Raw genomic sequence first — 143,035 nt, 5'->3', positions numbered from 1 at the left:
CTGGAGAATATATATATATATATATATATATATATATATATATATATATATATATATATATATATAATATTGGAGAGTATTGCTATACAAAGTGGTTGTAACTTCCAGGGGGGCCATTTTATTACTTTCTTATGAAGAATATTTGTTAGCCCAGTTCAATTATTAGCATCTCAAATTTATTATATAAAGATCTCAAGATTTTGGGTCAGGGTTTGGATTGAGTATCCCATGTAAGTTTTTTACTGAAAGAGGAAATTAAGAGGTTATTGAGACACAAAGTACAGGAACGAGCACAAAGTTTGATAGGGTTGGAGATCATTCTTCTTGATTCATCTTAGTTCTTACGCATCAAATACCACTCATTAGTACTGTCATGATAAGAAGCAGATGCAACAGTTGATCCAATTTTAATAGCAAAGCAAATCACTTTGAAATGTCAGGTTTTTGAGTTGAGTATATGGATGTAGACATGCTTTCCTGAATCAGCTATTAGGGCAAAAATTGCTTTCATGATTGTAATGTTGAGAAAGAAACTTGGGTGTGAAGATTTTGCAGCTGGAGTATGGTGAATTGGTGATTGGTAGGTTCGCCATTCATTGAATTAAGCTTTTTCCTTGATAGGCTTGACACTCTCATGAACTTGTCATGTACAAGATGATGGATATTGATCTAACTAATTAATTAAATTCTATATAATAGCTGAGTCTTAAAATATAGAACCAAGATTAGAGACATGTGAGTCTCTAGATTCGCTCCACATTGTGAATTGATTTGCAGAGAATCAAGTTTGTAGTTTTTGCTAGTAGGTATCATGAACCTGGTTTTCTTAATAGTCCAAAAGTCCAATTGATGATAATAGTTTAGACATATGGAGGACATAGGGGGAGTTGGTGCTGGTGCTGTTCAGATGATCACATGCATGCGATTCGACACTGATACATATATTACTCTAAGAGAACATCTATACTGCAATTTTCACATTTTTTTTTTCATTTGGCTGAGTTTGGAATGAGTATAAATATAAATATTAGAGTGAAAAACCTTGTATTATGTATGTATTTACATTATATATATTTGTATTTGTACTCCTTTTAATTGGTTCAGTTTGGAAGGAGTACAAACACAAATATGTAGAGTGCAAAATTATGTATTTTGTATGTATTTGTATTATACATATTTGTGTTTCTACTCCTTCTAAACTGAGCCTTTGGATTTGCAAGGGGGTGTAAATTTTGATGCAGAGTATTTTATAATAGTTGCATTAAATACAATGAATTTAATGATTTGTTATAAGTTGAAGAGACTGAAAGAACTAAAGGTAGATTGAAAAGGACTGAAAAGCACCTATTATTAATGATGTTGAAGAGACTAGAAGAGCTAGAGGTAGATTGAAAGGGACTTAAAACACCTAACGATGGATGTGGCACTGAAAGAATGGAGAAACATAGTCCCGACAGGCTAGAAACAAAGTGGGCTAGATAACCTATCAAGAGTGAATACATCAATGTTTCGTACCCATGGGAGACCCACACCTTATGTGTACGGAACATTCTTAATGGGTTGCCTAGCCCACTTTGTTTCTAGCTCATAGGGTCCTGATGAAATAGGATTCATTTAGGATACGGCTTAAATGATAATGATGATGATGAATTTAGGATTATAAATTTATCAAGCAATAATAATAATAAATTGGTATTGGTACATGATCCTCACCAATAAAAAAAAAAACTTCAATTTACAAGTCTTTAATTCAAAACAACAATTAGGAAAGAAAAAGAAGATTCACACAACACAAGAAGAGGACCTATTAAAAGTTCAAAAATTCTTATCCTCCTACTTGGTTAAGTATTGGATGGTTATCTGTGAGACAAGCCATATCACCAAACTAGAATTATTTTTATAATCCTAGTAATCCAAAGCATTGTTGTCAGACCCAGACATGCATGCAATGGGAAAGCTCATTGGGACCTTTTACTGCTGGTTCAACCAGCAATTTAACTGTTCAGCCCACAGAAATCATAAAAGAGGGGACCCAGCAGAAAGCTCTCTGGATCACTGGTTTGTCTGTTGATCTTATCCATGTCTGACAACACGACCCAAATAGTCATGGACAATTCATACAACCATGTCCATATAGGATGCGAGTTCAGATCTGCTGATCACAAAATGTGGGTCATATCCTGGGTCATAATACATACATAGAAAATATTTCTTCATGAATTATAATATAAAGTATAAGAGATGTTCCTAATGTGTAGTTGTAAGATTTCATAACGGCATTTATTGATAATAAATCTAAAACACTTGGGATCTACTGCTCGCATCAATCATGAGGGAACATGTATGTATAGAACACCGGTATGTTCACTTGTAATTAGTTTATGTAGCTACCCTACCTATGTACACATGGCCGTGCCGGCAGCAATTCGGGCTCTTCTTAAAGCTCCAAGAGTTTTAGCACCCAAAAATAACAATTTTAATTCCCCATTTACTCTCTATAAACTTTGACACCCCACCTAGGTTTTGATCCGATTAATACCAGATATGGATTGGATTTGGATTTTGAAATCTGTAACCAATTAATTATTGAACCAGATATGGATTTAACCATGTCCAATTCAATCACCATCACCATTACATTAACCCATGTATCCAAACTCAACCAATCACCATCACCATTACATTAACCCATGTCCCAACTTTATGGGGCTCTGCTATCTGGTCTGCTATTCCAGCCTGTTCAGTAAACCAATAAGAATCATCACATGATGCGAAATTAAGCGAGAACAGTGTGCCGTAGTACTTGACAAAAATATCAGAAATCAAATTCAAGACCTAATGTTCCAATGGAAAACACATGAACAATTAAAATCTGCTACTACTGTTTGTGAGGGCCCAAAAATCAGCAAAAGCTTATTTTGGGGTTTGTATAACGCACCTATTTTTAATTGTTGGATTCTAAAAATAATCTAAATTCCAGTAGTTTGGCTGAGTCTGAATTATAGCCTGTTTGGCTAAGGGTCAATTTTGTTTAAACTCGAATAGCTTTTATATGCCATGAATATATGGCATAGGGGCCATTATTTAGTGTAATGGTAAAATTTTGAATAATAAGGGCGGTCACTTTTGTGTCCAATAAAATGCCTTAATCCAATTTACCTTTCCTAAGACCCTAGATAGCTCAGGCCAATGGTCATTTTTAATTAATATTGGCATAATATGATTAGATATATGTATTATATTGTTATAATATTTTTTTATTAGTTCACAAGCCCTAGCTGAGTAGAGGTGTAAAGTGGGCCGGGCTGACCCGTGGGCCAAGCTTTGGCCCAAGTCGGGTTATGCATCGGGACAAAGCTATTTTTGCCTATTTATTTAAAAAAATTGAAAAAACTTAAAATTTTAATTTTATATGAATTTTGATGTATACAATTGTTTATATATACAATAATTAAATAAATTAGTATAATAAAATTGAAAACAATTGTTTATTTTATTAATATATTATATACTATATATTATTATATAATATATAAATATATAAATATATAAAATATATAAATATTATGTATATATATATAAATAGTATATATGGGTTGTGTTGGGCCATGCCGGGTCGGGCCACGGGCAGTACGACCCGCTTGGTTGTGTCATGCTATGCCGGTCTATCGACTTCAAACCCCAGGCCCAACACGACATGGACCATCGTGCCGGGCTTGGCATAGCTCGTGGGCTGTTGTGCCGTACCGTCCCGGGCCGGTCCAAAGTCGGGCCAGGTCGTGCTGGGCCACGAGCGGCACGACCCGGTTTACACCTCTATAGCTGAGTTGGGCAAAGCTAGGCTTATCTTAGCCAAGGGCGTCAATGGACCGGTTTTCAGTTGGATCCCGTCCAAATCCAAATCAATTTGGATGGTATTAATTGGATTGGATTGGACTTGGTCCATTTGTAATGGGCTCATATTGGATCGGATCAGATTGGACCAAATCCAGTCCAGTTGACACCCCTAATATCAACTTAGCTTGTTTACACCCTTGGTCATAAAAGAACAAGCAATAGCATTATAAGATGATTATGATTAGACTTGCTCATGGACCGAGTAACGTAACAGGCCGACCTGGCTCGGCTCGATCTAAGTTAGGCTAGGATAGGATTTTAGGCATGTAGGATCGGGCTTGGGCCGGACCTTTTTTCGGGTAATAGTGATATCTTTCAATATTTTTTTAGGTTTTAGGTCTTTTAATATAAATAAAATAGTTTTTAATTGAATAAAAAAAGAAAAAAAATATTTTTTCCAAGTTTCTAGCTAGGCTTAGGCTTATGCCCGGGCTTTGGGCTTTATATGAGGGCCGGGCTTAGGCTTAAGACCTAGGCCCGATAGTTGGAACATGCTCAAACTTGGGCCTGAGCATATTCTGTTAATGTAAAGGCAAAGCCTAACCCGACTAGACAATAAAAGAGAAAAAGAAAGTTGAGGAAAAGTAAGAATTTTAGAAATTAGTGGAAAGTCAGAATAAAATATCTGTGGACCATTAATTATATTAGTACTTATAGAGGTGCATAACACATATATTAGTACTTTTCTAGGTGGATAATCATAAAATATATGTGGAACACTAATTAAGGCCCTATTTGTTTGCTGGTATCTCATAGAGGTAAGTTGGTACCCTCATTCTTATAATCCCATGGAAAGAAAATTTTCTAGGAAGTATAATTACCCGAGTAACTGGTACCCTCCTTGAGGGTAGGTAAGTTTCTTACCCACCCGTTGAAAATTTTAATCCCAAAACACACAACGCTGACATCAGACTTTCTCGAGCAACTTTTACCTAAGAAACACTTGCTTGATAAACTTACTTACCCAAGTGAGAAACAAATGGGGCCTAAGAATGTATAGAAGGGAATTGGTTTTAAATCCACTTGCATCTTAATTGGAATATAAACAATCATTTGATGTAGAGCTACATACTGTGGCCCATTGTTTGTGGACGTTATTATGCACATGGGCTGATGGGCAACCAAGGTTTTTTTTTTTTTTTTTATGGCCGATGGGCTTGATGGCTATTGATAGAGCCATCAAATTTGTTATTTATCCACCCCACCCATAAATGAGAAGGTCTCCATCAAACATGTGCAATTTACTATTTCTTGCAGTTCCATACAAGGGAGAGGGTAAAAGCTGCTTTCAAACAAATCTATTGTAGCACCTTACTCATTGTGATAAATAGATGGGTATTTCGTCACTTTGAGGATTGATGAGAGGGAATATAATGAATTGAAAAGCGATAAATCATATTTCATTTTTTGTCTTTACATAGGGCAGTTCATGGGATTGATTAAACTGACCAACCTGACCCAATTCGACCCAAGTTGGTTGGTTTTTAAGCATTACCAGTTGATTTTGATTCTTAAAATAGGATAACCTGAGAGATCAATTCAGTTTTGGTTTGATTATATGTAAACCGGCCAAAACCGAACCGACCCACCATATTAATAATAATAAAGTTCAACTATGTTTCGCTAATGATCATTGCCTAAAATAGCTATTGCCTTTTAATGCAATGGTGAAATGGAATGTCCTTCACATCTTCCTATAGCTTGTAGCTCATAAGTCTCTCTCTCTCTCATGCCACATGTTCCAATTCCATATTTTCAATATCCCATTAATCAATTATAGTACTATGACAATGGACTTTCATACTTATTCCTAGTTTCCAAAATAGAGTAACGTAACATTTGATGCTCTAATCTAGAGACTAGAGTCTACTCCTCTCCAAGACTCCAATGTGAACAACGAATAAAAAAAAACCAACTTAAAAGAAGAAAAAGAACTTTCTATGGAGAAGATCATCTCTCAACATCCAAATGTCTTCCTTTTCGGGAGAGCAATTTCTGATAACATCCTTGTAGCCCATGAAATTATCCACTATATGCAACATCCCAAGTCCAAAAAATGAAATTATCCACTATATGCAACATCCCAACATCCCAAGTAGAGTGGACCTTTTTGGAAAAGGCAATGAGGAAGCTGGGGTTTGGAGAAAAATGAATAGGGTGGATCATGAAATGTGTCACAACTGTGTCCTATAGGATTTCATAAAGGGTTCCACTTTCAGGAGGATCCATCCAGAAATAGGTTTTAGACAAGGGGACCCGATTTCACCCTATCTATTTTTAATTTGTTCAAATGTGTTCTTTGCTATTCTCTATAATTTGGTGCAGAATAAGATGATGTTTGGCATAAAAATCTGTAGGCAAGCTCCGATGATTTCCCACTTTTTCTTTTCTTTTCTTTTCTTTTTTTTTTTTCAAATGATAGCTTCATTTTCTCCTCAACAAATTTTAATGAAGTGGGTTCCCTCCTTTAGGCTATCTTAGTTTATGAGCAAGCTTTCGAACAAAAGATTAACTATGACAAATAAAAGGTACTTTTCAGTAAAACTTACACCCAAGACTACAAAGAGCTCTGTCTAAAGTCCTCCACATTAAAAAAGTAGATAGACCTTCCATCTATCTAGGAACTCAACCTCTAATACCTAGAAAGAAGTGTCATCTTTTTGATTTTCTATTTGAGAGAGTGGCCTCTAAAGTCATAGGTTAGAGAGAATCCTTACTCTCCCAAACTAGAAAGGAGATCCTTCTAAAGTCAGTAATCACTGCTATCACTATTTATTGCATGTCTTGCTTCTTCCTACAAAAAAAAAAAATTGTTCTAACCTCCAAAAACTATAGAAAAATTTTTGGTGGGGGAGTTCTTAGGGTAAGAGGAATTTGAATTGGATAGCTTGGAACTAAATTGTTAGAAGCAAAGAAGATGGTGGTCTAGGGGTAAGGGATCCTTATTTATTTAATCTAGCCATCATAGAAAAGTTTGCTTGGAGGCTCTGTGTTCAGAGTTTATGGGCTACAATTTTAAAAACTAAATATTACCCCAATAGTCACTTTCTTCATGCTAAGCAAAGGTCAAATCAGTCTTGGAGCTAGAGGAATGTCCTAGATGGTAGAAAGATTCTCCTTTTAGAAGGTTGTTGGAAGGTCAATGTTGGTTCAAATCTTAATGTTTGGTCTTGTTTGGTTTTATCCATGGACTCCGAATCTTGACAACTTTAAACCAATGGAACCTAGTAGTAAAGTCTCAAAATCTTATAGTCATCTCCTTGATTGACTTTGAGGGAAGATGTTGAAATATGGAGAGAGTTTAGGATCTTCCTGATGCTATTGTTAGATTGATTAAAAACATCAGACTAGCCTCAAATGCCTAGGAAGACAATTTTATTTGGGCTTCAACTCCTATAGGCAAGGTTACTCTAAAATCGGCCTATCATTTGGCTGTCAAACTCCTCTCTCAATCCCCAAATTCTCTAAACTATGAAACCCTTTCAAAGGAATATTGGAAGAGAACCTAGAAAAAAGAAAAGTTGTAAATTCTATTGAGTGTCAAAAGATGTGATGTTGCGAGAGACACCCCCATTCATGCCTTAATTTTGTGCAACAAGCCTAGATGTGTTTGATTTGGTTTGGGTCTAGGTTTAAGGGCTGATTCAGTGGATTAGAATGAGGATTTTAGTAGGTTCTTGAAATCCATAACGAATGGGAAGCCGGTCTCTAAAATTGCAGCTAAATTGGCAATTTGTTTGTGAATTATTTTAAGGATAGAAACTCTTTTTAGTTTGAAAACACTGACACAAATCCTTATGTGGTTATTCACAATGTGAACAGGTCAATAGCAGAGACAATTTCAGCCATCGTCTCCGAGATTGGGAAGTTGTTCTAGATCACTTGTAGCTTCAAGTTCCCCGTCTTTTTGGCTACCTCTAACTCAGGGTGTTTTGAAAATTAACGTGGATGGAGGTTTTGCGGCTTCGTGCAAAGCATCTTTGGTTTCTTGGCTTGAGACAGTGATAGTGTCGTGTGATGGGCTAGAGGCGGCCGGTGTAGTGCTTCTTCTAAAGTTCTAGAGGAAGCCTTAGCTCTTTATGAAGCCATGAAAGTAACCTTTCAAAATTGTGTCTCATATATGATTTTTGAGCTCGATAATCTTCATATAGTTAACTAACTCAATACAAAATGTCATCAAGATATTGTGTTCATAATTGAGGATATTTTCAGCCACTACACAGGCCATTTAGTGAAGTTCATTTGGGTCCCTCGAGAAGAAAATGCCCACGGGCTTGCAGTTTTTTGTCTTAGTTCTACCTTTTTGTTTTTGGACTTGCTCCTACTTAACTTTGGGAAGTTTTTGTAGTTTGGTTTTTGTTTTTTTCTTTGTTTCTTTTCTTCCTTGTTTATGTTGTCTTGTTATTTGTTTGGTGTTTCTTCCTGTGTTAATCAATGAATATTCTTCACTAAAACAATCTCCTTTGTTCTAGTCTATTTCAATATTGCGCTCAAGCTATCTTTTCATTCTCCAAGAGAAACCATACTTGTAGAACTATTCTAGATCTTTTAATCGTACAAGTACAAAACCTCTAAGTTCAAGGCTGGGTTGCAAGCATTCAAGAGTTTGTGCTTGAATAAGTTTAACAAAAAACTTGTTAAACAAGAGAACCCTCCTTGTGTATTTATTCTTGATTACATGCATTGTCAAGGATGAAAGAGCTCTCCTTTTATGTTATTATTATTGTCTTTTCTCAAAAAGAAAAAAGCATTTTTTAGATATATTCGAGTTCTCTTTTTCCGTGACGGAAGATACCTATGGCTGACTACTCGACCAAAACATATTCATCACATTTTAATCGATTTTCAAGAAAGTTCGTTTGGTTTTAGGTGATGTAATCCTCAACCCAACTAGGTCGGTTTGATTGGGTATATTGTATCTAACCCAACCGAACAACCTATGTACAACCCTAACTTTACAACAGAAAGGGTCAAATTCAAAAGTAAGGGTATTTTAAGAAAAAAGTGCAAAAACTCAAGGCCTATTCCTAATTTTTTAGACTAGTATGTTATGGATATAGATTTGTCATTTGGATCAAGCTAAGTGCTTTTTCAGGTTCCCCTACAAACTCCCTCATTTGATAATAAATAAAATGTAGTTTTTAATGCCTCAAGAGTTAAAAAGGCAATTTTCATTAATAAATGCCAAGGGTCAAAATATTGATACACCTGATACCCAAATTTGGGTATTGGTGAATAGGGGTGTCAAGGGACTGAGTTTGGGTTGGACACTATTCGAATTAAAACCAATTTGAACTGGTTGGGTGGTCCAATAAAACATATTGAATTGGGCTCGTCCAAACTTAATGGTCCAAAGTACTTATTGGATTGGACTAGACATGGTCCATCTATAATGGATTTATATTGGATTGGGTCAGGTTGAAACAAATCCAATCCATTGATAGAAGTTAAGAGAAGGGATGCGTATAGACCAGGTTTGGATTGGATGCAATCAAAATTAAAACCAATTTAAACAGTTGGATGATCCAATAAGATCTTGAATTGGACCGGTCCAGTCCAAAATATTTATCGGATTAGATTGGACCTACTCCATCTATAATGGACTCACATTGGACTAAGTCGGATTGGACCAATATCCAGTCCATTAACAACCCTATTGGTGCATAATGATATGATTGATATTTTATATTTTTATTGTTTTATTTTATAATGATTAGAAGTATGCCTTCTATCATCCCAAGGTTTTTAATGCTTAGTAATGATTAGCTTGTTTACACCCTTACCCTTATCCATAAAAGAACAAGTAACAACATCATAAATTGATTATGATAGAGTTTTTCAGTTTCTTATGATGCAATAAATTAGGATGCTTTTCTTTGAAACATAGGCTTAAGCTAAAAGAATAAAAGAGAAACTTTATAGTTTGACAGACAATAGAAGAGAAAAAGAAAGTTAAGGAAAAGTAAGAATTTTAGAAATTAGAGGCAAGTTAGAAAGAGGTAAAGTAAAAGGTGATGTGTATATACTTTACCCTTTACTTACGGAGGTGCATAGAACATATATATTAGTACTTCTCTAGGTGTATCATTAATTATGGCCTCATTTGTTTGCTGGTATCACATAGTGGTAAATTGGTCAGTCGGGTAAATGACCACGATCCCCTCATTCTCATGCCACTACACTAGGTTCCATGGAAAACAATTGTCGAAAATGCTAATCCCCTCTCACCTCTCTCTTTACCCTCCCAGGGGGTAGGTAAGTTGCTTGCCCACCTATCGTAAATGTTAATCCCCTCCCACCTCTCTCTTTATCCAAGTAAGTGAAAACACACAAGAACACTGGCACTATACTTTCTCGAACAACTTTTTCATGGGAAACACTTGCTCTGGTAAACTCATTTACCCAAGTAAGAGAAAACAAATGGGGCCTAAGAATGTAGAAGAGGGAATTGGTTCTAAGCCCACCTACATCTTAATTGGAATATATAAACAATCATTTGATGTAGAGCTATATACTATGGTTCGTTGTTTGTGGTCCTTAGTATGTACATGGGCTGATGGGCAACCAAGGGTTTTCTTATGGTTGATGGGCTTGATAGCTATTGATAATGCCACCGAATTTACTATTCATCCATCCCACCCCTAAAGGAGAAGGTCTCCATCAAACATGCGTAATTTACTATTTCTTGTAGTTCCGTACAAGGGAGAGGGAAAAATTGCTTTCAAATAAATCTATTGTATAAATAGATGGGTATTTCGTCCCTCTGAACACTGATGAGAGGGAATAGGATGAGTTGAAAAGTGATAAATCAAATTACATTTTGTCTTTATATAAGGTTATTCAAAGGATTGATCAAACCCACCTAACTGACTAACCTGAACCAACTCGATCTATGTTGGTTGGTTTTTAAGCATTGCTGGTCAGTTTCGATTCCTAAAATAGGATAACCAAAGAGATTGAGTCAGTTTGGTTTGATTATATGTAAACCGATCAAAAGTCAACTGACCCGCCATATAGTTTGGTTTGATTAATCATCCACCTAAAATATCTATTGCCTTTTAGTGCAATGGAAGAAATGGAATGTCCTTCATGTCCTTCTATAGCTCATAGATCGTAAGTCGTTTCTCTCTCATGCCACATGTTCCAATTCCATGTTTCCAATATCTCATTAATCAATTATAGTATTTTGACAATGGACTTTCCTACTTTTTCGTGATTTCCAAAATAGAGTGACATAACATCTGATGATCTAATCTAGAGACTAGAGTCTAGTCCTCTCCAAGACTCCTACGTAAATAAGGAATAAAAAATATAAGTTAAAAGAAGAAAAATAACTATATTTTCTATTCTCTTTTGTCTTCTAGTTTATTTCAATATTTCTCTTCAGCTATCTTTTCATCCTTTGAGAGAAACCATACTTGTACAGCTATTCTAGATGTTTTATTTATACAAGTACAAAACCTATAAGTTCAAGGCTGGGCTGCAAGCATTCAAGAGTTCGTGCTTGGTTGGAAGTCTCTCTAATTTCTCTCTAAATATTTATGTGTTTTTTGGTTTTCTTATTATTTTTGCTCCCTTTAATCTCTCTTGTTTATTGGTTTGAATAAGTTTAAAAGAAAACTTGTTAAACAAGAGGACTCTCATTATGTTTCTATTCTTGATTAATTAGGTGCATTGTCAAGGATGAAAGAGCTCTCTTTTATGTTATTATTGTTGTCTTTGCCCAACAAGCAAAATATCTGATTTTTCTTTTGCAACAGGGAAGATGCCTAGGCTTGACCACCCTACCAAAATCGATTCCTCATGTTTTGATCGATTTTCAAGAAAATTCGGTTGGTTTCAGGTGATGTAATCCCCAACCCAAGCAGCTCGGTTTGGTTGGGTAGATTATATGTGATGGAGGGAGATTTGGCCCGACCCCTTGGCCACGTGACATGTGGAAACCAACCGAGAGTGACCTGTCAGAAGCGCCAGGTCGGCACAGCAGTGGGCCCACAACCCGACCTCCAAGAAAAGGAGTCCCGAGCTCCCCCAAAAAAGGAACCCACGACCCGAGCTCCCCAAGGAAGAACCCGAGCTCTCCCTTGGAGGTCCTAAGCCTTACAAGGAGCGCAAAAGGCAAAAACCCGAGCTGACCCACCCCGGGGCAGTTCGGGCCACACTTCTATCCGAACACAAAACTTGATCTTGCACACCACTTCGGCTCCAAGTCGCCTGACTGAACAACCGTACCTGACGCCCAGGAAGCCCGAACACGGAGGAGGCGTGCCGGACTGATTAGGGGTCTGACACAGGACAACTGCCCTCTAACGGCCACCTGCCATCGCCATCTCAGATGTGGCAGAGACGGCCCTGACAAGGAAGATAGTGGCGGTTATGACACCGGAACTGGCGTCTGGCAGAGATGATGACACCCGATCTGGCAGAGGTGATGATGCCCGATCTGGCAAAGGTATGGGAGTGAGTGTACCAGGGTGATTATAAAAGGCTCCCTTCCCCCAAAGAAAGAGGTATGTGATTCTTGTGCTTTCTGGTCTTGAAGTCCCTCATTCCCCTTGCCTTCTCAAGAGCACTAACTTGAGCTTTGGAGTGGTCCAACCGGGTTCCTCCTCGGAAATCTCCAATTTCTTCCTTGTTTTAGGCACCCTCAACTCCATTAGAGGCAAAGTAACCGGCTGCTAGGACCGACCGGATTGCGCACCATCATTTGGCACCGTCTGTGGGAAGACTTCAAAAAGCCCCCCCTAACCATTAACTCTCTCTCTCTCTCTCAAAGAAACCTTAGCTTCCATGGCTTCCTCCAGCAGCAACAAGCACAACGCCGACTTGAATGCTGTAGGGGAACACCCTCAGCCCGCCACTGTATGCATAGGACAGTTCACCGTCCCCCTCTCGACGAACGGAATCCCTAGCCTCAATGCACCAAGCACGGTGGTCCCTATGAGTGTTCCCCTTCCCCTCCCTATAGAGACAACCTTCGCCGAACCGACCGCTGTCCCTCTGGCAACCAGCCAGAACCAGCTTGATGACTTGCTGCAGTGCATGCGGGCAATGCAAGCCCAACTGTAGCAGTTCCAGCAACATCAGCTCCATCAACAGCAAGTACTACACCACATTTCCCAGCATCACTACCAACAACAGTTCCCCCAACTGCCTCTGAACCAACCGCAGCTCCCACCTCGGCACCCTGCTCCCAATCCGGTTAAGCCCTCCCATCAGGGCGGGCACCTTCATTGAGGGGAAGCCTCCCAACTCCAAAACCCCTCTAGAATCCAGGCCTCATCCCCGAGCAAGAGGGAAAGACTAACTACCCCCACCTCGTAGCTCGCCGGCGGATCAAGAACCTCCTTGCCGATCAAGTCAGCACCTCGGCGCTCTAAGTTCGAGCTCCCACTCGCAGAGAACCAATTGGGCGTCCTGGCCGCGGACTATCAACAGTCCGGGCCGATCGAGCTCGACAACACCGAGGCAAGTAGCGCCAATACCAAGCCTTCTAAGCAGCAGCGAAGACGCCGAACTACCACCCGCATCCTGCCCGAGCTCCGAGGTAAAGAAGAAACAAGCTCGGACGAGGAAAAAGTTGCCCCTATTCTTTCAGTTCCTTCCCCCTGTCATCAGAACTCCTTGCGGTTCCCATGCCCAAAGATTTCAAACTCCCTCCCCTAGACAAGTATGATGGGTCCTTTGACCCCAATGACCACGTTGATGCTTTCTAGTCCCAAATGCACCTAGCAAGGGCCAGTGAGTCCAACATGTATGTGGCCTTCACTACCACCTTTAGGGGAGTGGCCCGCACCTGGTACAGGAACCTGGCCCCCGGGTCGATAAGAAGCTGGACTTAGTTCATGCAAGTCTTCACCGCGCATTTCATTACTAGCAAGCGGTGCCCCCAAACCGAGGAGAGCCTCCTCAGAATAGTCCAGAGGGAAGGAGAGTCCATTCGGGGCTATGTCAAACGGTTCAATGATGCGTGCTTACAGATACTGCGCCTAGACCCCGCGGTACAGCTCGCGGCAGCCAAGAGGGGTGTGACACACAAGGAGTTCAAGTGGCACATGGTAGTCGACTAGCCCGCGACCGTAGCTGAATTCCTCAAGCTCGCGGACAAATTCATAAGAACAGAGGAGGAGATCAGTTAAAGGACTAAAAGCGGAATCGAAAAAAGGAAGAGGGAAGGCGAACCCTCCAACCAAGATGACAGGAGAAAGAAAGACCCACCTCGGGGGATGAAGCCAAGCCAATCGTTCCGAGCTCCCTTAGCAGGTCAGACGGACTACACGCCCTTAACACGAAGTGGGCCGAGATCTTAGTGACGATCAAAGACGCCCCGTACGTGAAATAGCCACCTCGTCTGAAGGGAAACCCGAACGAGAGGAATAGAAACTTGTACTGCAGTTTCCATAGAGACCACGGTCATAGCACCAAACATTGTAATAATCTCCGCGACGAAATAGAAGAACTTATCCGTCGCGGGTACCTAAGAAATTTTGTACAACATAATAATAATAATAATAGTAATAAGTCAGGTCGACAGGGAGAGCACAACAGAGATGCTCCCGAGTCCAGCAGCCGGCCAACCGAACCGCAGAAGCAGCCCCCGGAGGAAAGACCAATTCGAGGAACAATTCACATGATCGTTGGAGGATCGATCGTAGCAGGGTGCACCTCGGCAGCAGCTTGGGCATTAACCCGGGAGGCCGCCAGAGAAGAGCAAAATCCTCCAAAGTGACCTAGGACAGAAGACCCCATATTCTTCACCGAAGACGATGCGCGCGGGGTCCACTACCCCCACGATGATGCACTTGTCATAAAGCTAAAATTAAATGACTTCGAAGTCCAGTGCGTACTCATTGACTCCGACAGTTCGGCAGACATCCTTTTCAAGGTAGCCTTCGACAAACTCCAGTTCCGAGAGAACGACTTGAAGCCTATGAACACCCCGCTAGTCGGTTTCAATGAAGAAGAGGTCAGACCCCTGGGAAAGGTCACAGTACCCGTGGAAGTCGGCACGTGACCTAGTACGGTAAGACTCAATCACGACTTTTTGGTGGTCGCGACCCCCTCCCCCTACAATGCCATAGTAGGTCGGCCAATCGCCCATGCTTTAAAAGTCGTGGTGTCTACTTACTATTTAGCCATGAAGTTCCCAACGGACTTCGGCATCGGGGTAGTGCGGGGCAACCAGCTCGAGTCCTGCAAGTGCTATGTCGCCGCCCTCAAGGGAAAAGCCAAGGTAGCTGGCGACCTCGAACTGGAGCGACCGGTGGAACTGAACGAGGAGCGAGTTGCACCCACGGAGGAAACTGTTCCCATCCCTGTCTCAGCAGAAGACCCAACCAGATCACTTCAAGTCGGTGCTTCCCTAGAGGAGCCCTTACGATCCGAACTGGTACGCTTCTTACTCAGTAACTTAGATGTTTTCGCTTGGTCCACGGCAGAAATGCCCGGCATAGACCCTAAGCTCATAACTCACAAGCTCAATATTGACCCTGTAGTTAGAAACATTAGACAAAAGAAATGCAACTTAGCCCCAGAACGCTGAAGGGCGGTCGATAAGCTCCTCGCAGCAGACTTCATAAGGGAAGTTCATTACCCAAGCTGGGTAGCCTACCCCGTCTTGGTAAAAAAGGCAAATAGCAAGTGGCGCATGTGCGTCGACTACACCGACCTGAAGCAACCTCGGGACATGAGTTGCTAAGCTTCCGGGATGCCTACTCGGGCTACAACCAAATCAGGATGGACCTAGTCGACGAGGAAAAAACCGCCTTCGTAACCGAGTTTGGCTTGTACTACTACAAGGTTATGCCCTTCGGACTGAAAAATGCTAGGGCAACCTTTCAAAGGCTTGTGAATAAGCTGTTTCAACCCTTAATTGATGCAAAGATAGAATGTTATGTAGACGACATGGTCGTCAAGACACAGTTTTCGCATCAATTGATACAAGATTTGCATTCTGTCTTTCAAATTCGGCGTCAATTTAATATGAAACTAAATCCAAATAAGTGTGTCTTCGGTGTCACCTCGGGTAAGTTCCTAGGGTATATCGTCAACCGACGCGGTATTGAGGCCAACCCGGACAAGATAAAAGCCATCATAGATATGAGACCACCCAAAATAGTGAAAGAGATTCAGAGGCTAAACGGCAGAATAACCGCTTTGAGTCGTTTCATGTCTAAGTCAGCAGACCATTGCCTGCCCTTCTTCAAGGCATTGAAAGGCAAAGGGTTCGAGTGGAACCCAAAATGCTAGCCCGCATTTGACGAGCTCAAGAAATACCTCGCCAGTATCCCAGTGTTGACCCGACCCGAAGAGGGCGATGTTTTAGAACTGTACCTCTCGGCAAGCGACAAAGTGGTCAGTTCGGTACTGGTAAAGGAAGTAGATCGGGTCCAACGACCCATTTACTATGTTAGTAAAATATTGCAGGGAGCAGAAACAAGATATCCGGAGATAGAAAAGCTAGCCTATGCGCTAGTCAACACGGCTCACAAACTCCGTCCATATTTTCAAGCCCATACCATCATCGTCCTCACCGACAAACCCTTGAGGCAAGTATTGCTCAGGCCCGAGGTCTCTGGTCGATTGACGAAGTGGACCATCGAACTCAGTAAGTACGACCTCCAGTACAAGCCACGAATCGCTATCAAGGCTCAAGCCTTGGCGGATTTTGTTGCAGAATGCACGTTTAGCTCTGAGGTCCTCAGCCCGGTTGAGCACGAGGCTCCTAGTTCGGGTGAGCTCGGAGCTCTCAGGCCGGTTGAGTCCGAGCCCTGTGAGGTCGCACCCACTTCGGTATCTCTCCTGGTTAGGCCGAGCGCGAACTGGAATGAAGAGCCCTGGATCCTTTACGTAGATGGCTCCTCAAATCAGTAGGGCAGCGGAGCCGGTGTAGTTCTCTACGGTCCGAGTAGCACAAAACTGGAGTATGCGCTATGCTTCGAGTTCGTGACAACCAACAATGAGGCAGAATACAAGGTGTTGATAGCCGGGCTAGCCTGGAGCAAGAGGTAAAGGCAAAACACATATTTATCTGCAGCGATTCCCAGCTTGTGGACAACTAAGTTACAGGGGAATACGAAGCCCGCGAGCCAAGTATGATCGCTTACTTAGCAAAGGTAAAAGAGGCTCTACTTAGCTTCTAGTCACACTTCATCAAGCAAATACCGAGGTCGGAGAACGCTGAGGCCGACGCCCTGTCCCGGCTAGCCAGCACCAGTGACAACACCATGAGAACTGTGTACATAGAGGACTTACCTCGGCCTAGCATTCTCTAGGGGGCAAAGGAGGTCGCTCCTGTCGCCCAAGCATAATCAAGTTGGATTGATCCACTCGCAAGCTTCCTGCTACACGGAACCCTCCCCGCAGACCGCAACGCCGCTAGGAGGGTAGAGCGCCAGTTTGCCAAGTACGTCATGATAGACAGACGACTGTACCAAAGATCCTACACGCTCCCCTACCTGCACTGCTTGTAGGCTCCCGAAGCCGAGCTCATACTCCACGACATTCATGGAGGCCTATGTGGCGGACACCTGGGGGGAAGGGCCATCACTCAAAAAGCACTACGATAGGGGTACTATTGGCCAACAATGAAAGCAGACGTCGTCGGGCTAGTCAGGAAGTGCGAGAAGTGCCTAAAGCATGCCAATATTCACCACCTGCCCGCCGCCAACCTCAAGTACCTCACCAGCCCGTGGCCCTTCGCACAATGGGTATTGATCGACCTACTCGGGCCATTCCCGCCAGCAATAGGAGGAAGAAAGTTCCTAGTAGTGGCAGTAGACTACTTCACCAAGTGGGTTGAATCTGAAACTCTCGTAACCATCACAGCTCGAAACATCTAGAACTTCTTCTGGAAGAACATAGTATGCCGCTTCGGGTTACCTCGGGTGCTGATCTCCGACAATGGCAAGCAGTTCGAGGACATCAAATTCCAAGAGTGGTGCCAAGACATGGGATCCGGCAAAACTTCACATTGGTTGTGCACCCACAAGCAAACGGTCAGGCAGAAGTCACGAACAGAGCTATCCTCCGTGGACTAAAAGCCAGGCTAGACCGAGCTAAAGGGTTATGGGCAGACGAGCTGCCCAACATCCTATGGGCATACCGAACTACAGAGAAGACCACCACTGGAGAAACTCCCTTCAACCTCACCTATGGCACGGAGGCAGTCATCCCAGCCGAAATCGAAATACCCTCACTTCGGATGGAAGCATACAGCGACAATACTAATAACGACGAGCTACGTACCAACCTCGACCTACTTGACGAAGTAAGGGACCTTGCATACATCCGGACCGCGACGTACCAGCAAAGGGTAGCTCGGGACTACAACGCCAGAGTTAAGAGACAAAACTTCCGCATCGGCGACCTGGTTCTCCGCAAGGTCATGGTACCCGAGCCCGGCGTTGGCAAACTCGGGCCGAACTAGGAAGGACCCTACCGAGTAAAGAAAGCACTTGAGGGAGCATACGAGCTCGAGACCCTAGAGGATAAACAGATACCCTGGGCATGGAATATCGTCAACTTAAGATAATATTACCTATAAATTATCAAACTAAGCAGGTCATGAGCCACTTCCAGAGCCTAAGGGCCAGAATGCCGAGCTAACAAGGACCTCGGCACCGTAAGGGCCAGAATGCCGAGCTAAAGATGACCTCGGCACCTCATCAACAAAGCAAGCTGCACGAGTATGGATCTCGAGGTGCATAACCCAGGGCCCAATTCTAGGCCTATGTTAACTAACCTAGGTGGAGAATAGATCGGGCGTATAGCCTTACTATGTTAAATCGCCTCGGGGCCTAAGTCTAGTAGTTCGGCAACATAGTTAGCTCAACGAAAAGAGAAAATGACTGCCCAACACTTAACCAAAAAAGGACTATTCAATGCAAAATAATCTTGCTTACACTTCAAAAATACAAAAAAAAAAACAACGGCAACGAGCTCACAGGCCCGGAGGTACATCTTCCTCGCCTTCAAAAGGGACTTTGACAATACCCGAAGGTCCCGCTTCGTCTTCGGAATCCGCATCATCATCAGCTACAGCAGCCATTTCTGGAGTGATGCGCGAAGTGGTTATGGCACTAATGTCGAGCTCGGGGTACGTGTTCCTTATCATCCATCGGCTCAACTTGAAACCCCTTCTGTACGAGACCACCATCATGTCATCAAAGCACGGCAAAGCGATGTAATCGCTAACGGCCTTCACCTTCGCCTCCTCGACGGCCTGAGAGAAGATCGCCTAAAGGTACCCGACCTGATGCTCCAGGTCCAGCTTTAAGTCTGCCATGTGTTTCACCACCAATCCTAAGGCATCGTTGTCCCTCCGAGACCTCGCTAGCTCGATTCGCACAGCGCGGGAAGCCTTTTCGGCAGCTTGTGCTCGCTTCAAGCCCCTCTCCGCCTGGATTGTTAGAGCATGGATAGAGGAAGATCAACTCGGCAAAAAAAAAAAAAAAAACTCCTCCAACTTACCACCATGGCGTGAGTAGCAGCATGCGCGCCTATGTGTTGCGGAGGAAGATCCGCCCACGCCTCGACCTCCTCAAAGCAAATAGCCTTCTTACCTTTTCGGAGAGCGTAGCTCGGCATCAGCACGCTCCCAGCCCCATCCTGACTTCCCGAGCTTGAAGGCACAGCCCGGGTATAAGCAGTATCGGCGTAGGGGACCCCTGCCGCTTCCTGAACTAAAGGGGCCACCACGGGCTCCCCAGGAGGCTCCATTCTCAGTTAGACCTGTTCATGGGCCGGGTGGCCCGACGGGCCGGCCCGGCCCGGCCCGATCCCCGGATGGGCTTGAATAGGCTTTTTGGCCCACGAGCTTAACATCGGGCCAAAAAGCCCAGCCTGCAAAAAATTCGAGCCGGGCTCGGGCTTTGCCAAAATAGCCCGGCTCGAGCCCGGCCCAGCTCGACCTATAGTTAAACCTAAGTAAACCCGGCCCAACCTATAGTTAAACCTAAGTAAAAACCCTATGTGATGTCCATTTGAATAAATTTTTTGATTTGAGAAGGTTGTTGATTCACTTGTAGGCCCATTGTTCATTTAAATAGGGGAAAAAACATCTGAATTAAAATAGATAATGTCTATTTGAATAGGGAAAATTTGATTTTCTTTTATTAGGTCGGGCTTCGGGCTCGGGCTCGGGCTTCAGGCTTTTTATCAGGGCCAGGCTCGGGCCCAAGTTCTAGGCCCGTTGGTCGAGGACTCGGGCTCGGGCCTATTATTTTTCTGTTAATGAACACTAAAAGCCCGGCCCATGAACAGGTCTATTCTCGGTGCCTCGGGCTCCGGAACCTGGGAAGGATCGGCACGGACCCGCTTAGCAGCTCGCTTCCTCCTCCTCATACCATCAAACAAGTTAGCACCTCGAGTCTTCTCTGCCTCCATAACACCTGCAAAAAGAGCTCGACGTCAAAAGACGAAAATAAAAAATAAAGCAAAAGCAAGCCTCTGAGCAAGAAACTTACTCGAACTCAGACTGGCCTGCATAAGCTTGGCCTCCGTCAGGTAGACTTCGCATTTGAGTACAAGCCGAGCCCAGTCCTAGAGGCCCTTCACCGTTTCTTCATCTAACGTGGCACCGGGATCAGGAACGGCCAATCCCCACTCGGTAGGAAACGGCCACCCCGTAGCACTTCGAACCACAAAGTAGTCCCGCTTCCATGCCGGGACCTTATTTGGAAGATCGTGCAAAAGCTTGAACCTCGGACGAAGAGACAAGTAGTAGGTCCGCCTACTTCCGAGTAGGGGACCCGCTTGCTTCTTGAGCATAAGAATGGCGGAAAAGATTTCCAGGTCTAATCGAAGGCAGTGCTCGCAACAAAGGGAGATGGTCCCAACAAGGTTACGAATGGAGTTCGGGTGGAGCTGACCGACAGTAACGCCGAAGTGATTCATGACCTCGACAATAAGGGGATGGAAAGGAAGGCGCAGCCCGGCAACAAGCTGCTCCTGGAATATCAAGGTCTCGTCCAGACTGTTCTCCCAAGGAAAGTCGCCCAAGGGTAAAATATAAGTATACTCCCCAGGCAGGTTATACTGAGCAATAAGGGACCAAAGTCTCTTGGGCGTCATAGTGGAATGCCCGAACTTATCTGGTACCCGACCTCGATGGGAGGTGGATGCCAAGCTACCCGAGGTAACTCGGCCTGCGAGCTCGAACTCGAGCTCTACCTCGGGCCCCGCCTCGGACTCACTAAGGCTGTCAGGCGCAGTAGCTCGGTTTGTAGAACCAGCATCTGACCCCCCAAAAGACTATCAAAACTACCCGAGCTAGACATTGAATCAAAAAGAAAGCTGAGGACTCACCGGGGAAAAGCTACCGGACTACGAAGAATGACACGAGCTCAAGGAACGAATGCTGAGGAATGGCAAAGGAAAGTGACCAGGGCCCCCCACTATTTATAGCCACTGTACTCGCGCATTAACGGCCAAGATCAAAACCATCCAACGGCACCTCGCAAAACCGGTTGCACGCCCCTCGAGGAGAAGTTAGTTTTTGCGCACATTTTCAACGTTCAAAAATTTAAAAAATGTTTGGCTTCCGCACGTGAGCTGCACGCAACCCGGGATTGACCCCTGGTCAAACCAAGCTGACCCTGATCGGACCAAAAACACAAGCAGGTCAGACCAAAGAAGCTCCAAACCAAGGCCAAAGCGTCACGAGGCAAATCCACCCGTCATCCCGTGAACTCCCCACACCAAGTCAGGACCCCGGGCACGGGGAGTGGGGGGCAATTGATGGAGGGAGATTTGGCCCGACCCCTTAGCCACGCGATACGTGGAAAGCAATCGAGAGTGACCTGGCAGAAGCGTCAGCTCGGCACAGCAGCGGGCCCACAACCCGAGCTCCAAGAAAAGGAGTCCCGAGCTACCCCAAAAAAGGAACCCACGACCCAAGCTCCCCAAGGAAGAACCTAAGCTCTCCCTTGGAGGTCTTGAGCCTTACAAGGAGCACAAAAGGCAAAAACCCGAGCTGACCCACCCCGGGGCAGTTTGGGCCACACTTCTATCCGAACTCAAGACTTCACCTCGCACACCACTTCGGCTCCAAGTCGCCTGACTGATCAACCATATCTGATGCCCAGGAAGCCCATACACGGAGGTGGCGCGCCTGATTGATTAGGGGTCTGACACATGACAACCGCCCTCCAACGGCCACCTGCCACTGCCATCTCAGACGTGGCAAAGACGGCTCTGACAAGGAAGACAGTGAAGGTTATGACACCCGAACTGGCGTCTGGCAGAGGTGATGAAGCCCGATCTGGCAGAGGTATGGGAGTGAGTGTACCAGGGTGATTATAAAAGGCCCCCTTCCCCCAAATAATGAGGTATGTGATTCTTGTGCTTTCTGGTCTTGAAGGCCCTCATTCCCCTTGCCTTGTTTCAGGCAACTGGGTTCCTCCCTGGAAGTCTCCAATTTCTTCCTTGTTTCAGGCACCCTCAACTCCGTCAAAGGCGAGGTAACCGACAGATAAGACCGACCGGATTGCACACCATCAATATCTAACCAAACTGAACTGACATGTGTACAGCCTTAACTTTACAAAAGAGAGGGAGAAATTAAAAAGTAAGGGTATTTAAAAAAGAAATAGTTCAAAAACTCAAGGCTTATTCCTAATTTTTTAGAGTAGTATGCTATGGATATAGATTTGCCACTTCTATCAAGCTAAGTGCTTTATCAAATTAGATTGGATGATCAAATAAGACATTGAATTGGACTGGTCCAGTCCAAAATATTTATCAAATTAGATTGGACCTATTCCATCTGTAATGGAGTCATATTGGACCAGGTTGGATTGGACCAATATCCGGTCCATTAACATCCCTATTGGTGCGTATTGATACGACTGTTGTTCTATATTTTTATTGTTTTATTTTATAATGATTAGATGGATGCCTTATCTCATCCCAAGGTCTTAAATGCTTTAAAATATGTTTCTATCAGTGTATCCATGCATAATTAGGTGCATCGCTACTGACATATCATATCTATATTTTGATCCTTGATAAATAATTAAAATATGACCCAATATATTATAATCGGCATGAATTGTGACAAAACAAATGGAATATACTTGCTGCTTCATTGAAATCCCCAGTCTGATTGGCAAAAGAAATCAGTAAATTGGCTGTTAGCCAATGTTGGTTGCAGGTTTCTGGATCATGGGTGAGGTGGATTTGTTGGTCTGTGGTATATCTAAGGTCATGGGAGGGGTGGACTGGATGTGAACTTCACATTTCGCATTTTATAATTGCACAAAGTGGCTGTTTTCAAATTTGAATTCACGATCTCACACTAATCAGTCCGAGATTTTACCATCAAGTAATGGCCTTAACAGTTCAATCAAAATTGTTCTTATTTTATTTAATTTAATCATTTAAGTAAGTTAAATGATTAATTAAGTTGTAAAGAACCCCCAAAAGCAATTTTTGAGAAATAGGTAAAAGTCATACTTTCGTTTAACAAAATCAATTAAGCAAATATTTCTTAAATCCAGGTTAATGACATGGATGAAGGTAATTAATTGGGAAACTATGTCACCTTGAATTACTATCACGTATTTTTTGGCCCATAATTGTTTGTCCTTCTGGGCCTATTGGAATCTTGGGCTTTGCCACGATGGGTTATAGCTGTTTCATGGGCTGGTATTTTGCTGAACCAACCTCGATTTTGGCCCATCTTGGAACCTTCATGATTTTGTTTATTTTGTTAAAGTAAACAATCTTCATTGGACCCAATTTAAATTGGCTACGGAGTTGGGATTCATCACGTTCATTCTTTTTTTGAGGGAGATTCACTTGTTGAGATACTTTCTCTCTGTTGGAAGAAGGCATCCGTAAGGGTGTCAATGGACCGGTTTTGGGTTGGATTCCGTTCAAGTCAAAATTCATTTGGACAGATTGGACGGACTAATAAAATATATTGAATTTGGATGAACTGGATGGACCAATATGATATATTGGATTGGACCTGGTCTGTCCATAATGAATTTATATTGGATTGAGCCAATATCTGGTCCATTGATAAAAGATAAGAACATAGGTGTCAATGGACCAAGTTTGAGCTGAAACCAATTTAAATTAACAGGAATTTAAACAGATTGGACAGTCTCTGGACCAGTCCAAAATGATCCAAAATATTCATTGGACTGGATTAGACCAGGTTCATTTGTAATGGACTCACATTAGACTGGACCAGATTGGACCAAATCCAGTCCAACTGACACCCCTAGGCATCCCTCTTCATTGGAGATTGGATTAATTGAATGCAATGGCTGCTTAATGGGCTGTGAAATCAGTGCTTAATGTTATTTATAAAATACATGGAACCCACAACCAATCAATCTCTCACTTCTCCGTTATGGTTGGCCTGGGGCATTTCAAATGTTCGGCCTCATGAGTTGACTCATGAGTCATCCTCTTCCAATGCTCAAATTTATGTGTTTCTTGCTTCATCAGATTGGCCTGCTTTTCTGGGGACTAGATCATCTTTTTGTTTCTTTGTATTTGACATAAAAGCTTATTTGGCCTTTCTTGATGATTGTATTCTCTCAGTTAGGGTGTCAATTGGACTGAATTTTGTCTAATCTGATTCAGTCCAATATGAGTCCATTACAAATGGACCAGGTTCAATCCAACCTGATGAATACACTGAACCATTTTGGACCAGTCTAATTCAATGTCTGGACTGTCCAATCTATTCAATTTTGTTTTAATTTAGATTGGTTTCAATCCAAACCTGGTCCGTTCCTCAATCAATGGACCAGATATTGATTCAATCCAACCCAATGCAATATAAATCTATTATGGATGGACCAGGTCCAATCCAATCCAATAAATACTTTGAACCATTAAGTCCGGATTAATCCAATTCAATATGTCTTATTGCTCCGTCCAGTCTGTCTAAATTGATTTTGATTTAGACAGGATTCAACCCAAAACTGATCCATTGACACCCCCTACTCTCAGTGAATTTGCCTTGTCAACCAAACCCACCTCCCAACTCCCAGCAAGCATCAATCCTTGCTGGATTGACATATAGCATGACTGTTTTTTCTCCCGTTTGTCAGTTTTTTTCCTAAGTTTTTGAGCTGAAGAAATGCTACCTCTGTGGGCATGGGCTATAGTGGTGCAGCACCCCTAATTAGGGATGTCAATGCATCGGTTTTGGGTTGGACCCCATCCAAACTAAAATCAATTTGGACGGATTGGATGGACCAACAAGACAAATTGAATTGGGCAAGTCTAGATTTAATAGTCCAAAATATTTATTAGACTGGATATGACTTGGCCATACTTAATGAAATTATGTTGGACTGAGCCAATATCTTATCCATTGATGTCAATAGACCAGATTTGGGTTAGAACCGATCTAAATTAAAATAAATTTGAATAGATTGGATGGTTCAGACATAGAATTGGACCGGTCCAAAATGGTACTGGATTGTATTGGACCAAATCCAGTCCAATTGACACCCCTACCCCTAATCAGAGAAGGGAAAAAAAACAAAGGAAGGCAAAACATGAACTAGCTAAGTAAAATAATATATATATATATATATATATATATATCCACCCATGTATTGACATGTAGCTCTTTACTCCAACAACCAACAAGAAAGAGGAAATGCAAATATGCAATTGCATTAATCAGTTTCTATTTTAAAAGGTGGAAAAGTCTAGGAATTAGTTGAAACTATTTTCCTCTGCTGTTTCGAGAGAGAGTATGGATTTATTCCAAGGGGGCGTTCTTTTTTTGGATTTGAAGAGGGGGGAAAGTTGGTCAATGGGATTTTGGTTCCCATTGACCAAGAACCCCATGTTCATTTTTCAAATTAATGGGTATCATTTACCCAGGAAAGTGATACCCATCTCCTAAATGAGTAAATAACTTTCCCACATAGGGGGAAAGTTGCCAACACTTGATGGAACAAAAATGCCCCTTTTAATAATGGATTTTTTATGTCTAAAATGGTCATTGCCTTATTTACGTGAGAAATAAAAGAACATGGACAAATACACTTACCTGAGTAAGTGTTTCCTAGAAAAAATTTACATAAGTAATTGCATTTACCCGGATAAATAACTTATCAAAAATGAACAGAGCCTAATTATATTAACTTCATTAACAGATACCTCCTTTCTACATTGGGGTGAACATGGCTATCTACATGATAGTCTTCATTACATGACGAAACAAGCCTTATATAAGAAACTAATTAAACTGCTTATTCTACTAGGATAAGAAATTATGAATTATTCACTGTTTTAAGATACACTAATGGTTGCAGTCACCCCCTTCAGCTGAGGATGAACTAAACACTGATGCTAGCCAGTGTCCTCAAATTGATAGGCCTGACCCGCGACTGCTTCCCAGCCCATAAAGCCTTACTGACAAGTTCATAAGTATGCTCTGATGGATGGAAGAAATCCCAAAACAAGAACTGATTAGGGTTTTCACACACTTTATAACTGTCCTTTCCACATTGCACCAACCCTCGAAGAGTTCCATCGCCACAACAAGCACCAGTAATGTTAAAAAATCCTATAAAAAAAGGCAGAAACCAATAAGCCAAGTATATCACAGATAATGTTCATGCCCTGTTCGAACGAAACAATTAAAAACAATGTTTTAAAAACCAATTCAGAGGTTGAACAGTTTTTTCCTAATATAATATATAATTATAGCGCAACCATGTTTTTATGTATTATATATATGTATATAATAATTTGTAACCCATGATCCATTATCTGGATCAAACGAGGTTGATGATTCAACTGCCAGATCAACGGTTTTGACCAATTCCCGGGTTTGGGTAACCCAACTGAAATTGAAACCAGGTGACAGTTCAATCATCCGGGTCAACTACGGTTTGAAAACACTGATCAAAACAACCTTACCATAACGCTTGGGCATTGAGCGAAATTCCTGAACAGCTTTATATACTTCTCCATAAACACCAATTGCACCAGGGTGTGTGATAGGCGTGTCCTTAACCAAGCCTTCCAGGCCGGCATTGTATTTCTTAACTATATGGTTTATCCTGCCGAAGCATCGATCAGTCCGCCCTCCAGGCAGCAGCATCCTCGCCGGAACACAGCCAACAGGTCCTAGAGCGATGATGACAATTCGTCGAGCACCAAGACTGTAAATTTGATCAATGAACTGTTTGACTTGTGTCAGCATAGCTTGCACATAGGCTTCAGGATCAAGATTTGTAGGTCCAGTGAATGGGTTATAGTAGTTGAAGATGTCATTGCTCCCCGACTCAAAGAGGAAGAGTGATTTTTGAACAAGTTTCTTATCAAGTTTGTTTTCATTCACTAATGTCTGGAACTGTTGTACCTGATCTTGGATAGGAATTACCCCCTGCACCACACATAAGGTGGAACAGGATCAAAGTTCAAAGAAATGAAAATGACACTTAGAAAGCATTCACAGTAGATTCAGAGAGGACAGCCATTTATTACAGGAATAGCACCAAAGGCCTACCTCCTTGAAGCAAGCATTCAATGGAGCAACTACATGGCAGGAAAAACTAATGGCCTCTGCACCTCCGAATCCTCGGTCCTTCTTTGTGGTCTATTGAAAACATCTAGGTACGGAGAGGAAGAGTAACAAGGAGGCGTTGAACCAAATGATCCTCTTTTCTTGGTCTCTGCCCACTTAATTTTAATGGGTTGGTCGGTATCCATGATTCATTAATCAAAGATGTCCTGGTCTAGTCTGCAGATTCTTGTGGAGTTGTGGGTTAACCCCAAACTTTACTCTAGGTGGAGGGGCGGTTATCTTAAAATTTTATTAATTATTCAACATTAAAAGGAAGAATAAAGATACAGGGGAGGACAACCACTTTTCCCCAACTCTCAAAAACCAAAACAAGAAAAATCTTCCTTAACCACTCCACCCTACCCAAAAACACTAAAGAACAATACCAAGCAACAAGACACATCAGTCAAGTCAAAGAACTGGAAGTTTCATATAATTATTTATTTATTTATGAGTCATTTATTAGAACACCCCATGTAGTTTCACAGTTTTTCTTAAACCCATCCTATTGTTTTTATTTTACAAAAACACTCCCTATAGTTAGCAATTATTACTTACTCGACTTTACACTAAGAACTGTTTGTTTTTTCATCTGAAAATAGTAACATAATCACCTACACTAAGTGAACTGTTCTAAAGGCATGGGCTCATAATTATTTTTTCTAAAATTACCCCCAACACTTCTTCATATAAAAAAGACAATTGACCAAATAGAGTCAAATAGAGTGGTTTTTCATGTCTTACTAAGGACAAAAATGGAATTTTTATTTTTATATTCTTTTTATTAAATCTATTCAAATACACATTAGGGTCAAAACTGTCATTTTTCACTATCATCTGATGGAAAGTCAATTAAACAAATTGATTGCAAAATATAGGGGGTGTTTTAGTAAATGACCCTTTATTTATTTATTTATTTATTTATTTATTTATTTATTTATTTATTTATTTATTATAATAGTAAAATGGCTAAATATTTGCTAAGTCCAAATGTCCAATACAGATGGTTCCAAACTCAGCAAAATGTCCACGGTGATTAAAAAGATAAAACCACTCTTGCCACCATATGCCATGAAATCAAAGCCTTTGATGTAATGTTGTTGCCCTGCCTTGAATTAAATGAAGTGACCTTGTGATAAGGTCACACCCCAATGCATTGAAGGCCATGATTCACAAATTTGGCTAGTAGGCATATACCATTGTGACCTGATTAGTAAGCAATTAATAAATATTTTGATAATTGTCTTAGAAGTTACTTTTGAATCATTTCAAGAGTAAATTGGGCTTTTATTGGACAGGTGTAAAAAAATGTGGAATTATTATTAAGTATGCTCAAGACTTGTTCACAGACCGGGCTTTGCCTCTAAATTAACAGAATATGTTCAGGCCTAAGCCCGAGCCTGGCCTGGTAATTGGGCCTAGGTCTTGAGCCCGAGTCCGACTCTCATATAAAGCCTGAAGCCCGGGCCCAAACCCGAGCCTGGGTAAAAATTTGAACAAAAATATTTTCTTTCCTTTCAAATTCAATTAAAAGCTATTTTATTTATACTAAAATATCTCAAAACCTAAAAAAATAATGAAAAGTCTCATTATTACTTGAGAATGCCTGAGCCCGGCCCAAAAAAATGTCAAGCCTGATATTTTAGGCCCAAGCGCGAACCTGCGAGCCTAAAATCTTGTTCAAACCCGACTTAGATCGGGCTGGGCCGGGCCGGCCCATCAGGCTACCCGGCCCATGAACAGGTCTGAGTCACGCAATGTACTTACCAGATGCTGACCCTAATAAGAGATGAAGCTTTCAGGCAATTATTAATTTTTATTTTTTGTGCTTGTATGTTGAAGTAGTATGACTCAAAGAAGATATATGAACCAATCCAATTAAAGTGGATTAAACGTCCATCAAATTAATCGGATTGGATTTGAACTTAAGACTAAATATTTAATCAAAAATTGGATTCACCAAATGTCCAACGATTCAACAGATAGGATTTGATTATGATTATATTCTTTTGGAGTCGGATTGGATTGGAATGTATTCTGAACAGATTGGATCCATAATGGATCGGATTGGATTGGAAGGATATCCGTCCCATTGAAACCGCTCTCGACCATCTTTATGATTACATTTTTTTTTAAAATAAATAAGACACCCCAGATCCAAACGCCCTGGATCTGGGGTGTAACCGTGTAAGTGAAACTAATGTAATGGGACACCAGTCACACACTGAATTTAAGTGCAGCAGAGATCCCCATATGCTATTGCCAGCCAGAACCGGGTAAAAGCTGCATTGAATGCTACATTTGCTACGAGTGGAAATTTCATGCATTTGGTTCTCTCACTACTTAATGCCATGCACGAACCACGATGTGTTCTCTATTCAAGTTTCCGTATGGTCGGGGAGTTTGACAGGCCGACGGTAAATCGTTTCGGCGAAAGCTGGTCGATCGAGTTCTAAACAGACGTAAAAGAGTGTTGGAAAAAGAATTAATATTGGATTGTGGAACAAAGATATATGGCCTACCAAATCCTTGTTAGTTTGCGGCAAAACACCACTTCCGCCACTGGCAAAGTTGATGCCGTTGGACGGATAAGCCTTTCGACTGCCATTAGCAACTCCCATTTCTGCCTCCAGGTACGGTTCTTGGATATCAATACCAAGGAACTGAGCTGCATTTGTTTATCAGCATTCGATTCAACTCCATCAGAGAGGATGATGCAAATGAATACCAAGAAGAAGTGGGGTCGAAACTTAAAAAGAGAAGACGACGAAGGTACTTACAGAGAAAGTCGACGACAGTTCTACCATTGGTGAATCTTCCAGTGGGTTGGTGGAAGAAACTGGAGCCATAAGGGGGGAAATCAGCTTGAGCGCTGCAGTTCTTATTGAAACGGTTGTTTCCAGCGTCTAAGATGGAGTCTCCAAACGTGTATATGGCCGGAATTTTGTAAGAAGAAGCACAGACAACGGAAGGAACAAGGACGATGAGAGAGATGAGCAGCAAGTTGAAGCTCTCCATCTGGGGTCTTGGGTGTAGGACGTAGGTTGAGACCTGAGATGAGAAACAAAAGAAAACGGGAAGAACGAAAGAAATGCAAGAGTGGGTACTTGCACTTGCTTTTGTTAAGTAGGAGGCTGGAGCCTGGAAGGGATACTTACACTGACACACTTTCTCTCTCGAACGATCTATCTGCTCTTCTGTGATTTGATTTTGGTTAGTTGGTTGGTGGTGTAATAATGGGTCACATATATTGTGGGTGGGTACACAAAAATGACAAGGCATTTGGCCCAGCCCATAAGCTGGGTGCCATTTATGGTGTAAAACTTTTTTTTTTTTTTTACGAGTAATAGAAGCATCCGTAATTCCAAAATATTATTAGTTTTGATTTTTTTTTGTTGTATAAATGTTGAAGGCGCTCTAACCAAAATAATTAAAAATATACCCATCTTATAAATTATGTGTTTGATTCTGTTTATATTTTTTCATTCGACGTTTGTAATTTATTTGCTGGTAAAATAGTGAAAAAATGTCTAACGGCTTTAAAAATAACTTCCACAAATAATTAGTGTACACAAAATCAAAGTCCACTTTTATCATTTTCCATGCCTAGAAAAAAGCACAAGAGAAAGAAACCAATGATTATGTAGCACATTTATTGAATAAACGACTAAGAAACCAAACACTCGAAAAGTGAATTTAATTTAGGGTTCAAGTATGGTACCGCGGTAAGACATCATCAAAATAGTGACCAAACAGGTGGTATTCATTTTCATAGGGTGTTTTGATTTGTTTGGTATTCATTTTCATAGGGTGTTTTGATTGCTCAAATCTCATTCGATACCATGTATTTCCCCCATCAGAAGTAGCCTTCTCCTTGCAAGTTGTTCAGGCTTCTCCAGATTTAGCCACAGGTTCGGTCTTTCAGACCATGCCCTTGTTGTAACATGCTTTGTATTGGATTTCTCTTGTTGTGATATTAGCTTTGTTATGGTTTTAATTATATTTTAATATGTTCATATTAGGGCTTTATATAGAACAAGTGGAAAATGGCTTTTAAACTGAAATTAGTCCTATGGGTGAAGAGCAATACACTATTGTCTGTACTATGGTTTTGAAAACTGGACCGGACCGGATGGTTGGGCTGTTTGACCAATGAATCAATCATAGGTCCAGGTCTAGTTTTGGACCTAAAATCATCGACCCAGGTTTGGATCAGATGGTCAGACCAATTGACTCAGGAACTAGCTTAGTGGCCAAAACAGTTCTATTTTCGATCTAGTTTTAAAAATCATGGTTTATACACATAAGCCAATAGCAAGCCCACGAGCTGAGATTAAAGGTGTCAATGGATCGGTTTTGGATTGGACCCCATCCGGTCCAAAATCAATTTGGACGGATTGAATGGACCAACAAGCCATATTGGATTGGACCAATCCAGTCTAAAATATTTATTAGATTGGATTGGACCTGGTCCATCCATAACAAATTTATATTGGATTGGGTTGGATTAAGCCAATATCTGGTCCATTGATATAAGATAAGAATATATGCGTTAATGGACCAAGTTTAGGTTGAAACCAATCTAAATCAAAATAAATTTGAACAGATTGGACGGTCCAGACATTGAATTGGACCGGTCCAAAACATTCATTGGATTGGATTGGACCTGGTCCATTTATAATAGTCTCACATTAGACTGGATCTGATTGGACCAAATCTAGTCTAATTGACACCCCTAGCTGAGTTAGTCACCTGGCATCCTTTCTAAAATATAGGTGCATGATCAAACCCATGTAATTGCAGGCCCTCTGTGGTATAGTCAGTGGATCTCATGTGCACCTTGCTATCCTCAGACTAAAAGGGCCTTGTCAATCTAGAAAGGATAGAGAATCATTAAATTAAGGGGCGTTCTTTTTTCGGAGTTTGAGAGGGGGGAAGTTCTCATTGACCAAGAATCATGTGCTTTTTTTTCAGATTTATGTGGGGATTAGGAAAAATTTATTTTCCTGGTTAAGTAAGTGATACCCATCTCCTAGGTGGGTAAATAACTTTCTCACCTAAGGGGAAAGTTGCCAACACTTGAATGGGACAAAAATGCCCTTTTTAATAATGGATTTTTATGGTTAAAATAATCATTGCCTTATTTACATGAGAAATAAAAGAACATGGGTAAATGCACTTACCCGGGTAAGTGTTTCCTAGGAAAAACTTACCCAAGTAACTGCATTTACCCGGGTAAGTAACTTACCGAAAAGCAAAAGGGGCCTAAAGGGAAAGTTCCCGACTAGTACCTTGTACTTTGGACCTAATGTCACTTTGGTCCCCAAACTTTAAAATGTGACAATTCAGTACCTGAACTTTCAAAGCATGCCAATTTAGTACCTACCGTTAGCCAATTGCTAACCAATCGTTAAGTGGCATTTGAAAATACACAAATGCCCTTTGAGTGTAATATAATTTTCTTTATTAATCATCCAAATGTTGACAAAAAATGAATAGCCCCAAATCCTTGCATTTTCTATTTAAGAAAGTTGGTGTCACCAGAATGCTATTGAGACATGACCCCAACTTTCTTGAATATAAGAGAAAAGGATTTGTGACTATTCATTTTTTGTCAACATTTGGATGATTAATAAAAAAAATTATATTACACTCAAAGGGCATTTGTGTCTTTTCAAATGCCACTTAACGGCTGGTTAGCGATTGATTAACGACAAGTATTGGATTGACACGTTTTGAAAGTTCAGGTACTAAATTGTTGCACTTTAAAGTTCGGTGACCAAAATGGCACTAGGCCCAAAGTACATGGTACTAATCGGGAATTTTCCCTAATTAAAAGAGGACAAAAATTATTTTCCTCAATTGAAGGGATTTCACATGTGTCCTTGTTGTGTTTGGTTGTAATGAAATTTTAGCACTAGTAGAACTGCATGGGAGTGCAAATGTAAAAAATACAAATCCTCGTTTATTTTGCTTTGGATTTTACTTTATTCTACTCCATGTCTTAGTTTACTACATTTATTTTGCTTTGGAATGAGTACTAAAGTGCAAAACCTTGTGTTTGGTTGCACTACAATTTTATTTGCACTAGTACAAATGCATGGGAGTGCAACCGAAAAGAATGCAAATTCTGGTTTACCTTTGTTTTCTCTTTTAATTTATTCTAGTCTTATTGTATTTTATTTGTATTGTAATCAAGCAAAATAAGGTAAATTTTGAAACAAAAATAAATCAGATTTTGCACCCAAATCATTTGCAGTGCCATAATTTTCAGGCCAAGTATAAAATGGAATCTAACAATTGATTGGTTCCTAGGTCAAACAATTCAATAGGTCAATGGCGATTTTAAAACCATGTAATTAGGCCTGTAAACGGTATTCAAAAATCTGAATTTGAATCCGAGATTTGGTATAATTGAATCGAATTCGAATCAAATATTCGGTCGAATTCAGATATACATTGATCTGATCTGGTAAATATTTGAATTAATTATATATTATATATATATATATATATATATATATATATAAATATTATATATAATATAAAGGTTAAAAATTAAAATGAAAAATAACTAATTATTGAGTTCGAAAATCTCAGATTCTCAAAATTGAACTCTCGAACCTCACCATTATTACTTCTCAAAACCCTAAAGTAAAACCCTAACCCTTCGTCACTCCCTTTGTTGTCGCCAGACGCCGCCCGAGCAACCACCATCGGTCCATCACCAGTCACCACCTTTCATCATCCAAGCAACCACCAACCTTTTGTTGGATGTCGTTGTCTCGTCGCTCATCTCATCTTTCCTCTTACCTCTATCTCTCTTCTCTCAGAGTCTCAGTGGGATAGTGACTCGCCGCCCAAGCAACCACCTTCATTGATGGCAGCGTCAGTGATAGCAGTCGAGCACTGGTCGCCAGTCCTAGCTCAAGCTCAATGCTGTCTCCTTCGCCTGTTCGCCTGCTCGCCAGCCATAGCTCAAGCTCAAGCAACTCTCAGGCATCAACCGTTCAGCATCACCGGCCCTGTGCAGTTGTGCTGCAACCCACGACTGCCACTGGGAACCCATTGCATTCGCACCGCCGGGAACCCACGCTATCAGTCAAACACTCACACTTGCCCACTGCTGGGAACCCATGCCTGCCGCCGTCCCCTACCTATTATTGTTCATCTTTTCCCCTATCTATCAGATCTCCCTCTATACGTCGTCTCTCGCTGTACATCTCTCCTTCAGAGATCAAAGGTAACTTCCTTCCCCAGACCTCTTCTTGATTTTGTTTCAAATTTGATTCTTCTTATTCATCACTGAACCATTCAGTCGACAAAGCATTTTTTTCAATTGGATTCGTGTCTGATAATTTTTTTCCAATCCGAATGGTCATTCGGATCAATTGGAGGGTTTCTGTTCATTCGATCTAATGCTGATCGAGTAATGATATATGATTCTAATCGAAGTTTTGAATAAAATTTAGTGTTAATCTCATCGTAGCTCTTTCCTCACCCGAGAAAAGTCGAAATTGTTTGAGTTTTCTAGGGCTAAATTGTCTTGAACTTGATCTTTAACTTTAATTGGCACCGTATTCTTGTATTGATTCCCGGAACTTGTGATTACTTGGCTAACGATCCGGATCCAAAGTAAAACCCCCACCTCTAAATCACCAGAGGGTGTTCGTCTGAGGCCAGTTATAAAACTTCTTCTTACTGAGTTTTTTTTTTTTTCTGATATAGATTTATGTATGTTGGGAAATGACCTTTGATCAAACATTCGAATAACTATACAATTTTAAGTTTTAACTCTTATACTGTAGCTTGCATTATAGTTTCTGTTAGCTTTGTAAGGTTACTTTATTGATGAGGAAGCCACTTTTACTATTATATTATATTTTGGTTAGAATACGTGAGCGCTTAATCAGGTTGAAGATGGGTATGGAACAGAAAAATTCCAACATGGAAGAAGGAACCCTAGAGATTGGCATGGGTACGTTGATCGTGCTATTCAATTATTTCTCTTGTTTTAGATTCATAAAGTTCATCCTCATGCTATTCAATTGTTTCTCTTATTTTAGATTCATAAGGTTCATAGCGTGTTTTTCTCCTATAGATTTAATTGCATATGTTAGCATAAGAAATTTTGAACATACTACCTCTGTCCTTTGCATCCAGAGTGGGTGTTTTCTCTTTGTTATTTTACATTTTGTTGATGGCCTTGTTTGTGATTATTGATAATCTGAAATTCATTACTGAACTTGTATTTATTAAACTATACTCATCCATTTCCCAGTGAGAGGAGGAAAACTGGCAAGTGGGAACTAGTACGTTGGATTTTTAAGAATGCTTTCCAGGTGGTACTTGGTAGTTAGATAGAATATGCCAACCCAATAGTAACTCTTTATATTCTTTCACTAAATGGTGTAAAACCCTATCATCCATTTTCTTTTCTACATGCCAAATTGAGGTTTAAATGTATCTTTCAACAATAAATAAACTATACTGCAAATTGAAGCAAGTTTGCATTAAAGAGTGTCTTGATTGTTAACATACAAATTATCTTTTTCATCAAATATCAAAGTGTCCAACTTCTTTCAAATTGAAAGAAAGCTCAGTAGAAGGTGGATATGAATTTGCCTGTATAATTTTGGGCATGGATAGAGTATATTGCGTGATTGATATTGTATAAGTATAATTGGACTTGTTGTGGTAAGAAAAGATTTAGCTTCATACAGAACTTAGCCAATTATTGCCCTAGTGGTTGGGGTTGCATTCAACATTGAACTGGAGATTTACTAGTGGATTGCTCATTGGTTCCCAATCTTGATATTTAAACCTGTGTTCTTATGCCTGTCCTTTTAAATTGTCTTTAATATTTTGATATTAAAGACTGACATTGAATGGATCTGTCGAAGGTCTGCTTCATCCATTATTGACTCCCAATCTTTCTAGGCGTTGCATTGCTACAACTTGCTTGCACAGTTCAAAATCCTATTGATATTTGTCTCTAATCGGATTTGAATCTATTCGAATTCATATTTAAAAGGTCGGTCGAATTCGAATTAAATTGAATATTCGATTTAATAATCGAATTCGAATTTGAATTGATATATTTGATATCCATCGGATATCGAATCGAATTCGGATATTGATATCTATAATCGGTTTCAAATTTGAATCTAGCCTGATTTGATTCGAATTCGATCCGTTTACAGGCCTACATGTAATTAAGTGAATTACATGTAGATAAATAGAATAATTAAATAATCAAAGCTAATTAAGGTAAATAAGTAAATTAAATAAATAAAGTAATTTAAGAAATTAAGTAAATTAATGCAATTAAGCAAATTGAGATACTAAGCTAACTAAGTTAATTAAATAAATTAAAGTGATTGTTAGTTTACTATTAACTAAGCTAATTAAGTTATTGTTTAAGTAATAGTTTACTCTTATTGTTAAATAAATTATTGTTAATTTAATGGCTCTAATTCGATAAAATCATTAAAGTAGTTTACTTCAAGGTTAATAAAAATTACTTTTTAACTAATAGATTTTTTAGCATATAAAGTGGCATTTTAAAACTTTGAACGATGCCACATGATTATATTATTTTATTCATTATCTAACAGATCTACGACGATTCTAACATCATATGTTTTTGCCTTAGGCCCTATTTGCTTTTCGGGAAGTTGCTCACCCAAGTAAGTATTTCCTAGGAAATACTTATCTGGGTAAGGGCATTTACCCATGTTTTTATTTCCTAGGTAAATAACAAAATGACCATTTTAGCCATAAAAGCCATTACTAAAAGAGGTAATTTTGTCTCATCCAAGTGTTAACAACTTCCCCCAGGTAGAAAAGTTATTAACCTACCTTTGAAGATGGGTATCACTTACCTAGATGAGTGATACTTAGGGAAAATAATTTTTTCATGAACCCACATAAATCTGAAAAAAAGAATATAGATATCTCAGTCAATGGAAACCAAAATTCCATTTACAAACTTTCCCCCTCTCAAAATACGAAAAAAAAGAATACAAGCAAGGTGGTAATTACCCCTCTGGAGGGAGTTGTGAAGTTGAACTACGATAGGAGAAATCAAAATAATCCAAGGCCTTTGGGCATAAAAGGGATCTTGCGGAATAAGGACAACATCCTATCCTTATTTTTAGGTCTAGTGGGATTTGGAGACTCAATAAGGACCAAGTTACTAGCTGCAATACAAGGATTATAAATTACCAACCAACTTGGAGTGAATAATTTGATAGTTGAGGGTAGGGGTGGATTCGAGCCGAGCCGAGCCGAGCCGATTACTTGGCTATTCGAGCTCGGCTCACTAAAATTGTATTAGGTTCGAGCTAGAAACTTGAGCTCAAGCTCGGCTCAGTTCAAAGCTCGCAAGTTCGAGCTTGGTTCGACTCGAGCTCGATTACAAGCCATTTTTTTTAAACAAAAAATTATTTTACATACAAAAAATTAAGAATTATAAAAATTATTTATTATTATACATATAAAAAATGTTTTTATTTTACATACAAAAAAATAAAAATTATAAAAATTATTTACTATTATACATAAAAAAATAAAATATTATATATAAAATAAAAATTATTTATTATATATATTTATATGTATATGTATGTATGTAATAAAAAAATATTTATTTATTGTACTAGGCTCGCGAGTCTCACAAGCTGAGCTTCATTGAGCTCGAGCTCGGCTTGAAGCTTGGTTTAAACCGAGACGAGCCAAGCTCGAAAAGCTCATGAGAAACTCTGTCCGTGACCACCCCTAGTTGAGGGAGGCTCTTAGGTGGTAGTAGGATTATTGTCGTACCTGAATACTGTTTTTTGGGGCTACAGGGATACCATCAAAAAAAGTTAAATGGCTTACAAGAACTATGTCAATTAGTTTTAGTGGCTTAGCATATCGACCAATTGCATGGCAGATTCTTTAACTAAACAAGGGGCTTCAAGAGATTCTTTGTTTTTGAGTTTGAGAAGTGTTTGAGTTTGAGACCATCCTTAAGGGGAGGTAACATGTACTATTTCCATCTCCATTTAATAAAAATACCTTTCATTGATCACAAAAAATAAAAATAAAATGTGAAGTAAAGCAAAGTTGTGGAAATTTAAAGACACTCCCATGCATTTGTAGTAGTGCAAAGGAAATTGCATTGCAAACAAATATAAACTTAAGTTATTACCGGAGGGACTCCGTATTAGGGCTGTTCACGGGTCGGGTTGGGTCAGGTTACTGGCGTTTTTCCAACTGACCCAACTTGGTCGATTTACCTAGAAATGAAACCAAAACCGACCCAGTACTAAGTAAAACCGACATGGTCGGTTTGAATCGGTTTTGTGAATGATTCTCTCGGTGTGAATGGTAAAGGATTCAAGTCTAAGAAAGCAAAAGTTGGATGCCTAGAAATTAAAAATGATTTGATGGATTAAAACTGATATTTTATATATCAGAAATTTTATATATAATATGTGTATTTCTGAAATAAAGCTGAAATATATAAATATATATATATATAATATGTAAGTTGGTTCAGGCCGGTTTGATTTCAGTTTTCACACATGAAAACTGAAACCGAACTGAACCATCGGTTTATGTTTTTTGTAACCCGAAACCGACTGATGATGAAGAAAAACCGGCCAACTCAAGTTAGATTGAACCGAATTGGTTAGTTTGATCGATTTCGGTCTTGTTATGAACAGCCCTACTCCGTACACATTTTAGCAAGTTCGGCACTTTGGTAGGGTGTTGGGAATTAGGAATAAAGCTATTCAACACTTGAGTTGTACATAGGTAATTCATTCATTATAGTGTATCATTTGTCCTTGTAGAAGGACATCATGAATGGAGAAAACTATATGGGTGTCTTTGTTTGACGGCGGCTCTTTTTATGTGACACGTTACTCTATGGAATCATGCTTTCAGTTGCAAGGAAACGTGTCATGCCAGTGTTGTCAAAACCGGACCGGATGGTTAGATCAGAAAAATGGGAAATCGATTTTTGTTTCACCCCAATTAGCTAAAAACCGTTGATTTGATCAGTAAATTATTGACTTGAGCGGTCAAATCATTGAACCATCAACCTGGAAAATGGTTTTTAGTTAATTTTTTTAATTTTTTTATTAAAATGGGCCATCCATTCAAACCGAACAATTGACCATTCAATCCAATAATCAGACCCAGAACGGCTCCCTGTCCGGTCCAATTTTAAAAACCTTGTGTCACGCAAAGAGTGTCGTGTGCACTGTCACAGGCCATGACAGCCAATTTTTTTCCTCATGGAGGATCATGGCTACCATATTGAAAGGTTTTGGTTTCAGAGTGGGAAATTAGAATTGTATCAGGTTTTAGGATGATTGTTGGTGTGAATGGAAAGTTTTTTAGGTAGGTTTTTCTGAGCATCTGTAGGTTTTGCATTTCAAGTGGTTGCAAGACCCGAATGTTCTTAGCTCTGCCCTCTCCTGTAGCTAAGGGTGTCAATGGACTGGTTTTGGATTGGATCCCATCCAGTCCAAAATCAATTTGGATGGATTAGATGGACCAACAAGACATATTGAATTGGATCAATTCAGTGTCCAAAGTATTTATTAGATTGGATTGAACCTGGTCCGTTCGTAACAAATTTATATTGAATTGGGTTTGATTAAGCTAATATCTGATCCATTGATATAAGATAAGAATATATGTGTCAATCGACTGGGTTTGGGTTGAAACCAATATAAATCAAAATAAATTTGAACAGATTAGACAGTCTAGACATTGAATTGGATCAGTCCAAAACATTTATTGGATTGGATTGAACCTGATCTATTTATAATGGACTCACATTGGACTGGATCGGATTGGGCCAGATCTAGTCCAATTGACACCCCTACCTGTAGTTTTTGCTGAAACCTCTCTTGAAGTTTGCTAATTATAATTATCTTTCCTAAACTTTCTAACATACTTACAAGTAAACCCCCATTGTTTAGAATCATAAAAATATTGAAAATAGAAAGATCAGCAGACTGCCAAACTCTTCTTTCCCTCAAGACCTAGCCTTAACCTCTCTTAAGAACCAAATGATTCATGCTCTTTTATATGGTTTTCTTTTGGTTTTGGTTTTAAAAAATGGTTCTCTCTCTCTCATATATATATATATGGCCACTTCTCCACCCTAGAGTAATTATCTGAACTGAATTTCTTAGACAATGTAGTTATATAGTGAGGTGAACATTAAGGGGTGAAGTAGTACTTCAAAATAAGCATTAGCTATTGTTTAGTCATTAGTTAAACTGACAAGTAACTAGACCTGCTCAGCTAATTCAATCATTACTAGACGACCCATCTCTGATATATGTGTCAAGAGGTGATAAAAACTGGGTGGTTCCTGCTCAGAGAAATAAAAACTCAGAATGCTACTTTCTTCGTGAACTGTTCATGTTTATGTTACCTAGAATCGATCGGATACATGCATGCAAACATATTGAGTATTAAATTAGGTAAAAACTTCACGTCTCCTGCAACAATATAATTATGCAATAGAAACAAACAAAACATCAGTACCTACTACTCCAACTATGCAAAGCCAGCAAATGCATCCTTATATCTGCAAATAGTTTCCATATAAAATCTTAGCTTTAATTTATAACATCTGCCATTTTCTTCTTTATTACAATAGATCAGTCAGTGTCAGCCATTTTTGCTTGGAAGTTGGATCTAGTGTTTATTTTATATAGCTTTCTTACCAGGTCTACCTTCGAATTCTTGAATCTTGATCCAGCCCATGCCCAATCCACGTAGAGCCTAATCGATCGTCACCCAAGGAATAACCCTGATAATGCTTAGTGGTCCTCACATGAGCGAAAGAAATGAACGGTGTTAGTTAAGTTAGCTAGGAACTCATGACGGTTGTGTTTGGTAATATTGCTGTTTCTACTTATCAAACTCTTTGGGTTTTGGTCAATTATATTTATAATTTCTAATTGAAATGAATATCATAGGTGATGTCAATACATATTTTTCATCAATTTGTATTGATCAATTCAAAACCGTTTTAGATAGAAATTGACAAATGTATCAAATGCAACCCTTGAAGTGAGCAAACAAATTGAGTGAACAAATCCGACAAGGCTTGGGAAGCCCCAATGTATAGAGTTGTCAACGGGTCAGGTTTAGCTAGGACAGGGTAGAATATCAAATCGTTTCCGTCTCTCCTGTTCACGAGAATTCTATCCATGCCTATCCATAATACACCACCCCCGTGAATTGGGAACATCTCCCCATACATAATACTATGCAGAGGATAAGATATTCTCTATGTGTGAATGCAATAACTGTAAGCAGGATTCTCTTAGGTAGGAGATCCGGGCTCAATCAAATCATAATTTTAGACCACAATAGAATTAATCGGTTTTCGGGACAATTGGGCCTGATCCAATGGACCCAATTATAATAAACCTGCTGAAAATATTATATATATATATATATATATATATATATATATATATATATATATTGGGTCTAAATTGGTGGCACATAGACCGATTCCCTCATCGGCCTTGTCCTTGAGTCGTTGTACATATAGTTACAATTTTTCTCGAGTTCCTCTTCTTAAAAAGGAACCTTTCTCACCCACACACACACATGGCAAAGCAGACCAGTGAAGCATTTCCCATGAACGGTGGAAACGGGCCTTACAGCTATGCCCACAATTCGACCTACCAGGTAATCCTCACAGCCCAAAGGGAAAAAGCTTCAACGGAGCTGCTTATTGTGCTGGTATATGGGTCGTCAGACCTGTTTCGTGTCTAGTATCGCATTTAGCTTGTCTTCTCCAAATGAAATAATATTATCTTCTACTGCTTTAATTTGCAGAAAGAGGGAGTTGACAGCACAAAGGCGAAGATTCAGGCAGCAATCGCCGAGAAGCTTGACATCAAACATCTCCCTTCTTCTTTGAAGACCTTCACAATCGCAGACTTGGGCTGCTCGTTTGGACCCAACACCTTCATCGCAGTGCAGAACATAATAGAAGCTGTAGTGCTCAAGTACAAGTCTCAAGGAACATTCAGTTCTGACGTTCCCGAATTTCAAGTTCTCTTCAATGACCACTCCTCCAATGATTTCAACAAACTCTTCGAATCCCTTTCTCCCGAAATGCCATACTATGTAGTGGGTGTGCCTGGTTCCTTTCACGGCCGGCTATTTCCCAAGGCTTCCGTTCATTTTGTACACTCCTCGTATGCACTCCATTGGATCTCCAGAGTACCACCACAAGTGGTGGACAAAAGCTCTCCTGCATGGAATCAAGGAAGAGTGCATTACGCAAGTGCCCCTAATGAAGTCTTAGAGGCTTATTCTGCTCAGTTCTCCAAGGACATTCAGTCCTTTCTTGATGCTAGGGCCCAAGAGATGGTCTCTGGAGGCTTGATGACCATTATAATCCCAGCCCTCCCTAATGAAACCCCTGTGTCTCAATCCACTTTTGGTGCAGTGATGGACCTCTTGGGATCTTGCTTCCTGGATATGGCCAAGATGGTAAGGGAAGATCAACCCATTTTGCCACAATTCTCTCTCTCTCTCTCTTCATTTATGTGAAGGTTTCATTTTGTTTCAGGGATTAATGAGTGAAGACAAAGTGGACTCCTTCAATTTGCCCCTCTACGCCACATCGCCCAAGGAGTTGGAGGCTTTGATAGAAAGAAATGGGTGTTTCAGCGTTGAGGGAATGGAGGCACTGAATCGTCCAATGACTCATGACGCTGCATATAATGCCAAACTTTGTTTGTCGCACATGAGAGCTACTTTGGAGGGACCCATCAGAGAACACTTCGGAACCGAGATCATAGATGAGCTGTTCCACCGGTTCGCAGAGAAATCTGCCATGTCTTCCATCTTCATCAACTCTGACGGATGGGCAATTGACCTGCTTGTTATTTTGAAGCGGAACTAAAGCGTGATTGATTAATTGATGCCATTTGGGCTTGATAGATCGATTGCCCTGTCAATCTAAGCTCTTTATGATCTTTCTAAATAAAATACCATGGGGCGGAGTTTGTTTAAATGTTGCTTGGGTTTGTTTCCTTACTGTTTCAGAATTCAGAAATGTAGAGGAATAACGTCGAACACTTCATACCTATATAACTTATGATGGACCCTGGCAGCATTATCATTCCATTCTTATCTCCCAATCAAACACAAAGAGGCCAGCGATGGAAATAAATTCATAACACATCATATGAACTACTTCTTGATTTCCATTGCTGGGGGGCCTGTATTTTTTATTTCCATCTGCAACTAGAACATGTGAGTTCTGGTGGAGCCTGAATGGCTGTGGTATTTAATTTTTTATTTCCATTCTTAGCATCTGGTCATTTAATTGGATTCTCCAGTTTTTTAAAACAAAAACAAACTTCATAGTATAGATACTATATGATCAGATCTGTGGAATACGATATTAAATGACCAGATTAATAAATGCTCTTTAAACCAGAAATGCAAGAATATACAAACAGGAACATGTTTTCTGCATTTTTGTTTTAAGAAGTAATTTATTTTCAAATTAGGTGGTTTTGATTTATCTTTTTTAATTCACAACAAGAAAAACAATTCCAGAATGCCTCCTAAATTAAACTTTCTATGTCTGCAAGCTCAAGAAAATGGGATCGTTAATTAACTCCAAGGACTCCAGATGGTCCCGAAAATCAAAACTGTCCATATAAAGCCTAGTAAACGCTAAGCACCAATATAACACCAGAAGCACCCAGAAATAGTCTTTGAACATTTCTCCGACTTTTCTTGATATTCTAGAATCTACTCTAAGAATTTTCCTTGGGCAATCTGTCTTTGGTAAAATGGCTAAGGTCCAGGCCTGGGTCTGTGTATGCATGGACCCAAGCTGTTTGACAGTTGATACCTCTACTGGACCTCCTATACATTCATTTTCCTAATTTGCAATTTTCATATTAATCTATATATCTATATTATATAGAGAAAAGAGGGAGGTCAGAGTCTTCTTTATCTCAATTGTCACATGGACCTCCTAATAAAATCTATTATCAGTCTCTCTAATAAATAAAATCACTTTTAAATCTCTCTTCAACTGTCCAATGTTTGTAACTTTTACCTTTTAAATGAGAATGTTAATTAATTTGTAATAATCCATATAATATATGTCTTAGAATTTTGATTGAAGCATTGTCAATAAAATTGTATGATATATATCCATCCTGCTATATTAATTGTAATATATTTTTTATATACCATTAAAATATACATATATTAAGTATGTATATATTATTTGTAACTATTTTAACCTTAATTTTAGTGTGATTAATATATGGGTAAAATACAAAAACCTCACTTGAAGTTTCGGACAATCATAAAAACCTCCCTTATAATTTCACTTTAGCAAAAACCTCCCCTCTATTTTTTAAAAAAATCAACAAATACCTCCCTTCCGTTAATGACCAAGACGGAAATTGTGTAGAAATACATTTTTACCCTTAGACCTCATTCATCTGACCTATTTGAAAATACAATACCTGATCATTCATCTCTCGTCCCGTCTTTCCGGCTTTCCCATCCCTTTTGACGCCTCCTCTGTCCCATCTCACTTTGTTGCCCTGGCCACTATCTCATCACTTCTCTCTTTCTCTCTCATGTCTCGACCTTCTTGATTTAACTCCAAAGTTTAAAGCCCATACTTCCAATTCTACATCAGATAAAAGGAAATGAAAAAAGAAAGAAAAAAATGTAAGTTTAGATGGTGAACTGTTATCTTCATCTTCTTCAGAAGAGAAGAAGCTGCAACAGCAAGAGATATGTTGGTTAGGAGATGAAAGAGCAGCAACATTGGCAACCCGAAGAACTGTCTCAAACCTGGTATCAAGAAAGGCTCCTTGACCCTAGAAGAACATAACCTCGTCATTTCTCTCCAAGCCAAGTATGGCAACAAGTGGAAGAAAATCGCCTCCAAAGTCCTCAGTCGCACCACCAAGCGCCTTGGCAAGTGGTGGGAAGTCTTCAATGAGAAACAACTCAAGCTGCAACGTCTCCTGCCCTCAGACAAACCTGACCCATCAACACTCTCGCCAACCCCACCACCCACCACCACTCTTGAACGCTCTCTACATGGCCAATATGACCACATTCTGGAAACTATTGAGCCCGCGCTTTCTTAGCGTAGCTTTATCCTTCTTGCTGTATGAGTCCTATCTGGTGTATGTATCTTAGTTGTTCTTTGTTTTGGATTTCATTGTTCATGTAGGAGTTTGTATCCTAATCGCAAGAGGGAGCTAACTCTACCTCTATATATATCTTGTAATGTTCAGTTGAAAGAACACACAGAGAAAGAAAATCTTTCCCTTCAAACTCGAGTTTCTCAGTTTCTCATGGTATCAGAGTGCGGTTCGTTCGACTTTCGCACCGCCTTCTGAACTTGCTCGTTCGATCTTCTTTAACCTCTATTCGTGGAGCAGATCGCTAAAGAGTTTGCAGAACTCTACCTTCTTTCGATCGTCAAAACTGGAGGTTGCGATATTTGTTTTTTTCGATCATTGCTCGTGAAGCGGATCTCTGAGGATTCTGCAGGGTTCTCTTCTCAACAGTTAGTCAAAGCCTGTAGTTGTTCTTCGCTAAAATCAAGAAGGAAACATCTTGCTTTGGCCGATCGATCATGGTGGATGGAAGAGAGAAGCAGAATGAAGGTGAGGGCGGAAGCAGAAAGGTAGTCTCGCCATACTACCTGGCGGCCAACGACAACCTGGGTAATATAATTACCCAAGTCCAATTGAAAGGAGATAACTACGAGGAATGGGCTCGAGCAATACGAATCACTCCGAGCCAAGAAGAAAATCGGATTTCTCAATGGAACTATATCTCAGCCCGCGGATGATTCACCAGAGTTGGAAGACTGGTGGACTGTAAACTCGATGCTGGTTTCATGGATCCTCAACACGATAAAACCAAGCCTTACGCTCTACAGTCACATACATGGAGGCTGTGAAGGACTTGTGGGACGACATCAAAGAACGGTTTTCAGTGGGCAATGGGCCAAGAATTCAGCAACTCAAGGTAGATCTTGCGACCAGCAAATAGGCCGGTCTCCCAATCGTGGCATATTATGGCAAACTGAAGCAAATATGGGAAGAACTTGCTAATTATGAGCAAATTCCGGCATGCGTCTGTGCAGGCTGCAACTGCAACATCGCTGCAAAACTGGAGAAGAGACGAGAAGAAGAAAGAGTTCATCAGTTTCTAATGGGCTTGGATGACTCAGTATATGGAACAGTGCGTTCTAATATTCAGGGCATCGATCCGCTGCCAAATTTGAACAAAGCCTATGCCATGGTGATACAAGAGGAGCGGCTGAGAACCATGACCCGCAGCAAAGAAGAAAGAAAAGAGGCGATGAGCTTTGCTGTGCAAGCACAAGGTGGCACAAAAAGAACGGGACACGATACAAAAGAGAAATCTGGAGTGTGCACCAACTGCGGACGAATAGGACATGAGGCCGAGAGTTGCTTCCAACTTATCGGCTACCCGGATTGGTGGGGAGACCGGCCGAGATCTACTGGGAGTGGGAAAGCTCGATGCCGGGGAACACAAGGTAAATCTGGTTGTGGACGTGGAGGCGGACAGAGAGCGAATGCTGCACAAGCGGTAGGGCAAACTTCTGAACCGACCCACGCGATAGAGGGAGATCGCACTGCGTTCGATGGATTGACTAATGACCAGTGGTCCACTTTCCTTAATCTGTTGAATTCTTGCAAACCCAGCACAACCGAGAACTTGACAGGTATGAATTGGATAATTGATACAGGAGCTTTGCACCATATGACAGGAAACCTGAACCTCTTGTGTAATACTGAGACTGTGACCGGTTGTTAGGTTGGATTGCCCGATGGAAAGCATGTCATGGCAATAAAGAAAGGGATCGCCATTTTGAATGAGCACATGAAGCTTACAGATGTGCTTTATGTTCCTCGTTTAAATTGTAACTTGATATCTGTGTCGCAATTATTAGAAGAGTCAAATTGTAATATCCAATTCACTAATAAATTTTGTGTTATACAGGACCGCACTTCGAAGATGGTGATTGGTGCGGGTGAACTACGTGGAGGGCTCTACTGTTTCAAATGTGCACACTCAAGCAAAGTTCACAAAGCAAAGGTTGAAGCTTCATACGAGTTATGGCATAAGAGAATGGGTCATCCCTCTGAGAAAGTAATTAAACTTCTTCCTGATTTGAACATTAGATGTGACAGTAGAAATAGGATATGTGGTGTTTGTTCAAAAGCCAAACAGACAAGAGGTGCGTTTGATTCTAGTGAAAACAATGCTAAAGGGACTTTCGATTTGATTCGTTGTGATTTATGGGTCCGTACTCGGTACGGGCGTCTTGTGGTGCCCCGTATTTTTTGACCGTGGTTGATGACTTCTCAAGAGCCGTTTGGGTATTCTTACTTAATGACAAAAGTGAAGTAGGAAAAACACTGCGGAACTTCTTCACTATGGTAAAATGCCAATATGAAAAATTGGTAAAGATAGTTAGAAGCGACAATGGTACTGAATTTACTTGCTTGAAGGAATATTTTTCTGAACAAGGTATAATACATCAGACCTCATGTGTTGAAACACCGCAGCAGAATGGACGTGTCGAGAGAAAGTATAGACATATACTAAATGTTGCCAGAGCTCTTAGTTTTCAGGCCAATCTCCCTATTGAGATTTGGGGAGAATGTGTTATGATAGCCGGTTATCTGATCAACAGGACCCCCTCCACTCTCCTTTTGGGTAAATCACCGTATGAGATGTTGTATGGGGAGAAACCAAGCTACAAACATATACGCACATTTGGATGTTTGTGTTATGCACGAAACCTGAATCGGACCAAAGACAAGTTTGCCAGTAGAGCCAGACGTTGTGTCATTTTGGGATACCCCTTTGGCAAGAAGGGATGGAGAGTTTATGACTTAGAAAATAATGAATACTTTGTTTCTAGGGATGTGATGTTTTCAGAAACTGAATTTCCTTATGCTATTGAAGAAAAACAAGTCGAATGCAAACCCGATGATGGTAATCTTGCTTATGACCAGGAGGAGACTGAAGAGTATGGCGAAGAGGATAGTGAGAGAGGAAGGGGTAATGGTACTCGTGAGATCATAAGAGAGACAGATCAAGGCGACAGGAATGAAAATAATGAAGGGGAGCATGAAGTAAGGGGGGTTCTATGGTAGAAATGAATGCAGGGAATGAGCAACTTGGACGAGGCCATAGAGTGAAGCATCCTTCCACCCATCTCAAGGATTACGTCATACACACCACATGGTGTTTTGACCACAGTCTGAGCCCTTCTGCTAGTTCATCTCGCCAATTTCACTCCTCAGGTACTCCCTATCCTATAACACATTATGTGAATTGTGATAAATTCTCTTTGCAACATCGCTCTTTCTTAGCAACTGTCACAGCTAATCATGAGCCCCAGAGCTATTGAAGCCTTAGAAAACAACAGAACCTGGACAGTGGTGGACTTACCGCCAGGGAAAAAGGCTCTTAAAGTACCACTCATATGGCACAATAGAGCGGCACAAGGCGCGTTTGGTGATATTCGGAAACAAACAGGTTGAAGGGATAGACTACAATGAAACATTTGCACCTGTGGCAAAGATGGTTACAGTCCGCACATTCCTTGCAGTAGTTGCGACTAAAAACCGGGAACTGCATCAGATGGATGTGCAGAACGCGTTCCTTCACGGAGATCTGCAAGAAGAAGTGTATACGAAGATGCCCCCTGAATTTGCTTCAAGACTACCTGGGAAGGTGTGCAAGCTGCACAAGTCGCTTTATGGTTTGAAGCAGGCCCCTCGTTGCTGGTTTGCTAAACTAACGACAGCCTTAAAACAGTATGGCTTTATCCAGTCACAATCTGATTACTCCTTGTTTACACTTCAACGGAAGCAGGAACAGTTGAACATCTTGGTGTATGTGGATGATCTTGTCACCTCTGGAAATAATGGCAATGCCATACGGAGATTCAAGAAGTATCTGAGCCAATGCTTCCACATGAAAGACTTGGGAGGTTTTAAGTATTTTTTAGGAGTGGAGGTCGCCAGAAGCCAGAAAGGTATTGTTCTTTGTCAGCGGAAGTATGCTTTGGATATCATATCAGAAACTGGATTGCTAGGATCTAAGCCAACTGGACTTCCCTTGGAACAAAATCATAAACTAGCTCTGGCAGATGGTCCTCTGATGATGAAACCAGAGAGTTACAGGAGGATTGTAGGTCGTTTAATTTACTTAACCATTACCCGTCCTGAATTGTCCTACTGTGTACATGTGCTTGCTCAATTTATGTAGAACCCCCGTGAAGAACACTGGGAGGCGGCTTTACGTGTGGTGCGATATTTGAAAGGTAACCCGGGACAAGGAATTTTCCTTCCGACTGACAGTGATCTTCGGTTGTATGCTTACTGTGATTCTGACTGAGTCGGGTGTCCACTGACACGACGCTCTCTCACTGGATACTTTGTATTATTGGGACAAGCACCTATCTCATGGAAGACAAAGAAGCAACTTACAGTATCCAGATCATCGACTGAGGCAGAATACGGGTCTATGGCAACAACTGCATGTGAATTGAAATGGTTAAAAGGGTTGTTGCATTCATTAGGAGTTAGTCATCTTGATCCTATGCGATTACACGGTGATAGTCAAGCAGCCTTGCATATCGTTGCGAATCCGGTCTTCCATGAGAGGACTAAACACATTGAAGTAGACTGTCACTTTGTCCGCAATGAAATTCAGAATGGGAATATACGGCCTTCCTACTTTAGGACTTCCGAGCAACTTGCTATTATATTTACGAAGGCCCTGGGCAGGCAACCATTCGAGCATCTTCTTGCCAAGTTGGGCATTTCCCGTTTACATGCTCCAACTTGAGGGGGGGTATTGAGCCCGCACCTTCTTAGCATAGCTTTATCCTTCTTGTTATATGAGTCCTATCTAGTGTATGTATCTTAGTTGTTCTTTGTTTTGGTTTTCATTGTTCATGTAGGAGTTTGTATCCTAATCGCAAGAGGGAGCTAACTCTACCTCTATATATATCTTGTAATGTTCGGTTGAAAGAACACACAGAGAAAGAAAATCTTTCCCTTCAAACTCGAGTTTCTCAGTTTCTTAGAAACCTTTGCAGAAAAGTATGTTCAGCCCAAGCTCCTCAAGCTCGAGTAGAAAAGTGCGACCACATCCTTGATGCCTAGTCATCTCCCACTCACCAGACGACGATTGTGGTCTATTTTTTCTAGCAAATTACCTAGTTAGGATCGTTCCGGAACAAAGAAAATTTGGATTTCCTTACCAAGAACTAAAAGTTCACCTTCCATTTGCATTCTACATTCTTATTTCTTCTACTGTTTTTTCCTTCTACCTATTTCAATTTCAGGGTTGTTGTTGAGGGCTGCATTTTAGTGATGTTCTCATGCTTAATCTTGAAATAATGGCATGGAGCACCCTTGTAACTACTCATCAACAGCCTGGTACAAAAGACAACCACAGTGCAATACTCGTGGGGCATAGGATGATAATTTTTGAGGTACCAATGGCTCCAAGAAGGTACATATGACCTTCATATATTGGATCTTAGAATAGAAGAATGGACCCAACCCAAATGTGAAGGAACCCCACCTTTCCCTCGTGAGAGTCATATACGATGACAAACTTGTGATATTTGGAGGTAGTGGAGAAGAGGAAACTAAGTTCGCTCTTCTTGGGTTGGTCGTTCTTCTTGGGTTTGTTCCTCTTCAGTTCTCTTCAAATAGAAAAAGGTGAAACTGGGATAAGAAGAGAGGGCACAAAGTATATAATATAGACATGGGTATTTTAGTAAAAAAGATGTACAATAATTCGTAAAAGGGTAAAATAAGTATTTTGAAAAAAAAAATGATTGGTTAAACATTTTCCATCATGGTCATTGATGGAAGGGAGGTATTTGTTAATTTTTTCGAAAATAGAGAGGAGGTTTTTGTTAAAGTTTAACTATAGGAGAGGTTCTTATGATTATCAGAAACTTCAGGGGAGGTTTTTGTATTTTACCCTTAATATATCTATAAAATTTTTGTATATTTTTCTACTATATTATTTAAGTGTTTCTATATTATTAATCTATATCCATGTATTTCCAAAATATATCCATATCCAATTTATATGGCACAATAATGAATAACATACTCCACCACCATACAATCCCAATGATAGATACCCATGTGGAAATTCCAAACACAGCAGCCCATGTGCTAGTGTGACCGGACCGTTTCCTCTTTGACAATTTAATATTGATAGGTGGTCGTCAGTTTGTCTATCCTGAATCCTATGTCGTCTTCTACAAATTTAAGCGTTACGAGGATTACAATAATAGATCATCTTTTACGCCAGCAATGCGAAGCCTTGGTAATCACTAATCAGATGTTGTATTTATCTGCAGCTATATATACAAGGAGGAGGATCATAGAGCAAAGCCCAACCTATAAAATACATGGTCCAACGAAACCTCATTCAACCCATACCAAAAGATCAATAATTCCAATTTTCGATATACAGAATTACAGAGATGGAATCTATTGTAATGAAAGGCGGAGATGGCCCCTACAGTTACCGGCGAAATTCCATGATACAGGTTTCTCTCTCTCTCTCTGATCATAATTTCATGTTAATAAGTTAATTTATTAGTTATATAGTGGTGATGCTAAGACAATTAGTTCTCTAATATAGATAGACTACCCAACAAAAATTAAAGTTAAACTTCACACACAGCACATATTTGATATTGATGAGAACACTACCAAACAAGTTCAGAAACTCTTCTACAACTCTCGCCCAGGATCTGAGTACAAGGCTCAGACGAGATGGTAATGGCATCCAAATTACTAGCTAGCCATATATGACCAAGAACCCAATGGTCAGAAAAAGACTCCACTACCCCATGCACCCAGAACCAACTAACACCACTGAGCATCTGCATCCCTCCTGACTTCCTCTCGACACTTTAACTTGGATTTTAGAACCTTAATTGCACAGTTTGCACCAGAGCTCATCCCCCTCCCTCTTTTAAAAAATGCCAACATAACTTCATGATAAGGGATTTATTCTTCACCAGGCTAGATCCCTAATTCCAATACCTCCTTCCTCCTTTCACTTTTTCATCACTCATCCCCAACCCCTCTCAAATAGAATGGCCTAGATCCAATTGGATCCTCTCTCCAAACCTGTAATGTTCGAAATGACTGATTTGGGGAATAATCTAGTTAGTGGCCATAAAATATGAGGGTATGGTTGATGCTCTACTTCCCAACCGAGCTTTAACCTTCTCTACCACCTACAGTGTTTTCTCCTTTGCTCCCCGTGACTCTTGGATAAAGCAATTAACCCAAATATTTCTCCGTCTTATTCATCAATCGAACTCCAAGGTTCTGCAAATTATGGCTCCTCACCTTTCTGAGAGTGTTCTTACTAAAGAGAATAAAGGATTTTTCAAAATTAACCTCCTGGCCCAACCAGTCACTTTAGTAATGAAGTCGAATTGCAGAGATGGTTGGTAAACGCATGTTGAGGGCGAAACAGGGGGCAGAGTAAGACCACTTGCCAGAGATAGGTTTCTGATGGTGTTGGACTTAGAAACAGAGGCGATTAAGCTCTCAAATTAGAACCCATTTCGGTGCAACGGATTGAAATTTTCGTTACGTTGTTGGTCCCCCTGAGTTGGAAAGGGGTATAGTTTTGGATGGATTCCAAAATTGGAAGGTCCGGTGTTTTGGTTTGCCCCTCCATGCTTGGAGCTGGAAGATGTTCAAAGAAATAGGGGACGTACTGGGAATTGGTAAATTTGGGGTGTTATGCCTCTAAAATTCTTTTTTTTTAATTAAAAAAAGAAAAAAGTGAAAAAAAGAAATTTGACTGTCGACTAAACAAAACAAAAACAGAAAATTTTTGCTTTCCAAACCCTAGACGAATAAGACACTATTAACGAGCGATTTACAGGAATAGGTCATTCTTTGATCAAGGGCAAAAATCCTTTTTCAAGATTCTTCACTGTTTCGTTTTCTTCTCCTTTGGGCGCCATTAACAAGCAGGGGTTTATAGATGTCTCTTACTTCTTCAGATTTCAGCCAAAGGCAAAAGCCATTTACAAGAAATCGTTTGATTTCATCTGTGTTTCTTCTTCTTCTCACTTGGCTTGAAGACACTGATTTTTGCAAGTGAAGCAATAGCATTTGCGACATCAAGCTACAAAAGAAATTTCTCTGGGACCCATTTGAGATGATTAAAGCTCTTAGAAGGACCTTTGTGAGAATAAACTATAAGCTGTCTTTGTAAAACTCACACCCTTTGCAAAACAATTTTTGTCCCTTGAATCTATATCCAAAACAATTTCCTACAAATCTATTGTTAATGGCGCCCAAAGAAAAAAAAAAAAAAACAAACCAGTGAAGAAGAAACCCCATTTCCCACAAAATGATTTCTGCCTCTTGATTGAAGAACGATTTATTCCTGTAAATCGCTTGTTAATGGCATCTTTGTTGGGCTGTTGAGGAATGCTCTCTTCTGCCTCTTGACAAAAGAACGATCTGTTCCTAGAAAATGATTTCCTTTTCTTTGTATTTTTCTTTTAAGGTTCAAAAATTAAATTTTGGAACATAACACTCCAACTTGTCGTTTAATTTAATCCACACATGTGAAATGGGAATCATGTAACGTATGACGTGGTTGAATCTGATTGAAAGTACATCACACCCCACACCAAAATGAGTGTAGGAAATCTGGGTTCACGTAATGGGGGTTTCGTGGATGTAGCAATTGAAAATTCTGTAGCATTGGAAAGATTTAGAAGCACAAACAACCGAGCCATGTGAGAATCTAGAACATTTTGAGGGGGAGGGGGCTATAAGATGTTAGCAGTAGACTGCAAGTTGGACTACGAAAATCAGGAAGCTTCGACGACCACCGAGCCATGTGAGGATCTGTTGAGAATTGGGGTCAATGAAACTTGGAGAAGTTCTGAGGTATGTTTAAAGATATTGTTTTTAGATTGTTATTTGCCCCCACTGAGTTTGTTGTTGGGTTACAAGTAAATTCATTCCCACAATACAACAGACCCTTGGGCAAGAATCTGTAACCAGCAAAGTTGAAAGTCTCTGAAGAAACCTTATATGAGATAGTAGCAGATCGGACTAAGAAAGACAAAGTGGTTTTCGAAAATTGTGTGTGCAATTACTTGATTGAACACTCCTTAAATAATTTCTAAAGAGTCATAGACCAAAAGAAGGTACTGGTTTAGAAAAGGCTCCTTCAATAATCACAATTTCAATAATTGTGACTGTTAAAAGGTAGCTAACAGTTACTGACCATTAATTTTGAATAGTGCCTCTTGATCACACCTGATCGAGTTGTGGCCATTGAAACATCAATGGTCAGCCTCGCACCAAAGTGTGCCTCTAAAGCATCTCATTGTGCCACACACACATGTATCCGCATTGCACGGTAGCAAGCCTCCATACTCTCCTCTTTATTTGTAAGGAGTGTAAACAAGCTACTATTTAAAAACTCAAAACAGGTCTTGTAATTTTCCAATGTGGGACAAGTTAAAAATTGGTTTTAGTAAGAGAAAAAAAAACTATTTTTCAAGAAATGTGTGCAGGTGTGTTTTTCATTTAATTGATCAATCATACACCATTGGATATCTCTAATGAGATTAAAATCTAATAGGATCCTGGTTCGAAAGAGACAAGAAAAAAAGCAGGGGATACATGTAATGTAAGCAGAATAAGACAAAGACAAAGGGGATTACAGTTTGTAGGATCCATTTCTGGCGAACGAAGGACTCATGGGCAGCTGCAAATACTCAAGCTAAGGAGGAGAAAGATGGAGGTACCATGGAGCTTGCGGTGGTTCTAGTAGCCAGTAGGGGAGGAGGCAGGCGCTTCGGGAGGGGTGCCCACTACCAAACAATCAAGAGACTGGGTCTGCTCCTTACACAGGGCTCCTCACAACGACCTTACATGAACATCCCACCATGCATTGGGAATAAGGTAAATTTCTTAAACTACCCTTATGGCTTAGCTAATTGATTAAGTGTACCCTTATTGTTTGAAAATTGACCAATGCTACCCCTATTATTTCTGACAATTGACTAAACCTCTCCTTGTCGTGAGCATCCGTTAACTTTCTGTTACATACGATATCATGTAACTAATATATTTATCAAAAATTCCAAAAATACCGTTCCCACCTCCATTCCTAAAAATACCCTTTGACCTCTGTCTACACCAGTTCACCCCAATAACCAGTCAGCTCGGCAGTCTTTGACATGAGCAAGTTCTCATTGACGCCAATGTCTTCGATGCTGAACAAGTGATTATTGCGGTTGCCACTATTGGTATGGTTGACGAAGTTGAGATGTTGAGAAGATGTGGTGCCATTGATTCTGCCGGTGGGTGCGAAGATGAAGACCCTTTCGTGGACGGAGAAGATTCGAAACAAGTCAGATCTCTAGAGAGATCTATAGTAGCACCTTTGGCCTTTGGGTTACATGACACCCTTTTTATGGATGGGTCTCTCTTCGAAGGGTGAATTCATTAATTTTCTCGACTCTGATTGCTGGTTCGAAGGGAAAATCATTCCCTTCCCAAAGTCCTCCAAAGGCCAATTTTCATCTCTTCCCTCCTCTCTAACCCACCCACCCACCCGAGAGAATCAAGAAAATCGGTAAAAATGGCGAGTTTTGGCGATTGAAATCCCCCAATCATGAAGAAACTCCATCTGCATCAACATCATTTACCTTTTCAGATTTTCCTGAAGATGTTCAGCTCGGTTTTTTCTCTTTCCTAACACCTTCCAAGATCGCTTCTTTTGCCTGCACTTCAAAGCATTTCGTTTCGCTCTATCAAAGCGACAACAAGCTATGGTTTTCTTTGTGCGATAAGAGATGGGGCTCCAATACCAGCATCAGAAAATGGGGAAATGGGCAGATCGGATTGATGCTCCTGTACAAAACCCTTACCAAAATTCTTTGATTGCTGACAAAAACAACAAAAAATTTTGGTTTTCTTTTCATTTGCAATTTTTTTTGTAAGATATTCTCTGTTGAAGCTTCCATGGTCCTAGGTTTGAGCACCAAGACTTGTAAGATATCAAACAGAGACAACAAAATCCTCCATTTTCCTCTAAAATACGAAAATGGTTCGGATTGAACAACAACAAAATCCATGGTTCTGGGTATGAGCACTGGGACTTGGACCTTGTAAGGTATCAGTTGGAAGCAACCAAATCCTCCCAAGCATGAAGCTAGAGGCAAACCAGATGCTAAGATATCAACCGAACTAGACCTAGTGGGGATAAATCTAGGAGACAATAGAAGGAGAGGGAGTCCAGAGAGACACAGGAGGCAAAAATGGGAATCCAAGAATTTTGTGAAGGTTGTTAATCAGAGGAGTCTTTTTGTTGTTTGATATACAGTTTCGGTGGTTCCAACAATTCCAGTGAAGAGAATGAGAGGGATAGGGAGAGATCTAAGTAATCTATAATGGAGGGTAAAATAGTCTTTTCATATCTTTATTGTTGATGCACGTTAATGACTAAGAAGGATTAGTCAATTGTCATAAATAGGGGTAGCGTTAGTCAATTTTCAAATAGTAAAAGTACGCTTAGTCAATTAACTAAACCATAAGAATAGTTTAAGAAATTTACTTCTTGGGAATATGTCTTGTATTTATACGTTATTATTCGCGGGCTCATGAGGAGCAAACAATCTCAACGCACAAGATGAAGAGAGAGAAAAAGAAAATATTTTCTCTTTCTTGCGTGACAAATATTTTAGGGTTGTCAAGCTGCCACGAGAGAGAGTGTGTGTCGGTGGTTCGAAAAAGGAGATAAGGAGGCAAGAAAAGCGGACCAATGTAGATCATCAGATCCGGAGGCCAGAGTCTTGAGGAGCTAGGCTGGGTATATTTCGCTTGATGATGCCGAGGAGGCTTTCAAACTGTGGAGGTTACTTTGGAGTAGGAAGGTAAGAAGGTTGACAAAGGTTTACATGGATTATTCATGTCAAGGTGGTGGAGAAGGAAATCAGAGGCAAAAAGTCTTCTAGAGAGAGAGGAAGGAAAGATGGGGAGTCAAGTCGGGTTAGGACTTAGAGGGCTCCCAATTTTATCAAGGGTTGTCCCTAACTTTTTCTGTATGTTGCGGGTGGGGTGCTTGTGGGGAGGTTAGGAATGACGAAAGTTGTTTCTCCCTTGGTTTTGGTGGGCAAAAGAATTACTCGTGATTGTTTCAGGTTTGGTGTTAATGGATCGGATTCGGTTTTTGTATTGGGCATGGGATCACCTTTTTCTTTTCTTCTCTTTTTTGTATTCTATCTGTATTTTGTTTTATGTACTTATCAAAAATAAAGGACATCCAGCTCGAGAATAAATAAATATATTGACAAGGGACATCTTGTGACGTAAGGATGCAAATGGGTTGAATCATGATCTGATTCTATTTGGTAGAATTTGGACACCCTTGTTCGAATTTTCGGATTGGATAATAGGATTACTTTCTATACGATCTGATCTCATTAATGTAATATATTTATAATATAAATATATATATATATATATAACTTACATGTTATTTATTTATTTATAAATATATTATTTTTATTTTATTTTTATAATTTTGTTGTATTATTTATTTTTTATAAAAATATGTATATATATGATGAAAATAATTAAAAAAAACTTGTATTTTTTCTTTATTCAAATTGGTATATTTTATTTTTCTTTTAATAACTTATTAATATTTAAGGAAAATAAGTTAGATCATATATCAAATTTGAAGATCTGACCTACCGATAGGATTCGAATTCAGGTCAAGGCCTATAAGATCTGATCAGATCTAGCATAAACAGTATAGTAAAAGTAATTCAAGAGAAGAAACCCCCAATCTATTCTGTCTAATGCTCACTCTATTCCAACGTTTTTGAACCGCCCTTGACCCAAACGGTCAGACCGTCTGGCCCGAAAACTGTCCGGGCAACCGGTTCCGTTTTACCCAAAATCTGATCAAAAAACGTTAAAAAAGTCAACAAATCGTTGACCCGGACAGTTGAACCGTTGATCCGTTCAATAGTTTTTGATCGTTTTTTTTTATTCTGCTGTCAGAATGGGCCGTCCATTTGAACCGGACGGTCAGACCATTAACCCGAAAACCAGTGCCCAGAACAGTAATTCCGTTTCCGAATCATTTTTTAAAACATTGCTTTGCTCTGTCATAAGCATTAGACAAACCGAGCTTTAGTAAGAAACTGTCAAATTTTCCCCACTTTTTCTTCAATGAGTGAACAACTTTCGATGCAATGATTCTATTTATCAACGATTTGTCATCCGGGCACAAATGCATTTTGCAACAATGTAATGAGCTTGGGCAAAATATTTTTAAGCTTGTTAGCAATTATATTTAGCACGTATCTTGTAGAGAACATTGGTATAGGAGATGGGTATAAAATTTGACACAAACTCAACTCCAATCTTCTTTGCAATTCGCACAATATAGTACCATTCACATCTGCAATTTAGAGGGATTTTGCCCAAGGTTCAAAGTATCAATATGTCTCTATGTATCAACAGAGGGATATCGATACTAATTTTTTAGTTTTTTATTAAAAATTAGTTTTTTTAATAATATTTTTTATTAAAAAAAAAGGGTCCCAATGCACCTATACGATATGATACACCTGATACAAGGCGTATTATATAAATCCAAATAATGGGAGAGGCTCCAATACTCCCCTCCCCAATGATATTGAAAGCAACAAATTTTTGCATTAAAAAGAACTTTAGTGTAACATTTAAATTTGAAAAAAATATCAAACACCTTAGGTTTATGAGCCCTAGGATATATCCTTGAGAACTTAGGAAAATGATAAAAAAATAAAACACAATAGAAATGTCTATTGTCTGACTTAATTGGGGCTGGACCCCAGACACTTGAGTAAATTAAATCCAATAGATTCTTAGATCGACAGGTAGAACACTGTAAGAACAATCTGTAATCTTTACCCATTTGACATGATTCACAAATTGATTGACTCGACCTATCACAACTATATAAGGAAGACCATATTGTAAAATAACCTATTGTACAACTCCAGGAGCTACATAATCAGGACGCAAGTACCACCTATTGATTGATGTTCATTCTAAGACGAAAAGCAGTACAAGCCATCTCTACGACCCCTTGTAGAAGTATTCTCCCCCAATAAATCCTTTACAAAATAACAATCACGGAGGAATTGAAAGAAGAAGTCATTGTCCTGTGTAAAATAGCTAATTGATAGAAAATTCTTGAAAATAGAAGGAACATGACAAATGCCATTCATTGTATCAGCATGCTACGTAAACAAAAGGGAGGATGTATATCAGCACGCTGGGCGTAAGCTGATATTGATAGCGTACTCTTCTTGAGGCTTTGCAATTTGGAGAATTCTTAAATGAGAATGAGTTGAGTAACTTTGAGCCAAGGTTCCCCAAACTTCAACTGCAGTGAATAGACCCACTACCTAGGCCATCACTCCTTTGGTAAGTGAAGAGATCAGTCAACTAAGTACCAGTTGGTCAAGGTTCCACTTATCATATTCCGGATTGTGAATGTTACTCGTACCTGTGGGAATTAAGATCTCTCATGGTGATGGCTTCTTCTTACCTTCGATGAGCACCATCAAATGATGATGACGAAGAATGGGCAAGAACTGGGCACACCACAATAGGTAGTTGTTTGTGCTTAACTTGATGGGAAGATAACGAGTTACATTTTGAATCAATGGGACTAAACCTGCAATGGTTGATGAACTTGAATCTGCTTTAGCATTGCAAGAAGTTGGGATGATGCTGTTATGAGCTATGTCTGTTAATGTGGCTCTAATGCCATGATAAGATACAAAATAATAAAAGAGATAGACCTGATTTGAGAAGAAAATATTATTGTTCGAATGATTAGCTATCAACCGAGATATTTGAATTTATAGAGTTGTAGTACAAAGAGTTTGAAGTGTATAGGAGTTCTATGATAAGTGATGATGCACAATCTGGCCGGTCTTAGCTGTCAACGATCTTGCCTCTGAATTGTGTAACAGGGACCTGAAATGGAAGGAGAAGAGAAGCTCTGGGGAGAACCCGGCGTAAGGGCTCCGAAGCTTAAGTTAGAATCCTTCAGAGGCAAGATAAACCAGATAGCGCAAAGTTAGCATACCTCGTTCCTGGGGGTAGGGGCCTTTTATAACCACCTCGCGCACTCACTTCCAGGCTTCCGTCAGATCGGGCATGATTACTTCTGAACCCCTGCTAGTCCGGATGTCATTTCCTCTGACCGGACAGAACCGCCACTGCTCCTTTTGTCGGAGCCGTCTCTGCGGCTGGTGACGACGGTTGCAGGTGGCGGTAGCAGGAAGCCGTTTGAAGTGCGGCTGTCAGGCGTCAGATCCCAAATCAGACAGGTGTGCCGCCCTTGGATACGGACGTCCTTGGTGTCGGGTACGTTTGGTCAGCCTGGTGTTTCAGAAGCGAAGTGTTGGAGTGGCGAGCGAGGTGTCTTGAGTTCGGTTTGGAGTGTTCCGAGCTGCCATGGGCCAGCTCGGGTCAGCTTTGTGAGGCTTGGGGCCCAGTATAGTTCATGCTCCTTGCAGGGAGCTCGGGTTCTCAGTAGGGAGCTCGGACTCCCAATAGGGAGCTTGCTCTGAATAGGGAGCTCGGACTCAGTAGGGAGCTTAGGCTCCCAGTAGCGAGCTCGGGTTCTTATTTAGGGAGCTCGGACCCTTAACAGGGAGCTCGGGGTCCTAGTAGGGAGCTCGGACTCAGTAGAGCGGTCTGGAGTTCGGGCTCGCTAGTGAGCTTGGACTTGCTTCCGATGTTCGCTTCGGGCGCTCTACTGTCCCGAGTTGCTTGCCTTTGCCACGTGTCGGACGATTGCGAGGTCGGGCCAAATTTTCCTTCATCAATTGCCCCCCACTCCCTGCGACAAGGGTCCTGTCTTGGCGCGGGGAGTTCGTAATGTAGCAGGAGGGTTTTGGTCCGTGCTGAGGGCGCTCGATTTAATTTGACTTTTCAAAAAAGGGCGCGCGTTTGGGAGACGTGACGGCAGTCGTTCGGGAGTTGGGCTGCAGACGCTTTTATTGCGAGGAGACGTGCGCCGACACCCCGTCATTTTCGAGAAGGTGCGTGCTGACACCCGTCCTCTGACAGGACGTGCGCGACGCTCCGTCAGTTTCGGAAAGACGTGCGCTGATTGGTCTCGGAAGACGTGCAGTTTAGCGCGGCTGTGGGCCGTTGGATTGGCTTCGATCTGGGCCGTCGCTTTCCGGCCGCTGCGGATATAAATAGCGCGCGGGGGGGGGGGGGGGCCCGTCCTTGCTACTGTTGTACATCTTGAGCTCGCGCCTAAGTTTCAATTCGCGTCCAGGCTTTTCAGCTCGCGTCCCAGGTTCCTTGCTTGTTCGAGCTTTCGTGGTCTGCTTCAGTCTTCTTCCCGAGTGAGTGCTTTTGGAATCCCGTTCCATTTCCCGATGTCTAGTTCGGAGGGTTCAGACTGTTCAAGCGGGTCTGAAGTAGGTTCTACGAACCAGTTTGCGACCCCCGATAGTTCAAGTGAGCCCGATGTAAGCACTGAGGAAGGGGTCGAGCCTACAGCCCGAGGTGCTTCGGGTAGGTCGGCGTCCACCTCCCGTCGTGGCCGGGTTGTAGATCAGTTCGGCCCTTCGACTATGATGCCTGAGGGACTTCAATCCCTCATAGACTACTACGACTTGCCCGGGGAGCACGGTTACTTCATACCTACGGGTAGCTTCCCTTGGGAACACGGTCCTAACGAGATCATGATTTTCCAGGAACAGCTTGCTGCGGAGCTGCGACTGCCCTTTCATCCTCTTCTCGTCGAGGTTCTAAACCACTTCGGTGTGACGGTCGGCCAGCTTCACCCGAACTCCATTAGAAATTTAGTGGGGACGATCTCCTTATTTTGTGACGAGAACTTTCCTTTGGATCTGGAGGTTTTCTCCTCTATTTTAATGCTGAAAAAACAAGCGGGTCCCCTTCCTGGGCGTAGGCGGGCATACTACCTGTCTCCTCGCCCGGGCTTCAAGCTCTTACACGGACTCCCTAATAAGGTCCCGGCATGGAAGCGGGACTATTTCGGGGTGCGAAGTGCGCTTGGGTGGCCGTTTCAGACCGGCTGGGGGATGGCCGCCCCCGACTCCGGCGTCACACTTGATAAGGAGACGGCGAAGGGCCTCCGGCAATGGGCGCGGCTTGGGCTGGATTGTCAATGGTATCTGACGGAGGCCAAGCTTATTGCTGCGGGCCTGAGTTCGGGTAGGTTCTTTCCCTAGTGACCCTGTCTTGCTCTTCTTTTACGTGTCTTACTGATGCCGAACTCCTTTTCGCAGGTACGATGGACTCTCGAGGGACCCGAGGTGGGCACTTGTTCCAGGGCATGAAGAGGAGAAAACGGGTGGCTAAGCGAGCTCGCGCCGAGCCATCCCAGGGTGCGGAGCCCGAGGTGTCGGATTATCCGGCAGAGGAGCCCGAGATGGTTCCTCCTATGCAAGAGCCGGCGGGGGCTCCTTATGCCGAAACCACACATACGGGGGCTCCCTCTTACTCCGAGTCTGCCCATACGCGAGCTGGGCCATCGGGCTCGGAGGCCCCGGGGGACTTCAAGAGCGTGCTGTCGCCTGTTCATGCTCTTCAACGGAGTAAGGAGGTGATGTTTCCTGAGGAAGTTGCGGCATGGACCGAGCTCCCTCTGCACCAAGTGGCCTGCCGTGCTGTTACTCATGCCATGGTGGTAAGTGCTCCCTTCTTTAGAGTTCGGCTTTTATTCTTCTATTCGTTCCTTTGATCCCGTTTTCCTTTGATAGGTGAACTCTTCCATTCACGCCTTGGCGAACTAGGTGGAGAGATGCTCGAGGCAGGCGCGAGCTGCCGAGGAGGCTGCTCGAACTACCGAGGGGAATGCTCGCCTCGCGCGGTCTAGGCAAGCGAGGTCTCAGAGGGATGCCGAGGCCATGGGAGTGGTGGTGAAGCGTATGGCGGAAATAAAGCTGGACCTGGAGCACCAGGTTGAGTATCTTCAGGAGGATATCAGGGAGAGGACTCAGATCTTCTCTCAAGGCATCGAAGACGCGAAGAAGAAAGCTGTCAGTGATTATATCGCTTCGCCGGATTTCGATGATCTGATGGTGGACTCCTACAGGAGGGGTTTCAAGCTAAGCCGGTGGATGATCCAGAATATGTACCCTGACCTCGATACTAGCGCCATATCCACTTCGCGTATTACTCAAGAGATGGCTAATGCTGCGGATGCCGAGCCGAACTCCGAGGGGGAGGTAGGTCCTTCAGGTGTTGTCGAAGTGGTTTCTGATAATGATGAAGTAGCCCCTGGCTTTGTAATGGCTTTTTTTTTTGAATGTACACATCTATCTGAAATGAAATGGCTTTTTGTTCAAGTGCTGGTTGTCTTCGAGCTGCGTTTTTTGCCAAACTGACCATTTCGGTCCTTCAGTTCGTTTTCTGACACCTTTATCTAAAATGAAATGGCTGTTTTTCTGGTCGTCTTTGAGCTGCGTTTTTTGCCGAACTGACCATTTCGGTCCTTCAGTTCGTTTTCTACCTAGGCTTCGGGGTGCTTGCCTTCGTGGTTTATAGGTAGTATCTTCTTAAGTTGACGGCATTCCATGCTCGGGGTACTTGTTTTCCTTCTAGGGTTCCGAGCTCGTATGCTCCCCCACCAAGTGCTTTCATTACTCTGTAGGGTCCTTCCCAGTTTGGTCCAAGTTTCCCTACGCCGGGTTCGGGCACCATGACCTTACGGAGAACTAGGTCGCCGACGCGGAAGTTCCTCTTCTTTACTCGCGCGTTATAATACCGAGCTACCTTTTGTTGGTAGGCCGCAGTTCGGATGTGCGCGAGGTCTCTCACTTCGTCCAGTAGGTCGAGGTTGGTGCGTAACTCGCCCTCGTTTGTCTGTTCGTCGTACGCTTCTAGTCGCAACGTAGGCACTTCGATTTCCGCCGGGATCACCGCCTCGGTGCCGTAGGTGAGGTTAAAGGGGGTCTCTCCTGTGGCAGTTTTTTCCGTGGTTCGGTGAGCCCATAGAACACTTGGTAGTTCGTTTGCCCACAAACCTTTGGCTCGGTCTAATCGTGCTTTCAGTCCGCGGCGGATGGCTCTATTCATTACTTCTGTTTGGCCATTTGCTTGCGGGTGTACGACCGACGTGAAGTTCTGACGAATTCCCATATTTTGGCACCATTCTTGGAACTTGATATCCTCGAACTGTTTGTCGTTGTCGGAGATCAGTACCCGAGGTAGCCCGAAGCGACATACAATGTTCTTCCAAAAGAAGTTCTGTATGTTTCGGGCTGCAACTATTGCCAGGGGTTCAGCTTCTATCCACTTTGTGAAGTAATCTACTGCTACCACTAGGAATTTTCTCCCGCCTGTCGCCGGTGGGAATGGCCCCAGGAGGTCGATGCCCCATTGGGCGAAGGGCCATGGGCTGGTGAGGTATTTGAGGTCGGCAACGGGCTGATGGTGGATGCTGGCATGCTTCTGACACTTGTCGCATTTTCTAACGAGCTCGATTGCCTCTATCTTCATTGTCGGCCAGTATTATCCTTGTCGAAGTGCCTTTTGGGCGAGGGCTCTGCCCCCCAGGTGTCCATGCACAAGCCTTCATGGATGTCGCGGAGTACCAGCTCGGCTTCGGCTGGGCGCAAGCATCGCAGATAGGGGAGCGTGTAGGATCATCGGTACAACCGTTCGTCTATCATGACGTATTTGGCTGTCTGGCGCTGCACCCTCTTGGCCGCGTTGCGGTCCGCGGGGAGGGTTCCATCCAACAGGAAGCTCGCGAGTGGGTCAATCCAGCTCGGCTCTGCTTCGGTGACGGGAGCGACCTCTTCTGCCCCACCGAGAATGCTAGGTCGAGGTAAGTCTTCTACGTACACGGTTCTTCTAGCGTTGTGGCTCGTGCTAGCTAGTCGGGACAGGGCGTCGGCCTCAGCGTTCTCTGACCTCGGGATTTGCCTGATGAAGTGCGACTGGAAGTTGAGTAGAGCCTCCTTTACTTTTGCCAAATATGCAATCATTGTGAGCTCGCGCGCTTCGTATTCGCCTGTAACTTGGTTGACTACGAGCTGGGAATCACTACAGATAACCATGTGCTTTGCTCCGACCTTGTGCGCTAGATTTAGCCTGGCTATCAGTGCCTCGTACTCCGCCTCATTGTTGGATGCCGCGAACTCAAAGCGTAGTGCGTATTCCAGTTTTGTTCCACTCGGGCCGCGTAGCACTATTCCAGCCCCGCTGCCTTGTTGGTTGGAGGAGCCATCTACGTGAAGGATCCAGGGCTCCTCATCCCAGTTCGCGCTTGGTCTAACCAGGAGGGATGCCACACTGGCTGCTACTTCACTGGGTTCGGACTCGTTTGGCTTGGGAGCTCCGAGTTCGCCCGAACTGGGGATCTCGGGCTCGACCGGATCAGGGGCTTCGAGGCTAAACGTGCATTCTGCGATAAAATCTACCAAGGCTTGGGCCTTAATGGCAGTTCTTGGCTTGTACTGGAGATCGTACTCGCTGAGTTCGATGGCCCACTTCGTCAGCCGGCCGAAAACCTCCGGTTTGAGTAAAACTTGTCTTAGAGGTTTGTCGGTCAGGACGATGACGGTGTGAGCCTGGAAGTACGGGCGGAGTTTTCGTGCTGCTACCACCAGTGCATACGCTAGCTTTTCTATCTGTGGGTACCTTGTCTCTGCTCCCTGCAAGATTTTACTAACATAATATATGGGTCGCTGGACCCGGTCTGCTTCCTTTACTAGTACCGAACTGACCACCTCGTCGCTAGCCGAGAGGTACAGTTCTAAGACTTCGCCTTCCTCGGGCCGAGCTAAGGTTGGCACACTGGCGAGGTAGCCTTTTAGCTCGTCAAATGCGAGCTGACAGTCTTGGGTCCATTCGAACCCTTTGCCTTTGATTGCTTTGAAGAAGGGTAGGCAGCTATCTGTCGACTTGGACATGAAGCGGCTTAGAGCGACTATGCGGCCGTTTAGCCTCTAAACTTCTTTTATTTTCCGAGGTGGTCTCATATCTAGGATGGCTTTTATTTTGTCCGGGTTGGCCTCGATGCCGCGTCGATTGACAACGTAGCCCAGGAATTTGCCCGAGGTGACGCCAAAGACACATTTGTTGGGGTTCAATTTCATGTTATACTGACGCAGGATTTGGAAGACAGAATCTAAGTCTTGTATTAATTCTTGTGAAAACTGTGTTTTGACGACCATGTCGTCTACATAGCACTCTATCTTTGTGCCGATCAGGGGCCGAAACAGCCTACTTACAAGTCTTTGGAAGGTCGCCCCGGCGTTTTTTAACCCGAAGGGCATGACCTTGTAACAGTATAGACCGAACTCGGTTATGAAGCTGGTTTTTTCCTCGTCGGATTGGTCCATCCGGATTTGGTTGTAGCCTGAGTAGGCATCCAGGAAGCTTAGCAATTCATGTCCCGAGGGCGCGTCCACTAGGCGGTCAATCCTAGGAAGGGGGAAGCAGTCTTTCGGGCAAGCTCGGTTCAGGTCGGTGTAGTCGGCGCACATACGCCACTTGCCGTTCACCTTTTTCACCAGCACAGGGTTGGCCACCCAGCTCGGGTAATGGACTTCCCTTATGAAGTCTGCCGCGAGGAGCTTCTCGACTTCCTCGTCGACCGCTTTCCAGCGCTCTGGGGCTAAGTTCCGTTTCTTCTGTCTAACGGGTCTGACTAAAGGGTCAGTGTTAAGTTTGTGAGTTATAAGACCAGGGTCAATACTGGGCATATCGGCCGCGGACCATGCAAAAATATCTAAATTTTGGAGTAAAAAACTTACCAGTTCGGTCCGTAGGGGTTCTTTGACAGAAGCACCAATCTGGAGCGCGCGAGCTGGGTCCATAGGTGAGGTCGGGATCGCGACTGTTTCTTCTGTGGGCGAGGCTCGTTCTTCGCCTTGCTCCGCGGGCCACTCCAGATTGAGGTCGCCGGCCGCCTTGGTCTTTCCCTTTAAGGTGGCAACGTAGCACTTGCGGGACTCGAGCTGGTCGCCCCGCACTACCCCCACACCGAAGTCCATAGGGAATTTCATGGCCAAATAGTAGGTGGAGACCACCGCCCGCAGGATATGCGTGATTGGCCGCCCTATTATGGCATTGTATGGGGAGGGGGTCGCGACCACCAGGAAGTCGTGGTTGAGTCTGACCGCACAAGGCCACGTGCCGACTTCCACGGGCACCGTTATTTTTCCAAGGGACCTGACTTCCTCCCCGCTGAAGCCCACCAGGGGAGTGCTTGCGGGCTTTAGTTCGCTCCTTGGCAGCTGTAGCCGATCAAACGCCGATTTGAAGAGGATGTCCGCCGAGCTGCCCGAATCTACGAGTACGCGCCTAACCTCGAAGTCGCTGATCCTTAGTTTAATGATAAGCGTGTCATCGTGAGGGTAGCGAACTCCTCGCGCGTCGTTTTCTGTGAAGAGGATTGGCTCTTCGGTCTTTGGCCTTTTCGGAGGGTTCCGCACCTCGAGGACCACTTCGCGAACTGAAGTCTGGGCTACCGCCGATGTGCACCCCGCTACCACCGAACCTCCCACAATTACATGGATGGTTCCCCGAATTGGCCTCTCTGCCGGAGGCTGTCGCTGCATCGGTTCGGCAGGCCTGCTGCTAGTTTCGGGGGCGTCCTTTTCGTGCTCGCCTGGCCGATCCGCTTTATTGCTATTATTGTTGTGCTGTACAAAGTTCCTTAAGTATCCGCGATGGATGAGCCCCTCTATTTCGTCTCGGAGGTTATCGCACTGCTCGGTACTGTGACCATGGTCCCTATGGAAACTACAATACAAATTCTTGTTTCTTTCATTTGGATTTCCCTTTAGGCGAGGTGGCCATTTCACGTACGGGGCGTCCTTAATCGTCATTAAGATCTTGGTACGCCTCGTGTTCAGTGGCGTGAAATCCGTCCGAACTGGCAGGGGAGCTCGGAGCGACTGGTTTGGTTTTGGGTCTCGGGCCGGGTTTTTTCGGTCGGCTGAGTTAGAGGGCTCGCCATCCCTCTTTCTTTTCTCGTTCCCGCCCTCGGTTCGCTAGTTGATTTCCTCCTCCGTCCTCATGAACTTGTCCGCGAGCTTGAGGAACTCGGCCACGATCGCGGGCTGGTTGGCTACTATGTGCCATTTGAACTCCTTGTGTGTCACCCCTCTTTTTGCTGTGGCGAGCTGCACCGCGGGGTCTAACCGCAGTATCTGCAAACATGCTTCATTGAATCGTTTGATGTAGCCCCGTATGGGTTCTCCTTCCCTTTGGACTACCCCGAAGATGCTTTCCTCTGCTCTCGGGCACCGTTTGCTGGTGACAAAGTGTGCAGTGAAGACCTGCACGAACTGAGCCCAACACTTTATCGACCCAGGGGCCAGGTTCTTGTACCAAGTGCGGGCTACCCCCTTGAGGGTGGTGGTGAAAGCCACGCACATGCATGATTCGCTGGCTCTGGCGAGGTGCATTTGGGACTGGAAAGCGTCAACGTGGTCGTTGGGGTCGAAGGACCCGTCATACTTGTCTAGAGGCGGGAGCTTGAAATCTCTGGGCTGGGGGACCGCCAGGAGTTCTGACGCAAGGGGGGAAGGAACTGAGAGAATCGGGGCAACTCCTACCTCGTCCGAGCTCGTCTCGCCTTTCCCTCTGAGCTCCGACAGGACGCGTGTGGTGGTTCGTCGACCTCGACGGCGCCTTCGCTGCTGAGTGGGCCTTGTACTGGCGCTGCTGGCCTCCGTGTTGCCGAGCTCGATGGGCCCGGAGTGCTGGTAATCCGCTGCTGCCAGTGCGCCGAATCGGTTTTCCACGAGTGGGAACTCCGGTTTGGAGCCCCGAGGTGCCGATCTCGCGGGCGAGGTTCCTGACCCGCCTGCGAGCTGCGAGGCGGGGATGACTTTTCTCTCTCTCCGGCCTGGGGACGAGGCCTGACTGTTTGGGGGGATCTGGGGCCTGGAGGCCTTTCCTTGGTGGAAGCGTCCATCCTGCGGAGAGGCCTTGACCGGCTTCGGAGCAGGGTGGCGAGGTGGAAGTAATGGTTGGTTCGGCGGCAATTGGGGGAACTGCTGTTGAAGGTGATATTGGGAGAGGTTGTGCAACACTTGGTGCTGGTGAAGCTGGTGTTGGTAGAATTGTTGCATCTGGGCTTGCATTGCCCGCATGCACTGCATTAGGTCGTCCAACCGATTTTGGCCAGCTGCCAGGGGGATGGCGGTTGGTTCAGTGAGGGTAGTTTCGATGGGGAGAGGAAAGGGGATGTTTGTGGCAGGTAGGTTTGCAGGCGCCACTGCTTGTGGCGCATTCAGATTGAGAATTCCGTCCGCCGAGAGGGGGATGGTGAACTGTCCAATACACACCACGGGAACTTGAGGCTGTTCCCCGATGGTGTTTGTCTCTGTGCCGCGTCCGGCGTTGCTGGAGGAGGCCATGAGTATTGAGTTTTTCAAAGAAGAAGAAAGGGTTGTGAAAGTTTTGGAGGGAGGCCTTTTGAAGCGTTCCCACAGACGGCGCCAATTGATGATGCACAATCTGGCCGGTCTTAGCTGTCAACGATCTTGCCTCTGAACTGTGTAACAGGGACCTGAAACGGAAGGAGAAGAGAAGCTCCGGGGAAAACCCGGCGTAAGGGCTCCGAAGCTCAAGTTAGAATCCTTCAAAGGCAAGATAAACCAGATAGCGCAAAGTTAGCATACCTCGTTCCTGGGGGTAGGAGCCTTTTATAACCACCTCGCGCACTCACTTCCAGGCTTCCGTCAGATCGGGCATGATTACTTCTGAACCCCTGCCAGTTCGGATGTCATTTCCTCTGGCCGGACAGAACCGCAACTGCTCCTTTTGTCGGAGCCGTCTCTGCAGCTGGTGACGACGGTTGCAGGTGGCGGTAGTAGGAAGCCGTTTGAAGTGCGGCTGTCAGGCGTCAGATCCCAAATCAGTCAGGTGCGCCGCCCTTGGATACGGACGTCCTTGGTGTTGGGTACGTTTGGTCAGCCTGGTGTTTCGGAAGCGAAGTGTTGGAGTGGCGAGCGAGGTGTCTTGAGTTCGGTTTGGAGTGTTCCGAGCTGCCATGGGCCAGCTCGGGTCAGCTTTGTGAGGCTTGGGGCCCAGTATAGTTCGTGCTCCTTGCAGGGAGCTCGGGTTCTCAGTAGGGAGCTCGCTCTTAATAGGGAGCTCGGACTCCCAATAGGGAGCTTGCTCTGAATAGGGAGCTCGGACTCAGTAGGGAGCTCGGGCTCCCAGTAGCGAGCTCGGGTTCTTATTTAGGGAGCTCAGACCCTTAACAGGGAGCTCGCTCTTAACAGGGAGCTCGGACTCAGTAGAGCGGTCTGGAGTTCGGGCTCGCTAGTGAGCTTGGACTTGCTTCCGATGTTCGCTTCGGGCGCTCTACTGTCCCGAGTTGCTTGCCTTTGCCACGTGTCGGACGATTGCGAGGTCGGGCCAAATTTCCCTTCATCAATTGCCCCCCACTCCCTGCGACAAGGGTCCTGTCTTGGCGCGGGGAGTTCGTAAGGTAGCAGGAGGGTTTTGGTCCGTGCTGAGGGCGCTCGATTTAATTTGACTTTTCAAAAAAGGGCGCGCGTTTGGGAGCCGTGACGGCAGTCGTTCGGGAGTTGGGCTGCAGACGCTTTTATTGCGAGGAGACGTGCGCCAACACCCCGTCATTTTCGAGAAGGTGCGTGCTGACACCCGTCCTCTGACAGGACGTGCGCGACGCTCCGTCAGTTTCGGAAAGACGTGCGCTGATTGGTCTCGGAAGACGTGCAGTTTAGCGCGGCTGTGGGCCGTTGGATTGGCTTCGATCTGAGCCGTCGCTTTCCGGCCGCTGTGGATATAAATAGCGCGCGGGGGGGCGTCCTTACTACTGTTGTACATCTTGAGCTCCATAAATGTGAGAGAGAAACCCTCCTACTGAGAGAGAGAAACCCTCACGCAAAGAGAGAGGCTCTCACCACCTGTTAGTTTGCGCATCAATTGCATCATTTTTATTAGAGGCTCACATTACAATGTGGGGACCCCAACATTGAGAACATATTTGAAGAGAGAAGATTAAGAAGCGAACTGGATCATTGCCTTGAACTAGAGGAGCTTTATTGGAAGTAGCGTTCTCACTGTAACTGGTTGTAACATGGTAATCACAATACATGATTTTTCCATTGGTTTGTATCTAAGAGACGATGGAAAAACTCCATATCTTGGTTGAAGAATTTATATGGGTTTGGGTCTTTGACCCACAAACAATTGAAACTCTCATTAAGGATTATTATGCCAATCTATTCTCTAACTTTAAATAAGCTCCTCCCGGTATTGATGCCGCATTGCTCCCTTTGATATCTTTCCAGAAGATAACTCTATTCTTTGTAGGGTGCTAGATATGCTGAAGTCAAGCATGCACTATTTACTTACGTGCCCCTGAAGGCTCTGGGCTATCAGCAAAGCTGGATCATTATTGGTGAGGAACTTACTACTTTGTTCGATATCTTCAAGGATCAAAGTTTCGATACGATCAGGGAATTACACACGAGCAAATAACTCTATTGAATGAAAGCATAGGAATGTCATTGAATCAACTCTATCTCTACTGGTTACCTCAAATCTCTCCTTTTCCTTTCCTTCTAGAGTAATGCCACTAAGACTACAGTTTATTTGATTAATTAGTTTTCAGCTCCCTCATTGAATGGTGTGTCCTCATATAAGAAGTTGTTTCATAAAGCTCCAAATTACTCAATGCTCTATTTTTTCAATTGTGGTTGTTATCCTTTGTTGAGACCTTACAACAAGAACAAATTTATGTTTCGATCATCACGGTGCTCGTTTATTGGCTATAGTAATTCTCACAAAGGCTATAAGTGCCTTCGTGTTCTGGTTCCCACCAGGTGGATATTTGTTGTCAAATAGTATTTTCTATGAAGGGTTATTTCCTAGTATATATGTTTTAGCTACATTCCTAGGTTTTTCGCAATTGTCGGGTCAATCATCTCTCTTTGATACTTCACTAGCTCCTCCTATTGAACCAACTTCATCTTACCCCAATATATCACCTACAACTGGGTCATCGTCCTCATCTCCTAATGAATCTTCTCACCCACCAGTATGGTATCGTAGTATTCAAGAGCTCCTTGATAATAATCCTGCTATTCCCTCTCCAACAACTCATAGTATCATTCCATGTGAACTAGATCGATGGATGGTATGCTTCCACCTAGATCGCATAATGCTACATGGTACCCTCTCCCATCTGCTCTTCTCTCTCTTCTTTCCAATGATGAGCATAAACCACATTCTTTCATTGAAGCGGCAAAATTTGTACACTAGCATGAAATACAATGCGTTGATTGTTAATGTCACCTAGGAGTTGGTTCCATATGACTCTACTATGGATGTAGTAGGAACAAAATATGTGTACAAATTGAAGAAAAAGTTTAATGGTTCTCTTGACTATTATAAAGCCATGTTGGTTGCACAAGTCTTTCATCAAATACCCAGTTTGGATTTCTTTGATGCTTTTAGCTTAGTTGTCAAACTAGTTACTGTGTGTACAATCCTTGCTCTGGCAGTCTCTCATTCTTGGCCAATTCAGCAATTAGATATTAGTAATGCATATTCTACATGGGGTTCTTGATGAGAATATCTATGTATGTCAACCTAAGGGCTTCAAGATCCCTCTCATCCGGAGTATGTGTGCTGGCTTCGAAAAGCTCTCTATGGTCTATGCCAAACCCCTCGGGCTTGGTATTCTCGGTTTAGCTCTGTTCTTCTTGGCATGGGCTTTCAAAATTCAACACCTAATCCCTCTCTCTTCATCTTTGATTGTTATGATACCAGTCTATATATGCTAATTATGTAAATGACAACCAATGATAAGTTTCTTTACTCTTTGTGTGCTATTCTCCTCTCAAGAACTTGAGATTTTTGCATTATTTTTTGGGGATAGAAGCCCACTTCTCTCCCAATGGTTTGGTTCTATCTCAGCAACACTACATTATAAGATCTCTTGCGCTAAGCCAAATTAGATGGCGCCAGACCTCTATCTACTGTAATGGTAACCTCCTATAACCTCTCTCATCATTTCCGTTCTTCCTTATCTGATCCCACTGAATATCGAAGCATTGTTGGATCCCTGTAGCATGTTACCATTACAAGACCTAATATATTGCTTGCTTCAATAAAATTTGCTAGCTCGCATTCACCTATTGGTGAACACTGGATTGCTGTAAAAAGAATTTTGTGTTATTTGAAGACGACAACTTGACTATGGGCTTCACTTTAGTTTCTCTTCATCTCTTCATCTCTTCAACTCACCGATTACATTGACGTCGATTGGGCTAGTTGTTCAAATGGCTAGCGTTCGATTAGAGGCTATGCAATTTCTTTGGGTTGAAATCTCATTGCTTGGAGCTCTAAGAAATAGCCCATTATTACCCGCTCTAGTACCGAGTCAGTGTTTTGTTCTCTTGCCAACTTTGTCATTGAATTTCTATGAATTCAATCTTTTTTTCAAGGATCTTGGCTATACTTCTCCTCCTCCTGTGGTTTAATGTGATAACATTGGCTATACTTCTCAAGGATCTTGACTTTCATTTACTCTGTGATCTCTCTTGTTTGCAAGAGGCTTTGCGTCTAGTATATACCCTTGGTTGATCAAGTTGTTGATATATTTACCAAATCTCTACCTTCTAGTCGGCTCGAGATGCATCCAAGCTTCACATTGCCCCGTTCAACTTGCAGGGGGCTAATAGAACTGGTAGAACTGATGTGCCAACTAACATGTGCAAGTCTAACTCTCAATAAGCTCTCTCAAGAATTATCCATGTTTGTTATAGTTTATCTAAAACTCTTCTTGTAACTTATCATACTTGTCATAGCATGGTTTTCGAACCACCGTTGACCCGAACAGTCAGACCGTTCGGTCCAGGAATTGTCCAGTCAACCAATTCCATTTTACCCCAAACTCGGTCCCTGGCCAAAAACCATTGAATGGATCAATGAGTTGTTGACTGATTCAACAGTTTTTAGTCTTTTTATTTTTAATTATTTTTTATTTTTTTGTCAAAACGAACCATCCATTCAAACCGGACGATCAAACCATCAACCCAAAAACCGGTAGCCAAAACAATTTTATTTCTGAGTCGTTCTTTATCATAGAACGAAGCTAACCTTGTCCAACTACTCTATCCTATTAACTAATTATTGATAAAAATTCCCTTGATTTATTTGTCTCTGCTATTTCATAAACTCCCATCTCCTCCCAACTAAAAACCATTCCCAACACGTTCCAATATAATCTATGTCTGCACAATATTTCATGCATAGTGGATCCCAATCTCATGGTGAAATTTGCGGACACAGATGTTGTTGGAACCGTGTCCGGACTGTTTTTGTTATCGGAGGAGATCCCAAGTTTTATTTCATGCATGTTCACTTATCCCACAATCCACCAACAATTCAATTTGAGTGAATAAATAGACCTATTTTCGGAATTTTGGTTCAAAGAATAAATTGAATAGAGGGGCATAATTGATTCATTATAAATAAACTTGCAAACGCTATTGGCCTTTTAACCACATGGGGGATCTTTTGGAGGTATTGAAAAGTCAGGACGGACATGTTGAAGAGAAAGAAAAGTGGAGAGATGTTTCAGAGAATAACCTTTTTCTTGATTATATTAACCCAACAAACTCAAAAAAAGGGGGAAACAGCCCGATCAGCACTTCTAACCTTGACTGGTTTTGTAATATTACTACTAGGTAATGACCACTCTGTATTTAAGTAAGGGGCAAATGTGCTAAAATTGATTTGGGTTCTTATTTAATTTGAGAAATTAAATTAGGTTTAATTTTATAATAAAAAATCATTAGTAGCATTATTGGTTTTATTAAAATAAAATCTATTAAAAACTAATTAACAATTAATAACATTATAATTATTAATAATATTATAAGAATTAAAATTATTTTTAAATTAATATAAATTTTTAAATTGTGATATATAGTCCTTCCTAAGATGGGCATGAGTTAGAAATTAAAGACTGCAAGTAGTACTTGTGATTATTATAATGACCACGTACATGCATAGAAAATGATCAATATGTAATTCTCATATATATTCTGCATATATGCAGAGAGAAGGGTTAAAACGTATAAAACCCTTGGTCTACAATGGCATCCAAGAAATGCTTGATCTTGATCCTTCTGCCTCTGATCATGTCTTCCGCATAGCCGATCTTGGTTGTTCAGTGGGACCCAATACCTATGAATGTGTTGAGAACATAATAGAAGCAGTGGAGCACAAGTACAGATGTCATGGCCGCCTAAGCTCTATTAGTATGCCAGAGTTTCAAGTCTTCTTCAACGACCACGCTGCCAATGACTTCAATACTTTGTTCCTCAACCTTCCCTCACACAGACACAGGCGATACATGGCCGCCGGTGTGCCAGGCTCTTTCTATGGCCGTCTGTTCCCAAAGAAATCTTTGAACTTTATAAACTCCTCCTACACTCTACACTGGCTCTCAAGGGTTCCTAAGGAGGTGACAGATGAAAAATCTCCGGCGTGGAACAAAGGGAGAATTTCTTACGTAGATGCACCGCATCAAGTGTCGGAGGCCTACACTGCTCAGTTTGGAAAGGACATGGAGAAGTTCTTAGTTGCTAGGGCAGACGAGATGGTTTCTGGAGGGTTAATGACTCTTCTCATTGCAGGCCGCCCAGAAGGGATTGCCCCAGCTGACTCTGTGGCTATTCAAATCGTCAACTGCTTGGGATCTGTTCTCATGGATATGACTAAGCAGGTAATTAATTAATTTTTCCAGTGATCAATACACTTTTTTTTTTCTCTCCACAGTCCACACACATGCATGCAAGAGGAATCCGCCATGTTGATAATTGAAGTTTAGAGAAGATCGAGTTGTAGTAATGGAAATGAGGATTAATTGGAGTCATTTAGATTATCTGTTTAGCTGTCCTTTGAAATGGATCATTCCTATATTCACAACTGATCGATCATATTCCTGAACCAACCACCGCTGTAATGAATAATGTAGAAACAGTTATAGACGACGTCTCGGATGATTTCGCTGCACAGTTTTGGAACTGATCACCGAGACATAAACTGATGAGCCAAAAACCCGGTCGAGAGCCATTATTAGGCTAGGCAGGGGTACAAGTCGGGCTGGATTAAGTCGGGTTGGGGTGTTAGTTGGACTGGTTTTTGGGTTGGACTCCATCCAAACCAAAATCAATTTGAACGGATTGGACAGACCAATAAGACATATTGAATTGGACCAATTCAGACTTAACGGTCCAAATTAAAGTATCCATTGAACTGGATTGGATTGGACCTGGTCCATCGTAATGAATTTATATTGGATTGGGTTGGATTGAGCCAATATCTGGTCCATTGATAGAAAGATAAGAATATAGGTGTCAATGGACCAGATTTGGGTTGGAACTAATTAATCTAAATTAAAACAAATTTCAACAGATTGGACAGTCCAGACATCAAATTGGATCAGTCCAAAATATTCATTGGATTGAATTGGACCTGATCCATTTGTAATGGACTCACATTGGACCAAATCCAGTCCAATTGTCACCCCTAGGTCTGATTGAGGTCAAACCTAACCCAACCTGAGTTGTTGAACCCCTAACCCAATCCTAAAACTTGGGGTTGGGTTTAGGTTGGACTCCAGTTATGCTTGGGTTGGTCTCAGATCTGATTTCTTTACTTCCTTTTGCAAAATGTATTTATTTTCTGGATTCCAAGGCCTCATATTAATTCAATATTAACAACATTATGTGTAAAGAACATAGTTATCATGTTTTAGAAAAAAAAAATTGCCTTTAAACTTAAATTTTTTTTATATATAATATGCACGTATGCATATATAGATAGATAAATACATAAATACTTGTAGCGAGAAAATACACAATTATTTAGATGGGTTCGACTATGATATGGAAAAGATATGATATCTGAAAAACTTTTGATCAGTCAACTGGAATCATAAACGTGATAGTCAATCATGTGTTATTTATCAAAATTATTCATGGATAGGTTTTGATTGATCAAAACTCTTCCCATACCATACATTTTCGGCATCATAGATTTTCCCTATTTAGATATATGCATTTATGGATGCAGAATTGCATATGCATATATGCATGAATAGTAATTAAGTACTTATAAAATGAATAAGTCAGGTTTTGGATCAGGCTGGTCAAGGCCTCAACCCTAAGACTCTAAACCTACCCGAAGTTGGGTTCATACTTTTCAACCCTTGCCCTAATTAACCTGAACTTCAAGTCAACCCTAATTTTTCAGACTGGATTGGAGCTAACACAGCCCAAGTTGCAACCATAGCCATTATTAGTTCAAACCATGATAACTTGTGGGCTGCAGTGGTGTAGAATTTATCAAATAGTAGAAATACACAGGCCTCTTAGGTTGATAAATAATCCCATAGAATGTAAAAAAGAATTACTTTGCTGCAGGGCCTTGTAAATGAAGCTCTTGTGGACTCCTTCAATCTACCTATCTTCTTCCCAACTGCTTCTGAACTGAAAGAAGTGATAGAACGAAATGGGAGTTTCAGCATACAGAGAATGGAAAATTTATGCATCTCACCCATGTTACACACCAGTGAACATGCAAGAATTCGTAGCCTCAATGTGAGAGCAACAATTGGAGACACGGTATGCAAACACTTTGGTTCTCAAATTGTTGACGAAGTCTTCGACAGGTACCGGCAGAAACTTGAAGAACTAGGTAAGATGCCGAGCTTCACAGAGAAGTATAATGAGCTGTTTGTAACTTATCTCAAGCGCAATTAAAAGCTGTTTGGATGAGAATGACAGTTAAAATAATAAGCCCATTGCATATATGCATGCAATGTATTTAGCAGTCTGAAACTTTCCAAATCTATGTATACACATTTCCAGTATCAAACTGTTTGTGATGAAATATTTCCTCCTTTGGGCTGATTCAAGGCATTAAACTTCTAGGCTTTCTCTGCAATTAATACCAAAAAGAAAAATTTTAGGGTCTATTTGGTTTACAGTTGGAATTAGATTCGGAATTGGAATTGGAATCCATCAGAATCGAATTTGAATGGTCTATTTCATAATCTGATTGCTTCAGATAGGAATTAGAATAGGAATTAAAAGCAGATGGAATAGGATTTTATTTCCAATAAAGGAAGTGGAAATGGGCATTCCATCGAATGGGGGAATGCTACCCACCAGAAATGGAAATGAGATTCCAATTCCACCCAACCCAAAACAGTTGGAATTGGAATGGAAAATTCCTATTCTGATGCCAGAACCCTATTCCTACAAATCAAACGAGCCTTAAGCTTTCTGGATTGATTCTATGGCAGATCTAACCAAACTGAAATTTAAAATTCAGTCCACCTCAGGCATTTTTATTATCCAAATATTTACCAATACCTCCACCTAGGATTTATTATCGAACTTTGATTCATTCACCAACCTATTGTTCTATCTGTACAAATTGTAAAAGTCTATGGGTGGGTTTAACAATGAAAAAAGGCCCAGGTGTCACCTGAGAATGGAAACAAGGGCATGTCACCGTTGATTTGAACTGTTAAACTGATCTTATGATTTCAAGATGGGTCCCAGTACTTTCTACCCTAAAGTAATATAATGGGAAGTGAACCCTTTATTCATTTGACTAGATTTATCTATTTGATAGTATTTGATATGATTTAAGAAAGGAAAAAAAGTAAAATAATACTTTAGTTTTCTAGAGCAGTGGATAAGAAAAGGTTCAAGATAATTATGGGATTAGAATTCTTGTATAAATCTTAGATGATAGGTCCTGACCATCGATAACTAGGCACAAGGAAAACGGAAGATAAGGATACATAGTAGACAGTACTCAGTAGTGTTAGAAAGTAAAATCTCACATTACAAATTTCCTCTTAAATTATCTTGTTTATACAAAGTACGAGTAAGTTTTCTACCAATTAACTACTTTGATTGTTACTATCCGTTAATGTTACGTCAAAATTCATGTGATATTACTGTGTATAAAAATTTTTTAAAACCTAATATTACCCTCCATCCATCTTTTTATAAGCCAAGTAAGTGAGACTATCCCTCATCAAGTAATTCATTGCCATCGGCGACAATAGGGAGGGTATCCCAAGTGATAGCTAGAGATGAATTCGTGAACCAAACCTCAAAACTGTTGGGAAAGATGCACTATAGTAGCAGAAATGAGTATAAAACAATTGCAAGACAATAAGACCTTTCTCCTAAGTTTGTATGTCAAAATGGGTTTGCCAACAACAATGATAACAAATAAACAGTTCAGCCAAGTAACAGAAAAATAGATAGCAGTCACCACACAATAGCATATTAAAATTTTTTACAGAAAAACCACAAAAGTTGGAGAAAAAACCACAGGACCTATGATCCGTAAAAGTCTTCCACTAATTCAGAAATTAATGGATACAACGGTCTTCTCTAATTGCAACTAGAGGATTACAAATATCAAGGAAATAATCTTTTACTCACAAGAATAGCATTAACATCACCAAATGCAAGGTGGACAAACAAAGATAGAGGTTTAGATCTCACCAAATTGCTGTAAATCTGAACTAAGAAAAGAAAAAATCAACAAATCTGCATTAGAGAAAGATTCTTAACTCCAACACTTAACCTCATCAAGAACGGGCTTAAAAGACCTCTCCAAACTTAGTCTTGAATAGAATAAAAACCAGCTTTCTCTTTTCTTCTTCACAAAACTCAAAACCCATAAAATCCTAGATTCTCCTCTGTTTTTCTTCTCCCTCGCGTCTTACTACTGTGGTTACGATTGAGAGCATAACAAAAAATGAAAAAGATGGAAGCCTTTTTGGCTTCTACTATACGGCTCCTTTTGGGAGCATGTATAAGTGGGGTGGGCCCCTCATATGAACCGACCCACACCCAGCAAAAACCTTGGATTTGGTGAAGTTGTAATGCATGTCAAGGCTAAACCACTGGCTTATCATTGATCCTTCGTTTTATTATTGCCATCATTGGAATCATTACCCGACCCAGGACTTCGTCTCTTCCTAGCCGTATTTATCCTCCACAAAGGCCATCAGATAATCTTCTAAGGGCTCAAGGACAAACATCATGTCCTCGTTCTAGAATGGGTTCGAAAGGCTTCAATTCAGTGTAGCCGAAATAGAAAGGGCTACACCAAAGAGGGTAAGTTTTATGGGTTTCTTATTTTTGGGTTTTCTAGTTTTGGGTTTCCTTCTAAAACTCACCTCAAATCCACCCATGAGGCCCTGCAAAGAATGATGCTATGTGTTCAATGCATCGGAAGTTCAGACTGAGCAAGATAATATAGGAAAGCAGTGCAAACTGCAAACTCTGCAAACTGAGACGTATATTGAGGTTGAGAAAAGAGGTTGCATCGACATTGAGAGACGATGTCCTCTCTTCTTTCTGGATAGCCGCAATTCAAACGAATCTCCATCTCCTTTGGTTCCGTCCCACTTCAATATGTAGTAGCCATGTCTAGTAGTGGCACTAGAGGTAACTAGGGGTGGCCACAAGCCGAACCTTTTACAACTTATTCAAGCTTGATTCGTAAAAAGCTCGGCTCAGCTCGGTTTAAAGGAGTTTTGAGCCGAATTTGAGTTTAATATATAGGCTCGTTTGCTAATTGAACCGAGCTCGAGCCCAGTGAAACTCAGCTCGTGAGGCTCGCAAGCCTAATATTAAATAAATAATTTTTATTATATATATATATATGCATACATACATACATACATACATACATACATACATACATACATACATACATACATATAAATATATATAATAAATAATTTTATTATATATAATAATATTTTTTATAATTCTTACTTTTTTGTCTAAAACATAAAAAATAATTTTATACATATATTTTTTATTTTTCAAAAGAAACCCGGCTTATAGTCAAGCTCCACCCAAGCTGAGCTCTAACTTGCAAGCTATGAACCAAGCCGGACTCGAGCTTAAATCGAGCTCAAGCTTGAGTCTGATACAATTCCTGCGAACCGAGCTCGAATAGCCAAATATTCGGCTCAGCTTGGCTCAGTTCGAATCCACCCCTAGAGGTAACCTCTCTAATTTGAATTGTGCATTTAGTCTTGTCTCCGATGGCAACACTGAGCTATAAAAGTTATGTTGGGTTTTCTGGGTTGCTGATTTTTGGGTTTTTTGGGTTTAGGATTTCCTTCTGAAACTCGCCTCAAACTCATCGGAATGAGCTAGAAAAGTTTATTTTGGGGTTTTCTGGGCTGCTGATTTTTGGGTTTTCCTTCTGAAACTCCCCTCAGTTTCTTTGTTGGTTGGAAATTACAATGGTAACCATTGCATGTTGTATGTATATAGTGCTCACTCAATCCCTCAAAGCACAGTAAACACCATATTGATACCACATGGACGCCTGCGATCAGCCTGCAATCAACTTTCCCTCTACGATGAACCCGCGATGCATCACAGGCTTGCGATGAACACACAGCGCCCATCACAGGACCGCGATAAGCTTGCGGTTCATTGCACGCTCTTGACGAGCCCATCCGTAGCTCGAACCAAAGCAAACCTAGGCTGAACCCGCGATGGGGTTCGCATGCACTCAGCCTTGCGATAAACCCTTAAGCACCGCAGCACCTTGGTCCACTAAGGAACTGCATCCACATGCCACCCATGCGCATAATGTCAAGGAAATGAACATGGAAAAGAGTCGCGTAAGTCTAACAAGGCGTTGTTCGCCAGACGGTGACGTCACTAGTGCCACGTCAATTAAGCAAGGCACACAAGAGGTAGTAGCACACGTGAGTTATGTGGATTCCTGAGTGAAAGGAAAGCCAATCCTCGAAAAGATCCCCATAGGGACACGTGGTGAAACCCCAGTAGTGCCCTTGATGATTGACAGCAAATCCAATATTCCCTTTTCTAATAGAAAACAAGCACCTTTAGTTCCTTCCTTTCAGGATCTCGGGAACTCTTCCCATAAATAGAGATCCTCCTCGTAATGGAATTCATTTAGCAATCAAGCACCTTTATCATTGACTCCCAACTCTACCACCTGAGCTTGATGCCCTAGCTTGAAATCTAATCCCCTCTAACCTTCAATTCTTCTCTGTCTTTCGAAGAGACCACTTCCCCAACCTAGCCTTTATCCTACTTACACATGTAATGGAGTTTCTCCCTCGACATGCTATCCTTTTTGAGATAGGATTTAATGGAAGGGTAAAACTGACATTTTGTCATTTCCATTAAGATTTACAAACAATGACAATTGTCATGAAATTTGGGGATACTTTAAGACAATATATAAATAGTAAAGGTAGAATTAGTCAATTAGCTAAACAGTAGGGGTAGTTAGTCAAATTTGTGAAGAATAGGGTTGGATGATTCTAACAGTCAGTGGATTGCACCACCCCTCTCAAAAGCACAATAGCACATGGTAAATGATACTTTCCGGTTGGCAATACATTCTCAAATCTATAATGATGGAAAGGTATGAGGTTTGACCAATCAACTCCCCCACCCCCACCCACCCACCCACCTTGAGATTTGATCAATACCATCTGATTGGTTAGAAGTTTTTTAGATATCAAACCTTTTGGTATTGACCCCCTCTTTCGCTTTAAGTTGCATGTGATTTTTTATTCTGAATCTCCTGCCTACGAGAACTCTATCCACAACACATTACTTTTATGCATTGTGAACATCTCTCCATGCATAATATTATGGAGTAAGATGAGATGTTTCTCATGTGTGGCTGTGATATTATGTGACGAAAGCAAAATCCTTGTGGGCAGGAGATCCAGACTTATGATTTTCAATCTGCATGGAGAGCAAGACAACCAAAAACACAGTGCAAATTTGGGAAGCTGAAACATTACGTCGCCATGGTGTATTCAACATTTCAACCTCGTGGGTACTCTTCACCAAAGTACCCAAACAAACCAAATTATTTGACCAAAGGTGCCTCAACTCATATTCAACCCACGGTACAGATGGATGGGTTACAAGTGGGTTGATTGGGTTAGAAATTTCAATCAAATGTTTCTCTATTACTAAATGAATTCTAATTGAATAATACTAACTTCGCTACCATTTAATTATATTGTGGATTTGCAATGGAGTATGGAGCTATGGTTCAAATTTTTCTCTGGCACTGTTAAAGTGTTAATGATAACCTTTCAGCAGAACTGATTTCACATATAATGGCAGTCAAAGCATCTTTCACTTCATTTTTCTTTTGTCAAAGAGTTGTTGAAAATTTAGCTGATGGGAAAATCAATTCTGGGACTGTTTTTCATCGCTTTCGGGCTCACTTTCACTATGCCTGGATGGCATCAACAGTCAAAACTGGCAACTGCAAGTCTGCAATTAGATTTAGAGTAGGACACCTAAAGATCTTTGTCATTAGGTCAGAACCACGTTTTAAATTATCAACAACTAATTGTTATTTGTTAACAAGTAATGGGTTTTGTGACATGAATGAAAAATTGGTGGGTGTGAACTAGTTCACACTACATTATAACAGGGATTAATTTACACTATAATGTTTACAATTGTTCTGAATTATGGATAAAATGTGTGGACTAAAATTGTCCACACCCAAATGGGCGTTCTAGAGATAATGATTCCATATGTCTCACATATAATTTGTGAGATGATCTACATAATTGATCACAAATGAGTTTTTTTTTTATATTTTAATCTTAAAATAAATTGAAAAATAATACAAAATAACAATGGATAAAATAAAACACTAACATGTAACTACTAATAAATATAAAAATATATATTTGTCATATATGCCAAATATTAGAGGATAAAATATATAGAATATACCTTTATCTAGTAATAGAAATCATTTTTGTCAACAAAAAGCTAATAAAAATAATTTAAAAGCAATTACTTTTTTATCTTCAAATATTTTTACTAACAAAAAATAATGAAAATGGTTCAATGTTAAAAAATTATCATAATTACCTTCAAATATTAAAAATGATTAAAAATAAACTAAAAAATCAGAAGGAAAATAAACTAAAAAATAACTTTTCAGCATCTCTTAAATTCACCATAACTTTTCAAAACGTCTAGGGAACCCATGTCAATAACTTGACATTAAACATACTAACGGGTGTTAGTGGATTACTATTTTACCCTTTGTTATATTTGACCCACTTTTAATGCTCCAAAAATATCCCTATTATTCAACCCAAAACCCATTTTTAGCTTCCTTGGAATACTTTCAAGCAGCACAATGAGAGCAAAACGTCTCTCAACGAGTAGAAATCGTATATACAAGGCAATTGGGTACTGGACAACTTCTGTCAATAAACACTAACAGTGCTCTAAGGGATGTTACAACATATCAAATCAGGACTATAATCCCACCATGGATGGATGGTCCCCATTCATGAGTTTTACCTGGACGATATATTAGAAAATGGACGATCCCTGTCCACAATATTGTGAACAAAAACTGCCCACAATGAACTGAACAATTATACGTCTCATGAACCAGGCCAAAACGATATATTCACGCAACCGAAGATAACCTATACCATTATTTAGGTGTTTCAATGCATAAGCATGATTATAAATACACAAGAAGCACCTCTTATTAGATATTGAATTCAAATTTAAGGACCGTTAAAAGGTACATCATTCATCGTCCAATAGATATGATTGTTCTAAGAATCCAAGTCTAACATTCCAGAGTACCAAAAAAAAAGTCTTAACATATCCTGCTATGCTTAGGCATGTATTATTAAAAAATGAGTTGCCACAACCTGTACAATAAAAAGATGAGCAGCCACACTAAACCGAGCCTCCAAAATTGGAAATTTCAAAGCCAGGTGAATCCCAATCATTAAATATGTAATGAAATATAATACACAAAACAATCAAATCAAACGAAAAGACAAACAGATGCCGCATCACTGGGGTCTGTAGTAACCACTTTGATGAGGGTATGGAGACGGAATGGTGTATGGAGGTGGAGGATGAACTCCAGGTTGCTGTGGATGGGTATTGTAGTATGACCCCCGCCACCCAGGATAAGCAGGTTGTCCGTACTGAACTGGCTGTAGCTGAGGCTGCTGAGGTTGGTAAGGATTGGTGGTGGCTGGGATGTGGTAAGGTGGTGGTGGTGTTGGCTGTTGCTGTGGGGCAGCATATGGGGGACGAGAAGGAGCATATCCCGCTGGCAATGGCTGCTCTGCCGGCTGGTAATATGGTGTCTGGGGACGTGAAGGATTTGATGTGATCTGCGGATCTGACTGCTGAGAGATTCTCTGATTTTGATGCGGTTGCCCAACCGAAGAGTAATTGTTGTAGCGTGTGCTAGTCTTGCTATCCTGGAAACTGAGACCCGCCAATTGTCTTTGTGCACTTTCAATCATTTCTCGGCACTGGGTGTTTCTTGTCGTCACAAAATCACTGCACTGTTGCTTTATGTTTATAATTGCGTCCTGATACATAAATCATACCACATTATTATTGATCCATCCCTTTCATAGACAACTTGTCTTCATTATTATTTAAGGAGGTGTTTGGTACCTTGGTTGGCAACATTTGTGCTTGACTCCAGTACTGGAAATCAGTAAAGTGGTATAGTTTTGCACATAACCAGGTGCAAATTTGTTTACTGTTGTTTAATACACACATACACCACATGGACACCAAGTTAAATGCTCCCTTAGAGAAAAGAACATCAAAAAGAGGTTTCCAGCAAAAAGTCACTTCCACATAACCCAAGGTAAAAGAAGGCAGTTCAACCATTTCTACTTGAATTAGCCCAACCAAATAAGGTTTTGGTTAGGTGAAGTCAAAACACCTACATGGTGGTGTTTGTTCAGGAAACGACCATGGTACCAAACATATACTAAAAGAGAATAGGGATTCATTTTTATAAAGAAAACTCAAAAAAGTAAATAAATAACACCTATACTGGAATAAGCTTTGTCCAAAGTACAAGACATGCAATGTTCACAGACATTGTCTAGGCAAAGCATATGACTTTTTCCTACATTTATTTTTTATCAGCTATGACTTTCGCCTACATTGTGGTCTAATTTGTTGTCATGACACACATAACCCACACACTGATGTAAAGTGCCAAGCAATAAAATTAGGCATTAAGTTCTATTACTATAGAATGTTTTAGTGTTTTCAACCCATAGTTGACCCAACCAGTTGAACCATTCAAATCGTCACCCAATCAAAATTCCAAGTCCGGTTTGCATGAAACCTTCCATTTGGTCAAAAATTGTCCGACCTGAATGGTTTAACCGTTGACCCATTCAACTCACTCACCGGGTAATGGGTTGCACACTCAGTGTAGATGCAAACTCCCAGAGGCCATAACTTTGCATTCAGATGTTCAATTTTTAGCATTTTTTACAAATAAAAATTAAAAACTGAAATAAAAATATGAATTAAACATAAAATAATATTTATATATACATATGTTACATCTAAAAAATAATTATACATTTTTATTGATACATAAATATACATATCAAAAAAGAATACAAATAAACATATATATACATATGCTGACATGTCACAGTCTGAGTCTGACCCATTCGACCTGGATGGTCGAACTGGTGAGCCATGACCCGAAGGCAAAAACAGTTTGGCCTCTGGGCCGGTTTTTAAAACATTGATGTCTTATAGACCTTAAGAAATGTATATCCCAAAAATTAACTTTGTTACCTGAAGGGTAACATAAAACTTCAGTCCCTCATTGATGTTCTCCCTGATTTCTCGGAACTTTGATATGGCAGCTGCAATCTGTTTATAGGTCTTCTCACGAGAAGCTGAAACAAAAAAAAAAAGGAATATAGAAAATATCCATCAAAAACATTCATCTATGAATGTACCAAAAATGGAAACTTAATATGATCAATAGGAAATCATAACATTATTGAAAAACACCACATAACCTATTTATCAAAAGAAATCACCACATAACCATATTGATAGACCTCTTAAGGTAATTGGTAGTCAAAATTCATGGACTGGGGTGACAGCTAGCCTATGATGGAGGCAAACGTATAAGCAATCACAACTGGAAATGTTTTACAGACTGCATCATGTAAGATGAGAAGCAGCACTGTAAAACATGTTAAAAGAAAGCAGTGCAAAATCTCAATTGGTAGGATATCTGACTAATTGTGTCAGAGACCAGGGTTGGGGATTAAGGGATGGGGATGGGGTTCCCCCCCCCCCCTCCCAATTTTGTTACCCCATGAAGCAAAAAAACAAAAAACAAAAAGTAGTGCAAAGCTTGTGATTTCGTGGTCTTTGAAGATTATTTCTAATTGAGTTGTAAAAGATGAACATTAATCACACCTGCAGGCAAGGAAAAAATTAACAAGTGTCCAAGTCTTTAAAAAAAGAAAGGAAAAAAGAAAGACAAGTGTCATAGTCAATACTAAAGATTGCTTTCATCAAAACATACTCAATACATACTTGGGAAGGATTGCTTTTCATTACTTGCATAAATATAGCATGCCATATTGGACAATAAGTGCATTTTCAAATTAACCAAAATAATGTGAAGAAACTAAAAATAGACCATGGTTTTAATACATAGCCACTTGTCAAAACATAATTGCTTTACAAAGTAAACTAATGGAATATGTATATATAACCGAACAAAGTGTATTTGAGCATCCACACAAACACATGATCAGTGTAAATGCATGTCTTTCTTTGGTCCTTTCTCAGTGAAAATTATAGAACAAACAATCCATAACAAATAAGTAATAAATTCATTCAAGAACTCCACAAAGATCTGTTGCAATAGTGGATGATGCCCACCTTTGTAGTCTTCAAGATTAAAGACCGCAGAAAAGTCATCATTTTGGGCCTGTAAACAAGGATGTTTGAACATATCAGCATAATGATGTCTGATTTTGACATATATTTCATTCTTTTCTTCTTTCTATAACAAAATTCTAGAATTATTACTTAACAGAAACAAGCACTGCAGAAATGAAATATTAATATAACCCAAAAGTATGAATAAAAAAGCATTCCTTGTAATGAATGCAGCATTAAGTGATCACTCAGTCACTAGTTTTAGACAAATTTCAACAAAAGAATGTCCAGTAGGTGGCCCTACATCAATCTTGCAAATATCATTATATCAGCAATAATCCACTTTCCACAGAAGAAAACCATTCATATGCTAGGAGTAACCTGAATCTGCAGCAATAGCTGTTCTTGTGCTTCAATATTTTGGGCAATATCTTCACAGATATGATCATATTTTGATATCTCCTTTCTGAAAAGATCCTCATATGAGCCTGTATTTGTCATCAATTTGGGTAATATGTCATCCTGCAAATAATAAATCATATGAATCATGAAGTAGTTGTTGCCAGAAACACAAATAAAAAAGAAGAGCAAAAAACATTTGCACAGCACAATGTACTTGTATCATATGAATCATAAAGTAGTTGTTGCCAGAAACACAAAAAATAAGAAGAGCAAAAAACATTTGCACAGCACAATGTACTTGTAATAAATCCTTTTTCTTTCTTCAGATAATAAAGATTAAGTCAGAGAGAGAGAGAGAGCAAAGGGAATAGAACAAACAGGCTAGGTCATTATCCTTGTACCACACGGTAAGCTGATATTGGAAGCCAATAAACCAAAAATACCTTTTGAAAATAAAGTGGAAAAAGAAATTAAAAAAAAAAGGTGGATAATTATACGATACATAAAAAGGAACTAAGAGCTTGATTTGTAATTTTAATCACAGATGTGATTTTAAAGATGCTTAATATTAGTCTTAAGTATTTTGGATGTTACAACTTACAAGGGATGGTACCGATGATACCTTTTGAAAATAAAGTGGAAAAAGAAATTGAAAAAAAAAAGGTGGATAATTATACGATACAATAAAAAGGAACCAAGAGCTTGATTTGTAATTTTAATCACAGATGTGATTTTAAAGATGCTTAATATTAGTCTTAAGTATTTTGGATGTTACAACTTACAAGGGATGGTACCGATGATACCAACTGAAAAATTAAGGGAAAAAAATACATAACAAAAAGATGGAACAAAAAATGGGCAATCTTAATGCTATTCATCAATAAAAAAAATAGTACATGGACAAAAATTGTATATCTTGTTTTACTTAATACAATGCCTTGCATCTTCAAAAAAATGCTACTTAGCAGTAAAAGTTGATCCTAGTGCCAATCAAGGAACTATTACATTTTAATCACTAACAGATCAATGATGCTTTATTGATAAACGAAAAGTAAAAAAAAAAAAAAAACAAAAATCAAAGAGATTGAGATCATATAGCTCAAGAAAACTTACAATATACCCCTTCAAAAACTAAACCAGAAAACAAGAAATTACTCTGATGTTAGACATAATTGTCTAAGCCCATGGCAGACCAACACCCCCCCCCCAGGGGATGTTGCATGAATTACTAGATTAATTTTAACTGAAGAAAATCTAGTTAAAAAGATACTATAAAATAATTTTAAAGCTCAAACTCTAACTCTTCCCTGTCATACCAGAGGAAACCAATGCATATCTTTTGTTCTTTTTGCCAAGAAAAAAAATACCTTTGCACTTCTTTGATTTATTGGGTACAGCCAAAGATCATGAGCAGTTTTCTGTGCATTATCTGATGAAAACCTCTCAAAAAGGTGAGAATTCTAAATGATGTCTTTTCTCTACTAAGCATTATAACCACAAATTTTTTTGGTAAACATTATAACTACAATCTAAGACTAAAAATTCTACAAAATAGAAAATTAAATTTTCTTTTCTTTGATGAACCTCTTCTTCTTAATTAATATTAATGACAGGTTATGTATATCATGTTAAATACAAAACATTAATAATATTATTATTATTATTATACTGATATTATATAAGAGCTGAGCTCAAATTCATAATCAATGAGTTCTGTTAAAAGACTGTTATTTGTCTCAAGTATATTACCGCAGGGGTACTCTTGTAATTTTCTTCTTTTATTTTTTATGTTCTGTCACCCTAGTATATATATCAAAGCTGGAGCCGCCAGCAGTACCTTTTTGGCTCTCAATTCTCTCTTCTCTCTTCTCTCTTCTTCCATTCTTCTCTCCTGCATAACATGGTATCAGAGCAGGTCTATCAGATCTGAAAGGAGAAGTCGAGTGAACAGTTTTCCTTTGCACCAGATTTCCAGATCTGCCGCCCTCATCTGCTGTTCGGCTGATTGAAGATCTCACGCACTGAAGTAACTTTTCTCTCTCTCCTTTTTTCTGGTCGTGTGTCAGGGCAGAACCTGTACTAGGTCTGCTGATTGGATGTGAGGTGATCAGCACCCCTTTCTTTCCTTTTTTGTGGGGTCGGCTGATCCCTGTAAAACTGTAGGTCGTAAGGACCTTTTGTGTGCTGCAACAGCAGCTTCTATGGTGAACTGAAGGTCAGAAAGTGACCTGTACTTGCTGTAACAGCCGTCTTGTTGATGTGTAGGTCAAGAGATGACCTGTATGCACTGTGGTGACACTTGTGTTGATTCTATAGGTCAAGGGATGACCTGTTAGTGCTGTAACAGCACATGTGTTTTTACAAAAAGAGGTGCGTTTCCGAAGAAAAAAAGGGTTTTTTCCTTTCTCCCTCAGTGTTAAAATTTTTTTAAGGCTGTGTACCCCATTTAAGAGTGTTTTTCTGAATCTAAAATCATGAGTGGTGAAGATTCTGCTACATCCAGTGTTTCCTCAATGCCGAATGGAATGAGTGGGGGTGTGGACCTATCCTTTCCCATGGCTGTTATTCCTCTCGATGGCTTAAATTATTTAGAGTGGTCAAGAGGGATCAAGCTATACATCACTGCAAGGGGAAAGATAGGTTATATAAATGGGAGAATCAAAGAACCCAATTCTGGGAGTGCTAAATATGACATATGGAACTAGAAAAATAGCATGGTCATGTCCTGGCTTTTAGTGTCTATGCAACCTCAAATAAGAAGGAATTTGATGTGGGCTGAAACGGCAAATGAGATCTGGGAACAAGCAAAATCAACCTGTAGAGAACATTGATGTGGGCCCCACAGCTGTGGTCCCACTCTGTCCGTAGGGTAGAATGTATCTAGTCACAGCTGTGGTTATTTTGCTATTCTGTTATTTCTAGTTTCAGTTTAAAATTGTTTGTTATTTGTTAGCAGTTATGATGTAAACACCAAGGGCAGATATGTCCTTTCATGTAACTAGCATAACCTATATATATTAACTTAAAGTAGCGGCGGCAGAATATTGATATTCTGTTCTTCTCCTCAAAATTTGTGTTCTATTGCTCTTCCATCACTCTTTCTTCTACATCTTCTTCACTTTCTCTTCTCATCGAACCTGAAATCTCTTAGTGATCAAGACTGAATAGCAGTCTTGAAAACCTACATGGTATCAGAGCCAAGTTAGGGTTTTTCATGTGAGTCTAATACCAGCCAACCACATGAGAATCTCCTAGGACTGAAAGCTGAAAAGGAGGAGTTCGTACACTGATTCTTGGAGATCGCCAGAGGTGCTAGCAGCTGTTGGAAACTTGCTAGGGTTGCAGAGTGTTGGTGGTCTTGAAAACCTACATGGTATCAGAGCCAAGTTAGGGTTTTTCATGTGAGTCTAATACCAGCCGACCACATGAGAATCTCCTAGGACTGAAAGCTGAAAAGGAGGAGTTCGTACACTGATTCTTGGAGATCGCCAGAGGTGCTAGCAGCTGTTGGAAACTTGCTAGGGTTGCAGAGTGTTGGTGGTCTTGAAAACCTACATGGTATCAGAGCCAAGTTAGGGTTTTTCATGTGAGTCTAATACCAGCCGACCACATGAGAATCTCCTAGGACTGAAAGCTGAAAAGGAGGAGTTCGTACACTGATTCTTGGAGATCGCCAGAGGTGCTAGCAGCTGTTGGAAACTTGCTAGGGTTGCAGAGTGTTGGTGGTCTTGAAAACCTACATGGTATCAGAGCCAAGTTAGGGTTTTTCATGTGAGTCTAATACCAGCCGACCACATGAGAATCTCCTAGGACTGAAAGCTGAAAAGGAGGAGTTCGTACACTGATTCTTGGAGATCGCCAGAGGTGCTAGCAGCTGTTGGAAACTTGCTAGGGTTGCAGAGTGTTGGTGGTCAGGAAGGATCAGAGAAGACTAGGGTTCAGGTAACCCTAGAAGGCAGCGAACTATTTTTTCCTTGTAAGTTGTTTACCTTTTAAGAGAAGTTCTTTCAGAGAAGATAGGTTGGACCTATCTGGAGGGGAAGGCCGAACCATTCTAGCTCTTTCTCTCTTCGATTTCCTAGGGTTTTACAGCAAACCCTGGACCGAACTGTGTTTCTCTCTACTCTAGGGTTTGAAAGTGATCTGCGGCAAGCCCTAGTGTTTGACTGAACCCTGTGCTCTACCTAGAGCTACTCTTAAGTTGATTGGTAGGTTCGATCAGATTCTAGGGATTCTTATTAACCCTACTGCAAGCTCATCTATACAGTTTGGACTGTGCGATTGAATTGCTTCCTTTCAGGACTGATTAAGACCCTAACTTTCCCTAGCATATTAGTTTTGTTTTAAAGCTGTTCTCAGAGTTCTAAGGGGGTTAGAGATCTACGGACAGCTATTGCTGTGTTGGCTAGTTGGTTTCAGATCAGAATTACTTCGGTTTTGTGCACATACACTGAGAATACAGATCATGCCTATACTGTTTTGATTGTGATTGGTGATTCAAGTGCTGTTTTGAGACTTGACAGAAATGGAGTCTAAAATTCAGGCAGAAGGCAGTCTTGGGAACATCAGTTATGGTGGTATTTCTGAGATGGGTGGTCAGATTACGACCGTAAAATTTGATGGATCAAACTATTTGGAATGGGCCCAATCAGCCATGATGGCTATTGGTGGAAGAGGTAAATTAGGGTACCTCCTGGGAGATATGAAAGAACCTTCCAAGGGAGACCCGACATATACCAAGTGGATGCAAGAAAACTACTTGGCTATGACATGGCTGTGTAATTCTATGCAGCCTCATATTAGCCGAAATTATTTGTGGGCAAAGACAGCTAAGGAGATATGGGATGTTATGAAAGAAACTTACTCCCAACCCCTTAATGTTGCCAGAGCATATGAATTGAAATGTGAAGTGAACACCCTTAAACAAGGAGAGAAACCGGTGTCGGTCTACTTCTCTACCTTGAAGTCTCTGTGGCATGAGATTGATCACTTAGAGACTCTTGAGTGGGAGAGTCCCAAAGATGCTCAGACCCATAGAAAGCACATCGAGACAAACAGTGTGTTTGAGTTCCTGGCGGGACTGAACTCAGAATATGATATTGTGAGACAGCAGATTTTGACTAGAGACAGGAGTTGAGGGTTTATCACAGGCGGTGCAGGCAGGTTGATCCTGATCATCAGCAGTCCAGACCAACTCCAATCTCATCTGCAGCTCCAGGTCCAGATACTTCAGTCCCAGAGCCCACAGAGACTTCCCCTACAGATGATCTTGACCTTCCAATTGCAGTCCGTAAAGGGAAACGACATTATACCACATCCACAGCCCACTGTATTTCCCATTTTTTATCCTATGATCGCCTATCTCCTATCTACAGGTCCTACCTTAGCTCCATTTCCAATGTCCCTATTCCAAGAACAGTGCAAGAAGCCCTATCCGTCCCTGAATGGAAAGATGCAATGCAAGTTGAGATGGATGCCCTGTTGAAAAACAACACCTGGGAAGTAGTTGATTTGCCAAAAGGAAAGAAACCAGTTGGACGCAGATGAGTATTTACGGTGAAGCATAATGCAGATGGATCTATTGAGAGGTATAAAGCTCGGTTAGTTGCAAGAGGGTTTACACAGACTTATGGCATAGATTACTTGGAGACATTTGCACCGGTAGCCAAGATGACTACTATTCGAGTTCTCTTGTCCCTTGCAACAAGTCACACTTGGCCTTTATACCAAATGGACGTGAAAAATGCCTTTCTGAATGGAGATCTGCAGGAAGAAGTTTACATGTGTTTGCCTCCTGGATTCTATGATGCAGAAGTAGGTAAGAAGGTCTGCCGGCTCAACAAGGCTTTGTATGGTTTGAAACAGTCACCTAGGGCTTGGTTCGATAGATTCAGACTAGCACTTGTGAAGTTTGGATATGTACAGGCCCAGTCAGATCATACCCTATTCATCAAGAGGGTGGAGTCCTCTTTGACACTATTGGCAGTATATGTTGATGATATTGTGGTCACAGGGAATGATAGCCATGAGATTGAGTCTCTTAAACAGCTTCTTCACCAAGAATTTGAGGTGAAGGACCTTGGTGTACTCTGGTATTTTTTGGGTATTGAGGTTGCTAGATCCAAACAGGGGTTCTTTATATCTCAAAGGAAATATGTCCTAGACCTGTTGGCAGAAACTGGAAAGTTAGGTGTCAAGCCTACAAATACACCAATTGAACAGAATCACAGGATTAGTGCCGAGAGTGGGGAGCTTCTTGAAGACAAAGTTATGTTCCAGCAACTGGTAGGAAAGCTCCTATATCTCTGCCTCACTCGGCCAGATATTACTTATGTTGTTAGTGTTGTCAGCCAGTACATGCATTCTCCTAGAACCACACATCTTCTTGCGGCAGAAAGAATCTTAGCCTACTTGAAGAGATGCCCAGGTAGGGGTATACTTTTCAAGAACAACAATCACATGAAGGTGGAGGTCTATACTGATGCAGATTGGGCTAGGAGTGTTGATGACAGAAGGTCTACCTCGGGATATTGTGCCCTTGTGGGAGGAAACCTTGTCTCCTGGAGAAGTAAGAAACAAAGTGTTGTCTCCCGGTCAAGTGTTGAAGCAGAATACAGGTCCATGGCCAATGGAGTGGCTGAAATCCTATGGCTAAGATCTCTACTTGAGGAGTTGGGTATTGAGTATGAAAAGCCCCTGATGTTGTACTGTGATAATCAAGCCGCCATTAATATAGCACATAATCTAGTACAGCATGACAGAACCAAACACATTGAAGTTGACCGCCATTTTGTGCGAGAGAGGGTCTCATCTCAAGAAGTATGCCTCCCTTACATCACATCCAGTATGCAACTAGCAGACATTCTCACTAAAGCCGTATCAAGAAAGAAGCTAGAGGCGGATCTATCCAAGTTGGGAATGATGAACATATACTCCCAACTTGAGGGGGAGTGTAGAGAACATTGATGTGGGCCCCACTGCTGTGGCCCCACTCTGTCCGTAGGGTAGAATGTATCTAGTCACAGCTGTGGTTATTTTGCTATTCTGTTATTTCTAGTTTCAGTTTTATATTGTTTGTTATTTGTTAGCAGTTATGATGTAAACACCAAGGGCAGATATGTCCTTTCATGTAACTAGCATAACCTATATATATTAACTTAAAGTGGCGGCGGCAGAATATTGATATTATGTTCTCCTCAAAATTTGTGTTCTATTGCTCTTCCATCACTCTTTCTTCTACATCTTCTTCACTTTCTCTTCTCATCGAACCTGAAATCTCTTAGTGATCAAGACTGAATAGCAGTCTTGAAAACCTACACAACCTATTCTGAACTGCGTCACTATGCAAAAATCTACCAGTTACAGGCAGAATCGTCCACTTGTAAACAGGGGGAGAGGTGTCTATCTGTGTACTACTCAGACTTGACCTCTGTCTGGAAGGAGTTAGACCATTATCAGAGTGTGGACTGGAAGTGTGATGAAGATGCAAAACTGTACAAAAAACTTGTTTCCCAACAGTGAGTGATTGTTTTCCTACATGGTTTGAACCCTACATATGAATCTATCAGAGTCCAGATCCTAGGTAGCAAGGATTTTCCATCAGTCCAGGAAGTTTATGCTCTTGTACAATCAGAAGAAAGCAGAAGGAATTTGATGAACAATTTTGGAGGAGATGCAGTTGTGTTGGCAACGAAAGGGAGTGTTACTACCAGTGGGGTAAATACTTTTAAGGAGGGGGATTTTCAGAAAAATGTAGATGACAAGGACAAATTGTGGTGTACTCATTGCCAGAAACCCCGACACACCCGAGACACATGTTGAGATCTTCATGGGAAGCCAAAATGGGCTCAAGATCTGAATAAGAAGCAAGGTTCAGATATGAATAAAAAGTCGGGACAGCAAGGTACAAGAAAACACACTACGGCAAATATGGCTACTCGGGAGAATCAGCCCCCCATTACTACTGTGACTCAGACACATACCTCTGGATCTGACCCAAGGGAGGATGTTATAAATTCCTTCCGTGACCATTTAGAGCTTTATGGTAGAGCAATTCGTCAGATGGATACTCCTCCCTCAACCTCATTTGCGTCTACATCAGGTAACTCTACCACAGCTTTCCACGTAACATCTCATACCCCTGACACTCCTTGGATCATTGATTCTGGAGCATCTAAACACATAACTGGTAAGTCCTCTTACTTTCAAACCTATCACCTCCTTTCTGGAAGAGACAAGGTGAGACTAGCCGATGGATCATACTCTACCATAGCTGGTCAAGGAACCATTTCTCTTCCTTTTGGCCTTACCTTGTCTAATGTTTTACATGTCCCAAAATTTCCCATTAACTTGTTCTCTATTAGTAATATTACTAACTCGTTAAACAGCTCAGTAACCTTTTTCCCTTCTCACTGTGTGATCCAAGATCTGGCCTCGGGGAAGATGATTGGTAGAGGATGTATGGTGAATGGGCTTTACATGTTGGAGAATAAGGCTGGCCTTCAAGTCACAGAGTCTAAGAGTCAGGTCTATTTATGGCACAGTCATCTTGGTCATTTATCTTTTGAGTCTTTAAAATGTGTGTTTCCAGAATTGTTTAAGTCAGTGTCAGTGTCAGAATTTACTTGTCAAACTTGTCAATTAAGTAAGCAATGTAGAACTCATTTCTCTTCAAAGAATAATAAATCTGAATTTTCTTTCCACATTATTCATTCTGATGTTTGGGGCCCTGTTACTTTACCATCTGAGAGTGGCTACAAGTATTTTCTTACCCTTATTGATGATTACTCCAGATATATATGAGTATATCCCATGCGAACCAATGATGAAGTACCTAAAATTATCCAAGATTTCCAACGGATGATCTTCACCCAATTTCAAACTGAAATCCAAATCTTTCAATTGGACAACACCAAAGAATGTTTTCATAGTGATCTCATGGAATTTTTGCTTCGAGTGGCTCACTTCACTGTAGTTCTTGTTCCCAAACACCACGACAAAACAGTGTTGCTAAAAGAAAGAACCGACACCTTCTTGAAGTGGCCCGGGGGTTGCTATTCCATATGAATGTCCCGAAACGTTTTTGGCTTGAGGCTGTCCTTTGTGCTACCTACCTCATCAATTGCATGCCCTCTCGATGGTTAGAGTACAAAGCCCCACATCAGCTTCTTTTCCCTAAGGCTCCTCATCTTCCTATTCCTCCTCATGTGTTTGGGTGTCGTTGTTTTGTTCAAAATCTGTCACCCAATTGTGGCAAATTAGATCCTCTTTGCATTTTCTTGGGGTACTCCTTCACTCAAAAGGGATACCGACGCTTTGGTCCTGTCTCTCGGAAATTTTATGTCTCTATGGATGTCTCTTTTTTTTTAGAGTGAGCCTTTCTTCCCTATTTCTCCTCAGGGGGAGCATAGGAATGAGGAAAAACTAGTTTAGCTCCCTCCTCTTCCTGATCTTCCTTCATTCTGTGTCTTCTTTCGTCGTCACAAAGGCCAACCGTGTTCAAGAGCTATGGGGCACCTAGAAGTTGTACCACCAATGCCATCAGACTCTCTAGGAGCGGATCATGCCCATTCAAGTGCATTGGTCCCTGTTGATGTTCCTGACCTTATTGCCATTGACACTTCTGTTGCTAATGACCTTGACCACTAAACACCCAATTTCCCACTTTGTTTCCTATGAAAACATTTCACCCTCCTTTCGAGCCTTTCTTTCTTCCATTTGACAGTGCCCCTATCCCTAAGAATGTGGCAAAAGCTCTTTCGGTACCTGAATGGACAGATGCTATGAAGGAATAAATTAATGTGTTACATAAAAATGGCACATGGGAACTTGTAGATCTTCCTAAAGGGAAAGATCCAGTTGGATGTAAATGGGTTTCCACGGTTAAACACTGGGCTGATGGCACCGTGGAACGGAATAAAGCTCATTTAGTGGCAAAGGGGTTTACACAAGTGTATGGAGTAGATTATGCTGAAACTTTTAAACATGTTGCTAAGATGAACTCCATTAGAGTCATTTTCTCCCTTGCTACTAACCTTGACTGGGATCTACATCAACTTGACATCAAGAATGCCTTCCTGAATGGCGACCTTGAAGAGGAAGTATACATGGTTCAACCCCCTGGTTTTTGGGCTCAAGGTAATGAATAGAAAATGTGCAAGCTAAAGAAATCATTATATGGGCTGAAACAATCACTAAGAGCCTAGTTCAGCAGGTTCCATGTAGTAGTACAGCAAAGAGGATACAAGCAGTGTCAGTTTGATCACACATTGTTTGTGAAGAGAGGGGAAGGGAAAATTGCAGCACTGATAGTATATGTTGATGATATAGTTATCACTAGTGATTGGAAGGATGGAATTCAAAAGTTGAAAATTTTTCTTGCTACCCAGTTTAAAGTGAAAGATCTAGGTCCTCTAAGGTACTTCCTTGGGATTGAAGTGGCCCGCCCACAAAGGGGTATCTTCATTTCCCAAAGAAAGTATGTCCTAGATCTACTCCAGGATACAGGAAAACTAGGAGTGAAGCCAGTTGATTCCCCTATTGACCCTAACCACAAACTAGGTGACTGTCAGGGTGAACCCATCAAGGATGTGAAACTGTTCTAAAGACTTGTAGGAAGACTGTTATATCTTTCTATGACTCGACCAAACATAGCTTATGCAATGGATGTTCTTAGCCAGTTCATGCATGCCCCTAAGACTACCCATCTTGAAGCAGCAAAAAGAGTTCTTAGATATCTTAAGAGGTTCCCAGGTGCAGGCTTGTTGTTCCAAAAGCATGGGCATTTGAAAGTTGAAGTGTATACTGATGCAGATTGGACGGGATCCCTAAATGACAGAAAATCAACTAGTGGCTATTGTACCTTCATAGGAAGTAATTTAGTTACTTAGAGAAGCAAAAAGCAGAATGTGGTAGCTAGATCTAGTGTTGAATCTGAATACCGAGCAATGTCTCATGGAGTGGCTGAAATTATGTGGCTGAAAAATTTGTTGGGTGAGTTGGGTTTTCCAATTAACGGACCTATGACACTATTCTATGATAACAAAGCAGCCATAAACATTGCTGCTGATCCAGTGTTGCATGATAGAACTAAACACATCGAAGTCAACAAACACTTTATCAGAGAAAAGGTTGTCACAGGGGAAGTGTGTACTCCTTATGTTAGTTCTGAAGACCAACTTGTAGACATCTTTACAAAAGGGTTACACTACTCACGGCATCATGATTTATGTGACAAGTTGGGCATGATTGACATCTATGTCCCAACTTGAGGGGGAGTGTTAAAAGACTATTATTTGTCTAAGTATAGTACCACAGGGGTACTCTTGTAATTTTCTTCTTTATTTTTTATGTTCTGTCGCCCTAGTATATATATCAAAGTTAGTGCCGCCAGCAGTACCTTTTTGGCTCTCAATTCTCTCTTCTCTTTTCTTCTCTCTTCTTCTCTCTTCTCTCTTCTTCTCTCTCTCTCTCTCTCTCTTCTCTCTTCTTCCATTCTTCTCTCCTGCATAACAAGTTCTAAGTTTAAGAATTAGGCTCAACCAGCAACTTGAGCTGAAGCTCACATGCAACCCATGACAAACCAAGCTTGGAAGACAAGGTAAGTTGGCTGATAGACTCCCACCTATGGCATACATATCCATAAATCATAATTACAGTAAGAAGGCAAGAAAATATTTGAATGCAAGGAGCTGCATAAATGAAAGATATGTTAAAATATATAATAGAACAGTAAGTGGCAAGATAGCTTAATATGCTCAAAACAGAGATGCATATCTTAGAACATAAAAGGACAATTTAAGGACCTTGAATGAGAAATCATGAACAAAACAATATAATCATACAGCCAGCCTACCTTCCTTTTCATCTCCTTGAGCATGTCTTCAAGTCCTGCACGATGTGCACCAAGATTCTCCAATTGCCTCTACACAGGTTCAGCATGTTCTAGTAAAGATAAAATTTGATCTCCATACGTAAGGTAATAAAGAAGTATACAAACATATTGCAAATTTTTATTAGTATTACAATTTTTGGATAGTAAAACATATAGGCATTGGAAAGAAGGTAGTTGACTACAAAAAAAAAAAATGGAATTCGTGAAACACTTTGTGTTGGTATAACCTCAAAAATATATATATTACCAAGCTCTGCTTCAGGGCTCCTACGATGGCATCTTCATTCGCATCCAAAGACATGATTGGCCTTGCAAGGGTTGGAAGTGCAGATTCTATCTGGCCCAGTGATAATGTAAATAGTAAATAGGATGGTCAGAAATTCCAAAAGCTACCAAACAATGCATCAACATACTTCCTAAGGTAGAATAGTTTAGTGTAGCTAAACTTTTATTTTATGAAAAAAGTAAGCTAAATGGTTAAAGCATGTCAAGAAAATAAAATATTCAAACAATCATCTAATTTTACAAGGCAGTCAACTGTGGTAGGTAAAGACCATTACTCAATGTTGGTCCCAGCTATCTTGAGTCTTGGGAGGAGTGTACTGGATATAGACCTAACCTTCGACTTTACAAAATGGCCACTCTCACATTCAAGCCTCTGTTCTCACAGGTGTCGGCCTAAGATTTTACCATTCTGAACAAAATAGAAAACCAAGAAAACTATGAATGCTTAATGAAAATGAAAATAAGAAAAGAATTCATATCCAAAATAAGAAAAGAATTCATATCCAAAAGATATGTTCTAGCAGGCAATGACAGATGAAAATTTTCGCAATAACAAAAACAAGGGATGGAAGAAGAGAAAATAACTTCCTCAGCTTAGGCATGGAAAGTGAATCGTATACAGTTTACCGTCTCTTTCCAATAGATTGATTTCATATTACAGAAAATTAATAAATAAATAAAGATGTTCCTAAAGATATATTATAGGCAGGCAATGAGAGATGAAATAAAAGATGGAACATACGCGATGCAGAGAGTGGTAACAAGGTTAATCAGCGGTAAAAATTTATCCCATAAATTTAGTGTGATATTTTCCACACAACAAAGAACAAAGATGAATTTCGAACTCACTTGGTAACACGGGGCCTTCAGGTGTGGGAGGAGTTTTTAGAGATGGGGAAGGAAAAATCTAGGTTCTTTTTTTTCGGGCCTGTAGGACTGGATAACTCATTAAGAACTGAAGTGTTAGCATTACTGCAAGGACTGAGACTGGTAAAGCAAATGGGATTAGATCGGATTGAAGTGGAAGGGAATTCAAGGATAAAAGACTAGATGAAAGCTGGAAAATCTGGAGTCACAGGAAAGCTATGAGAGAAATATGGAGTCTAACAAGGGAAATTGAAGCAGATTAGAAATGGATTAGAAGAACAGACAATGGTCTGGCTGATGCATTAGCCAAACAAGGATCAAACAGGGGTTAACTTTTTGCCGCGGTATTGTAACTGTAGCAACTTTCCACAGTATATTCTCATGAGTATGTATTGTGGGTTCACCATCCCAGCCTTGCAATGACTCAAATCACCCAGCAAGCCTGAAACGGTTCACAACAAATTCTGTCAAAGTTTGTTGATATTTTTCAAGAGCCACAAGGGTGCTTCCACCTCATGCCAGTGATCATCATATTCCCATTGACCCAAGGGCCCCCACCAGCCACTGTGTGCCTTATTGATACCCATATTCACAAAAGGCTGAGATAGAAAAAAAAATGTTGAACTTATCAAAAAAATGCTGAGGAGATGCTGCCCAGTTCTAGTCCATTTTCATCACCCATACTTATTGTTAAAAAGAATGATGGCACCTGGAGAATTTTGCATCGATTATAAGGCCCTTAATCAAATTTCTGTAAAGGACCACTTTCCCATGCCATTAATATAAGAGCTCTTGGATGAGTTAAAGGGGGAAACCATATTTTTTTAAGCAAGACCTACAATCAAGCCACCATCAGATTCAGGTCCACCCAAATGACGTACAGAAAACAGCTTTTTGGATACATGATGACCACTATGAATTATTGGTGAGGCAGTTTGAACTGACTAACCCGCCATGCACATTTCAATCGCTTATGAATGAGGTATTCCGGTCCTGTCTCTGCCAGTTTATTCTTGTATTTTTTATGATATCTTAGCATATAGTGCTGATTGGGAATCTCACCTTGAGCACCTCAAAACCACTCTCTCTAACTTACACTCACATCAACCATATGCTAGGGCTTCTAAGTGTGAATTTGACCAATCTTCATTTCAGTATTTGGGCCACATTGTATGCAATAGTATACCCCAACCCAGCAAGAGTAGAGAGTATTTAGTCTTAGCCTCAGTCCAAATCCATTAAAAGCCCTAGAAGCTTCCTGGGGCCAGCAGACTATTACAGAAGATTGTCAAGGGCTATGGTCTTTTGGCAAGCCCATTAACCCATCTGTTGAAACGAGACTCTTTGGAGTGGACTGCAGCAGCCCACAAGCATTTCACAACCTTAAGAAATCGAAGCCCAACTGCCCAAGGACTATTCAATTATCCTAGTGGTCATTGACCGCTTTCCAAGTATGGACATCTTGTCCCTTTATGCCACCCATATAGTGCAGCATCAGTAGCTGAAACCTTCACAAGGGAAATAACCATGCTGCATGGCAATCCACAAGCCACCGTTTCGGACTGCAACCCTACTTTTCTTAGTAACTTTTGGTGCAAGTACTTTAAGCTATATGGCGTTCAACTCCACAAATCCACCAGATACCAATCTCAATCAAATAGCCAAACTAAGGTGATCAACCATTGCCGTGAAACATATCTCAGGTGTCTCACTAGTGAGAACCCCAAGAAATGGGCCCAGTGGCTTCCATGGGCTGAATCATATGTCCACAGGGATGACACCCTTCAAAGCCCTCTATGGGCACAGGGGTGATAAGTTCAGCCCAGCCCACAAATTCCGGGCTTGGCCTGAGTTTTGAGTTCAGGCCCGGCCCAGGCCCATGCCTGCATGAGGCCCACAAATTTCAGGGCCCATACTGGACCTAATATTTCAAGCCTGGCCCGCATATATTTAAATATATGTATTTTATACATATGTATATGTGTTCTTTTACATTACATTATATATTTTATATAAAGTTATAAACATTATAATATGACAGACAATATATATTATATATAATATTTTTTATCATATAATGTACAAAATAAATTTGCATGCAAGTTATAAGCCATTTAATATAAAATATTATATAATAATAATTTTATATAAAAAACTTAGGCTCAGAATCAGGCCTAGGCTTTTGTTTTGGGCTCAGAATCCGAGCTAGCCCATGATCACCCCTATATGGGCAGAAGCGACCTTCACTACTGCCTTGAGAAGGGCTCAACAGAAGTAGCAACAGTTGACACTCAACTCACTGACCGTGACTCCATCCTCAGGGATATCAAGCTTAATCTCATCAAGGCCCAACAACAAATGAAGGCTCAATACAATCACTGGCACCATCATGTTGAGTACAAGTTGAGCAATTTTGTTTACCTTAAGCTTCATCCTTACAGACAAACATCCTTAGCTTGAAAAGCTTGGAACAAATACTATGGGCCTTTTGCTATTACCGAGTGGATTGGGCCCGTGGCCTCTCTCCTTTGAGAGAAAGGTAATCATACTAAGTGAATTGAAGTAAGATGGCAAAAGATGAGTATTGAGAGGATGTATCTTTAAGTGGATTGTTATCTCAGTGGCTTCAGCAGTTCAAACCAGAGGAACAAGAAGAAGAAGAAGAAAAGGAACAGTAGAATCTGATAGCTTAAACCCTATCAGTCAACCCTAACATGAATTAGCCTCTAATTAGTTGTACAAAGACTACACTGCCCCCCCCCCCCCCACTTAAGTATGGGACAAGAAGTCTCTATTAAAACTGCCACATAAGCACATAACTTAACAAAAATAAAATGACTAATCTACCCTTATTCGGCTAACTCTAACACTCCCCCTCAAGCTAGAGAATATATGTCATATAATCCCAGCTTGTTACATATATAGTTCACTCTCCCTAAGCTTAAGCCTTTTGTAAACAAATTTGCCCATTGATCACCTGAGCCCACATGTTCTGTGCTTATCTCTCCAGTAAGGACCTTCTCCATCACAAAGTGGCAATCAATCTCTATGTTCTTTGTTCTCTCATGAAAAACAGGGTTAGATGAGATGTGGAGTGCAGCTTGATTGTCACAGTACAATTTCATAGGTCTATCCATGGAGAACCCGATTTCTTGTAGGAGATTCCTCAGCCATACTAATTCACATGTAGTGTGTGTCATGGCTCTGTATTCGGCTTCAGCATTGCTCCTTGCCACAACCATCTGCTTCTTACTCTTCCATGCCACAAAATTTCCTCCAAGAAATGTGCAGTAACCTGTAGTAGATCTTCTATAAGACATAAAGCCTGCCCAATCTGCATCTGTATACCCAATTGCCTCAAGTCTTCCTCTTGGTTTGTACAATAACCCACGGCCTAGAGCTCCCTTCAAGTACCTTACAATTCTAAGAACTGCATCCCAGTGAGGTATCTGAGGGTTTTGCATAAATTGGCTCACCACACTGACTGCAAAGGAGATGTCTGGTCTCGTGATAGTCAAATAGTTTATCTTCCCCACTAACCGTCTATACCTTCCAGGATCATCAAATATTTCCCCTGTATCGCTGCTCAACATAGCATTTGGCTCCATGGGAGTTTCTGTCGGTTTTGCACCTAACAGTCTTGTTTCATCCAGCAGATCAAGAACATATTTTATTTGGCACAGGTTTACACCTTGTTTTGATCTAGCAACTTCTATACCCAAAAATACTTCAATGTCCCAAGGTCTTTTGTTTGAAAATGGTTTTGCAGAAAGACCTTTAGTTTATCGATCCCCAATTTGTCACTATCAGTTATGATAATATCATCCACATAGACCACTAATAAAATCTTTATGGCTTTTGAATCATAACTGAACACCGAGTGGTCAACCTGGCATTGTTTCATTCCAAAATTCTTCACCACTTCACTAAACATCCCAAACCAAGCACAAGGCGATTGTTTCAACCCATAAATTGCCTTTTTCAATCTGCACTCCTTACCATCCTCCCCCCTGAGCAACAAACCCATGTGGTTGTTCCATATATACCTCCACCATAAGGTCACAATGAAGGAAGGCATTTTTAATGTCAAGTTGAAACAAGGGACAATCATACATAACTGCTAGGGAAATTAAAACACAGACAGAGCCAATCTTAGCCACTGGCGAGAAGGTCTCCATATAATCCACCCCATACAGTTGTGCATAACCTTTAGCAACAAGTCTGGCCTTCAGACGCTCCACACTACCATCCGGCAAGTATTTAACAGTATACACCCATTTACAATCCACAACATGCTTACCAGGAGGAAGAGTAGAGAGCTCCCACGTTTGAGTATGCTGAAGGGCAAAGAGTTCCTCCTTCATTGCCTGCCGCCACCCAGGTGAGCTAAGAGTCTCTTGGACATTCTTAGGTATAGAAATAGATGACAACAGTGAAACAAACTAACGATGTGAAGCGGAAAGGCGAGAGACTGAAACAAAATTGGAAATGGGATGGAGGGTACAACTACGTTTACCTTTCCGTAAAGCAATGGAAAGATCAAGTCCTGAAGGTTCTGGGACAGAAGCAACAACATGATCCGCGGACAAGGTAGAAGCTGGAGGAGGAGCCGATGTCTGTCGATGAGTATACACGTGCTGGATCGGTGGTCGTTAAGTAGGGATCTGCACTGGAGGAGGTGAAGGGTCAACCCCAACTGGAACAACCGGAATGGTATCACGGACTAGAAGAGGAAGATGAAGCAAAGGTGGAGACACCGATGCTTCAGGTCCCGAGAAGAAGGGGACAGAATCAGAAAATGTGACATCAGGATAGACATAGCACTTCCGAGTAATGGGATTGCAACACTTATACCCTTTTTGAGTCCGAGAGTAGCCAAGAAAGGCACACTTAATAGAACGTGCATCCAGCTTGTTTATCCCAAGACTCAAATTGTGAACAAAGTACACACAACCAAAGATGTGAGGTGTTAATGGAAAGGGAGACAAAGTGGGGAATAAAATAGAAAAGGGAGACCGACCATGAAGAATGCAGGAGGGCACCCGATTAATAAGGAAACATGTAGTAAGTACAACATCACTCCAAAATCGTTTAGGAACACTCATATGATGAAGAATAAACCGAGCAGTTTCAAGGAGATGACGGTTCTTTCGTTCAGCCACCCCATTTTGTTGAAGAGTGAATGCACATGAAGTTTGATGAATGATGCCATGCTGTTCTAAATACCGTTGAAAGAAAGTAAGAAAGTATTCACGACCGTTATCTGAACGAAGAACTTTGATTGGAACACCAAATTGTATACGTATTTCAGCATGGAATTTTTGAAAAATGGAAAATAATTCACTCCTTTCTTTCATTAAATAAATCCATGTCATCATTGAACAATCATCAATAAAAGTGACAAAACACTTATAACCATTATAAGACTCTATTTTAATCGGACCCCAAACATCTTAATGAACTAAAGAAAAATGACTCAACATACGACTATCAACTCTAGGACTGAAGGGAACCCGACGATGTTTCCCATACTAACACGACTCAAACTGTAAAGACAACAAATGACTCAAGGACGGAACCAGTATCTTGAGTGCCTTGAGAGATGGATGTCCTAGTCGACAATGCTACTGTAGAGGAGTGAGTGAAGTCTGAAGTGCAACTGACGATCCACCACCGTCAAGGTAATACAATCCACCAGCCTCATGCCCCCCACCAATCTTCTTCCCCGTCTTGAGATCCTGAAAAACACAAAAGAAAGGGAAAAATGTAATAGAACGATTAAGAGTCTTGGTTAATTTACTAACAGACATAAGATTGAATGGAAACTTAGGGACATATAGAACAGATGATAAAGAAAGAGAAGTTGTGTCAACATTACCAACACCACAGATGGGAGAAGAGGAACCGTTGGCAAGGGTAACAGTTTGAGATGTGGAAGTTTCAGAGAGGGAAGAGAACACACCTGGAGTCCCGGTCATGCGATCAAAGGCTCCAGAGTCAACAATCCATGGAGAGGGTTTGGATGCCAGACAAGCTATACCTGAGTGGGCAAGGGTGGTTGTAGTATGTTGTGAAGTAGCTTGGAGGAACCTCTCATACTCATTGTGCAGTACACTCACCATCTCCTTCCCGGAAACAGATGTAGATGTAGAAGGTGTTAGATCTGCCTGTTGGTTATCACTGACATCAACCCCACCAGCTACTGCATGATTAGCCCATGTAGAAGGAGGGCCATGGAGATCATAGCAGAAATTCACCGAATGTCTGTCCCTACCACAATGGGTACACTTCCTTGTAGTGTTACTTTTTCCTTTACCACGGTCTCCCCCTGAGTCACGACCACCACCACAGCCAAATACGGAACCACCACGACCTCCTCGGAAGGCATGTCCTCCCCCTCTAGTACCACGTCCACCTCCTCTGGCTATCACAAATGTTGATCTGTCAGACTGTGTGGGATTCTCTGTAGATCCCAAAGAAATCCTACGAAGCCATGCAAAAACTTCCTCAAGTGTAGGAAGAGTAGAGCCTCCCAATATTTGAGCCCTAACTCATATTCTGATTTCAACCCTACTAAGAACCTAGTGACATCTAGTTGTTCCCTTTGTTGTTGTTGAACCTTAACATCTGGAGTGAGGGGATGATAGACATTGAGTTCATTTCTGAGGTTCTTCATACTGGCATAGTACTCTTCTAGGGTTTTATTCCCTTGCTGCAAACCGAAATACTCCTGATAGAGCTGATATACCCTTGTAATATTATCCTGCCCGGAATAAAGCTTCTTGGCATGTTCCCATATGTCCTTAATTGTATCTAAGAACATAAAGTTGGCACTTATTTTGGGTTTCATGACCATGTCATGATTTGGGCATCTTCCTGTTCCCAATCATCAAACCCTGGAGAATCAGCTGATGGTTTATCTTCCTTCACGTGTTTCACTTTCCTCTTTGCCTTGAGGAAAATTTCCACTGACTTGGCCCATGGCACATAATTCTCACCATTAAGTTTAATGGAGGTCACCTGCACACCCAAATAATCGGAGGGGATCATCACACTCGGTTTCTGATCACTAGAACCACCTCCCGATGCTGCCATTATGTCTCCCCCACTGCTATCTCTAATGTTGAACTCTCAGTCACCAACCAAATACTACAGCAGCCAAGGCAACGCTACAGCAGTCTCTAAACTCAGGTGATAGGTTCACAACAAGTCACAATCAATCACAATCAGTCACCATTGTGCACAAACTACCATTCAGATTAAGAACAAAAGGTAAACCATCATTCAGACAACACCAACAAGGCAGAAAATTGATGTAGGCAATTCGACCATTCCTTCCAGCCCAAAAAAAAAAACAACTTTTGTTCTTTCACACACACAACCATCTCTGTCCCACATGGTACAGGTTTGTCTTACCATTTTTTTTTAAAGGTCACTACCAATCCAAAGACATCAACTACAACCACTACAGTAACCCTTACACCATTCGGTCACTGTAAACACAGCCTGTTCTTGGGCCTTTTGCCAAGAACCAAGGCTACAAATAACCTAGTTCTTTAAGTTCTGATCAGTCCGAACAGATCTTTGAGGGTTTTCCAACCCAGAAACACCAACAACACAAAAAAAAGGATAACCAACCTTGATGGAGACCTTCAGTCGACCATCCACTTATTTCTGGAGTTATTTTCTTGAAAGGCAATCAAGTTCTGAGCAGAGAAAGAGAGGCCGAAGTGTTCTCAGACCTAGGTCGAGTTTGTGTTCTCCATTTGCAGTCCATAGAGAAGAAAAAGAAGTCATGAACAGAAAGGAGCAGCTGTCACGAGCAGAGATTTAAAGAGCAACGTCCTGCTCTAATACCATGTTATCTTAGTGGCTTCAGCAGTTCGAACCAGAGGAAGAAGAAGAAGAAGAAAAGGAACAGCCGAATCTGATAGCTTAAACCCTATCAATTGACCCTAATATGAATTAGCCTCTAATTAGTTGTACAAAGATTAAACTGCCCCCCCCACTTAAGTATGGGACAGGAAGTCTCTATTAAAACTACCACATAAGCACATAACTTAACAGAAATAAAATGACTAATCTACCCTTATTCGGCTAGCTTTAACATGGATTAAGCACCATAAAAAACAAATGGAAAAGCTTTTGTAATAATGACATACAATCCTTACTCTGCATTGTAAGTTTGTAATTTTTTCTAGCAAAAGTTTTATACAAAATCCAATCCACTGATTTAAAACTCCAAGGAGGACAACCTCCGCTGTCCACCCAAGGAGGATGCCACCACAACCCTTTTCCTTGTTCTTCTTCTCTTTTTCCCCCAAAGAATGAGGGCATAAACAAGCAATTTTGTGAGAGAAAGGACAAATCTTGTGGTCATGTTGGGATTAACACTTAATTGAGAAGGCATTACTGGCATCCAGGAGTTTTGCACTTCAACTCCTCTTTCCCCAAAGCTTACATCTCAGTAGCATATTATAAGAGAGAAAAAGGCCTGCTTAGACTATTCAGTTTATCAATGGAATAGCATGGTATCATTCTTGTAGAATGTTGGAATGAGGTATATGACTAGACATAAAACTACAGGAAAAAGGTAATTAACATACCGGCCGGCAATCAAGAATGGACATAAGAGATGAATGATCATTAATGGCCCGCTCAATTCGTGCATCACTATCAGCAGCTTGCTTAAGGTTTGCAGCAAACCTGTTCAACCTATCTTGCAAGTTCTTGGTTATAGTACTAGACTGAGGTCTAGTCCATCGAGTCCCATATTGGCTTCGAAACTGAGCATCCTCTCTTGCTTCTTGCTGTAAGAGTTCTTCAGTCTGGGCCAGTAATTCTTGGTTCACCCTTCTCAAATCCCTAAGTTGCTGCAACTCAGCTTCCAAGCCAGATGGGCCCCCACTGATCTGCACTACTTCCACATCTTCTTTAAGATCCATTGGTAGTGTATAGTTTCCTTCTAGTGCAAGAATTGAATCTGGTAAGTCCATTTCCTTCAGCTTCACACGGGTTATCTCACTCCCTTGCTGCAATTTCTCAGCTTGAGTCCTGATGATATCATCAACCATTTCGGTATATCTAGAAAGAGCCTTTGCACTGTTATCAGGAACAAGACTTGCAAACATCTTCTCTTTGCTTGCATCCAAGATATCATTCATTGGTGTGGACTTGACTAGTGAAGCCGCTGGAAGAGGTAGCAGAGTATTTGCCGCAGGGACTCTCATAAGATAAACTCTATCGTTCTCCTTCACAGCTCTCTCCAGATTGCGATTTAAATTAGCTTCTAATCTAGTAACTGAATCTACAAGTTGTTGCGCAACACCTTTCATTGATTTCTTTGCATCAGCCAAAGTGCTAATCCCACTCTTCAACCGTGCAATTTCCTCCGCGATATCTTCTTTCTCGTGTAATTCCAGACCGTATCTGTAGCAAGCTTCGGCATAGAATTGAGCTGCCTTCACTTGCACGTGAGAGATCCAGGTTCGATCAAAATGCTGATTGAGAGGGGCTACGTTGAGTGCTGCGAAAGCTTCCTCATAGTACAAAGCAACCTGCATTCAGTCCCCACATGAGCCAAAACGTATTCCATGGCATAATTAATCACTGGAAAGGATATTTTGGATGCAAATTCATTGCTCAACGAAAAGACATTTTTTTATGATCAACTGGAAACAAATTTCATTAAAAATACAAGAATTATCAACTCAAACTTTGGTATATTAACACCAAATTAAGAATATAAGGGCAATTGTATTGCCTGACCTGCCTTGCAATCTTGGCGCAAAGGCCAGCTGATTTGCCTTCAGCTATGACCTTCTCGAAGACACACTCCTGCGCTTGGGCAAGCATCAGCCTCTCCAGCATCCCGGCACACTCAGCAGAGATGTCAAGTGTAGTCGATTGACCAATCGAAGCCTTCATCGATGCGTTATCTCTGAGAAAAGCAAACGCCCCAGCAGAGGCCATAAAGGAGTGAGAAGCCTGCATACGACCTGCGGCGGAGGATCGATCAGCCGAGAGAGCAATCTGACTATGGACAGCACCAAGATTGAAGAGAACCGCAGCTTTCTCCAAGTGAATGTTCTGCTGCGATGCCTTCTGTTTTTGTTTGTAGGCATCGTGCCAAATGAAGGTGATGGTGTTGATATGGTCCTTGTCGGGGGAGATTGGGAACCTAGATTCCATAACACAGAGGGCTTTGTAGTAGCTCTGGAGAAGGTCCCGGCGGGCATCGGGGGAGTCGGAGGGGCGTTCGAGGTTGACCCTCATTTGCTTTACGGCCTCAAGGTCGTCTTCCAGGTTCTGCGCTTCGCGTTCGGAGTAGGTGCGCGAGATGTACTGCCTGAGGGGCCGGTAGATCTCGACGGTAACAGTTTTCTTTTCGTAGATCGCTAGCATGACGTTCATGACCACCGACGACGTTGCCGGAGAAGCCATTATTGGCTTTGGAATCGACAGAGATATTCAGTTCGAATGAAGTTGACGAGGCAAGCCCGACCAATAAATGAGTGGTAACTGGTAAGGAGGACTGAGGATTTTGATGACGACTACGGCGAGGAGGAGATCCATCCACTGTGGAAAACGAGCTATTTTCTTCCTGTATTCTTTTAACACGGAAACGATCAAACGAGGGAACTTCGTGTATTGGTAGTTTCTCTTGCTTCTGTTTTACCAGTTGAAACCCCGTAAACGATATTGAGTGACGAACATGTCCTGAAACACGAATGGTGCAAGCGGATTCAATAACAACTACAGTAGGTGTTCGGAACCGATGTGCCGTTTCTAACAAAAAACGGCGCCATATCATCGCTACATCTGAAATCCGTTTTTTGAAAAAAGGTTGATGTTTGGTCATGTGTTTTTTCTGAAAAACGTTTTTTCATATCAAGCCTCGGAAATCAGGAAAGATTTGATGTGAGGAATTTAGGGGTTACATTTGGTTTATTCGGTTAAAAACTGAACCGAATAAATCAATTTTTTTTAAAACTGAAATAAAAAATAAAAACTGAACCAAAAATCGAATTATAGAAAAACTGAAATAACTGAAATTGAATTTTTTTGTTCGGTTTTTAGTTATTGAAAAACCGAAATTGAAATTTCCGGTTTGGTTTTTGGTTAAAACCGAATTTCAACACTATATATATATTTTAATATATATTATAGTGTATATTTTAATATATAATATATAAATGATATATTTTAATACATAATATAATACAATATAATATATTTTATACATATTATATATGTATTATATGTTAATATATATTATAGATAATAAAGTTTGGTTAATTCAGTTTTTTCGGTTAACTGGATTTCTAAACTTGAAAACCAAAATAACAAAAAACCAAAATAAACGAACAAAAAAATGAAACCAAAATTTTCAATTCGGTTTTTTCTATTTTAACCGGATGATGCTCACCCCTAGGCCTGATATTACATGTCTGAGCTGAACATTTAGGCTTACTGTATGAATTAAAAATTTTAATTCAACTTTATGTTCATAGTTAGAAAAAAAAACATATTTAAATGCCTTGTTCGCTTTTCAATAAGTTCCTTTCATCGGTAAATGCACTTACTCGGGTTGGGAAAGACTTACTTGGGTAAGTGCATTTTATTTACCATGTAAATAAGGCAATGACTATTATAGACATTCAAAAAATCATTATTAAAATGGGCATTTTTTGTCCCATTCAAGTGTTGGCAACCTCCCCCAGGTGCAAAAGTTATTTACCCATCTAGGAGAGAAACTTTTCATGGTCCTCACATAAAATATGAAAAATAAAAACATGGGTTTCTTGGTCAATGGGAGTCAAAATCACATTGACCAACTTTCCCCCCTTTCAAAATCCAAAAAAAAAGAACGCCCACAAAAAATTATTGTGTATATAATGGTATACAATACCATATATACATGACATAAATACTATATTTATTTAGATATACGTTTAATAATATATTATATAAAAGATATTTAATAAGATGTTTATTATATAAAATATATAATACTATATATACATACTACTGGAGTGGGCCACTTTGGCTTACTTATAGCTTGCTTGGCCTAGGTCTGACCTACATTGTTTGTATGCTTTATGTAAGTTTGGGTTGGGCTGGAGTTGATAGAAAAATAACTGTCTAGGCCCAAAAATTTGCAAACCCAACCAAGCACGCTGGATAGATTGGGATATTCTCCTCATAGAGCGCTCCTCACACCGACTTCATAGTCGATCCCATTGTATATTATTCACGGGAGATGTTCACAATGTGCAACTGCTACATACTATGAGGATCATATCTGGACTCATGTCGGATTTAATCATAAATGATCTCATCCCCAAATCTTACCATTAGCTGCACATTGTGAACATATCTATAGTTGGAGTCCGGATCTATTCTTCATAGAATACACCTTACAGAACATTTTTTAGGGTGTTTGGTTCCATTTATGTTTATTGAATAAACTTTTTGTACTTGTGTGGCTACAAAACCAAGAAAAGCTATTAATGAGGACACTTATGACACATGCACCATTAGGCACCACATTAGCAAAGTGCCAATAAACGCTTACCTATTTCAGGAAACTCCAAAATGAAGCTTCCTGAAATGAGAGAGGCGCACAAAAGTCAATGTTCAATATGTATGGATACAATTAATGAGGCTTTTCCTGATGTGATTGTTTACTCAATAAACTTAAACAGAACCAAACACATTGTTTATACTTGAAAATATTTATTCATAAAAAGACATTGGGATAATAGCATATAAGGGCAACTTTTGGGTTTTAATATCAATAAAAGTAATATTTAAAAAAAAATCAAAAAATATGTTAACTTTTTAAAAATAATATCAATAAAGGGCAAAAACATTGTTCATCATATTCTTCTTGCCATTTGTTCACCAACGCCTCCGTCTGCCACCGCCTCTGCCACTGGCAACGTTGCCGGAGGTGGCGGCGGCTGCGTTGGTGGTCATTTCTCTGCCTAATGTCGCCACCTCCGCCTTTGCCTCCGACAATGTTGCCGGATGTGGGTGGAGACAAAGGTGATGGTGGCAACACTGGGCAGAGGAATGACCACCAACGCCGCCACCGCCACCTCTGCCTCCGGCCACCTCCGGCAACGTTACCAAAGACGGAGGCGGCACTGGTGAACAAATGGCAAGAAGAATATGATGAACAGTGTTTTGCACTTTATTAATATTATTTTTGAAAAGTTAACATACTTTTGAATTTTCTTTAAAAATATTACTTTTATTAATATTCAATTCCCAAAAGTTGTCCTTATATGCTATTAACCCAAAGATGTTCCCGATGCACGACAATAGCACTACATAAAAAGCAAATCTGAACTTCTGTAGTTGTAAACAGATTGGGTTCGGTCTTCAGAAACTAGTGCTCATACTCATACTGTATTCACAATCACTTGCATATGTGTATTAGGAATATACTTGATGTAGCGCAATTCGGCTGCTTGGCTACCAACAACAATGGGCTCGATGGACTGCAAGAGATGAATCAGAGAACCCCGGGGTTGTTTACCCGGTGGAGTCGCTCTGATGCTTAAGTTAGCACTTAGTTGTGAGTTGATAATGATATTAGATTGTGAGAGAACTAGAGAGCAGAGATTACGCATACCTTCGCCCCTGGGGGTGAGGGCTTTATATACTAGAGTTCTCGTGGGTTTGGTGGAGTAGTTCCTGGATCCCCATTGTGATAGGATCCATTTCCGTGTTAGTTGGGGATAATGCCACCAACCGGTAAGATTGCCCATTTCCACCTGAATCGGGGAGTGGGTGAAATACTAGTCGTTACAAGGCATGATCCCGTAAGACGCGGGGTATGGTGGTGAGATCCTTGGAATTACCATGCGGCGGTTGGTGAGCATCACCTGAGCTCGTGTTCTTCAGACCCGACATGTTGTGAATGCCGAAATGCCTTGGGACCGAGGTGGTCCTGATGTGACCTTGAACCGAGGTATATTCGTCCCGAGGTAGACTTGTCCCGAGGTGGTCTTGTCCCAAGGTGGTCTGGTTATCCGAGCTCGATCCGTTGCGGACTTGGCGTGTCAGGCTGAGCTGTTATCCTACTAGTTAGGTCGCTAGTTTGGCATAAAGGCTGGTCGCCAGGTTGGCGCCTGTGCTAGGTCGCCAATTCGGGACACCATCATCTTGGCTAAGTTATTGCCTAAGTGGTTCCAAGTGTCACCCAATTATTCCGATGTGCCATGTGTGATATTGGAGGGCTAAATCCGTACTCATCAATACTCCTATGAATAAAAACACACAAATATAAAGATATTCCCAATGGACACTTGTATGTTGTTGTGAGGACGGTGTGAACTTTTGTGAAGAGTGAATCCGAGTTCAGTTGTAAAATTTACATGTTGTCATTGACGGACGGGGAGATGTTCCTATTCACGGTTGCAACCTGCTCCGTGAGAAGCAGATCCGGATTCGTTAATATATGGGTTTAAGTCGAACTTAATACCGTTAACAGCCAAAGCCCAATAAAAGTCGGGAGTCGGGTCACGTGAATACCAAGCAGAATCCATTGACACGTAAGATTCGACCCACAAATAAGGTCCGAGGCCCATAATCAATGTGGACTGAGAGTGCGGATCTAAGGAAACCTGGACGCCAAACTTTCGGCAAATCTAGCTCATAAATAGGATTGACGTCCGCCATTCCACTGATCTCATTATCTCTCGGCTCTTTTAACAAGAAGGAGAGACGTCTTCTTTCCCTCTCCTCAATCCTCTGCGCTGTAGAAACGAACAACCCCCCCCCCCCCCCCCCCCAATGAGGCTTCGTTTCAGTCGCAGCATCGGCAGCAATTGATATCGAATAAAAATCCAAGTCCTAGTTGGTTCAGTGCCCTGGTTTTGGAACCCTAACCATGGCTTCTCGCAAGGTTTTATCGTCCCTTTTGCGGTCATCCTTACGCCGCTCCGGGTCAAGATCCTCGATCATCAACCCCAGAGCTCCGTCCCCATCCCATGTGTCTCGCCCTTCCCCGAAGGGTTTCCTCCTCAACCGTGTTGTAGACTATGCGACTTCGGCCGCGGCCCCGGCGCCGTCGGTCCCATCGTCGCCATCGACTAAGGGAGCTGGCCCCAGTGGCAAGATAACCGATGAGTTCACTGGGGCTGGTGCTATTGGCCGCGTTTGTCAGGTGATCGGTGCCGTCGTCGATGTTAGATTCGACGAGGGATTGCCCCCGATCTTGACGGCTCTCGAAGTTTTGGACAATTCGATCCGTTTGGTTCTCGAAGTCGCTCAGCACTTGGGAGAGAACATGGTGAGGACCATTGCTATGGATGGTACTGAAGGGCTTGTGCGAGGACAGAGAGTCCTTAACACCGGATCTCCGATCACTGTAAGCGTTTATTCATCCTATTTTGCGTCCCTTAAGCTAATGCATCTTCTGTTTTCATGTTAACAATTTTCTTTACTGGTCGGATAGATGTGCAACATTTCTCATTGTTGATTCTGGCCACTCTCCTAGGATTTTGTTACTGAGCTCGTTGTTAGATGAGATCTGTTAGTGTGATTATTGCTCTGTGTCTATGCTTGTTCGATCGCACACTGGGGGATTTTTTTATTTGATTAAGTTTTTTTGAAGGTGTTTTCCTTTCGATATGCTTAATGAGGTGAGATTTAGTACAAATGAATAAGCTTTTGTTATCTGTTAAGATTTTATGATTCTTGTCCAGAAATTTTATTTGGGTTATGTTTATATGAATTACCTCATAACTGCACTAAAAGAAATATTTTGTTGATTTAAGAAATTCTAATCACCATTTACATAATTCGGAGATTGAGACTGAATATATGATACTTTTGTTTTGCTCCTTTATCGAATTTGGCCATGTGTTAAGACTCATCTTGATCATTATGCTATTTGAACGTCTTTCTCCTGTTTCTTTTCATTTTCACAACTAACTGCTCATGTGTCAATCTTTTCATTAGGTGCCTGTCGGTAGGGCTACCCTTGGTCGAATCATGAATGTTATTGGGGAGCCTATTGATGAGAGGGGTGAAATAAGTAAGAAGACACAATTACTTAATGCATTTATTTATTAACAGGGGTTCCAATTCTGAACTTATGTACTCATATTTTATATCGATTATTCATAACTTGTATGCTTTTCCTTCCAACAGAGACCGACCATTACCTCCCTATCCATCGTGAAGCTCCAGCCTTTGTTGAACAGGCAACTGAGCAACAAATTCTTGTAACTGGAATTAAGGTACATTTTTACCCATGGTTTCTGGATGCAATCTAAATTACTGTTCTCTCCACAAGACGTGATTTATGTTGCATTCTTTTACAGGTTGTGGATCTCCTTGCACCATATCAGAGAGGTGGGAAGATTGGGCTGTTTGGTGGTGCTGGTGTAGGAAAAACGGTGCTTATTATGGAACTGATTAACAATGTCGCCAAAGCTCATGGTTGGTTTATATGAAAGGATATTTAGGAAAGATAACTTTTATTAATGTTTGCTTATTATGTTTAATGTTTTATTTTTTCATCCTTTGCCAGGTGGCTTTTCTGTTTTTGCTGGTGTTGGAGAGCGAACTAGGGAGGGTAATGATCTGTACAGGGAGATGATTGAGAGTGGTGTCATCAAGCTAGGGGATAAGCAGGCACGTCTCTGTTAACTTGCATTGTTATTCTGTTGTTGCATGGCTGTCTTCTGTTCTCATGGACTTGAAATTCCTAAATATTGTTGTTTCTCTATAATTCAGAGTGAAAGCAAGTGTGCACTTGTGTACGGCCAAATGAATGAGCCCCCTGGTGCCCGTGCTCGTGTTGGTCTTACTGGCCTCACTGTTGCTGAGCACTTCCGAGATGCTGAGGGACAAGATGTGCTTCTCTTCATTGATAATATTTTCCGTTTCACCCAAGTAAGCTTCAATTGCTTGGGAAGTAGACTTACATGAATTTACTTTCTTGTGTTTCTTCTGCTTGGTGGAGTTAGTTTTGCATTTCTGTTTATATTCCTATCTGCTCTGCAGGCAAACTCTGAGGTCTCTGCTTTGCTTGGCCGTATTCCATCTGCTGTCGGTTACCAACCAACTTTGGCTACTGATCTTGGAGGTCTGCAAGAGCGAATTACTACCACTAAGAAAGGTTCAATTACCTCTGTCCAAGCTATTTATGTGCCAGCTGATGACTTGACGGATCCAGCTCCTGCCACCACATTTGCCCATCTGGATGCTACAACTGTGTTGTCTAGACAGGTAAGTGGATTTGCTATTCACATGGAATAGTATCATTACCACTTCTGATTGTAATATCCCTTGATAACATTATTGCAATTTAATTCTGACCAGATTTCTGAGCTTGGTATTTATCCTGCGGTGGATCCCCTTGATTCTACATCTCGTATGTTATCTCCTCATATTTTGGGAGAAGAACACTACAACACTGCTCGTGGTGTGCAGAAGGTTCTTCAGAACTACAAGAACCTTCAAGATATTATTGCCATTTTGGGAATGGATGAGCTCAGTGAAGATGATAAGTTGACTGTTGCCCGTGCACGTAAAATTCAAAGGTTCTTGAGCCAGCCCTTCCATGTGGCAGAAGTATTTACGGGTGCTCCTGGAAAATATGTGGAATTGAAGGAGAGCATTACAAGTTTCCAGGTAATAAAAAATTTGCTGACCTCTAGAAGTGCATTCTTCTTAATATGGAAAAATGCAGAATAAAGAGTCAAACGTGGTCATTTGTTGCTTGGTTATAATGGCTTGATAATGGAAGCTCTCCTAAGATAGCTCTTATTTTGCATTTGCTTATCTTTAGGATTCATGCTGCTAGCCCCACTTAGGGAGGGATGGGGAAATTGGTGAAAATATTTTCAATCTATCAAGAGTAGAACTAGAATGTTCAAATAGAAGAACAAATTTCATTTCAGTTGGGGAGGGATGAGGCAATTGATGAAAATATTTACAATTTATTGAGAGTAGAATGATCAAATGGAAGAACAAGTTCCACATTGATCTGTTTGTCTAACGAGTATAGAAAGTTTGCAAGGAAGAACTATTCTTTTTTTTTTTCTCTTTTTTTTTATTCATCAAAAAAGAACTATTCTTTTTTGGAATTGTATTTTGAATATGTAGTTTGTAGTTTGTAGTTTGTAGAATCATACATTTATAGATGGCACCAATGTTAAATAAATATAAGAACCCGTTAACAAAACATGTCACTACAATTTCCCATATTTAATATTTTAGGTTCATTCTTTATATTTTGATTCAGTATTGGCATGGCATAAAAGCATTCTTACTTTTACTTGATGTGTTTAGTGAATTGTTTTCTGATGGAGATCTGCGGAGTTCTTGGTAGTACTCACCATAAAATGCAACCTTAGGCTGTGTTTGGTTTGTATAGGTAATAGGGTACCCTACCTTCAAACCAACCAAGCACAGCCTTAATCTCCGCTTGCATTAAATAATGCTTCCTTGCAAAGCTAATGATGGAAGACGTGGCTGAATTAATATGTTATGTTGCGCCAAATTATTGCAGTCCTTTTTCTATGTTATTTAATTTATTCTATTTGCCTCTCGCCCTGGTCATGGCTTGTGGGTGATATTCGTGATATCTAATGCATTTTGCCTTGGTATAAATGTGTGGCAGGGAGTTTTGGATGGAAAGTATGATGACCTTCCCGAGCAGTCATTCTACATGGTTGGAGGAATTGAAGAGGTCATTGCAAAGGCTGAGAAGATCGCCAAGGAGTCCGCAGCTTGATAGTGTCCACTCCCAATCCAATCTCTCCCTTTGTTTTTCTATTTTCCTACCGCGGACCTTACAAATGTTAATAATTTAGTTGGTATTGAGACTGTCATCACCACCAGTGAGTTGCGATTTTTTTTAGATCAACTGTCTGGCTGTGCTATTTTTTTGCAGGATTGTGGTAGGTGGAGAAACGAGCAAGGGGCATGCTCTGCAAGCTCCCCTTTTTTGTTTAATAAGAAATGAAAAAAAAAAGAAACAATTGAGGAAATGTTTATTTTGTATGCTCTCTCCTCTTGGAGCGTTTCAATCAGAAGCCCCTATTTAATTTGTGTGAACTTTGTTAAAACAAACGATCCCTTTGATGCTTGCTTTTCTAAAATTGCAGACTATCAGCTTGTTTGACATCTCTCTATGAAATCGTTGTATTTTTAGTTTTTAAAACAATTATTAATTTAGCGTGATTGTGATGAAGTGTTCAAATATTACATCAGTGCAGAACTTGTTTCTAAACTTAAAATTTTTGCACTGTTTATATATTTATATTTGTACACTTTCAAATTGAACCAAGGTTTTTTGTTTTTGAGGTGTTATTCTTTTCATGTCTTTGAAGTGTTGTATTTATATTAAATAGCTTAACCCTGGTTGAAACAGTACTTTCAAACGAAACTTGGTCCCGGCCTAAAGGAGTTTTTATTCTTCACTTTTTTCAGGCCATGTTTTGGAGTGTTTAAAAATAAGTGCTTATTTGGGATGGGACCAGGAAAATAAGCCCGAAATAAGTGTATTTTTTAAGCTTAAATTTTTAGTTTTTTTTTTTAAAGTGTTCATACAATAATTACTTAAATTTTCTCTCAGAAGTGTCCTTATTAAATTTTTAGAACATTAATTATACCCTTTCAATATTGTTACATTTATGAAAGCAAAATGTTTTATGAAAAAATTTTATAAAGTATTTTTATTAAAATGTTTTTATAGAAGCACTTTATAAAATTATTTTTACAAAAACACTTGTGAAAGCAATTTTATCAAAATACTTTTATTCATTTACTTTGGATTGGATATTTTTAAACTTGAAAGAAAATGGACAAAAGAATCACAATTGCTTATCCGAACCCCCAAATGTTCAAATATAAAATAAGTGGTTATTTTTTAAACAAGCACTTGAAAAGTTGGGTTCCAAATATAAGTAGTGTTAGTTAAAAAAAAAGCACACCACTGTTTTAAATGAAATAGGAAGTAGTTGTAAGGAGAGATTAGTCCTTGGATGAGAGACTTGTATCCAAAACAGAATTGGGCCTGGACCTCTTAGCACTTATCTGTTAGCACCATCCAATATGGGCAACTCATTCTCACTCGCATGTTTGTGTCTTTGTTAACGGATCTGATTCTTCACTTCGCATTGCATGTGCATCGCATTGTATATCGTTGATTGGGTCTATTGTCTTTTATCGCTTCCTAGTTCCTACTAATATATATATCTATACTATTAATAAAAGAGCGAGTAACCCTATTTTTTTGGTCTTTTCATTAGATATTTTTACCCCTTATCTAAGCAATATACAATGGGCATAAAAAAGGGCATATGTGTCTTTTACTTTTACTCTAAAAACTGTCCATTTATAACAATTAAGAAACTGCCCATTTATAACTGTTAAAAAATTGTCTATTTATAATAGTTAAGAAACTGTCAATGAATTATAAATAGTTTTGTCTTGGAGATAATGTCACATGCAAATACATGTACATGTTTACTAGTCGGGTTAAGTGTATGAATCCAAATCTATTTCACACAATGCTTTTCGTACAACTTCAGAGCATGAGTATGTTTCAATTGCACATCAGGAACATCTTTGTATGTTATCAATGATGGGAGATATTCATAGTAAGAAGTGGAATGTGAATGTGAGGAGCAGATCCCAATTCTAAGTGTATACCCCCCACCTTGTTGCATTGGACAATGAGTTATGGATAACATGGTGATGCTTTAGGCTGAGTTTGGAAATGATGTAAATGAACCGTAAATCCTGGTTCAGGGTAAATTTACACTCTTATTCAATTTTAGAAGTGTTCCACAATAATGCATTTATGCATTGACAAATGACTGAAAAATACATTTTCCAATGTATGCTTACATCAATAATGAGATGTAAAAGTACATCAATAAAAAAAAGTAAATTTATGTTCAAATAGGTTTTTGATAAAAAAAAAGACATACTTTATTGAAATTCGCATTTGCATCAATTGCTAAAAGCACGTTTGGTAAACTCGGTTCGGAAAGAGAACAAATACAAATATATACAAAATAGTACAAAATACAGGATTTTGCACTCTACATATTTGTATATGTACTCCTTCCAAACTAAGTTTATAAGAATATAAATTTGTCAATACAAAACTAATTCAACTTTATATTTACATGAACCATTTTACACTCTACATATTTACATCCAAACGCAGACTTAGTATCCACTTGCACCGGCCAGTCGGTAGTGTTAATCGGGTTTCTCGATTTGAAAATATTTCTACTACATTGGGCTGGTTGGGGCTCATTGAAAAATTTAGCAAATTCCCAAATTGCGTCCCTACCAGTAGGTACTTCAGTACTTGGACTTGGTAGTTGGTAGAGGACACCAAAACCAAATTGCAAACGACCAACTTCACCCTGCCAACTATCTATTATCTTAACACCAATAATGTTGGGGTATCCCCACTCCGTTTTATCATAGGTTCATGTGATAAAGATGAGATTCATAGCTTCGAAGGTGTTGGTTTTGTACTTTTGTTTTTATAAAAACAAAATCCATGTTGTCAATTGTCAAACACCCCCTTCATTCCATTTCCATCCAATATAACTGTCCAGTCAAGAAGGGGAAAAGCAAAAGCTATTTGTGTTGTAGTCTTGTAGAATCCATAAAAGCTGTCGTCGACTCGGAAGTGCAGATACTTGTGCGGATTGCATTGGTATGCCTCCCGTGAAATTTTACTTTGCCACAAATACCCAACCTAAATGTCCCCCTGAAAGTACATCTATGATCTATTCTTTACAAACGAAATCAGCTAAAATAAAAAGAATCATTTCATTGATTCATTTCACTTACATGAATGTATCTAATCATTTTAAAATATAAACATTATTCACTTCTTTTCCAATAAATAAAAAAAAAATTAAGTTAAACCATAAATTTATATATACTAGAAAGATGTCTCTATCGTTTCATTTAAATATTGAACCCAACCACAAATCTGCAAAGATCTATTGGAGCATCTGAGAGGATTTGGATGTTATATTTAAAAAACTAATCAAATCATAAGTTAGTTCAAATAAATAAGAGAAGGAAAGTTTGAAAGCTTAAAATATTTTAAACAGCTAAATGAGAATATTTTTAGAAGTTAATTGATGGAACTATAACAGATGTGGGAATTTATCACAAGCTGAAAGTTAAAAGGAGTTTTCGCAAATAAAAATTCGGAGGTATTTGTTACTGTACTAAGTCTAGGGGTTATTTATAATTTACTCATAATTTAAAAAGACAAATATAAACTAAGGCCTGATTTAGTTTATAGGAATAGAGGTCAAGAATTGAAATCAGAATGGATTATTCTAATTCTAATTGTCTAGTTGGGTGGAATCAAAATCTTGTCTCAATTCTATTGTTTGGGAATAAAATTTTATTCCTGTTGATTTCAATTCCTATTCTCATTCCTGTTAAACCAAACAGACTATAGGAATAGATCATTCTAATTCTGGTTTTAAAGAATTTTGTTTCTGATTCCGATTTTGGCTATCAAGCAAACGGACCCTAAATGGGATAGCGTATGGGAAGCTGGATGTCCACAGAGAATGTAGACAGCCAAATTTGAAGGCTGTGGGCCTGTGGCCCACCAACATACCATTTATCCTCCAAACTTTCAGAACAGCCACCCGATTGGTTTTCCGCCTTTCCCTCTCCTCTACTGATGGTGTAAAATACGCACACGGCACACCGGCGCAATGCAACAGCTGCCCAACGTGCCCTTTCTTCACCATCTGACCTTCCCCCACCTTTGGCGGCGTTCCACGACGACCAACTACTGACAAAGGACCAACTCAAAACCCAAAACAGAAATGTCGTCCCTCACTCTCTCCTCTTCCTCCCTCTCTTTCCCTCACCTCGCCTCCCATGTTCCCCATTCCCACCTCCCTCCCATGGCTATCATACGCCACCTAAACCTGCGCCACCTAAATCTACGCCACCATCGCCGCCGCTTCGCCTCCGTCGCTGCTGCCGTGCGTCAGGATACTACTGTCTGGACCCAAGCCCCTCTCACCAGGGTTGAACCCGCCGCTGAATCCCTCTTCCACGTAACTATTGACGTCTCCGATTCGCCGGACCTCTCTATTTCCTTTACCCGTCCTGGGCAGTACCTGCAACTCCGCTTGCCTGATGTTGAGAAGCCTTCTTTCCTTGCTATTGCCTCTCCGCCATCTCTCTCTGCGTCCAAGGGCGAGTTCGAATTCCTAGTGAAGGGCGTCCCCGGCTCTACGGCCGAGCTACTATGCCGGCTCCGAGGTGGTGATGTTGTTGAACTGAGTCAAGTCATGGGGAAAGGATTCGATATCGATCAACTGTCACCTCCGGAGGAGTGTCAAACTGTCATTATATTCGCTACCGGGTCTGGGATTAGGTAAATTTCCTAATAAAAACTTCATCTTTCATTCCTTATCACAAAGTGCTATCTCTATTTCTAAGAATTGAACCAACTAAACTGCTTCTCAATCGAATTTTTGATAAACGGCAAAAATCGACCTTGAAATCTAGAGAGTAATTTCTATGGTTCCTCCCGAGTTCTTAGACATCTGTCTGAAAGTTTTAGGTTAGAGTCCTTATAAGTTGGAGAGCTATGATAACTCTCATGTTCAGGATCCCAAGCGTAGCTTGCTCCAACTATCCTCGATCCATATTCATTTTAAATGGGCTCCGAGAAAATTTATTATCTATTGCCTTAGATATTCTTTCGTGCATTATACATGACTGTTTTCTCCTCTACTTTCTTATGTGCAGTCCGATCCGCTCTGTCATTGAGTCAGGTTTCAGTGCCAACAAGAGATCTGACGTAAGACTCTACTATGGTGCTAGAAACCTTCAGAGAATGGCTTACCAGGTGAGAAAGATGGTGTATTAACCATATTATGATGTTTTTTTTTTTTTTTTTTTTTTTTTTTTCTGAACCAGACATGTATTTGAATCAACAAATGTATCTTAAAATGAACTAACTTCGAGTTTTATGGTCCTTCTTCCTTTTATAGGATAGGTTCAAAGAGTGGGAATCTACAGGTGTTAAGATTGTGCCTGTATTGTCACAACCTGACGATAAATGGAGGGGGGAACGTGGCTATGTACAGGTATTATTTGTGTTTCTTCTGGCTTGATAGGTTAATTTAAAGTTGCGGCCTATTTTCTGGGATCCAAAGTTTCTTCCTTTCTGTATTAGTGACTTGAAATAGTTTCTTCTCCTCAGAATGCGTTTGCTAGAGCAAAGCAAACTTACAATCCTTTGTCCACTGGCGTATTACTTTGTGGGCAGAAACAAATGACTGAGGTTTGCCCCTGTTTTGATTTAATTTAAGTTATTTTTTCAGAGAATTCTTCTTTTAGATATTTATAGAAGTTATGGGTATTAGAAACTCCTATTTTAATGAACTCACTGTTTGACTTTAATGGAAACCTCACAAGATTTTTTGATTATTTAATTTACGAACCAAGCTAATCAGACTGGTAGCCAATATCCTTTCATGTCTGTGATGCTTGTCATGGAAGGACCCTTTAAAGTGTGAATGCATTTGGATACCTGTATTCAGAAATTTCCACTGTATTTACTATTTAGTTTATCTTTGCTAAAATATGGGGTTCTAGTCCATTTTAAGTTTTTAACTGGTTTTGAGATTTAAAACCCATAGCAGAGGTTCATCCATTGTTAAGAACAACAGTATCAAGAAATTGCAAATGTATCCTATTGTAGCATTTCACTCAAGACAAAGTAAATTTCAGTGCCACACCAGAGATTTTTAAGTGCACTTACAAGCCAATCTTCTGATGCTAGATATTTTGAAAGAAATCGTGGTTGAAAGAAGTAAGAGTTTCAGTTAGATGTTCTGATGTTGCATGGAATGTAAGGGGTTCTATGGCTGTCTTACAGAATGTTATGAGGGTTAGCATGTGAAATAACAAATGCAAGTAATTCTGGCACAGAAGTGCAAGGATGGGATACGAAAAGGTCTTATGATGCTGGTCAACAGGTTCTGGCAAAATATAGGCAGGTATTGTAATGGGGGTAGGAAGTATTAATAACGAATGAAGGTATTAAGGGGAGTAAAGGTAATACAGATGAAAATGGAGTGTCAAACTGTCAATTGGCATGGGGTTGATCCAGCAGTATGATAATCACGAACTATGATAAAGAAGGAAGATAGGACAAAGGATAGATCTACTGGATAGGAATCCAAAAATCAGTACTTATTATCAAAGGCATAACTGTCTACAGTAGATCTTGGAGCAACACCAGGCCAGACAAGCAGTAGCTTTGGAGCAATAAAGTTCTTCACTCTTATCGGGGGGGGGGGATTGCAAATTTTGCCATATGCAGGCTCCCTTAGTCCAGATGTGATTCAGTTCATACTCATAATTCAACCAAGATTGAAAGCTTACAAGACACGTGGAAAAAATTTCTAGAAAAGTAACTCTTAACTCTTACTAAGCCTCAACTTCAGCTCAGTACAATATACTACAACTTACAAACTGTCTTAAAAGCAAGAAGTACAACTAAAGCACATAGGGTTCCTAGAACCTGAGGCACAATGTGGTGCATATGTCTGAATGTAATTTGGTGTTACTTTTGAAATATAAGCCTAAAAAAAACTCAACACACAATAACATAATAAACTTAACTATTAAAGAAATAAGATAGGTAAAAAATCCCATCAACTCAATTGTTTTTTTTTTTTTTGTAACTGATCTCAATTGGTTAAAGCATCATGTTATTAACACAGTTTTTTTTTTTTGTTTTTTTAGCTTTGTACATGCATGCCTTACGTAGGCTAATCTGTTTAAACTGTAAATATCATAGATACAACTTACAATAGAGTAAATTACCTATTCAACATCAAATCGATTCATAAAAATGTAGCAAAAATCTATTTATCAAAAAAAAAATGTAGCAAAAATCCAGGAGAAGCGCTCCCCAGAAAAGCCTCACGTGCAAACCTAGATGTTCTTTTTGAAAAACTGAATTGCACAGCCTAAGAAACCAGTTGCTGGTGACGGGTTGGCTCTGTAGCCCCATCTTGAGATTGAGCACCTTTTCGCCAAGCTTTCTTTTTAGGATTTCTTGATTGTAACATTCTGTTGCTGATTCCTATAACTTCAGTTGTCATATAAGATGGTCATATAGCCTTTGTGAGCACATGCTCCAAAATATAATAGCAAAGTGTGTTGTCAATGCCGTTAGATGACGACTAGTCATTTGCCCTCCCTAGTGATGCAGTAACTAGCCAATAGGACAAATAATTGGGGATGTCTTTGGGGGCTAAGTGCACTTCAAAGACAATTTGGGAACTAATAGTAGAGAAAATCAAGAGGCAATTAGCTTCTTGGAAAGCTAAGTATCTGCCAAATTGAGGCAAACTGACCTTATTGAGGACCGAGGAGTGTATTGGTATCTACGCCTATGTATTTGCTGTCATTGTATCCCCTGCCAGCTAGTATGGCAGCTATTGAAAAGAAAATGAGAGTTTTTCTTTTTCTTTTTTTTTTTTGTGTGTGTGTGTGGAGGGGCTGGAAAGATGAGAAGAAATATCACTTGGTTAATTGAAGCAAAGTAGGCAGACCAAAGAAATATGGGGTGCTTGGGGTGAGAAGATTAACGGATGTAAACTATGCCCTGTTAGGGAAATGGTTTTGGAGGTTTGGGGAACAGGGGTATCTTTGGAGAGAAGGGATCCGAACTAAATATGGATCAAGAACTTGGGTTGGGATTCATGTGTCTTCATCCAGTCTTATGAATGTTCGGTATGGAAGGGCATTGAGAAAGCTTATAACCATTTCAGTAGAGGGGTGAGGTACAAGGTGGCTAATGGCAGAAATCAATGATAGGGAAGCTACTCAGAAGGGAGAGCACAAGAGGAAAAGCTTGCTTAATAAATAAAGAGAATGCCCTCTTATTCTGACTATATGCATACGTGTAGACAAGAGGAAAAGCTTGGATGCTCATGCAAAATACATTTCACTTACTCCTTGTGATAAGCTGAGCTGAGCTGAGCTGAGCTGAGAACTCTACTTTTGCACAGGCTTGTTAGGGGTAATCCACTATCATATACTCTGATTTGTTTTAACCCTCATGGTTATGAAAATAGGCTAGAAAACTGCTATCATGGAAGTTGCTGTGTGATTGATTTGCTAGCATGTAATTTAACCTGCTTAGTTTTTCCAGATAGCTTGATGAGCTGAACTGGCTTGCTGCCACATAAGTGGGTTGGTATTGATTTGTGGATGGCTGCATTGGTTTACCAATCTTTTGATCAATGTTGAGTTGGGGCTATAATCAATTAACTTGAATTGTTTCAAATCTCTGATTATCCCAACAATTTAGACTCATCTGCTACCAGAAATTTGGTATGGAGCTACTTGACTAAAGGGGAGTAGGTCTCATGTTTCACATATTGCTTTGGTTATCCAAATAAACTGGCACAGCTCTGCTGGTTTTTGAATGTTCATTCACAAGAGCAGGGTATGATAAAAAAGAGGCAAGTGTGGGCTGCTAGGCATTCACTATTGTTGTTTCCATATGCTACCTGTATGTAACTGTAGTTGGTTAGAAATGGTTATTGCTTTCATGTTCGCTGCATGATGGGATTGTACTTCTTAATTGAAAATGGGGTCTTATTGTCTTCCTTGTATTTTTCCTTTGTCCGTAAAATGCCAAGTAGGAAGAAATAAAAACTATATAATAATAAAGCAAGGAAACAATGGGTTGAAATAGCTTTATTCTTCTCAAAAACCAAAGGATAGAAATGAGGGAGCATGGTATTAGAGTGTCTGGGGCAATGTTCAGGTCATAGTTAATCCAACACTTAGCCTCCTAAATTGGGGCCAGGAATTAGATTCTGGGGCAATCCAAGGTTGGATATCTCCTCTCATGGAAGTTGTGCAAATCTGAAATAGGGTGGTCAGTTTGATAGGCAACCCAGCTATTCTTTCCTCTGGAGCTTGGGAGCACAATGATTGGTGAGGATGTTTGACCCTGCTTAGATCTTTACAGCTTGTGCTGCTTTTGTGATTAACCTGGGAAGGAGCACAGGAGGACCTTTTTTTGTTTTTGAGAAAGGTATAGTAAATTGTATTGAAATATAAAGTGTGGTCCTCCGTACAAGAGTAAGATAAAAATAAAAATAAAAGTAATTAGGATAACTCAAAAAATGTTCACGTTTCTTAGACACAGATAAGCTAATGTTAATATTGACATGGTGTTTCGGAGTTGAATGAATTGTTTTTAGCATTAATTATCTCTCTCAAGTAGGATTACCCAATGACAGCTTCGGTTTGACTTTTTTGCCTTTGGCTTGCTCAAGCGAGCAATATGAATAAGTCCATGCTTGCTGGAAATCTTGCTTTAGCTTCAGCTCATTTGTGAAGCTACTCTTTTTTTTTTGTGTGTGTTAGGCTAGGTGTTTCACTTTAAGCATTCCTGAGTTTGGTTAAGCATGGCTACTTTGAATGATAGCTTCAGTCCACCATTTTTCTGAGTGTATATAAAATGTAAACAATTTCATTTTAGCTTATCATTTCTAGGCTTCCTTAGAGGTGAATAATATCAGGTTGTTCATGCTGATCCGACCTTCAACTTTGAACGAGCAGGCTTTTCAAAAAAAAAAAAAACAAAGAAGAAGAAACATTTGAATATGCATGACTTCTTACATGAATCTAATCTTCAGAATAAATTACTGTTTTTGAGTTTTCTCCCTGGTCATCCTTTCGCCCTTACATGCACATAATAGCAAGAGGGAGAGCAGGAAGTGGATGTTCTCAAATAATATTTGCACTAGAACTGCTCAGGAAAGTGGCATCTGTCCATGCAAATGAAGTCTAGGTTCTTTTATAGAATTAAATGTTGCTGATAGAAATAAGTTTTAGTTATTTTCTCTTATAAATAAAACCTAGGTGTCTTAAAGGATTATGCCATCATTGGTTGAATAATGGCTGCCTTCTCTTAGAGATGGATGTCACCTACAGGCTAAAATAAAATATTAGTGTCCTCCCTTAGAGGCAACTAGGTGTCATATATTGGTTGAAACAAAGTTTGGGTGTCTTGCTGAAATAAAATTTGTGTGTATTCTTTTAGTGGAAAGCATCCATTGTTGATTTTGGGGTTATTCTCTTATGCCTTAGGGGGTCTGATCTAGGTATGCCTTCCAGAGTTTTTGTTTTAGAGTATCAGCCCTGTCCATGAGATGGGCCTTGTCCGTTGGGAGCCCTGAAACTAACAAGGAGGCACTATCTCTATTTAGCATCAGGAAACCAAGTGGTTAGCAGTATGCGAGCTAAGTGTATTTGGGAGACCTTTTGGGAAGGGTTAACATTATCAAAGCTACTGGATCTTCACATGGGTCAATGGGGAAAAATATTCCGCACCAGAATAGAATCCTTGCTTTGAAACAATTGGGCTCTTGTTGTAGTTTGACTTAGGTTACAGACGGATAGCCCCCATGGGAGCAGTCATTCCCTTTGCTGGGACACATGGTGACAGCCTAGGATATTAGTAAAAACAGTATTACATCCAATGGCGCAATTAGGATTGATGATAAAGAGATACCTCAAACTAACCACTTCCAATACCTTTGAGTAATCACCGATAATGAGGGAAAAATTAAAGAGGATGTTGTTTATAGAATTAGAGTAGGGTGGTTCAAGCAGAGAGGTACATCTAGGGTGCTCTATGATTGGTATAACTATGGGACTACAAAGAAATTCATTAAGACAATGATAAGATCAGCATTGCAATATGGACAAGCAAGAACATGTTCACAAAATGAAATAGCTTAGATGAGAATGCTAAGATGGGTGAGTGGTAGACTAGAAAGGACAGAATTAGGAACTAGTGCATTAGAAATGACTTAGGAGTAGCTCCAATTTGTGACAAGGTAAAGGAAAGTCAAGTAAAATGGTTTCCCATGTGCATAGATGACCAATGACTGCACCTGTGAGGAGTGAATTGGTGCGTGTGGGAGGTTCTAACAAAGCAAGGAAAGACCAAAGAAAACATGGCATGAAGTGGTAAGGCTGATTTAAAGACTTACTATTTGACAAAACACGTGCTTTTTAATAGAGCACAATGGTAGGACAGAATTTGTGTGGTTGATCCAAATAATTGAAATTAAGGCTGAGTTGAATTGTGTTTAAACACAACTGAAAAAAATCTAAAATATATTTGCAGTTAACTAGGTTGACTAGATTAGTATTATTGTTGGTAAAAAAATATTAAAAGGAAATAACTAGATAAACTAATTATTAATTGATGCTTAGTTGTTCTATGTGACCACATTGTGTGTATCAACTGACTAGTTAGTGATGCAGTCAGTAGGACCATTCAACTGACTAGTCGCTCTCAACTAACCAACACTTGTTGATACCCTCCCAAGAACAACAACAAAAAGTAGGGTACATTCAGATTCCTAAGCAGCACATTTTCACAAAAGAGCAACCAACAAAGTACACCTTGGTTAATCCTTATAAAAGCAAGCTAAACCATGTATCTCCTAAAAATCAAATAGGACATATTCTTGTATGCTTCTGATGATTATTACCTGAATGTGTTTTTTGGTCATATCCTTTTTTTATCAGCATTTTCTGGTCTGGTCGTATCCTTGGGTGCATTTGTTGGACATTTCTGCAACTGCATGAACAAAGCTAGTCCTTATGTTGGTGGAGTTCAAGGAGTTTTCCAAGAGCCACCATAGTTAAGGTGGGGGAGAGAAGAGGTACAGCCACAAGAAGGAATCACACAAGCCATATGAGGGTAAGGATGGCAAGGAGGAGAAAAGAGGAGATCCAGAATGCTTCCTGTGGAACGATGGGATGGCTTTGGTCTCTGTCTTCTGAAATAACACAGTCTATAGGGAGTGGTTCTATAAGACTGGAGCATGGAGATGCAAGATGAACATATTAGTGGTCTCTATGGACGAATTCTAAGTGGTGTTGGGGATGGACTTATTGGGCAAAGTAAAGCCCATCCCTATGTCCTTTGTCAATTCTATGTGCATCATGGAAGAAGGGTGCACCATGCATAGTCCCAATGGTTCAAGGGAGTCAAGGGACCAAGATGATCTCAGCCCAGAAGCTCACCTGTGGAGTGAAGAAGGGTGAAGCCACATTCTTGGCTATAATGGTGGAGACAACTTAGGACATGGGCATGAACAGGGTACTACCTGAAGAGAGAAAAGGCGTCTTCAAGGAGTACGAGGGTATGATGCTACCACAATTGCCCAAAGAGATTGGTGCCAAGGAGAGATGGATCATAAGATAGAGTTTGAGTCATGAGCTAAGCCTCGGCCAAAGTGTCCTATAGGATGGCATCACCCAAGCTGGAGGAGCTAAAGAAGCCATTGAAGGAGTTATTTGATGTGGGCTATATCCAACCCTGCAAGGCACCAAATAGAGCACTAGTGCTATTATGGAAGAAGCATGACGGATCCTTGCAGCTATGCATTGACTATGCGGCCCTAAACAAGGTATGATCAAGAAAAAGTATCCCATTCTCCTCATTGCATCCCCATACCCATACCCATACCCATACCCATACCCATACCCATACCCATACCCATCCCCATACCCATACCCATACCCATACCCATACCCATACCCATACCCATACCCATACCCATACCCATACCCATACCCATACCCATCCCCATACCCATACCCATACCCATACCCATACCCATACCCATACCCATACCCATACCCATACCCATACCCATACCCATACCCATACCCATACCCATACCCATACCCATACCCATACCCATACCCATACCCATACCCATACCCATACCCATACCCATACCCATACCCATACCCATACCCATACCCATACCCATACCCATGCTCGTGCCCATATTTAATACAACGGACGTTGCATTTTCTGTTTGAAGTTCAGTGATGATTGATGAGATCTTTTTGCCATGATTCATCATGATGATTCACAGAATCTTTTTGTGTAGGGGTGATTATTGTTTATAAAATGATTTTTATATTTGGGTTATTATCTAAAACTCTCCTTCACTGTTCCCCATTTCTTTTAAACTTACCTTGGCTTTTCAAAATATCCAGAGATCCCCCTGCCATCTCAGAGAACTTTTGTTATCTAAAACTTACCTTCTATCAGGTTAGGTCTGTTGGTAACCATAAACGGGAGTTGTCCAGTTAGGCTATTAATTATTATTAATGGCCAAACTAACTCTGACCTTCTTTTAAATAATTGTTTAAAAAAGAGAACAGGTAAAAAACAAAAAAAAATATTTCTTCTTTTATCCTCTTCCAACGCAAAGGTCCCAAGCCCATTTGGAGGAAGAAATAAACCCCCAAACCTCAGATGGTGGGGGAGTATCATCATTGCACAATTTTCATTCATGGCAGACTCAAAGGGAGGGGCAGTATAGTAAATTTACAAAACCATTGATCTTGTAATGGTAGATCTCTGACAGGGTGGATCTATGGAGGTTTCGAAAAGTCGGGGTAAGTTAAGAGAAAAGGGGAAGTTATGTTGTAGAGAACAATCCTTTATATTTTCCTGCTCACTGATTTCATCATAATTTACTAAATGTCACGGATTTTGCCAGTTTGTCAAACCTTGTTATTTATTTTGTCAAAAGTCCTAATATTTGACCCTTTAGTTTGAATGTAGTTGGAAAGAAATTCAAAACCTGCAACTTTAATGAGACTCCTGACACTTATCTCTTGTCAATTAATCTTCACATCAATCTATGTAGTTTTATTGGTGGAATTACTAGGCACCCTTTGACTCATTTTGGTATTCATATTTGCTGTATCTGTTGGTCCCCCTTCAGAGATGTTATTGTACCATATTGGTGCCTTCTTAGTTTTCAAGGCGCCAAGGTGAGGCTGGGCGTTAGGGCGCCTTGTCGCCTAGTCGCCCAGGCAGGCGCCTAGGTGTCGCCTAGGCGATGGATTTTTTTATATAGAAAACATAGATCCTAGGGTAGTTCCCTAGGTACCATAGCCATATTTCCTTAATAATTATTCATAATTTTCATAAGAAAAGTATAGAGTTCATGTTAAGGTATAGAAAGTGTGTTGATTAGACAAAATTTTAAGTTCTTCCTTATTGGTTCATGTTTTAAAGTCTTTGAGGGTTCAATACAGAATTTAGCAATGTTTGTATTGATTAAATCCTAACAAATAAGAAAATAATAAAAACAAATTAGTATATAAACACACAAAATGAATATTTTAGTTTAATAGTGCCTATTTTATAATTATAATGTCAAAAAATAAAGAATAAAAAGGTATTTTACAATACATAGTACAAAACTGCTTGGCGATTAGGCGAGGCGAGCCTCAAAGGGCGCCTTGTCGCCTAGGTGTCGCCTTGACAACTATGTTCTTCCACATCATGTTGAGAAGGCTTTTACATATTTTTTGAAGCATTTGGATTTTGGAAAGGGATGTGAGGATTTTCCACAACATAGCAAACTGGTTTTAGGTTGTCATTGAATTGCTCACTAGTGATCCGTTTGATGAAGGCATTGGATAAGTTTGAAGAGTGAATACAAACTAGACTAATAGAGAGTGATTTTCAGATTTCAGATATTGTTGTCTCATACCCATGACAGTGAAGGTATAGCAGCAAGTTATATGGACTCTCATTGGGAAAAGAGCAACCTATTAAAGTTACATAGATATTGGATGGTTATTTGGACACCTAGGCCATCAGTATAATAAGAATATTTGGGAATGGAAGTGGTAGGGTTTCATACTGTTGACAGTTGATGTGAGGGCCAAAGACTCTAGTCAGTTGAACTGGGACATAATATGAAATGTAGTTTTGTTAAAGACATAGGAAATGCCAAGATTGATGGGCAGGAGGTTCCTCAAAGCTATTATGTTGTTTCTTCGCACAATTATTCGAGTGGCACACCAATTAATCTGAAGGGGAATTTTCATAGAATTGCTATATTGTTCTTCAGAGTTGAATGTCAGGCAACCAGAGAACATTTTCCATGAAATGAATTTACTAGAGCTGAGAATGTGAGATGGATGAATTGTGAGTTTAGGAGTGATGGACTTCTGTACATATGCATTAAACAGGACTTGGGGATTGTACTAGTTGGAGGCAAGACTAAGTTGACTTTAATGGCTTGGTCATGTGAAACAAAGGTTAGTGAGAGCACGGTTGAGAATTAGTAGTTAGGTTCAAGTAGAGAAGTTTCTTATAGGAAAAAGAAAGGTCTAAAAGAAAATGGATTCAGCTAGTGGTATTTAGAAGAGATCTCTTTGTTTTTACTGGATGGAGTGGTTTCTGCTGCCAATTCTTCTTATATAGGATAAAGCAGAGTTGGCACCATGCCTATCTATGATTAAAAAGGAAGTGAAAGTGAATTTGTCTCATTTTGATTATCATATATATCTCTACAGGCGGTTATAATGTGGTATTAAAAATCAGTGATGGAGTTTCTTTTGATCTTCATGGTGAATGTGGTCCTTTCTGGGATCCTTCTGATACTGGTTACCATAATTGGTATTTCTGTTGGTCAACCATTATTGTGGTGGATGTTATCTATCCACTGAAATTTTCTTACATTGCTTTGGATTTTGCCGTGTATTTGTGATTTTTTTCTTGGTTTTTTTTCCTTATCCTAGGAAAAATGGCCAAATACCTTTGCTTTGTGCGAAGATCCAATTGTACAAATTATTTATGATAGCAACTGCTTTTTTTGCAGGAAGTTACTTCTGTTCTTTTGGCCATTGGTGTGTCGAGGGAGAAGATTTTGAAGAACTTCTGAGTCTGACAGCAGTCAGTTTTGATTCCAATGTATTATTTCATTACCGAGAAATGGTTAGAAACTAATTCTTTCATTGTATAACGCTGAGATATCAATTGCTTCGGGTAAAAATAACAAAATAAAATGACCCCTGATACGTCAGCTTCTCCCATATGTTCGGGACTTCGGGTGGTTTAGAATCCATCCAGAAGGCGATTCTACCTGGATATGCTAAATCGGACTGTTGCAGAATTTATTTTATTTTATTTTTCCTGAGTGGTCAAATACGTATTTCCTCCACGTGTTGGAGATGGATCCTTTAAATGTAATTTATGTTAAGAGGCAATACTGATATGTGCAAGTCACATTTTGTGATGGATCTTACCGATTCTTTTCATAAATGCGCATCCAACGGATGGTTGCACGAGTTTCTGAAGAATCTTTACCCTTGCCTCTTCTTCAGTGAGTATAAAGCAGGTTTCCAACACCAGTGACAATTGTGTATTATTATTAGGGCCTTGGGGGTCCAGAAAGGGATGAAGGTTTTAAGTAATTAAAAGTGAGAAATGATTCATTGATTTGAAGGAATGGCGGAACCGTTGAATATATTGTTTGTTTTCTTCTCACGAATGACGAATATATCGTTGTTTTTCAGGGTAACAGCAAGTGATGATTCCCAACTATGGGTGCAAAGCTTTTGGAGATCCGGGTTAGCAAATCGCAAGAAAAAACTATGTCGAAGACATAACCCAACTGATCTAAAAATTGGCAACAAGAAATGTCAATTTTCGTTGGAGCCATACATATTACGGAAAAATAAGGACAGGCACAACGCAGATTTCTGATTTCTACTACACAATTATAAACATACTACGCAATTATAAATACAGATTTCTGAATTTGTTGGAGCCTACAAATTCTGACCTGGGCTGAACCTCTGTACTACCACGCTGCACGCATGAAACCAAGACGGATGAAATTCTCGCCGCATGCATGTACGATGTTACGTTGACATAAGGTGCTCTGGCAGAAATGGAAACGACATAAAACAACCCTGTTGAGTTTAATCCCAACCGAGTATTTGTGGTCGCTTCTGAGATCTGACAAAATACTTTAGACCAACTACTGCAAGTTTAAACAAATTCTTATTCTCACAAATAAAAACCCAAGGAGCGAACTCACCAATGAGATCCCAGATTACCTCAAATTCAATCAAGGTCCATTAAAACATGAGCAATTTTTATCCACATTTGAGTTCTCAGATTTTCTACCAAGCTAAAAAAAAAAAAAACAAAAACAAAGTGAAAGAGGGTAGTACAGTTGCTCGATCAATCCACGTCAGTTGGCATCCGCACCAGTAGAATTGCCATTGGCTGTATTTTCTGTGGGTTTTCCATTAGGTTCTGAATGGTTACGGTGCTCATGATTACCATTGTTATCTGCTGCTGCATGATGGGGTTTGTGATGGTGGTGGCGACGGTGGTGATGGTGGCCATGACGGTGGTGACATTTCTTATGCCTCTTTTGTTTACCTGATTCTTCGTGGTTGTCATCTGATGACTTTCCCAAAGACTGGCTCCTCCCCTCATCCCTGTGATAATCAGAATCTGAATCTGTGGATTCATCAGCACTGGATCGGTGATGTCGTTTGTGGTGCCTTGCATGTTGACGCCTATTATCATCAGAGTCTGAAGATGTCGAGTCATGGACGGTTTTGCGATGATGTTTGTGGTGCCTAGTGTGATTCTTTCGTGCTAGTGCCCCGTTTTCATCACTTGAGGAATCTGAAGCACTAGAGTCTGAGTCTGAAACATGACGTCTATGCCTTTTCTTGTGAGCCCGCTTCTTCCTCCTCTGATCTTCCTCTGAATCACTGTAATATTCATTGCCGCTGCTCTCATCACTTGAGCTCGAGGAGTGCTTCTTTGGTCTTCGCTTGGACTTCTTTTCCCTCTTCTTCTCATTGTCGCCTGATGAATCAGAGTGACTCTGCTTCCTGTGCTTCTTGTGTGACCTTTTGGCCCTCTTTCTTCCGGAATCATTGCTCTCACTGTCACTGTCATCATCAGATGTTGATACAGATTTCCTCTTATGCTTTGCAGCTTTTATTTTCCTCTCCTTGGCTTCGGCATCTGCTTTTGCCTTGGCAGCAGCCTCTAACTTTTGTTCCCATTTCAAGGGGGCTTCTTTCTTCTCCAAGGCTCTTTTCTTTTTCTCCTCAACCAATTGCATGAACTTCTTGCTATCCATATGAATTCAAAAACCAGCTCAATATCTGCATTTCGGTAAGATGATGACCGGAAGTACATCTCACAGAAGAGAAAAATCATTGTTAGTTCCTCCATTATCATATTCTGTCTCACGTAACAAAAAAAAAAGATGTAAAATGAATAGCAAGACTGACTAAATTTCATTTTGGGTAGTATTAACATTATTTTTTGTCAATAAACTACTAGAAACTTGGTAGACATGAGATTATAAGAATACATTAACTGCTTCTGTTTCAAAGTGTAAATTTCATTTGAGTAAGTAAATGGTTCAGGTGGTAAAAATGGAGTAAAATCCTAGTTTACATTATTTTCAGACTAAAGAAACTATAGTCTTCTTTATTTGTTTGGGAGAGCATAGAGGAGAAATGAGAATAGATTTTGCATCACTTCTTGGACGCAAGTTTTCACCCCATATAGATGCAAATTATGTGATCCAGTGTAAAATTTACCTCTCAGAGGTGTAAAAGATGTTTCAAAAACAAACAAGGAAAAATGTGAACTAGGTCCAAATTTTTTAAACCAGGTTCACTTAAGCACTTGAAAACAAAAGCAGTAGTAACAGGGATCAGTTTCAATCAGATTAATAGATATCTAGATTCACAAATATAGTTAAGACCCATACATGAAAAATTATTGGAACTGCCAAGTGGAATTTGTGGTACAGACTTCTGAATAGGCAAATAAACATACATGTTGGTATTAAATTTTGAATCTAAATATCCAGGATTCAGACAACTATCAAATGCAATGAGATAATAAAATATGCAAGATTTGTTGTGCAAGCAAAAAGAAAAGCAAGAAAGATTGGAAAAAAACTAAAAAAGTGCTTCCATTGAAAGAAAGCCACAACTTAGAAAAAGCCACAAAGCCTGCATATATGAGACCCTTCGACCCTCTGACATCCATACGGGCACTTAAAAGTATAAATATGCAGAATGTCTTCAAGGACACAATTGCTTTCAGTGGCATCTCCTCAAGAATATTCCACATCTCCCACTGCCAATGCCTTGGCATTTTCTGAATCACCTTACACTAATAAAGGTGTCGCCTTGAAATATATTTAGAATTTAGGCATTCAAGGACTCGCACACCCATCCCATAGGATCTCTTAAAATCAACTGTAGCGCAGAGTCACTGCACACCATCACCATCCCAACGAAGAAAAAAAAAGGTAGAAAAGAAAAAGGCAGCTAGGAAATTTCCAATGAGTACCATTTGGCCTTAACTTCCCTACCTCCAGTTTTATCAATAACCAACATGAAACATGGATACCAATAGCCATGCGCCATTGCTTCATGTTACAAATAGCTATAGCCTATGGTTTGCTGGGTCTGTAAGTTTTCAAAGCATAAAATAAAAACACAATTTCTGAGTCTGTTAGGTCTCAAAGAAATGAGGTTGAACACAGTTTGTGGGTCTGTTAGTTGTCAAAGCATGAAATAAAAACATCAAAGAACTCAGAATTCCATAAGAAATGTATAGCTCTAATTATATTTGTCATTCTTAAGAAATGGAAATAATGTCTGCCATGTTTACATATATAACTTCATTGCCTAATTAGCAAGTTACTGATGCACACTGCATAAATTTATATATAGTAAGAAAACTGATACAGCTTTCTTACCTTATGCAAGACTTCCAACACACCAACCACGAACCTGCCTCTAAGCCCAAAGATGGAGACGTTCCCTCTTTCTCCTCAACTTAAATCTGAAAGATCACAAAGCAAATCGTCATAAATACCGGTTTAAATGGCTCTTAAGCCCTGCTAAATAGATTAAAATAACAAAACCATAAACTGACATTAAACTCCAAACATACTATATTGCTGAAAACCCAAAATCCAAACTTTCACAAACAAACGCATCATAAAATTTAAGAAATAGAAAGATACAGAGAGACAACAAAAGATGAAATCATGTTTCAGCCCTATATCGCTGAAGCCCTTACAAACACCCTCACCCGACTTAAACAAAGAAACCCTAAAATCATGATTTCCTGAATTCAAACAAAGGAGAACTAAAACCCTATACAGTTGAACTAAAAATAAATACTGCAAAGCCCTATTTTAAACAACAAATCATCCAAAACACCGAAAAAGGAACAGAAATCAAAACCAAAAAGCCCCATAAACAAGAAACCCTAGACCACAGAAACGACGCACGGAAGATGAGATTAAAAAGTGAAGAGAAGAAACAAGTGTATATGAAGAAAAATCAAGAAAAGAGAGAAAAAAAATACCTACGCGAGGGAGAAACAGAGCGAGGAAGCGATGGGCTTGAAGAGCAGATCGGTCGTTCGAGTCGTCTCCCTCTCTTTCTTTTTCTCTTCTTCCAAGTCTCCCGTCTCACCCACTTGCCGTCTTTTAAAATAACTCTCCCTCGCGGCCTCGCCGCGGGCCCGCGGCGCAATTAGCAAGTGGATGCGTGACGCGCACTCAAGCGTCATTTAGCGGAAGTCACGTGCGCCTACATGGACATCCATGTTCCACAGATGGGACCCGAAGGCGAAAGTAATGGTTCGACTTCCGAATCTGAAACCCTATCCGATTAAGATCCGACCCAGATTAAATTTATATAATTACTCATCTATTATTCTTTTTATCTCACCAAACTCTATTTAGGGATGGCAATAGGATAGCGGAGGACTAAGGTGACGTTTGATAAATTTAAAATCTAAAATCTAAAAAAGTAAAAGGATATTAAAAGTGTTAGAAATTTGAAAGAGTTATAATGCGTTTCTATTGTTTAGAGGCTCTGAATAGATAAAGTTGTTTGTAATGAATCAACATTTCAGCATATTGCGATCATACATGGAACAATCTTCACAAGCGGGAGATTTCTTTCACATCTGGAACAAAAATGAGCTAGGTTTTTTTGGTTTGGGAGTAATCAGGGGCATTAGCATGTAATTTTGAAAAATGTTGGAGGGGTAATTTTGACTTTTACAAGCTCAAAAACCGCGTCTGAGAGCATTAAGAGCTGGGCGGCATGCTTTGAGTTTCAGACTTGGAAATGAAATTCAGATAATTTTTTAGACGCATCATCAAAACGGGTCTAGTGTTTTAAAAACAAGTTTTTCAAACACCAGAGGAAGGTTAAGCCTAGTTGGGATTTATAAGTTAACCTAATTTGTATAAAACCTAACCAATTGACATCCATTTGTGCAGCTCAAATGATTACCCTACATTTTCATTATATCAAACACAAACAAGAAACGATACTTCTTCTCACTCTCATTAAAAGGTAGTGGAGATAATAATGCGAAGACATCATTGTGGCATTTTCTACAAGCATTAGACAATGGAAGAAAAGCCATGATTCTTTTTTGTCTTTTTTACTTTCCTAGGAGCGATACTAAGTGTAAAATGTTGATGGGTTGAGCCCGAAGCCTAACCTATGTCTAATGTATATTATTATATCGTAATATATTTTTTGTCATTTTTTTTGATAATGCAGAAAGTCGTTATACAAAGCGGGGTAGCACGTCTCCAAAAATCTAAACAACAAATGATAGTGAAAAGGTTAGGAACACTTGCTATGTTTACATTGTTTCATGATAGACATGACTGCACTCCACTTCGCAACTAAGTTAAGATCCAGCAGTCCTCAATAATTGAGGCCGTCGATGACAAACTTTAAACCTCTCTTCAATCGTGATACGATCATGAAATTGAAATTGAGGGCAATGTTATGGGCTCCCATGCAGCCCAAGCTTTTGGTAAGTTAGTGGTTGTGGATCCAATGCTATAAGCTTTTAGATGTCTCGTGTCCTACTGAATGGTCCCTAGCCACACAAGCAATAGGGCACGAGATATTAATTGAAGAAGCATCAAAATTAACGGGCTCATCCATCGAATTGCAGTCCAAGATTTCTCTTTGCTTCTTCCATTATCAAGGACCTAACCTCCAAGGAGTTTCGAGCTCTCTCTAGAATAATGGAAGGATCCACAAATTTATTATTGAATACTTTTTCATTGTGACTTTTCCATAATTGTCAAAGTAGCAAGGGGAATTTTTCTTTATTGTCTTAGGTCAGGAGATAAATCCTTACTAGATTTTAACAAATGCTTCCACCAATCTAGAATTGACCCTTTTAGAAATCCTTACTAGA

The 143,035-nt window shown here is 40.6% G+C and overlaps 9 protein-coding genes across 12 annotated transcripts; 6 read left to right on the top strand and 3 right to left on the bottom strand.

The window, feature by feature from the left end:
• Nucleotides 1-25,988: 25,988 nt before the first annotated feature.
• On the bottom strand, nt 25,989-30,733 carry GLIP6 (GDSL-motif lipase/hydrolase 6). 2 transcript variants are annotated; one of them, XM_088902427.1, is made up of 5 exons: nt 30,607-30,733; nt 30,229-30,499; nt 29,971-30,116; nt 26,800-27,268; nt 25,989-26,443 (listed from the first exon to the last, which is right to left on the bottom strand). In XM_088902427.1, exons 2-5 carry the CDS (start codon nt 30,464-30,466, stop codon nt 26,214-26,216), a joined length of 1,083 nt encoding a protein of 360 aa, XP_088758553.1. In that variant the 5' UTR covers nt 30,467-30,499; nt 30,607-30,733; the 3' UTR covers nt 25,989-26,213. The 2 variants fall into 2 exon arrangements, with proteins under 2 accessions (XP_088758553.1, XP_010243766.1); XM_010245464.3 differs by lacking the exon at nt 30,607-30,733 and having other exon boundaries at nt 26,800-27,064; nt 30,229-30,600.
• An 11,243-nt stretch (nt 30,734-41,976) lies between these two features.
• On the top strand, nt 41,977-43,577 carry LOC104587743 (loganic acid O-methyltransferase-like). Its single transcript, XM_010245462.2, has 3 exons — nt 41,977-42,163; nt 42,314-42,976; nt 43,056-43,577. Exons 1-3 carry the CDS (start codon nt 42,083-42,085, stop codon nt 43,389-43,391), a joined length of 1,080 nt encoding a protein of 359 aa, XP_010243764.1. The 5' UTR covers nt 41,977-42,082; the 3' UTR covers nt 43,392-43,577.
• A 1,808-nt stretch (nt 43,578-45,385) lies between these two features.
• LOC148792123 (uncharacterized) lies at nt 45,386-49,927 on the top strand. The gene is made up of 10 exons (XM_088903727.1): nt 45,386-45,642; nt 45,708-45,834; nt 45,919-46,146; nt 46,324-46,513; nt 46,632-47,314; nt 47,516-47,753; nt 48,461-48,589; nt 48,691-48,828; nt 48,954-49,720; nt 49,799-49,927. The coding sequence occupies exons 1-10, from the start codon at nt 45,386-45,388 to the stop codon at nt 49,925-49,927; spliced, it is 2,886 nt and encodes a 961-aa protein (XP_088759853.1).
• Nucleotides 49,928-51,868: 1,941 nt separating this feature from the next.
• LOC104587742 (loganic acid O-methyltransferase-like) lies at nt 51,869-78,485 on the top strand. 2 transcript variants are annotated; one of them, XM_010245459.3, is made up of 4 exons: nt 51,869-52,112; nt 55,199-55,521; nt 75,689-76,357; nt 78,060-78,485. In XM_010245459.3, exons 2-4 carry the CDS (start codon nt 55,366-55,368, stop codon nt 78,396-78,398), a joined length of 1,164 nt encoding a protein of 387 aa, XP_010243761.1. In that variant the 5' UTR covers nt 51,869-52,112; nt 55,199-55,365; the 3' UTR covers nt 78,399-78,485. The 2 variants fall into 2 exon arrangements, with proteins under 2 accessions (XP_010243761.1, XP_010243763.1); XM_010245461.3 differs by lacking the exon at nt 55,199-55,521 and having other exon boundaries at nt 51,871-52,112.
• On the top strand, nt 62,028-63,361 carry LOC148792122 (uncharacterized). The gene is made up of 2 exons (XM_088886541.1): nt 62,028-62,832; nt 62,907-63,361. The coding sequence occupies exons 1-2, from the start codon at nt 62,028-62,030 to the stop codon at nt 63,359-63,361; spliced, it is 1,260 nt and encodes a 419-aa protein (XP_088742667.1).
• Nucleotides 78,486-85,332: 6,847 nt separating the features above from the next.
• LOC104587741 (Endosomal targeting BRO1-like domain-containing protein) lies at nt 85,333-112,573 on the bottom strand. Its single transcript, XM_010245458.2, has 8 exons — nt 111,640-112,573; nt 110,478-111,428; nt 100,967-101,056; nt 100,681-100,749; nt 88,806-88,946; nt 88,425-88,473; nt 87,315-87,418; nt 85,333-86,068 (listed from the first exon to the last, which is right to left on the bottom strand). Exons 1-8 carry the CDS (start codon nt 112,312-112,314, stop codon nt 85,535-85,537), a joined length of 2,613 nt encoding a protein of 870 aa, XP_010243760.1. The 5' UTR covers nt 112,315-112,573; the 3' UTR covers nt 85,333-85,534.
• A 3,903-nt stretch (nt 112,574-116,476) lies between these two features.
• LOC104587740 (ATP synthase subunit beta, mitochondrial) lies at nt 116,477-120,969 on the top strand. The gene is made up of 9 exons (XM_010245457.3): nt 116,477-117,253; nt 117,847-117,922; nt 118,039-118,127; nt 118,212-118,329; nt 118,421-118,524; nt 118,627-118,785; nt 118,897-119,121; nt 119,215-119,526; nt 120,518-120,969. The coding sequence occupies exons 1-9, from the start codon at nt 116,774-116,776 to the stop codon at nt 120,629-120,631; spliced, it is 1,677 nt and encodes a 558-aa protein (XP_010243759.1). The 5' UTR covers nt 116,477-116,773; the 3' UTR covers nt 120,632-120,969.
• Nucleotides 120,970-124,589: 3,620 nt separating this feature from the next.
• On the top strand, nt 124,590-137,027 carry LOC104587738 (FAD/NAD(P)-binding oxidoreductase). The gene is made up of 5 exons (XM_010245456.3): nt 124,590-125,284; nt 125,662-125,761; nt 125,907-126,002; nt 126,119-126,199; nt 136,611-137,027. Exons 1-5 carry the CDS (start codon nt 124,725-124,727, stop codon nt 136,671-136,673), a joined length of 900 nt encoding a protein of 299 aa, XP_010243758.1. The 5' UTR covers nt 124,590-124,724; the 3' UTR covers nt 136,674-137,027.
• Nucleotides 137,028-137,849: 822 nt separating this feature from the next.
• LOC104587737 (FAM133-like protein) lies at nt 137,850-140,616 on the bottom strand. Of its 2 annotated transcripts, none has more exons than XM_010245455.3 (2): nt 140,547-140,616; nt 137,850-138,961 (listed from the first exon to the last, which is right to left on the bottom strand). In XM_010245455.3, exon 2 carries the CDS (start codon nt 138,900-138,902, stop codon nt 137,991-137,993), a length of 912 nt encoding a protein of 303 aa, XP_010243757.1. In that variant the 5' UTR covers nt 138,903-138,961; nt 140,547-140,616; the 3' UTR covers nt 137,850-137,990. The 2 variants fall into 2 exon arrangements, with proteins under 2 accessions (XP_010243757.1, XP_010243756.1); XM_010245454.3 differs by having other exon boundaries at nt 137,850-138,927.
• Between the last annotated feature and the right edge of the window lie 2,419 nt (nt 140,617-143,035).

Source organism: Nelumbo nucifera, chromosome 4 (assembly GCF_055504915.1).
Source record: "Nelumbo nucifera cultivar China Antique chromosome 4, China Antique-T2T, whole genome shotgun sequence".
NCBI classification, from domain to species: domain Eukaryota; kingdom Viridiplantae; phylum Streptophyta; class Magnoliopsida; order Proteales; family Nelumbonaceae; genus Nelumbo; species Nelumbo nucifera.
Note: the sequence above shows the minus strand (reverse complement) of the source record. Positions and strands in the feature narration are given on the sequence as shown.

What these genes read in the sequence shown, in the direction of transcription:
- LOC104587738 (XM_010245456.3), top strand. Translation starts at nt 124,725, where the DNA reads ATGTCGTCCCTCACTCTCTCCTCTTCCTCCCTCTCTTTCCCTCACCTC. An exon ending in TTCAGAGAATGGCTTACCAG is followed by an intron (nt 125,762 to 125,906) that starts GTGAGAAAGATG and finishes TTCCTTTTATAG; the next exon opens with GATAGGTTCAAAGAGTGGGA. An exon ending in GGCAGAAACAAATGACTGAG is followed by an intron (nt 126,200 to 136,610) that starts GTTTGCCCCTGT and finishes CTTTTTTTGCAG; the next exon opens with GAAGTTACTTCTGTTCTTTT.
- LOC104587737 (XM_010245455.3), bottom strand. Translation starts at nt 138,902, where the DNA reads ATGGATAGCAAGAAGTTCATGCAATTGGTTGAGGAGAAAAAGAAAAGA.
- LOC104587743 (XM_010245462.2), top strand. Translation starts at nt 42,083, where the DNA reads ATGGCAAAGCAGACCAGTGAAGCATTTCCCATGAACGGTGGAAACGGG. An exon ending in CCCACAATTCGACCTACCAG is followed by an intron (nt 42,164 to 42,313) that starts GTAATCCTCACA and finishes TTTAATTTGCAG; the next exon opens with AAAGAGGGAGTTGACAGCAC. An exon ending in TCCTGGATATGGCCAAGATG is followed by an intron (nt 42,977 to 43,055) that starts GTAAGGGAAGAT and finishes ATTTTGTTTCAG; the next exon opens with GGATTAATGAGTGAAGACAA.
- LOC148792123 (XM_088903727.1), top strand. Translation starts at nt 45,386, where the DNA reads ATGGCAACAAGTGGAAGAAAATCGCCTCCAAAGTCCTCAGTCGCACCA. An exon ending in CAAGAATTCAGCAACTCAAG is followed by an intron (nt 46,514 to 46,631) that starts GTAGATCTTGCG and finishes GCGTCTGTGCAG; the next exon opens with GCTGCAACTGCAACATCGCT. An exon ending in CAGAGAGTTACAGGAGGATT is followed by an intron (nt 49,721 to 49,798) that starts GTAGGTCGTTTA and finishes CAATTTATGTAG; the next exon opens with AACCCCCGTGAAGAACACTG.
- LOC104587740 (XM_010245457.3), top strand. Translation starts at nt 116,774, where the DNA reads ATGGCTTCTCGCAAGGTTTTATCGTCCCTTTTGCGGTCATCCTTACGC. An exon ending in CAACTGTGTTGTCTAGACAG is followed by an intron (nt 119,122 to 119,214) that starts GTAAGTGGATTT and finishes AATTCTGACCAG; the next exon opens with ATTTCTGAGCTTGGTATTTA. An exon ending in AGAGCATTACAAGTTTCCAG is followed by an intron (nt 119,527 to 120,517) that starts GTAATAAAAAAT and finishes AATGTGTGGCAG; the next exon opens with GGAGTTTTGGATGGAAAGTA.
- GLIP6 (XM_088902427.1), bottom strand. Translation starts at nt 30,466, where the DNA reads ATGGAGAGCTTCAACTTGCTGCTCATCTCTCTCATCGTCCTTGTTCCT. An exon ending in AACTGTCGTCGACTTTCTCT is followed by an intron (nt 30,117 to 30,228) that starts GTAAGTACCTTC and finishes AAACAAATGCAG; the next exon opens with CTCAGTTCCTTGGTATTGAT. An exon ending in CGCAAACTAACAAGGATTTG is followed by an intron (nt 27,269 to 29,970) that starts GTAGGCCATATA and finishes TGTGTGGTGCAG; the next exon opens with GGGGTAATTCCTATCCAAGA.
- LOC104587742 (XM_010245459.3), top strand. Translation starts at nt 55,366, where the DNA reads ATGGAGCTTGCGGTGGTTCTAGTAGCCAGTAGGGGAGGAGGCAGGCGC. An exon ending in CACCATGCATTGGGAATAAG is followed by an intron (nt 55,522 to 75,688) that starts GTAAATTTCTTA and finishes GCATATATGCAG; the next exon opens with AGAGAAGGGTTAAAACGTAT. An exon ending in TCATGGATATGACTAAGCAG is followed by an intron (nt 76,358 to 78,059) that starts GTAATTAATTAA and finishes ACTTTGCTGCAG; the next exon opens with GGCCTTGTAAATGAAGCTCT.
- LOC104587741 (XM_010245458.2), bottom strand. Translation starts at nt 112,314, where the DNA reads ATGGCTTCTCCGGCAACGTCGTCGGTGGTCATGAACGTCATGCTAGCG. An exon ending in CCATTCTTGATTGCCGGCCG is followed by an intron (nt 101,057 to 110,477) that starts GTATGTTAATTA and finishes TCACTGGGCCAG; the next exon opens with ATAGAATCTGCACTTCCAAC. An exon ending in TAATCTTGAAGACTACAAAG is followed by an intron (nt 87,419 to 88,424) that starts GTGGGCATCATC and finishes TTTTTGTTTCAG; the next exon opens with CTTCTCGTGAGAAGACCTAT.
- LOC148792122 (XM_088886541.1), top strand. Translation starts at nt 62,028, where the DNA reads ATGTCTAGTTCGGAGGGTTCAGACTGTTCAAGCGGGTCTGAAGTAGGT. An exon ending in TGCTGCGGGCCTGAGTTCGG is followed by an intron (nt 62,833 to 62,906) that starts GTAGGTTCTTTC and finishes TCCTTTTCGCAG; the next exon opens with GTACGATGGACTCTCGAGGG.